Consider the following 144,179-nt stretch of genomic DNA (forward strand, 5'->3'; position numbering starts at 1 on the left):
ATTCACAATGCTAATATTTTTTTGGGGGGGGGGGTTTTGATACCTGATCTCGGTTAGATGGCCCCTTGTTTATCTTCCAGCCTATGGGACCCCAGATTCTATATATTTTGACAATGTGGGCTTTGTTGTTTCTTAGCTAGATGACTAACTGATTGTCTTCAAGCCTTTAAGATCCCAGATGCTATATCATTTGATAGCCAGGCACCATCAGCTTTCTTCACCACATTTGCTTATGCATCCACTTTGTCCTCAGCAATTGAGTCAGGACAGGCCAGTGTGCTTCTTCCATGTGGGTTTTGTTGCCGCTCGGCTAGATGGCTGCTTATTTATCTTCAGGTTGTTTTTTTTTTAATCTTCAGGTCTTTAAGACTTCAAGTGCTATATCTTTTGGTAGCTGGGCACTATCAGCTTTCTTCACTACATTTTCTTGTGCACCCATTGTCTTCAGCGACTTCAGGTGCTATATCATTTGGTAGCCAGGCACCATCAGCTTTCTTCACCCCATTTTCTTGTGCACCTGTTGTCATCAGTGATCGTGCCAGGCAGGTGAGCATTTCAGACTGCCGAATTGTTAAAACAAAGTGTTCTTGTGTTGAGGGAGTACTTGAGCAGAGGCCCACTCTCCATCTGTTTCCTTAATACTAAACCTATAAATATACGTACATGGATCTATTTCCCTCCCATCGTATATAAATATATTTACATCTTTATATGCCTGTATTTAAATCTCTATGACTACTCTTTGCCTCCTAGTTCTGTTTATTTGTACCTTCCTCTTGTTCCACTATCATGTTCTGCCTTCTTTTGGGTTTTAGTAATTCCTCTCGGTTACATTGCCCTTGATCCAGCCCTACCAGCCCCCCTACACCCTCCTTGACACTGATTTTGGATAACTTGTTATTCCCTTGTCCCTGGGCTCGGGTAATAAAGTTTTTAATAAAACGCACCAAGTCTCAGAGTCAGAGAATCAAAAAAGAAGAGCACACTCGGCTCAAGCTGAAAAAAGTAAAGGAAAAAAATCAAGTCTCAAATTGAAAGATTCTACAGGGAAAATAATGGATAACGTGGGAAAAATCAAAGGAAGATGGAAGGAACACACAGTCACTGTACAAAAGAACAGGCTGACATTCAACCATTTCACGAGGTAGCATATGATCAGGAAATAATGGTCCTGAAGGGAGAAGTCCCATGAGCACTGCAAGCAGCAGTGAAAAACAAGGCTCCAGAAAGTGGCAGGATACAAACAAAATGTTTCAACAAGCCGAGGAAGCACTGAAAGCACCCATTCGTTATGCCAAGAAAGTTGGAAGACAGCTACTTTGCCAACTCACTGTAAGAGATCCATATATGTATATAGCCCAAAGAAAGATGAGCAAACAGAATCCAGAAGTTATTGAACAATATCACATTCAAGTAAAATTCTGCTGAGGATCATTCAACAAAGGGTGCAGCAGTCCATTGACAGGCAGCTATCAAAAATTCAATACAGATTCAGAAGAGGATGTGGAACAAAGGACATTATTGGAGATGTTTAATGGAGCTTTCCTAAAAACAGAGCTACCAGGCAGATGCTCACTAGTTTTCATAGATTATGAAAAGACATTTGATTGTGTGGGTTATAACACATTGGATGTGGATAGGATTGAGAAGAATGAGGATCCCAGACAATTTATTGTGCCCCTGAGGAACCTATACATGAATGAAAATGTAGTTTTGTGAACAGAGCAAGGGACTGCTGCATGGTTTAAAATCAGGAAAGGTGTGCATGGGGGTTGGATCTTCTCACCATACTTATTCAATCTGTATGCTGAACAAATAATCAGCGACAGTGGACTATATGAAGATGAACGTGACATCAGGATTGGAGCAAGGCCTATTAACAATCTGCATTATGCAGATGACATCACCTTGGTTGCTGAAAGTGATGAGGACGCGAAGCATTTGCTGATGAAAAGCAAGGATTGCAGGCCTCAGTATGGATTGCAACTCAATGTAAAGAAAAGAGAAATCCTCACAATTGGACCAATACGTAACATGCTAGCAGAGAAAAGATTAAAGTTCTCAAGAATTCTGTATTGCTTGGATCCACAAGCAATGCCAATGGACGCAGCAATCAAGAAATCAAACTGTGCAATGCTTTTGACAAATCTGCTGCACAAGATTTCTTGAAAGTGTTGACCAGCAAGATATCACTTTAAAGACTAGACACTCCTGACCTAAGTCACGGTATTTTTAATATGGATTCACAGGCATGTGAACATTTGGTATTGAATAAGGGGAAGAAGAATCAATGCATTTGAATTTCAGTGCTAGTGAAAAATCTTGGAAGTACCATGGACTGCCGGTAGGAAAAACAAATCTAAATCTGTTCTAGAGAAGCACAGCCAAAATACTCCTTAGGCGTGAGCATGGTGAGACACTTTGGACATGTTAGGAGAGACCAGGACATCAAGCTTGATAAACTAGAAGAGCGGCAAAACAGAGAAAGACACTGAATGAGATGGATTGACACAATGGCTCAAACATAACAAATGCGCGGTCGGCACAGGACCCACAGTCACTAGGAGTCAGAACCAACTTGATGGCACGCAAACTACTGTATCTTAGCTCAGGCTGTCCTGTACCGCTGACTGCGTTTTTGATTGCTATATGTTTTTATGCCTGTGGGCATGCACAGGCACGCAGGCTGCAAGCACACTCACACGTGTGCAATCTATGAGCCATTTGCACTATGAGAAGAACTGAGGACATGCTGTCATGAGAGAGCAGTCCGTGGGGAAGGACATTCTGCTTGGTAACGTGGAGAAGGGAGAAAGAAGAAGGTCCTCAATTAGACGGATGGACACAGTGGCGGCAACAATGGGCTCACGCGTATGAACAATTGTGAGGCTGGCACAGACGAGGGGGCATTTCATTCTGTTGTACATAAGGATCACTGAGTCTGAACAGACCCAAGGGTACCAAACATCAACAATAGGTCCTCCAAATAAGTTTTAGAATTTATTTAGTATTTAAAGTTCCAGCACATCGTTATATATTATTTCACGTGAACAGCCCAGTGCTTGGCTTCACTGGTATTTCAGTGTCCGCCCACCAAAGACGATCAGAATATTAGACCATCCCTGTCACATTGTAACATTCAGTTTTGCTGGGTTAGTATAAATCAGGGATGACTGTGGCAATCTTCAAGTCCCCAGAGGTATGTTGAGATAAGGTGGATCTTGTTATTGGAAAACAAAAGCACTTCAAATAAATATTCCAACCTCTCTTTGAAAAAAAACTGAGAACAATACCAACAAAAATTCAGACTGAAATAGTTTATGTTAGATTTTGCTTCCACAGGGAAAACTTAATACATTAAATGATCTAAAAGGCAAGATAAATGTGCCTTTGGTTTTGCAGAGAAGGAAATAAATTTGTGTGGCATGCCTTAACAAAGACCTAGCAGTCTACGAAGTGAAACTAGTTGTCTATGAATAGACAAGATGAAAGTGGTAATTAATTTTTCATTGTTTCTATTTGGATTTTTCATAACTTCTATTTCTGGCATCTCTGCCACGTGTGTCATTCCGCTACTCCGCGCTTTTCCTCGGCTGTATAACAAGCTGCCCTGCATAACGCTGAACTCTTAGTTTTCCACAGAAACTGGGGTGTTTTTGCTCCATCTTTCTGCTGTGTTTTAGTGGAGACAATTTTTGTACTTCGAGACTTCTGTCATGTAGAAGAGCAGAACTAGGAGTGACAATTTATCAGATATTGTACTGCATATCCTGTCATGACCACTGTTAAACTATGGTGGAGTGCTTCTGCTAGTATTTTCTCTTTATTTAAACATTTTATTAGGGGCTCATACAACTCTTCTGCTAGTATTTTCTACAGGCTCTTCATCCAAGCTTGAATCCTCTGTTTACATCATTATCCAAATCATGTTGTCATTGTTAGGTGCCATTGGGTTGACTTTTGACTCACACAGACCCCATGTGATCGAGTGGCACTGACGCAGAGGGTTCGCTAGGCGGTCATCTTTACAGGAAGGAGCACATCGGCAGCTCCTTCTCCCACGAAGCCACTGGGTGGGTTAGGCCACCAACTTTCAGGAGCAGCCCGGCAGGTTGCCATTGTGCCACCGGAAGTCCTGGTCCTGAAGGTATGCGGTCTTCAAATACAGTTAATATGGCAATGCCTTGCAGAGCTTCCATTTAATTCATTCAAGGGGGGCCTTCAAAAAGTGTAAAAATTAAAGGAACGTATAGTGGAATGTTCCCGTGAGTCTTTTGAAACCTCTCTGTTTGCATGTGCCTGACTCTTTTCCACAGTGTGACCCAACCTTGTCTCTCTAAGCTCAATTTTGTCAAGATGTAGCAGTTTCCCAAAAGACCAGATGGAGGGCAGGTAAACACAACAGATGTTTACTACCTTTTTCCCAAGGAGCCCTGGTGGCACACGGATTCAGGGCGCTGCTGCTAACAGAAGAGTTGGTGGTTTAAAAAACACCCAGCGGCTTCATGGGAGAAATGTTCTCCATTACAGATTACAGCCTAAGAAACCCTATGGGACAGTTCTCGTCTGTCACATGGAGTCAATAGCAGTTGAAATCCTCCCAAGCACCTAACAGCAGCATTGTTCCAGATTGTTCCTTAGAGGAAATATGAGCATACATTTTCAGCCATACTTGGCTGGGAGCGCTGGGAAATCTGGTATGAGGAAAATGCTGCATATATAAGCATAATGTTGCCTTTGACAGGAGACATTCTAATCAAAATACTTTATCCTTTATTTATTATCTTTGCCAAGGTCCCTCATCAATTTTTACCTCCTCTCGCATTACAAGGTGGCAAAGTGGAGGGTCAGCAAAAAAGAGGAAGACTGTCAAGGAGATGGATTGACACAGTGGCTACAACACTAACAATCCTCAGTCATACGACCAATCAGGATGAAGGAGGAGGACCAAGTAGTGTTTCATTCTGTTGCGCATCACATAACTGAGTCAGAACCAACTCCAGAGCGTGCAACAACAACTTGTCTTACATGGGGGCAACAAGGGGCTGAGTCAGAGAAGTGATTTAAAACAAGACAATGAAATGTTCTCTATGATTATAAAACAGTTATAGAAATAATTCACATTCTAGATTCTGGAGAAAACAAAATTGAACTCTGTGTTAGTCTAGGTTCTGGTCAATTGGCCACCTCACTTAGCCTCACCAGGGTACCCATTGGCAGCCGTGCCTTTAGACCATGGGCCCCGTCACAAATTCTCAACAACCTTTGCCCGTTTGTGCTAGGTCATGAACTTCAGACCAGTCAACCTGCTCTTGTTTTCTCCTCCAGTCCCTTTGGAAAAGCTCCACAGGTGTCAGTGTCCAGACTCACCCCATCTTTTTATTGCTGCAGTTCTCTCACTTGCACTCAACAAGTGGATACATGTGATCACCTAGCAAGTGTTTCAGCCTGTCCATAGGCACCCTTTAACAGTCCAGTCCTAGACAGGAGAGTTCCATGTTCCACATTTTTCCAGCCTCAGGCACAAACCACTAGTTCAAAATTTGAAAAGCCAAGGAGTTCCTTGTTTCTTCTAACCTTCTAACTTTTTTTTTCTGTTTCCTAGGGGTCAATATCCCCCTAGGCAAGTGTCTTCACTTTCAAATACCCTGAGCACTCAAGACACTGGGCAGGGCTTATCTTTTCAGAGCCTTCTTTGCAGGCATGGCCTAAACCTAATTAAAGATCCAATTTTAATGGCTGAAGACAAGTGGGCTTATAAGCTCTCTATTTTCATACTTCCCAATAATTTCTATCAATCATTATATCAATAACTATAGGCAGAAGAAAGCAGTATCATTCTAGTAGAGCCAGATCCTAAACTCAATTCTTTTTTTTTGCTGCAAAAAGAAGCTTTATTGTTTCCATCTAGTCTCCAGCTTGAAGGAGGGGCTCCAGGGCAGTGGTGGTACTTCGGCTGGTGGGGCAGGTTCAGGTAGCGGGGCTAAGGCCAGCAGGGGGAGGAAGAGGACCCCTCGCAGGTGGGTAGGCATTTCAGGCTTCTAGTCATGTTTCAGGACGAGCATCTCAAAGATACTTGACCAGCCAGGCATGGGGCTGGCCAGCCTGCAGAGGTTGGTCAGGTGGTTACCCATCTTTTTGCGGAGTTTCACCACCTCGTCCAGGAAGTGGTTTTCCAGAAAGTCACAGAGATGTGGGTCTGTGTGAATAGACCCTATAGCATGAAGGGGACTTCCAGGAAGATGGCGACGGAGTGACACATACCAGAGGGACTATGCAGAATCCAGCCCAGGAGAGTTGCTCAGAGTGAAATTCAACGCCACTGGATCGCAGGAGGAGCATCATAAAGATAAGTAGGCACAGATCCACGGGGTTTTGAGGGGTTGGGGGCTTTTGGCTTACCTCAGTGGAAGCCGGCTGGGGCTTGACCCTAGCCCAGCTGCTGTATTTGCCAGAGCCGGGACCATTTGGAGCCTGTAGCAGGGCTTGGTCTCAGCACAGCCACAGTTTCCCCTACCTGCCTCAGGGCAGGGACAGGACCCTTGCTGCTCCACTGGCAGGGATCGGGGTTCAGCTACATTGTTGCTTCTATTTGCGTCTCTGCTCTCTATTTCCACACAGCCTTGGAGGGCTGTGCAGGGGCTTTTTCATGGCACAGACACAGCTTGCCATGCCACATCTGAGCAGGGACTAAACCCAAACCTCCACAGCTCCACGGGCAGGGATCAGGGTTCAGCTACACTGCGGCGTCTGTTAACATCTCTGCTCTCTGTCCCCCCACTTCTTTAAGGGCTGCTAAGCGGCTTTCTTGCGACTCTTCTTGCAGCTCAGCTGCGGCCTGCCGCTGGGTCTTGGGGCAAGGCATAAACCCTTGCAGCTCCACAGGCAGGGAGTGGGACTCAGTTACATAGTTGCTTTTGCTTCCCTTGCTTCCCTATATCCCTGCACAGTCTAAACGGTTTTACTTTTTAATTTTTCTCCTCCTCTTTGTCTCTTTCTTGTTCTCTCACACTCCACTGCTGACCTACTGAACACTCCCTTTGCCCTAGGACATTTATGCCTGTGCCACACCCAGCTAGGTGAGCTCCACCCTGCATAACTAGCCCAAGGCTAGGGAAAGGCCTGCTTTCTCTCCAGGGGATACTTAGCCTAACCTCTCACCAGGGAATTCCTGCCTGTGTACCTGGGGCATAAGGCAGCTCAGCCAACACTTATCAACATTCCAAGCAATTGCAGGAACTTCTGCCCAACCTCTGCAACACTGAGGCTGGCAACCGAACAGCCTGCTGGGGCACTCCCTTGATAGGGAAGCCACAGGAGGATAAAGTGGTAGGTTAATCCCATAGTAAAATCAGCTGTAGGCAGTTCGAAGAAGCATTCCTATAAGTCTCCCAGAGAGAGCCTGGAAAATGGCACCTGGTCCCTCAAAAACAACACAACGCAAACAGCGATCATCCCCAATGACCTCAACAAAAAACAGGAGAAACAAAAGGTAAAGGCAAAAGATGTCCTGAACATAACAACATACATAGAAGAAGCAGACATTGAGATGCCACACAAAGAAATTCTCAGAATGCTGGTTGGAGTCATACAGGATATGAGAGAAACAATACAGAAAAAGGATGAAATGATAGAGTAGATAAAAGCCATACACCAAAGGGAAATACAGGAGCTTAGGGAGGAGATAACAAAAAACAGTAGTAGAAACACGGTCCTTGAGAATCGATTGGAGGAATCAGAGAACCGCATCAGTGACTTGGAGGACAGCCAAGCAGACTTTAATAAACATGAACAAAAAAATCTAATAAGATCATCAGAGAAGCTGAAGAAAACCTAAGAGCTATGTCTGATGCTATGAAGCAGAACATTAGAATTATTGGCTTATCGGAGGAAGACTCAACAAAGAAGTCATCTGCAACAATAGTGAGAGAATTCTTGGAGGAAAACTTCCCCAGCCTAATGAATGAAAACCAGGCAACCATTTAGGAGGCTGAAAGAACACCAGCAAGATTGAACCCCAAGAAGAAGTCACCAAGGCACATAATAGTTAAACTATCCAACTTTGAGGAAAAGGAGAAAATCATGAGAGCAGCTAGGGAAAAACAAGCAACCACATATAAAGGTTCCCACATAAGAATATGTTCAGACCTATCAGCTGAAACTATGAAAAAGAGGAGAGAGTGGAGTAGCATATTCCAAAAATTGAAGGAAAACAACGCAAATCCAAGAACACTCTACCCAGCCAAATTATCGATCAAGATCAATGGAGAAGTAAAATTCTTCCCAGTCAAGGAAAAACTCAAAGAATACATTAGAACAAACCCAGCCTTACAAAAGATTCTTGCCGAATCAGTATGGGCAGAACAACAACACTCACCAAGCATAAATAAGAGACCGTCACATAGAACAACCCTACCCAGAGGGCAACAAAAAGAAAACAGACCCCAAAATAGCAATGGCTTAAGGATGGAAAGAAGTCAAGAATGATACACACACACACACACACACAACCAAACACACACACACACACACACACACACACACACACACACACTAATGAGAAAGGAAAATAGGAAAACTCCCTAGAGCATGCAGATCCAGAAGGGCCTGGTTGAATTTTTTTCTTCAGGGTCAGGGCAGCTTCCATGGGGTCCAGGTTCTGCCCCACTCATGTAGGGACGGCGTTTGCTCATCCTGGAAGAGGGCACAGCCACCATGCTGGCTCTGCAGCTTCAAGAGACGCTCGACCCCCTTATGCTTCTCCTTCACCAGTTGGCGGAAGTGTCCTCCGCCCTCCAAGGCCACATAATTGCAGTCAGAAAAGAAGCCCAGAGAGAGGTAGGTGTAAGAGGCCTGCAGATGCAGGTTGAACAGACGGTGGACGCCGGCCTCAGCTTCAGGGGAATAATTCTAATGGATCTGAGAGCTCATGATCGGTCAGTTTGGAGGTCACCACACACAAAACAAAACAGTGTTCACTGATCCTAATAAGAGGGGATGTTCAAGAAAATGGTCCCGGAGGTTACGTCTGGATAGGAAACTGGAGAGTGGTCGAAAGTTGGTCAAAGGGAGTCCCCAGATCTGTTCTGTTCAAACTCTGTTGAGTTAGACACAGATCCATGGGACCACAGGGTGAGTTTAGGGGGCTGAAGTTCAAACTCAATTCTTAAAGCAGTCAAGTACAATCCTTATCTAAATTTATCTTAATCCTCATCTAAACTATTCCACTGATACAAAATGTGGCCTTAAGCCTCTGGTTGCATTGTCTTAAGCCAGGGCCAGGCCTTCCATCAGCTGTTTTGACCTTCTGTCAGCCATTTTCACTAAGCAGCATGGTCTCTGAGAAATTCAATAGGCGATTTCACCCTCTGAGCTCAAAACATACATCAATCACATTCATTTTTGCCATTTCAAACAGGAATAACCAAAGACAACAACCAAACAAAATAATCAAAACTTTAACTTCCCATGTTCTTTCCAGAAAACAACCCAGTAAACTTCATGGCCTTATCTGACCTCTGGCTAGACAAAGAAGGAAAACTACCATGAGGCAGAGGTCAGCAAGCATCTTCTCTCCATCTTCAGGATTTGTTTCTCTAGTACCCCACTCCTGGTACCATAATGTGTTTGTGTGGGTTGACTAGAGGAACAAATTCATAGACACGCATGTGTTTAAGAAAGAGTTTTGTATAAAGGACTCTCTGCTTCACATTCCTAATGACCAGCCACATGGAACTACACTAATGGAGCTAGAGCCCTGGAGCTGGAAGAGCCACATGGAGACCCACACCAGTGCTGAGCTGCTTTCACCACCACCGGACCCACAAGACTGGCCTGAGAGCTTCCTGCATTCATTGTCATTGCATGTGTTGCGTGAGTCTGAAGAGGAATTTATAGATTGCTATCAGACATATGGGCTACTATCAGACTTAATGGATTTGATCTGGATTGAACTGGGATGTTTTCTTAATATTCAATTACTCTTTATATAAAGCTCTTTCTTATACAGATAAGCATGTCAATGAATTTGCTTCTCTAGGCAACCCAAACGAACACAAACCCTGTATAGGGTATCTGAGGTTGTAAATCTGTAATGGGAGAAAATAGACTCATCCTTCCCCTGTACAGCAGCTTGTAGGTTTGAATCATCAAATGAGGTTAGCGGGCCAATGCTTACCCTGGCTCCCCAAGTTGAAGAAAACTACTTAAAAGAGTTGCCGTCCTATATGGAGGAAATAGGGCACATTCTGAGTTTTGGTTTTTTTTTTAAAGATCATTTTATTGGCGACTCTTACAACTCTGGCTATAATCAATTGTATCACACATATCTATATATACTGTATATACTCATGAATAAGCTGTTTTTCGGCACATATATAATGCAGTTTTTGTGATAAAATTAGGTGCCTCGGCTGGTATTTGGGTCGGCTTCTACTTGAGTATATACGGTATATTGCCATGTTCTTTTCTAGATATTTACTTTCTATTCAGCTCTAGGGATCAGCTCCTCCTTTTGTCCGTCCCTCACCGCCCCCCACCCTCATGGCCCCTTGATAGATTATAGATTATATTTATTTTCTTATCTCACACCAACTGCTGTCTCCCTTCCCCTCTGGTTTCTGTTCTTCCCCCTGGAGGTGGGTGAGTGGTTATGTGCCATTCATGTGATTGGTACCCCCTTCCTCCTCTCTCTCTCCCCCACTTCCCCCTACCCTTTTGGTATCACTATTCCCATTCCTATTCCTGGGTTCTATGTGTCATGAGCTTTATCTCTTGTCTATCCCTATGTACACATTCTGGTCCAGTCCAGAGTGGAAATCAGCACTGGGGTCGTGATCGTGGAGGGTGAGGAAGCCTCAAGGAACCAGAGGTATATTGTAGGATCCATCGGTACTCTACTGCACCCTGATTGATTCATCCCTTCCCTGTGACCCCTCTGTGGGGGGATGTTCCATTGTCTACAGATGGGATATTCTAAGTTGTTAATTGAAAAAAGTTTAATGGACTGTTTGTTTATGAAGCTCTAGACATGCTAGGCTGTTAATTTCAAGGTCAGCAGTTTGAAACCACCAGCTACTCCATGGTAGAAAGATGAGGCGTTCTACTCTTGCAAAGAACTGCAGCCTTGTAAACTCATAGGGGCAGTTCTACTCTATCTTATTCTGGTCCCTGTGAGTCCAGTTCAACTCCATGGCAGAGAGTTTGAGAATCAGGATTAAGGAAACCTTGATGGAACTACAGCATCATGATGATTAGATGCACTACACCCTTATGATATCCAATCTTAACTGGTCTTCAATATCTCACAGCAGTTAAGTTTGAGTCAGACTGGTAAGAGATTCAATGACAGTTTAACACTTTCTATGCTGTGACCTTTGGTAATTAAAAAAAACCTGCATTTTGCTTTCCTTACTTGTAAAATGAAGATGGCAATAGTTCAGAAGATTGTTCAGGGAGGTAAATGAGAAAATGTAACTCAAATAGCAGCACCTGACACAGTACACACATACTGACAAATATGAAATTTATTATTCCTTATTTTATTCCTATTAGAGATATTATATTATCTATAAACTACTATTAATTAGGATTGGATTTGACTGTGAGTAACGGAGGAAAAAACAATATAAAAGAAGCTTATATATAAATTTATCTTTCACTCAATACCCAGGTCTAGATGGACCAGGTGTGGTATAGCAGCTTTGCTCCAGGAAATCCACATATTGTCCTTAGTGTTCTCCTACCCTTATTGAGGGAGCCCTCGTGGTGTCATGGGTAAGTGTTGGGCTGCAATCTGCATGGCCAGCAGTTTGAAGCCACCAGCAGCTCCAAGTCAGAATGATGGGGTTTCTACTCCCAGAAACAATTACATTCTTGGAAACCACAAGCGGTCACTATGAGTCAGCACTGATTTGCAAGAGAGTCTGGGAAATGTAGTTTTTATTTCCAAGGAAGGAAGAGATACTAGATAATGAAGACAATCAACAATCTCTACCACGGCCAGATGTTTTTTCAAATTATCCTCACCATGCTCTCTAGTCCCCTGAAGGTCACTTTTTTGTTCTACTATCTTTCCTACATTTTTTTCTTTTCCCCTTTCTTAAGATGGCATTGTAAGTGTGGGTCCCTTTCCAGATTTATTTCCCACTTATCTCGTTCATATGTGTAATGCATATTATTTCTGCATTTTTCTACCATATTCACTTGGTAAAGCAAACTGTTTGCTGAGGATGTCATTTTCTAAGGATTTTTAAGTCCAAAACCTATTCATGATTCAAAGCTCAACTCAAATGTCAGGTTCCTCCGAATGTGTTTCAACCACAGTTAGAAACAGTTCTTTCCAGTGGTTCTTCTCGCACAGCCCCGCATGACTTCAGTCTGCCTTCCATGTACAAGACATCTGTATGCATTTCTCTAAGTAGAAGGAGTCCCAAATCTATATTTTATAAGGCATCATATCTCTTTCTTATACAATGCTTTGTGTGTTTTAAGTATTTTTAAATGTATTAAACAGAATTTTAAAATGTTCTTTAAATTCATACAGGAATGTTACTAAAAATAATTGAATGCATATGTAGAAGCTATGCACAATAGATTTGTTTCTGCCTTTTCATGCATACAATTTTATAGTTATATATGTATATATACATATATATAAACTTGTGAAAGCCAAAACCTATATTACAAGGTGGAAACTTGTCAAAGAAGGAAAATTAAATTTTCCCTCCATTACAATAAGCAATTAAAAAGGAGAAAGACTACATCTTACACCTTTTCAAAGGCAAAAAAAAATGAGTGAGATGTATAAACTCAAAGCAATACTGTTGCGTTCTGGCTCTCAGATGATTAACTAAAAAGCAAACTCGCCACCAATGAGCCGATGCTGACTCAGCATTCCTATAGGAAGGGTAGAATTTCCCTGTGCATCTCCAAGCCAGTTACCATTTACTAGATTAGAAAGCCACCCTCCCTCAGAGAGGCTGGTGGTTTTGAACCATTGATCTTTTGGATGGCAACCCAGCACATAACCACTACTCCATATGTTTCACTGAATCTTATAAATGCTTCTATGAAACCAACATCTTCCTCCTTTCCCATTCAACTGTTCTTCCTCTTGGATTGTCTCTAGCGTGGGCAACTTTGTACTTGTGAAAAAATATTCAAACAGGTATTAGGATGAGTCAAAAAGTATTGGTACATAATTATATAAACCTTGAGTAAAAAAATTTCAAAATGTGAAGCAATTGTTCTCGACCTATCCTCTATCTTGGTCTGGATACTTTTGAGGGCACCGTTTCTATCTCTGTATCTGTTTCCTGAAGAATCTTGCCCTCTTCCATTCACCTCACACCAAAAGCACAGCTCGGCTTCCTGGATGGACTCGAGTCGTGCTCCTTGTTAATGTTCTTTGGGCTTGGGGAACAAACATAAGTCTGATGGGGCCAGATCAGAAATATAGGGTGGACGAGAGAAAGTTTCCCTGAAAATTCTCTGAAATTGTCGAAGATGATCAGGTGCCTTGCCATGGTGGAAAAAGAAGAATTCCTCGATGTAACTTCCCTTTTTATTACCGAGTATAGCTTTTTATTACCGAGTGTAGCTTTACATTTCTCAAAAATTATTCCCAGTAACTCCTTGCGATCACGCTTGTGTTTTGAAACGCTCGATCAAGATTACTCGTGTGGAATTCTAAAATGCAATGCCAATATCTTCCGGGTTGACCTCTCTGCCTTGATTTTAACTAGGTCAGCAGATCCTTCCTGAAGCCGCTCTTTTGACTGGATCTTTTGTTCTGAACTTACTCTAAAGAGATGCACACACGTGTATGCTTACTGCTTTCAGAGACATGCTTAAACCAGTACATGTGCAAACTGGAGCCCTAGTTGTGATACTTTACTTATTCCTGAAGATAGTTTTTAAAAAGGAATTTATGGAGGAATAGTTTATCTACAGTAAAATGTACTAAAAAAAAAAGCGTAGTGGCCCACATTAGTTAACTTCACTGGTTAACTAAGAGTATTACAAATGTGAAGCTATCATCTATTTTCTGTATCTTTCTGAAGGCTTAAATTTTAAATGATCTCTCAATAGGTTCTGCGGGCAAATAGTGGACATTTTTTAACTGCTGCGAATTATTTGAAAATCCTTACCACCAAAGGAACTGTGAAGGCTATACTTTACATGATCCAGGAACTGGAAACCTCAACTGTGCTTTTTAAAACTTAATTGTTTTTTATACTCTTTTTCAGAAAACTACAGCAGGGGGAAAATCTACAACGGGAGCAATTTTTCATAATAACTTTACTAGGCTGATGCACATGGGATGACGTATTTTCAAAGAGAGAAAACCCAAAAGGAAATAAAAAGCGACATGTACTAATTACAGTTGCCATAAAATCACACAAGCATGGCAAAATATATGATTACTACTTTAGGACTGCCAGGGTACTTTCAACTACACATATAAGCAAACATGACAGGACTTAGGACTCGGTAACAAAATGCTTTTTAATGTAAAATGTAGAGCAACGCAAACATTGTGAATACTTCCATCCGGACCTAACCTCATTTACGCAAACATATTCAGTGACCGTCTAGGCCAGTATGTCTAAAGTTAGTGACCGTAGAAATGGATTTTCTCTGTGTTGGCTCTTCTCAGAGTTATACACACTTGTGAAGTGTTTGGGTTCCCGTAGAAACACAAAAGAGGTAAGAGTTTTCTTCAAAGAGGCAAGAGCTGTGTTCAAATTCTAATACAGTATAATTTTATATTTGTATTGATCATTGAGAATGTACATAGCAAAATATACACCCGTTCAGCCCCTTTCCCTTGTACAGTTCAGTGGCCTCGAGGACATTTTGAATTGTGACCCTTCTCACCCTCTTTTTTGGAGCCCCCACAGCTCTCCTCTAATCTTTTTGAGATGCCGCTGTCCATTCGACCCCACATACGGACTCTCAGGACAGCTGAGCACTTCAGACAGACAGTCTTTACCGAGCGCAGCTAAGCTTCTGTTTGGTTTGTGGAAGACCTTCAGGGACAACTTTGCTTTTTAGAGATTATCACAGCACAAAAGTTTACAGATGCTTAGAGGGCAGTCATTCCAGGGGTCCAGCCGCCTCCGTGATTGCAGTCTCTCCGGATGACACGAGAATTTGACATTCGGTTCTACTTTTGATCTGTTCTTTTCTCCTTTCGATCTTCTATAGAATCTTCCGTGGAAATGTTCAGCGACGATTATTGGGCACCGTTCATATCTTTGGCTTTCAAGGCAGAAGAGGGAGTTGTTCATGGGGACAAACAGCCACACATCAACTGCTTCCTCTTGTTCCTGGATCTGTCTTCCCCTGCTGCTCCAGGTGAATAGAAACCAATCGCTGTGCCTTGAATATAGTAACCTTTTCATGGTCCTATTGTGTAATAGTTTTAAAGACCTAGAAAATTTGATCTCTAATTAAATTTGTTTGTAGTGCTCTTAAAGAACACAATCTTTTCCCTACATTCAGCATCTTTTGGTTTTACCTAGCAGCACCAAACCCTTCACTGCAGCACCCCCTTCCCAGACCTGCTCTCATCAGCCGAGGCTACAGACCATCGTCACCTCTAAATTAAAACTTTAACCATCAGCTTAAGAAAAACTATGTAATTTAAACCCCAGCTTGTTAATGACTTGTGACAGCTCACTATGAGGCCTCTACAATGAGTTTGTATGTAAAAGAAGAAACAAAGTTTGTATTTAAGAGAGAAAATGACTCTTTGGGTAAAAAATTGCAACTCTTAAATGCAGCACTTGTTCTCAGGATTAAGCCCAGTACTGCAGCCACAGTGTCAATCCATCTTGTCGAGCACCTGCCCTGCCACTCCATTTTACCGAGTATGATGTGCTTCTTCAGGGACTGGTTTGTCTTGATAACCAGCCCAAAGTGAGAAAACGTCTCGCCATCCTTGTCTCTTAGGAGCATTTTGACAGTGCTTCTTCTAAGGCCTATTTAATTGTTCTTTTGGCAGCGCAATGTCCATTTTGATATTCTCTGTCAGCCCCGTACTTCAAATGTTTTAAATCACAATTTCCTTTCCATAAAACGTTTCAACCAACCCAATAAGAACTTATCAAGGATAACAATACCAGTAATATAGTTCACAAGAAAAACTTCACCAAAGATTAGTTAAAAATGGCGACGCCAGTACATGGACAGGGATCTGCCTAATCCAGCAGAGGACTTGAAACACAGGGTATCATTGCCGATGCCAGAGGGATTTTGATTGAAAGCAGAGAATACCAAGATGATTAGCTGTATTTTATTGACTATGCAATTGTATTCGACTATGTGGATAATAAAAAATTACAAATAACACTGCAAAGACTGGGAATTCCAGAACCTCAATTGTGCTCATGAGGAACCTGTACACAGACCAAGAGACATTTGCTCTAACAGAACATTAGGGCACTGTGTAGCTCCAAACCTTGCTCGCCGGGAGTGAAGAGGACTTGTGGCTCTCACCGACGGAGATCAAACACCACAGCTTTCAATATGTATGACACTGCAACATAAAACAAAGCAAAAACCTCTTAAAACAAAATCCAGCAAGCAACTTCAAGATCAAATGAAAGCCATAATATTGTCACAGAGTTCACTTTATTTGGATCCAGTCAGCACCCACGAAAGGAGCAATTAAGAAATAAAATGATGTGTTGCAAAGCACTTTAAGGCTTAGGGTGTCCCTGACCTAATCCATGGTATTTTCAATCACTGTTTACACACGAGAAAGATGGGCATCTAAGAAGGAAGACCAACGAGGAACTGATGCATTAGAATTGTAGTATTGGTAAAGATCATGGACTGCTAGAAGCACCGAGTCTGACATGGAAAAAGTGGTGAAATGCTTCTTGGAAGTGAGGGAGGTAAGATTTCGTCTCATGTCCTCAGAAGTACCAGGAGAAAGATGTCCTGTCTGGCGCAACGCGGAAGACCCTAGAGGACATGGATGTTACAGTGCCTGTCCTCGCGGACCCAAGGACGGTAATGATTGTGGGGACAGGGCAGGGCCAGAGTTTGGGTTGCTATGGGTTGTAACTATCTGATCTGTACCTAAAAACAACAACGTTAGCTTATGTACTCTTTTACAAAATACAGAATATTTTGTAATTGACTTACAAACTCAATAAAAGTCTAAGATATGCTAGGGCCCAAAATAACAAAGTGCTACTCTCTTCCTGGCTGGACTCCTCCTTCCAGTCCATGACGTCAGTCCTCAATGTGTTCAGTTTTGGAACCATACCTAACATACAAGAGTATTTGACCAGAGGGAGTATCCGTGGAATAAGGAGGGGAAAAAAAACGATGAAAAAAAAGAGGAAGACAGAGAGTGGAGGCCAGAAAAAGAAACAAAACCGGAACATTCCTTAATTCATTGAACATACATTTATTCTGTGCCACCTACGTGGCAGGCCTGTTAGTCTGTCTTCTGGATAGATGGACAAATTCCAGATTCTGACTGTCTCCGGGAACTTGACTTGTCTCACTTCTGAAGAGTGCATAACGATTGGCTGGGCGCGGGGCGGGGCGCGTTCTCAGGGATGAGTCGGTCGGGAGAAGCAATGTTGCCTGGTGGAGCCCAGCAGCTGCTGTGTTCTGCAGAGCGCGTCTGTCAAGCAGTGGGAGGAAGGGCGCTTGGCGCTACCAGCCCACTCTCAGGAGAAATTCGCCCCCAAAACACCCCCTTCCCCCCAATGCTCCTGCTGGTGCCTTTAGGGGAGGTGTCGCAGAAAGGCAACTTTTGCTGTCACTTAAGGAACTTAAAGGGCGGGGGCGGGGGTTGGACTAGGGGACTCGCTGGGAGAAAGGTGTCCCCGTCGGTTTCCTCTTAGGGCTCGCCGGTAGGAAGCAGTGCGCGCAGAGTTCGCGGCCAGGTGGAGAGCCGGCCCCGGGCGGCGGGGCGCTGCGACCGGGTAGGGCTCTCCGGGCGCAGTTCCCCGTCCGGCCGCGCGAGGGCGCCGGCGCGGCAGATCAGGTGACCGAGCGCCCGTCCGGGGCTGCGGGAAGCGGCCTCGTTCTCAGCCGCCGGAGACGCCGCTGCCGCCGCCACACCTAGTGGAGGGGCCGGGGAAGGCGGCTCGGTGGGGGCTGGGAGCGCGCGCCCGGGGTGGGGACGGAAGGGCGGCGGGCGGAAAGGCAGGCGGCTGCGGGGGAAGGGGTCCCGAGGCGTCCGCCGCGGCTCGCTCTGCCACGGGCGCAGGATTGGGACGCGGGCGCCATGGACGCGCTGCCCTGAGGCGGAGGTCGCGGGCGGGCGGGCGGGGCGGAGGCCCGAGCGAGGGGACTGCGGAGGCCGCGGGCCGGCGGCGGCCCCACCGGCACCACCATGTCGCGCTCCGTGCTGCAGCCCAGTCAGCAGAAGCTGGCGGAGAAGCTCACCATCCTCAACGACCGCGGCGTCGGCATGCTCACGCGTCTCTACAACATCAAGAAGGTGCGCACGGGCCGCCGAGGCCGCGGCGGGCGGGGGCGGCGGGCCCGGGAGGGAGGCCCGCGGGGCGCGGGCGGCGCCGCGCGCAGCAGTCGCAGCCTCGCCGCGGCAGGCCCGGCCCGGGGCGCGGGGAGGCGCCGCGGCCTAATGCGGCGGCGTCCCGCTCCCTCCCGGAGACGCCGGGAAGCCATTTCCCGGCTCCCGGCGGCTGCATCCAGCGCCGGCCCAGGGCGGGGGCGCCGCCGCCCGCTCCCTCGCGTCCGCGCCCCCGGGCTGGGGTGGGGGTGGGGGGCTCGGGAAACGTGGGGGTTCCCAGACTGGGGGAGCCCTGCCGGGATCTGGCGGAGACGGATCCCCCGCCGCCCGGTCTTTGGTGTGTGGGAATGTGGGAAGGGCATGGCTACGGCACGGAGCCTGCATCCCCCTCCCCCCCACTCGGCCACTCCGGTCCGGTTCGCTGGATCGAACCCCGCTGTGAGCGAGCGAGCGAGCGAGCGAGCCGGCGCGTGGGCCTGATTTCGTGTCGTGAAGGGGGGAGTGAGGGTGGAACCCGTTTCCCCCCGAAACACTTCTGCTCCGTGAGTCACGGGAACAGGAATAACCGCCTTCGCGCCGTGCCCTCGGCCCGCCCCCGCGCGGGAAGTTTCCCAGGCCGCTCTGCCGCGCCGAGAACCCCGTGTCTGTCCCAGGGGAACTGTCACGACGCCGGAGCCTGCAGGTTGAGAGCATGTCCCCAGACTCGGAGCAGCCAGCCGGTGGACCCGGTGGAGGTCTTTACGCGACTCCAGCTGAGTTAAAGCATTTTCGGGTGGCTGAGTCCTAGTTATGAAAAAAAAAAAAAAAAGTCAACACGTAGTGCATTCATTTATTTTAGGAGCAATCGACAAAAAGCCTTTTAAGAAAAGCGTGGTAAATTTGAACGAATGTCCTCGTGGGAAAATGAAAGAGGAATTTTGTGTGCACCCATCATCTTAATGATTCTTTTTGTGGGGTTTGTAATGTGTCACGGATGTTCCCTTTTATTTACTCCTAGGAATATGACTACTGGTTTGAGAATTAGGAGTTAAAAATCAGTACCATGGGGTTCAAGTGTAAACTTTGACGCAGACACGGTACCCGTACTTGTAAAAGGGTAGTGACTGCTATAATAATAAATTTTGCATAAGGATAGTTCTCTTCCAGTTGCTCCCATGGATGCAAGATTGATGGACTATATCCAGCCCAATCTAAAGTGTAACTGGAACATATCTGCACTGGGTTACATTTTACTTGCCAGGAGGTCAGCTTCATTAACGGAAAAGCCTTCTCCGTATAGTATGATGCTTGGGTTATACATTTATGTAGGTTAGGAAAAATTTAGGTACTATTCTCCGTAGTAGGTTGCATTGACCTGAGTATTTTGTGAGAGTGTGCTCCTCAGTAAACATGGAAATTGATTCCTACACCGAACAAAGCAAATTCAGACAATTACTGAAAGTTACTAGACTTGTGGTCTTGCGGTTGAAGGAAATGGGTTATGATGGTTTCCAGAAGAGGAAGTGAAAGTAACATCAAAAGTGATTTGGGTAAAACGCTTTTAAAAAACTTTTTACCTTATGAATGCAAGTAAACTTCACGTTTTACCGTAGTCAGCTTGAGAATATTAAAGTTCCAGAGACTTGAACAGTTCATTGTATTTCCACAAAAATCCTATATTTCTTACTTCCTGTTTTGAGAAACTGTAGGCTGTTGAACTAGCAGAATTTAAAGTAAATTGAATGTGATAGTGATTACATTTATGTGTCAGTATCTTGAGTTTTTGAAGTACTATGTTTCAGCACTTAACACTTTTTGATCTATCTTGCGTGACATGAATTTAGGGCTTTATTTTGAAGGCAGTGGGTTTGGTTTGGTTTTCTAGAGCCTTAGTTGGTTTGGTACACGAGGCCGTTTTAATGAATACAGCATGTATATAACCTGACCTCATTGTAATAATAATAATGCTTGGTTTGCTCTACTTGTATAACTGTGTATAGATGCATTAAATAGATTTTGGGTCTTTGTTGTCTGTAAGACTAGCCTGCCTTCCCAGCTGCCTAGGAATTGAAACATTTGTTCAAAAATCTTGCCAAAAACAGTATGATCTGTTCACCATGTGTTTATAAGTTTCATGCTGTCTGCATTCCTGTGACAGTATAAACCACATAATCTTTTAAATCTCAAGATTTATAGTTTCCAAAAGCTGCCACCTTATAATAGATGTCAGCCAGTCTATTATCATAGTTTTATTAATGCATGTGTGCATTAGTTTATGTGCCAGATTTGTATCTCGATTCCAATTGGAAGTCTACTTTGGAACTATCCTAGTGAGTGTCGACAGTGACAGTGCTAACATCACTTTCCTGATGTCCTCTAAAAGCCAGAGTCACCCCTGGTGCTGTGGAGCTGGTGCAGACTCAGCACCCCTATGCGGAGGACAGAGTCCAACCACCCCACAGGGGTTCCGCGACTTCTTTCAGAAGTCCACTGCTGCATCTTTCCCTTGGGATAGCTGGTGGGTGACAATGTCCAACCTTCCAGTTAACCATTTTACCAGTTAATATAGTCAATAATTATATGCTTTAAAGTTTATTAAGGACATGAAACAAGGTTACTGGGAAAAACAGGGAAAGTCAGCAGTAAAAAAGTGAGATTTTTATATACATAAATTATGGGAACTTTAAGGAACTTACCTACTAGGGGATGTAAGAACAGACATAAGGGAGACAGGGAAAACATGTGAAGGTGACAAATACATTTTACATTTAAATTTATTTGTTCCTTAATTCCTCAAAATTTATGTTAATTTATGCCTTCTCCTTATTTAATAATGTACTCCCTTATGTGGTGATTTCCACGTTTCATCAGACTGCTTTTAGATGTCTTTTGCTGGCGTAGCAGTTGGTATCTTGGTGAAATGAAGAGCAGTGGGCCAGGAGTTAGGAGACCAGCGGTTCAAGCCTCATTCATTTGTCCTTGAGATGTCAGAGGATTTGAAGTCCCTGAAGTTCACTTTTCCTCATTTATACAATGGAGGAAATCTTAAAAGGAGCACTGAAGTCTATTCTGGATCTGATGGTGATTTTTCAAGTTCATTGTGAAGTTGTGTAGAAATTATGACCTCTTTTGAAACTAATAGCGCAGTTAATTTTCTATAAAATGGGGCATTAAATACCGTATATACTCTAGTGTAAGCCGACCTGAATATCGGGCGAGGCACCTAATTTATTTTTACCACAGAAACGGCACTAAAAATGTGCTGAAAAACTCAGTTTATACACGAGTATATGCCATACTGGTTCAGTGTATTTTGCAGGTTGTTTGTGAAGTTTAAAGATGGTGGATAAAATATGTGATAGTTTTAAAAACTGTCTTAATAAAAAAAAAACTCTTAATATTGAATTCTTTAGGAGTCTGAACAAATTTGGGGACAAACTTTAGTTTGCCCAATCTCAAAACTTTATACAGAGTTAATTGAGCTAGTTGTTGTTGCCACTTACCCTTCCCTTTCGGCCTGTCTGCTGTGCCCTCACCAGCATGAGCTCCGGAACTAGTAACGAGGGTCTCAGTACTGGCACCCTTTACCTTTTGTTAAATTATCGCTTCAACTATAAATTTTAAGATTTGAAGCACTTCACTTTAAAAACATAGCGGAACTTATTTCTTTTCTCTCCATAGTTCTTTCCCCTGATTTTGGATAAATTTATTTCTTGAGGGGGAAAAATGAGCACCAATGGCAGTGTAAAATGGAATATTTAGCAGGATTTGCTCATTTGGTGTGAGTGGCAGGGGTGGAGATTTTTGTGCAGGGCAAAGGGAAGGGAAACACCCTTACCTTTTAGTACTATGTTTCCCTCCATATAGACCAGTGGTTTTATTTCAAAGTCAGTCCAAAGTGAAAGTATATTCCGAAGATTGAATTGTGGCAAATTATATGTTAATAGGCATTATGACTACAGTATTGGTTTTTCTTCAAGTGGGATTTTGGAACATACGCCATTATGTACTTTTGTTTGTTTTCATTATGTACTTCTTAAATATGTTCAGAAGAAAACATCCCTTGAAAAAGCTAAATTTAAATAATATGCATACTGTTTAAAAAACCAAATCCTGTTATGTCTGTAGCTTTATTTTTCAAGGAAGCTGCTTTTAAAAATGGAAGCTTCATCATTTGTTTTATGCTGGCTGGCAGGCTGATGGGATAAAGACCACTGAAAAATCCTTAAGAAAAAGGAATTATTTTTCAGGGGCAGTGATAATACATACATCTTACATTTTTTTCTCTGAGGAATTGTTAGTTTACATAATAACGCTTTTCAGTGTTAACAAAAGAAATCCATATTTTTGTTAACACAAACATTACAGAAATGTGTAACTTCTAAAGTGAAAATCATCTGCCTGCCCATCTCCATGTCAATAAATAAGAAGCTGAATACGCTTCTACCCTTTTCCATATAAATGCTTACATATGTACATGAACACTTTATTTTATGATTAAATTAGATTAATTACAAAACAAAAATCTGAGAACCTCATGGAGCAGGACACTTAAGAGAGTCTTTAATCTGTTCCTTGTATACTTACATTTCAAAGAAATTAAAGGAAGATTCTATAGAAGAATTCTGAACAAAAGGGAGTAAAATATGGGAGAGGGAGTCAAATTCTCACTGAACACAGACTTTTTGAGCTACTGAGAATGAATGGCCCTGGACAGTGCTGTCCAGAGGGAATCTTTCGCCCTTAGGCTGAACTGTCCCTGGGTGAGCATTGTGTTCTTTTAAAGAACTGTGTGTGATCAGATTGAAATAGCAACACAGAAGTTAGAGGTGGATTAATTAGAAAAAGAATATTGACAAGGCAGAAATTGAGGTGTCATTGAATTATACTTGCAGAAACTATTGGATTGGTGTAAGTTATGCTGTATATGTCTATCAAAAATGAAATAGCCCAATAAATTCAATATTTTACCAATAAGGAGACCTAGGTAAAGTTTTTCAGTGTCAAAAGTCTTTGTACTTACTCATTTAGAATGATTAGAAATCAAATTCATATTCTTGTTTGATAACATGTCAGCAAAGTTAGTCTTAAGTAAAACTCTTAACAGTAATTTTGAGCCAAGCTTCAGAGGAGTGTACCTTTGATGTTACTAGAATTACGTGATTTCATTCCTCCAAACCTTGTGACCAGTTAGCCAATAGTAATAATTGTGCTAATAATGATTCATAATAGATTAATGTAACTGCCACTTCCTGAGCATTTTATTTAGTGCTTCGTATCATTTATTTATCCTTCGAGCAATTCTGATATGTAAGCACTTGTTTTACAGATAAAAAAGCTGGATTTTGGAGAAGCTTAATTTGTACAAAGGCACAGAAGATTGAAAATTTTGGCATTTTTTCTTGACCCTTAAGTCTGCCTCTTAAGTATTTTTGCATGTAGATATACTAGTTATCAGTGAACTTTTTTGGGAGAGGTTTCTCCTGAACCTTGCCTGTAGAAAAATATAATCAGATTTTTAACACATTATAACCCTAAATAAATAGGTATATTTTAGAAATATTTCATTTGCATAAAATGTGTGTAGATTTGTAGGAAATGATCAGAAGATGTTATCTGTGTACTGCAGTGATTATTAATGGAAACTTTTATTTGACTCTAATGTAGTAAAATTGTAGTTTAAAATAGGAATTTTAAAACTTAATGTACTCAAGTCTTTAATGTTTTCTTGGAGAAATATTTTATTTTATATTCATATTAAGTTAGTTTTCCTTTTGTGATTATTTAGAAAATTTTGATTCTGATATGTCAAATGATCAAAATAAAAGAATTAATTCTCTACAAGTAATGTAAAGAAAAGAAGGTAGAGACTTGGTTAAATTATATGAAGAGTGTATATATAAGCAGAAAGGTTAATGTGCACTAAAAGAAACATTGAAATAGCATTTATCTTACTTTTTAGGACACATGTAGTCATACTCACCGAAAGATAATTCGTTTAATTTTGAAATTTCAAATATACTTTTCCATTTTTATTTTTACTCTAAAAGTAACATTTTTACTTGGAACATCCTTACCACCTACTTGCCCCCACTGAAAAGTTTAAGAAATGCAATTAAGAAAGCATTAAAAAAAAGCATGATCAATAAATTTGTTTCTCTGTATGAGACAGAAAAATAGTAGTACTCTTTTTACACTCTACCCTCCAGTTTTCAAAAATCTACCATTTAAAAAACTGCATTTATTAGCAAATGTACAGTTAATTTAAATCCACTTCTCACTCTTGCTTTTTAAACTGTTTAAAAAAACTTTGGATCATTTGACTTATCCTTTTTAGTTAGTTCCAAATAGATGTGTATTCCCAACTATATATATTATTTATTCCAAATATTCATATATATATATATATATACATATGTAGCATAAAACTCATTGACTTTGCGTTCATCCCCACCCTCGTGACACTGTGGGGTAGCAGCACTGTCCCAGGGGGTTTCCAGGCTGGTTGAAACACTGACTGAATTTTGGATAGGAGAGTGCTTATTCTCCCGGTGCCACCATTACTCCAGGCTCAGATGTCTAGAAGGTTTCTTTCATTCATTCATTTACTCATCGTGTATTGAATGTCTTCCCAGGCATTGGGAAACTGATAAATTAATAGGCAGTTTCCATTACTGGGATATATAAGTGAGATTGTGGGAGATCTAAGAAGTAGCTTAAAGATTGTGATAAACATGGGAAGAGATAGTTATATTTGTGCATGGGTTCAATATGGGAATAGTTGCTTCAGCCAGGCAAGCTCACTAGCATCGAGTGAATTTTCACTCCGAGCGACCCTATGGGACAGGGGAGAACTACCTCTGTGAATTTCCAGCTGTTCACAGGAGTCGGAAACCCATCCTCCTCCTTCAGATCAGCTGGTGGTTTCAAACTGCTGATCCTTTTCTATTACAGCCCAACTCATAACTTATGGAGCCCGTAAGGAGCCCTTTCAGATTCCAAAATTTTGGATCAGTAAAATAAAGATAACAAAATAATGTATAAAGATATGCCTTAATATACCCTTCTTGCTGGCAGACGGTCTGTATGTAAACTTTTCCTAAAGTATATTGATGGGTTGGGAAAGGTAGATTGTTTTGGTTTTTTTTTAACCTTCCCGGGAGCTGAGCTCTCCGGCTGCAAACAATCTTCTCCCTCCCTCCCCACGAAAGGTAGATTCTTAATAAAGCTCTGATGTTAATTTTTTACTTTGGACAAATTATTTAACCTTTGGGGACTGTAATGTATTTGTAAGCTGAGGTCAGTGGCTCTTATTTAGGGACATACAATGGAATCATCAAAAAAAGGTTTATAAAAAGGCTCTTCTGGATCCCAATCCAAGTCTGCTGAATCAGGAAAAATACCTAAAGTGGTTCTGGTTTTGAGGATCACTAAAATCAATAGTGTTTACGTTCTTGTCCCCCCCCCCCCCATTGCTCATAGTGACTAATTTTATTCCTTTTATTACAATGCAGTTTCTGGAAGATTGTAGAGCTCTCTACTAACTCTTAACCCCTGTTGTATTCCAAATATATTTTTTTGTTTAATAAACCAGACTGATTGGTTTTACTGATTCTAATCCTTACAGTGATAAAGATTTTCCCATATTTATGGAGAACTTGTGCCTACAGAATATACATAATTTGAGGGCAATGGTAGTTCAGTGGTAGCATGCTTGCCTTCCATTTAGCTTGTCCATGCAATGCACCTCAAACCCAGCCAACACCAATTTCAGTGGAGGATTAATTCCAGATTAAGGCAGAGTAAGAAGTTAGACCCACTGATCTGCTTCTGACAAACTCAGTCAGTGAAGACCCTATGGAGTCCGGAGGCTTGGTCCTGTTGTGCCTGGATGGGATAGCACCATTTGGGTACCAACTGTAGGGCAGTTACCAACAACATTAATAACATTGTCTCTAGCTGGTATAAGCAGTTGACATGCTCAGCTGATAACCGGAAAATTGGTCGCTCAAGTCCACTCAGAGGTGCCTTGGAAGAAAGGCCTTTCTATATCTAACACATCAGCCATTAAAAGCTCTTTGGAGTGCACTTCTATTCTGACACGCCCGAGATTGCCATGAGTCAGAATCGATTCCACAGCAGCTAGGCTGATATTAACATAATTCTTTATTTAAAACATTTCCAAAACCAAGCTTCTTAATTAAAATGGTTGGCAATGGCTTTCTTCTTTTTTTCTGTGACCTAACAAAACTCCAGGGAAAGTGCTAATTTATGAAGCCGATGGTCATGTTGATAACAGCCATTGAGTTGGCTCCAGCTCATGGAAGCCTTAGATTACTGACCGAAACCTTGCTCGGTCGTGCCTCATCGCCACCATCTTCAGCACGCTCACCCCTGTCATTATGACAATTGTGCCAGTTCATGTCACCGCGGGCCTCTCTCTGACTCCCAATGCCATGTCCAGAGTACAGAGTTGAACAGTGTTCTGCTGAGCTTCTAAGGTTTTCTCTGGCTGACTTTCAGAAGGCGATCACAAAGCCCTTTTCCAGTCTGAGGCTTGTGTTTGCTCTTGATAGGCTTTTCAATAGTTATTGAAATTTGTCACACTGTATTAAAGATTTTGTTTTTTGTAATCAGAAAGTGAAAGAGCAGTAATTGCTTTTGCAGTTCATAATCTCAGGTGGTGCTTATCCTCTGAGGTTTTTTTAGTTTGTTGAAGATTCAGGTGGAAATTGTTGGGCCTTTTTTGCATTGAATTTGCAAAACCTGTTTCTTGATTTTTTTTTTGAGTCACCCTTAGTCTTCTGTCAAAAGTTGGTCACATTTTGTATTTTCATCCTCTTTCCTAACGTAACTCAGAGGGAACTAGTTTATTCCCTGTACTTGCAAGTAGCATTCTCATTTTGATCCTGAGAATCTTACTCATGTTTTTTTTCCAAATTAACTTATTGTATTTTTTAAAGCAGACTTTTGCTTCAGTATTTTGGCAAATGATGAGCTTAAATATGATATAAAAATAAAATTGACCAGATTTTTATACCTCGATAGTAGTTATTAATGGTTTATGAGCAACCGAGTCATTGGAAGAATGAAGCATGTTTTCATACATTGCTTTTTTCAGAAGTGTATTTTTTAGGTAGATCTTTTTAGTGCTTTGAAATCAAATAGGATTTTGTATTTGGGTCCTCCCAGTTAGTGGGTATAAAACTTAGAACAAGTCACCTAATTTCTCTGTATTTGATTTTTTTTAGCTTCATGGTAAGTATAAGAAATATATATTTACTGCATATACTTTCCTACGCACAGGTATACATCCACATCTACCTATGGAACCACACATATTTTTGGTTATTTTTAATGTTACAAAATTGTATACTATAGCACTTATCAAAATGGTCTTATATTATCAGGTACTTCTTAGTGTCTTTATTTACCTTAGTCAAGTTGTGCTGACTTTTATTTGGGATTTCTCTTCCCATCAGCAAGAGTAACAAGTGTATACTCTCTAAAACAACTCTCCTGTCCCGCCCCCATTTCTGGTAACATCAAAGAACTTTTCATTTATCTTTCACTCTTTTTGTAAAGTTCCAATCCTGTTATTTTCAGTTCAAGAAGGAAGGGCAGCATATTTTTATATGGTTTCATTTGTTACTTGATTGTTTACACAGTGATTTTTGTCATCTTAGGAAATGGATATGGTTGTCCCATTTTCATTATTTGATATTCCCTTGCATGCTTTGAATAGATAGCTGAATTTTTAAATAGTTAGAAATATCAAAGATAATATATTTTATTAAAAAACAAAACCTAGTTTGTAATCATTTTAGAATTCTGCACCACCTCAGACATGTTTATCAAACTTATGTAATATTCATTATGACATTTATGTAAGGAAATACTAATCTATAGCTACTTCTATTTGGGAAAATTCTTAAGTGGTTTCTACTTATTTTTAGTTATTTCATCCTATAATACTGTTCTGGAGGTAGATAGACTGGGTATAGAATTTATTAGAATGGCATTTAAGAATGATAATCAACTCAGCAAAAGTCAGTTGTATTTTGATATTTATGATAGTTTACAAAGTCTGGTGGTAACTTAAAGATTATGTTCTTAATTTCTTAACAAATTATCTTAGTCATGCTTGAGAAATGAGAGAATTCTTAATGAATTCCTGTTTCTATTTGGAAAATATAGAAATGTTTGCATTTATTTCTGTACTTGGCTTTGGAAGGAAGTTAGTTGATATATGTAAGAGACTCAATTTGAGCTCAAGTATAAGTCACCCAATAACACTATTTTTATTCTTGGCTACAGTATCTTTTTAAGGTATGTAAAATTTCAATGATGGTTTTGCTCCTGTTTTAATAGTTGCATGTAGTCTTTATTTTTTTTGTAGCATTGTATAAGTTGGTTTAGAAAGAGCACCAAGAAACTGACATGGTTGTACACTTACACAGTAGTATTTAAAGATAAGTGAATAGTGTAAATTCTATAGATCTATTGTGTACTAAGATTTGCTACTTAGAATACCTTTAAAGCTGTAGCAGCATAGAGTCTAGTCTGCTTGGTTATTCATGGTCTGCAGTGCATAAGCTCTCTACTACAGCGCATGTCGTCTGGCGATCATTGTTGACCCGTAACTCTCTCTCTCTTTATTACAATGCTTCCCCAGCAAGGACAAGTTTGGAAGGTTTGCAAAGCTTTTCACCTTCCCTCTGCCCGCTTGCCCGCTTCCAGATCAGTTTCATGTTTCATGACTTCTTTCTCTGCAACCCACAGCACAGCCGTGAAAGTGAGGGAGGAAACATTAAATTACAGTCCTGCAGTTCCTCACATAGGAAGACAGACAGAACTTTTCAAAGGACACGTCCTTTTTAAAACGGAGTAAAAATTAAATAGGAATGTTATAATTTTAATAATTCCCCAGAAAATAGCATCTTACAAGCAAGCAGTTAATCACATTCTGAAAGAGTGAACAATATTTAAGATTGTATTTTGTATTGCTAATAGTTCAGAAAAAAAACCCTTTGTAATAATATACCTTACATTTGTGTAGTATTTTATAGTTTACTACAGAGAATGCTATACTGCTGATGTGGTCAAAATGTAAACATCTCTATTTGTTCGTGTGCATGAGATAAAGAACAGATGTAGATTAATTGAAGTGTGACAGGTGTGAAGGAAGACAGTGTTGAACTTAAATGTTCAGAGGCACAGGCAATACACTAGCATTACATAGATGGTTTAGGCAGCTTCTAGTTCTTTTGAGTTAGGGCTTTTGTATTAAAATAAAATATTTAAAGTGAAGAAGGAAAACATTTTGGAGAAAAAACATTTAAATAAAGTTTTTATTTTACAACACTTAGAAACATGTCCAGTACGCTTCTGAATACCTAATTTTGTAATATTTTATTAGCTTCAGATGAATACAATCCTACCTCAAACCAAGACGTTTTTTCTTTTCCTTTATTTCCTTTTTTTTTTTTTTTTTTAGGTTTGAGCTTTTTCCCTCACTGCTGTTCTGCGCTAACTGCTTTGAAACTTCCCATGCATTTTTTTCAGTAGAAGAACATCTCTGTACTGTCTCCCATTGCACATCTCAGCTGTGACAATCCCTGCACTCTGCCTATTCATTTATCACCTGCTCACCAAAACCAATAAATCTCTCTAGTTTCTGATTACAGATTTGCTATTATGATTTGGTTTTAGAAGGGTTTATTTCACTTTTTTATTACTTTATTTTGTAGGCATGTGGAGACCCCAAGGCAAAACCATCATATCTTATTGATAAAAACCTGGAATCTGCTGTGAAATTCATAGTCAGGAAATTCCCTGCTGTAGAAACCCGTAACAACAATGTAAGTAATCTAAATGAAATTTTTGTATTCATTTCACCCATCCATAGGGAAAGAATTGTTGCTATAAAACTTATAGTAGTTCTGATTTATCTATTTATTTATCTTTTGTCATACAATTTAAGTACATCGATTTATAGCTTTTAGAGGCAAAATTCTTATATCTGTTACTGGAGAAAATGACTTTAATATATTGCCATTTTATTATAGAAAACAAGTTGAAAATTTCTCTATTTTTTTAAGCATGAGAATTTTAATATAGAACTACAATATAAATAATCATATGGATGGATACACTATAATCCGTCCAGTAAATCCCCTGTGACCATAGTCCAGGGAAATGAATAGCAGTACTAACTATCAGACAAAGAATATTGTAAAGATAATTTCTTATACTACGCTGTTATCTTCCAAGTTGCAACAGAGAGTAAGGACAAGCGTAGAGTATATAGAGAGGTTTAGGAGATATATACATATACACACACATATGAAAGAAGATAAGTATATCGAGAAGTGTGTACTAGTGTATTTTATGTTTATGTATGTCTCAGTTATTTTTACAGTCAAACTTTAAAGGTATAGTAATGTCTTCGTGATTCTTTTACTGTCTTTAGTAACCAGCATTGTTAGTTTTAACATTTGTTTCTTTGTATTTTAGTAGAAAAATTTTCCATAAATTAATGAAACGAGATATTGTTAAGATCTTTATTATCCCCATATTGTTTTCTCATGTGGGATATTTTTAATTATTATATTAAGGTATAGTTATTTTAAGAATCTTGTTATATATATTCTGTGGTAGTCTGAATAATAACTTAAGTAAGTAACTAATTTGAGAAGATGAAAAGTTAGTTTTCATTTACTAAAGCAATTTTATATAAATCTTATTGACTTGGAATCTTTCTGCATGTCTTTTATTTTTACTTTGACTTACTTCTTTTTTGTTTGATATAACCATATCACAATCCTTGCTGTTTCTTTTGCTTTATTTACAATGTTAGTCTTAAGAATAAGGCTCGGAGCTGAGCCCTCTCATATCTGATTTCCCTATATTCAAGAAGCTTCTTTTAAAAAATAGATTGCTCCCTTTTCATTTCCACAAATCATGTGTGTTTACTAACGGTTTGTGTTTTAGCCATCAATACCACTCTTACATAAAAACATTTTAGTGTAGGGAGAAAATAGCAGTTAGAGTTAATGAGAAATAAGTGTAGTGAAGACATTTTTTAGAGCCTATGGATTAGGATGGGTCTTTGTTCCATAGAAGATTGTGTCCCTATTGTTGACTCTAGATGTGAGATTCAAAAGCTCACACTGAGGAGCAGTACTGTTTGTGTGGTGACCTCTTGCATTTATTAATTCAGTCATATCTAGATTGCACTTTAAATGAGAGGGATTTTTTAAAAATAAAAATGTCTTATTTAATTTCATGTGCACCTCTCTGAAAGCTCATGAAATCTCTATGATAAGAGCTCTTTACGGAATCCTTTACGTTGGTTTGTGTGTATGTGAAACCCATCATAATTGTGTAGTGTCTTTTCTTTTGAGAAAATTAGCAAGATTTGGTTAGCTAATAGAAAGCATGCTGTTACCCGGTTAAAGAGTGTTACTTCATGATAGGTCAAGCTGTAGTGAGAGCATTGGGCTTGATGGTTTTCCTGGGGTATGGCAGGGGAAGTTTGGGGGAAGTGGGGAGCTATTAACAGTGAGTGCAAAAAATAAGCAAATGTTCTCAAATTGATTGTAGTGATGATTGTACAACTCTTCTTGATAAAATTGAACTATTAAATTGTGTGATATATATATCATGTACCAGTAAAACTTTTTAAATAAAATGCATCAAGGCATTTTTAAAAAGTGTTACTTTTTTCCATTTTAACAGCTCAAAAATGACTTTTTAAAATAGCAGCTTTATTGAATTTATTGTGATATAATGCATATACCCTATAATTCTCTCATTTAAAGAATAAAGTACTTTTTGTACAGTCACTGTTTTACAACCAATACATAATCAACACCAGAGTATTTTTTGTTCCCACGTAAAGAAACCCATATCCATTAGCAGTCACTCCTTTCTCTCCCAAACCGAGTCCTAGGTCACACTAGTCTGTCTCCACCGTTCTGCTAACTGGAGAGTTCATATGAATGTGATCATGTAGGTGGAGTTTTGCAGCTAATCTTTCACTTAGTATTAATGTTTTGAAGCTTCATTCAAGTTGTATCACTACTTCATTTCTTTTTATTGCCTAAAGATATCCTATTAGGGTATCTTGAAGTTCCTGGGTGGCAGAAAAGACCTTGGCTACTAATCAAAAGCTTGGTGGTCTGAATTCCCCTGAGATGCCACTACAGATAGGTTTGGTGATATATTTCTGAAAGATCACAGCCATTGAAAACCCGATGAGCACAGTTCTACTCTGAATTACATCAAGTTGCTATGAGTTGGAAAAATACTTGATAAAAACTGGATTAGTGATTTCTTTTTCTTTTTCTGGATAAAAACACATGGCTGTTGAGTCTGTTCTCCTAGGATCCAATGCCTGCCTGCCCCTGTGGGTCTCTGAGGCTGTTCATCTTCATAGGAGCAGACAGCCTCATCCTTCTCAGGTGGAGCAGCACATGGATTTGACATGGCGACCTTGCATTTAAAAGCTGAACATGTAACCCACTAGGCCACCATGGCGACTTTTATGGATATGTATTGTATTTTATTTATCAATTCATCTCTTGATGGGCTTGAATGGCCTCTGTGATTTTGGTTTTGAATAAAGCTGCTTTTAACATGTGCACTGACTGTTGTGTGGATATATTTCAAATTTCTCATGGCTATATCCGTAGCAGGAGAATTGTCTGGGTAATATGATAATTCAGTGTTATAAAATTTATTTTATACTGTTTGATGATGGGTTATTTCTAAAAGCTCAATTTTATTATATTCATGTGGCTTACAACTATTCTGTATAATGCTATTCTATCGCTGGCTCTCTCTCTCGCCCCCAAAGTATTTTGTACTGGTTGTTTTTGAAATATTACTTTTGATTTGGGCTTGATGAAATCTTGGTGAAAGGATATGAGAAGGTCGTGTGTCTTTTTTTTAATTGTTTTATTAGGGGCTCATACAACTCTTAATGATCATCTTAATGCCATAGAAGTACGAACGGCAGTGGCATCTAGTCTTTGGATCACTGAATAAATACATTGTACAGAGTGTGCTTACTGTATGTCAAGGAGACTTACTGATTAGAACTGATTTCCATTTTAATTCATGTCTTGAAAGGACTGCTTTTCCTCCTACTTAAAAAGAGCACTGATACTAGGAAGAGAAATTGTTTCTGGTGAAAAATTCAGCAAAACATTTTTTTAAAAGAGTCTAAAATAGATCTTTATAAAATGACTAATCTTATTTTGCAATAAAGAAGCCCCCTTTGAAAAAACCAGAATAAAACAAAACTAAGTAAACAGATTCTTGATAGTTTCTTTAGTAACTGCCCTCAGCACCTTCCTGCTTAATCCCATTGGAGACCTTGAGCACATGGAGCCTTACTCACAAAGGAGGGCTGACAGGGGCATGTGGGTGGGACACGCATAATGCTGGACGCTGCTGAAGCAGCTGTACTGTTTGCACAGGTCCCTTAGTGACCGGCTGTATAGTTTTGTACCCTAAATCTAGAGGCATGGAAATTCTGGGGCTTAGGAATGCTTTTTTTGCTTTTGTTTTTGTTCTAGGCCATGATGTTAAACTAAATGCCTGATATGCTTCAAAGCAAGCTGATTAGATAAAATTCAAAATTAATATAAAATCATAACAATTTTGTAATTACAGTGACTACACATTGAGTGTCCAATATGTACCGTGCTATGTATTTTAATAGATTTTCTCATTTAATTTCAAGTTAAGTAAAACTTTTTTGAGCTGAGAGATTGTCCAATTTATATATATATATATACATACATATATATATAATAATACTGTCTATCATTCTGACGATGTAATATGCTTACATGGATGTATAATTTGCTCCTCAAAGTGTGGTAAGAGCACCTAAAGGGAAATCTGCTTCATTCCTTAAGACTTAATTAGAGATGACATTCCTTATTTTATTAACAGGAAGCAAATATTTGCCCAGAAATGTCTAAGGAGCATTTTAAGCAAAGTTCATTAAAATCCTATCCTTAGTAAAATGATGAGGTGTGTGTATAAAACCTCTTTCTATTTTTCCTACTCAAATTTTAATTTTTTTCCAAATTTTTAAATGGAATATTTCCTTTCTAAATTAATGGAAAAATAATACCCATTCTCATTTTACATGTGATCAATTAGTTCTTAAATTCTCTAAGAATAAAGAAATTAATAGTGAATAGATTGCCATAAAATGATTTAGGGGAAAGAATGATTTAAGGGTCATGGACCAGCATTGAGGTTATTAACAAAATAATTTATTTTAAAACAAATATATAGGAAGTATTTATATTGCCTATGCTATTTATATTATAGATAGTATTTATTTCCTCATCCTTTGGAAACTATGGAGCACAGTTTAAAATTATATTTAGACTTTGAATTATATGCTGACAAAAAATTAAAAATTGGTCAAAGATCTGAGTGGGCAGCTTACATAACTTTATTCCATGGAACATTGTATAGTGTTAAAATCACTGGACGTTGGCATGAAAGTGAAATGACATTTTTTTCTTAAATTCTATCAGTTGGTTAAGATTAAGTCACGGTGTAATTTGTGTCATAGCTATGTCATGACTTTTAGTTAAGTGCCTTTACAGTAAAATTTATCCAGCAAACCCCATGAAATTGTGAACAGAGTTCATGTATGAGTGTATTTTTTCATTGTGTTACATTCTCAAGGGGATTTCTTATCCCAAACATATCTGTTCAAAAACATTTTCTTCCTACACTTATGTTATTGTCTGTGCTTTCAAAACCATTTGTGAATCTTTTACACTGAGTTATTCTAGAGTCATGCTGAAATACAGTCATGACCTCTTTTGCTTAAGGATGCTTTCTGCTTCCCTGGAAATGAGACTACTTGTGAGCATTGTTCTGAGATTTTATGGCACAGCCCCTAAGGAATACCAGGTGTCTACAATTCATTTTCCCATTTTCTACAAGGTTCTTGAAGTTACTTCTTTCTTTTAGCAAAGTCTTTTTAACTGTCTTTCAGTTGCCAGGCATCCAACATTACCAATAATACCCCATTACCTGCTGACCTTTAACTTTGGTTTCCTTAGCTATTTCTTTGAAGGTTCCTTTAGCTACTTTTAGCATGTACTTTTAGAGTGCCTGTAACATTATTTCTTAATGGTAGACTGATGACTACCTTTTGTCAGATCATAAGTTTTCCAAGTTTAAGAATAAAAAATAGTTTTAAAAAAGCAATAGAATAAACAACAGATGTTGCAAAACCAGTATCTTTTATTTTTCTTCCTAGTTCTTGCCTTGGTTAGAAATGTTTTAAATAAGATACAGTAATTTTTGGTCAAAGGGCATACAGGATTGTCTGCTCTGCTACTTATTGACTAGTATGGCAAAAAAGTGAAAGAATGATAAGAATACATCTATTTATTTTATGGTGGTGGTATGTGTGTGAGTGGTGGGAGGTTGTGCACTCATTCAAGGCATGAATAGACATGCTTCTTTTTGCTTCTGGGTCTTTGTTTATATTGTTTTTACTGTCTGGAACAATCTCTCCTTCCGAAACTATGTCACTTATCGAACTTCTTATTTTAGATCTACACTTAGATAAAAATCAGAGAGCTTTCCCTAACCCTTTAAAATTAAGTACTCTATGTATTTATTATATAGAGTACTTATCGTTATCATTCATTAATTTAATGTATTTACTTAGCTACTTTTTGCACCAATTCCTATTCTGGATTTGAGAGAGAAGCCAAAACAGCTTTAAGAATAAACTTTATCCCTTTTTATAAGCTTGCCAGTTGAGGAATTTAACAAAAACTACCCCTTTTGTCAGTGTATACTTACGTGCTAAAAATAGTTTCTGTGTACCCCTCTTAGCTCACTTAACTTCCCCTAATTTTTCTCACTATGGCCTCCATTATTAGAAGCCCTGATTTTATTATTGTAGTTTTTATTATGTTACTGTATGTTCCCCAGAACCCTAATCACATTCATGTCACTACCAGTTGGTGAGAGGGCCTTAACCTTAAAGGGAATGTGAGACAGAGAAGAATGTGAGACAGAACCTTAAAGGGAATGTGTTCTGGGACAGAGAAGAAGAAAAAGTATAGAACAAAACTCATGTATTTAAAAAGGAAAAACAAGCATACTGGTTTGGTAGAAATTGGTGGCCCTTAGATAACCCTGGAACTGAGTCTACCCCTGTGAGTCAATTTCCAGCCAAACAGCAAACAGGCCAATAAAGTGAGTGATACATAATGCCAGAGAGGCATATTCCTCAGCACAATCAAAGTTCAGAGGGCAGGAAGGAAGGACGAATCGAGAAGCCAGCAAGGAAATGGGCAGAGTGCTGTTACTTTGATTGGGAGTACTACCTATTCATGAGACAAATGTGTATATATATTGCTGAATGGAAAACTAATTGGCTCTGTTAAAAAAATTATTGCAGGCAGAGTAAGGACTTTTTACTATTCACAGATCTTTCTATAAGATCTATAAGATCTTTCTAGTATAATTACTAATTCTGGTGATGGCATCTAGTCAATAAGAAAAGCCTAGTTATGCTTGTTGTACTCAGTTTATGATTTCATGATAATCACATGTTAGAGAGATATTTTTAAAGACATTAAAATTTAATGTAAAGGAAGTAAATTCATTTAAAGTTCCATAACCAACAGGAAGTGATACCATTAAGTGGGCATATTGTCATTAATACAGTTTGATCTATTTTATACAAACCTGCTACACCTGAACAACTCACTATAATAGGGCACTCCTTGTAACTAGAAATCTTAAATTTCAAAAGTTTTTAGCCGTGACAAATTAATGTGCTCAGATGGTAAACTAAAGATTATTTTAATTTTTATTACTGAGGTTTATACTAATTTTTATTTCAGTTATTCATTATATATAAGCAGTCATAAAATTTACTGCCTTAAAAAAGCAACAAATTTTTTTTTATGATTCTGTGACAATTAATATGCTGATCAAACCTGGACACTACATCACAGCTACATTCACCCTGGTAGGTTGGCTGAAAGATGGGCCCCTTCTCCAGGACAACAGGAATTCTGAGCCTCTCTCGCCAGCTGGTATATTATATCAAGCTTCATGGCAAGATAGTCTTAGAATATTGTTTCAAGAGGGCAAAAGCAGAAGCTACAAGGATTCTTGAATTAATCCCAACCTTAGAAGTGACACCATGTCATTGCTGCTACATTCTATTGGTCAGAGCAAGCCACAAGACCAGCCTTGATTCTAAGACTCCAACGTTTGCTCAAGTGGCAGTTAACTGTTACTGAAAGAAAGCATGTGAATAGCCTTTAAATTATTAGTTTGTTTTACCTTCATATTTTTAAAATAGGAAATTTCTCTGCTTTTCAGAATTAATATAAACTGATAATAATATACCTCAAAAAATACTTTTCTTTTTTTTAATTCTGTCTGACTAATTAGGCTATCCATATCCCTTGACTGTAGTCTGAGGGGATTCCCTGGAGGCTTCCTTAATCTGTATGTGGACCCTGCAAATGGATGTTGGGCTTCCACTGTCATCCATTGCCGCAAACCAGGTGTGCACAATTTAAGCTCAAATACCATTTCCTCCTTCAGATCTGGACTTTTAAAATTTACAATCATTGGATCACACAGGCTGGTGTGCTTCTTCCATGTCGACTTTAGTAGATGGCTCAGAAAAATACTTCTTGATATTTAAAATGAAGGAGTTGAGTTAGAGCAGTGATTCTCAACCTTCCTAATGTCTCGACCCTTTAATACAGTGCCTCATATTGTGTTGATCCCCCAACCATAGTTATTTTTGTTGCTACTTCATAACTAATTTTGCTACTGTTAGAAATCGGGTGACCGGGTGAAAGGGTCATTCCACTCCCAAAGGTCGTGACCCACAGGTTGAGAACTTCTGAGTTAGAGGAAGTCTGAAACTAAAGAGACTACAATTAAATACAAATCACTTCTGAAAAGAAGGCAAAGGTTTAGCTTTGCCTGATCCATGCTGTTCTTATGCTATTGTAAACAACTGGAATACCCAGATGTATTGAAGAGGTATTTTGACTTGGCATTCTGAAAGACCTGACTTGATATCTGACCTATTCTGTTTTCCTATCTCAAAAAGTTATAAAGATTAAATATAACTTAAAAACCAACTAGGTTATTGTTAAGATAAAACTTTTCCTAAAACATATTTACTACTCTGTTCAGACATCTTCAAAATATTGATTGCTAATAGAATAATTTTGCATGTGCAAAAATAGGAATTCTACAAAGGATTTTAGATCATAATATGATCCTTTTAAAAGTGGTTTATCTATGTTAATATGGATTTTGACATAATCTTTGGAGATTTTCTTATGTTGTGTATGTATCTGTCATTCTTTTTAGTTTCTCATTTTTTTCTTTTATGCTTTTGGAGCTATTTTGCCCAACTCTGAGTTTTTATCCAAGGGGGTTAAATTATTTGCTCTTTGTATTAAGATAAATTAATTCATTTGAGACCTGAATTGCCCTCTGGTACTATATTCACTCATAATCATAATTAAAATATAAATTTTAAATTGAGGACTCCTTTAAAAAATTGGGGTCTTTTAAGACTTATATGTTGATAAATTTGATGATCAATTATTGATTATTATGCCCCTACTATATTCCAATAATGTTGTTATTGGAGATACAACAAAGAATAAGACATACTCCTTACCCGCATAGAATTTAATTTCAAGTTAGAACATAAAGCAACAACTAAAATGGTTACAGATCATTTGGAGAAACTGATCAGAAGAAATAGAATGCAGGAGAGTGCATTAGAGAGGAATGAGAATGAGGAGATCATTTTAGATAAGGGTGATCATTCATGGTCTCTTTAAAGAGAAATGAAGCGAGAGTTGACATAAGAGCATCCCATGCCTTTGCAAGGTGGCAGTAGGCACGGTGAGTTTGAAGAACACAACTGGAAAGAGCAATGTGACACGTACCAAATGAGATAGGAGAGGTGCATGAATGGATGCCTGCCCCTTCCCCCAGAAGAATTTATTTCAAAGGATGGCATTGAAGCTGCAGCTCCCGGAGAAAGACATATCTGATCGGAGCACATGGGAGCAGATGAAGGGGGAGTAGGAGAGAGCGGAGCACATCCTGGCCCACCAGGCCCTGGGGACGAAGACCCCAATTACAGCAGCCAGTCCACAGAGAGAACCACATGACCAGCCCCACTATGAGACATGATGCCCCTCACTGTCCCATGGTCCTGCGGGGGACAGCATCGGAGACAGTGTGGGAATTGCGCCAGACCCGATTCCGCCACCCAGAGGCAAAGCACTGGGGGAGTGCAGCGGAACAGCAAGGGAATGGAGCAGCAAGGTCCCCAGGGAATGCTAAAAGTGGACTTTGGGGCCAGGGCATGGTGCCCCAACAGACTGGACTGGAAAACACTCCTACAGGCCAATAAACGATCTTTGAACTAACTACAAGCTTTTTTCCTTGTTGTGCTTTGTTTTGTTCTTTGTCAGTGGTATGTTGATGTTGTTTTGTTGTATATTGTTGCTCGCTTTTGCTCTGTCTTGTTTTTGTGCATATTATTATCTCCACTGGTTTGTGTAAATAAGATAGGCTGGATGAACAATCTGGAGGAGAACAAACGGGACCGAGAGTTCCGGGCCAGGTGGACATGGGAGAGAGGGAGGTGGGGGGAAAGGAAGTGGTGTTAACAAACCCAGGGACAAGCGAACACCAAGTGATCCAAATTGGTGGTGAGGTGGGTGTGGTAGGACATGATCAAGCATAATGTAACGAAGAGGTATTGCTGAAACCCAAGTGGGAACTGAGTATGATAGTGGGACAGGAGGACAGTCCAGGGAAATTGAGGAAAGAGCTGGGAGGCAAAGGGCATTTATAGAGGTCCAGATAAAGACATGTACATATGCAAATATATTTATATAGGAGGATGGGGCAATAGATCTATGTGCCTATATTTATAGGTTTTGTATTAAGGTAGCTGAAGGACATTGGGAGTACTCAAGTACTCCCTCAATGCAAGAATACTTTCTTCTATTAAATTGGCATTCTATGATGCTCACCTTCTTGACACAACCGCTGAAGACAAAGTGAGTGAATAAGTAAATATGGTGAAGAAAGCTGATGGTGCCCGGCTATCAAAAGATAATAGCGTCTGGGGTCTTAAAAGCTTGAGTGTAAACAAGCGGCTATCTAGCTCAGAAGCAACAAAGCCCACATGGAAGAAGCACACCAGCCTGTGGGATCACGATGTGCCAAAGGGATCAGTTATCAGGCATCAAAGAACAAAAAAATCATGATTGGGTGCACACCTCCATGATAACGATCGCTGAGGACAAATGGGTGCATAAGCAAATGTGGCGAAGAAAGCTGATGGTGCCCGGCTATACCTTTGTGTCTGGGGTCTTAAAGGCTTGAAGGTAAACAAGCAGCCATGTAGCTAAGAAGCAACAAAGTCCACATGGAAGAAGCACACCAGCCTGTGCGATCACGAGGTGTCGAAGGGATCATATATCAGGCACCATCAGAACAACAAAATCGTACCATAGTGAATGAGGGGAGAGGAGTGCGGAGTAGAGACCCAAAGCCCATTTGGAGTCCACTGGAGATCCCCTTGCAGAGGCGTCTAGGGGAGGAGACGATCCAGGCAAGGTGCGATCTAACAGTGATGAAAAATACAACTTTCATACAATTGATTTATGTATATGTATGGACTGTGATAAGAGTTGTATGAGCCCCTAATAAAACGTTTTAAAAAAAAAAAGAAAAATACAACTTTCCTCTAGTTCTTTAATACTACCCCCCCCCCCCAACTATCATGATCCGAATTCTCCCTTGCAAGTCTGGCTAGACCAGAGGATGTACACTAGTACAGGTAGGAGCTGGAGGCACAGGGAATCCAGGGCTGATGATACCTTCAAGACCAGCTGTGTGAGGCGATACTGGGAGGGTAGAGTTAGAGTGGGTTTGGAAAGGGAACCGATTACAAGGATCTGCATGTGACCACCTCCCTGGGGAACAGACAACAGAAAAGTGGGTGTAGTGAGACGTGGGACAGGACAAGATATTACAAAATAATAATTTATAAATTATCAAGGGCTCATGAGGGAGGGGGTAGCAGGGAGAGAGGGAAAAAATGACCTGATGCCAAGGGCTGAAGTGGAGAGCAAATGTTTTTAGAATGATGAGGGCAATGAATGTACAGATGTGCTTTACACAATTGATGTATGTTTGGATTGTGATAAGAGTTGTATGAGCCCCTAATAAAATGATAAGAAAATAAAATGAGATATTAATAGATGTTTACTAAAATAAATTAAAAGTGCATGAAAGGAGCTGAGGTCTGGGATGTAGAGGGGTTTTATTTAGATTTTATTTTGAGTCACTGATAGTAGCATTATATGATGAGAACCCACGGGAGTTTTATTTAAGTTCTTATTTCAAAATGATAATTAAAAGAAAAATTAGTACAGAGATTTTCCAGATATTCTTTATCTTTTGTTAACGTCTTATATAATATATCATCAGAATAATTTTTGCAGAGTATTATATCTTAAAATACCCGCTTTTGTCCTGATAACACTGTCAGGTCAATATGGACATGCTAACCACAAGGGTGGTGGTGCGATACCCAACAGGTGCGCTGGGGGAGAAAGTTAAGGCTCTCTGATCCTGTAAATATGTACGGCCTCAGAAACATTATACAGGGTGGCTGTTGATGGCAGTAGGTAGGTGCCATTGGAGTGATTCTAACTAATGACTCCCACGTGTTAGGTCGTAGAACTGCTCAATAGAGTTTTCTTGTGAGTAATCTAAAGGGGGACAGATCGCAAGACCTTTTTACCTTGGTACCAACCACTGTGTGACTTTGTACAGCTAACAAGCAAACCGTAGGCTAGAGGTAGAATGCAAACCTTTGCACCACCTGTTGTTAAGTGCTGTCCAGTCATTTCTGACTTAAAACAATCCTATATCCAAAACAAAATTCTGGCTGCCCCTGTTCTCCCTTTGTCATTCCTGCGTTTCCAACCATTGTTGCAGTCGCCTATCTCATTGAGGGCCTTCCTCTTTCTCTTACCCTCCACTTTACAAAGCATGATTTCTTTCTCTGGGGATTGGTTCCTTTGATGATGTCCACAATAATTATGACAGACTCACCGTCTCTGCTTCTAAGGAACATTATGTCTGTACTTAGAGTAGGACAGATTTATATATTCTTTGCATACACCATAATCCAAAGGCATCAACTCTTGGCTCTTCCTTACTTCAGTGTTGGCATGCATATGTTTTGTTCTGTTGTACATAAGGTTGCATTAGATTTTAACCAACTTGATGGTACCCACCAGCAGCAGCAGCAGCAGCATGATTGTAAATACCATGACTTAGGGTGGGCACATTTTATTATTCAAAATGACATCTTTGCTTTTTACCACGACTGAAGAGGGCATTTGTAGCAGATTTGCCCAGTGCAAATCATTGTTTAATTTGCTGAGTATTGCCTTTATAGACATTTATCATTGGATCCAAGTAAGGTGGAATCCTTGACAGTCTCCATCTTTTCTCCGTTTATCTTGATGTTGCTTATTGGGCAGTTGTAAGGATTGCTGTTTTCTTTATGTTGAGGTGTAATTCATACTTCGATATATAGTCTTTGATCTTCATCAGCAAGTGCTTCAAGTACTCATTTTCAGCGAGTGTCATGTGCGTATGTCTCAGATTGTTAATGAGTCTCTTACCGATCTTGATGCTGTGTGCTTCTCCATCTAGTCCTGCATGCCAGGTTAGGTGCTCAGTGTACAGCTTGAGTAAGAATAATAAAGGAATATAATCTGACTCCCACCTTTTCTGATTTTACACCATTCAGGTCGGTTGCATATTTTGCCTCTTGGTCTATGCATAGATTGCATGAGCAGAGTTAAATATTCTAGAATGCCCATTCTATACGATGTTGTCCATAATTTGTTATGATCCACACAACTGAATGTTTTTACTTAAACACAGACAAACATCTTTTTGGTATTTTCTGCTTTTAGCCAAGATCCTGTCTATCAGAATGATCACGCTTCTTCCATAGTCTCTTCTGAATCAAGCTTGAATTTCTAGCAGTTTCCTGCTGACCTATTATTGCAGCATCTCTTTAACTTAGTGGAACCAGACTTTTATATGCATGAGTTTGATCATTTCCACACTTGGAAAAATAATTTTCACGTTATTGGACCACCTTTCAGCCAACAGGGATCTCTTCTGGTCAGATGGCCCATCTCTAATTTTGCCAAAGGCAAGTGAGTTTCTTCCGTGCTATATTAGTTTATTGAAACATCTTTTGGTCTATCAATTCTTCCATCAGTATCGTAAGCTCTTGGTCACATGCGATCTCCTGAAATGATTGAACATTGGCCCATTCTTTGTAGTACAGTGACTATATATATATTCCTTTTATCTTGTGTTGTCATTGAATCACTGGTGGCATATAGTGAGTTATGTGTTGGTCTGCTAACCACAAGGTCAAACCTGCCAACTACAAATGGTTCAAACGTTACCAACTTCTCTGTGGGAGAAAGATGAGGCTGTCTATTTCATTTACAGTCTTGGATACCTAAGGAGTCTTGATCTTCAGGGTTGCTATGAGGCAGAATCTACCTGATGGCAGCGGGTGTAGTTCAGTATTTTGTCCATCGAAACCGTCAGTATTGCAATTGAAGGCATGATTTAATTTCCTCTTCCTTTTTTTAAGATTGAGAAATGTCAAATGTGTTCTATCCTTTGATTTTCTAACTCCAAGGCTTTTCACATATCACTATTAATATTTTTCTTTGTTTTCACTAGCTTTGAAATGTCTGTATAGCCCTCATCTCACTCACTGCCACTGAGTCGTTCTGACTCTTAACGATCCTACAGGACAAGGGAGATCTGCCGCGGTGGGTTTCCAAGGTGTTCATTGTTTATGGGAACAGAAAAAAAACTCATCTTCCCTCCTTAGAGCAGCTGATGTAATGCGTTTGAACCACCTGGAGACCTTTAATCCCAAACTAGACCCACAGTCATCGAATTGATTCCGACTCATAGCAATCTAAGGTTTGTGAGGCTGTACATTTTATTTTCTCTTTTAAAAATTTTTTTATTTTGGTGAATGAGTGAGTGAGTTAGTGAATGAAAGAGTGAGTCAGTGAAAGAGAGAGTGAGTGTGAATGAGAGTGACCGAGAGAGTGAGTGAGTGAGTGAGTGAGTGAGACTGAGAGTGAGAGAGTCGAGGCTATACATTTTTACAGAAGCAAAACCCCTCACCTTTCTTCAGCAGCATGGCCGGGTGATAAGAACTGTGGGCGTTGAGGCTAGCAATCCAATACTTACCTGACAGTACCACCAGCGCTCACTTTCTTCAGGGATCTATGGATATATAAAGTCTGTTTCTTTCGTAGATGAAATTCAAGACAGTTGTGTGGCATTTAGGGGTAGTAACGTGATATTCCATTCATGAACCTTTTCCCAGGCAATAGCTATCTTTTTAATTGTCTTCAGGGACACAGTGTAGGATAGTTCACCCTACAATATGTGGTATACCCGATTGTTGTGCTTGGTGTTCTTAATTGACTTTTGATAGTTTTTCTAGAGCTTCCCTTGATATTAAGCTTATTGTTGTTAATTTTCTGCATATAGCAGTTGTTCAGTATGATCGCGTGTCAACGTTCCTCTCTTCTAACCTTCCTTTGTAAATTAATTGGTAAGAACTAGATGAAGGCTAAAATTGTATAGACTTTGATAGCAAGTTTGATAATTTGGAACCTTTCTTGTGTTTTCTAGTTCTCTCTCGTGTCCTAAAATAGAGCCTCTCAGATCATTAATGTCCAGTTTTGAATCACCTGGGGACTTGTTAAAAGTGGATTCCAATTCATAAGCCTGGGGTAGCTCTGAGAGTCTATTTTCCTGCTTCTGCAGGTGATTCCTTATCGCTGCTATTCTGCACACTATAATCCGAGCAGTGGTTTAATGGGATTCTGGTAGTCTTGTGATTTAGAAAAGTATTTATTTAAAAGGTTAGATTCTTTAATGCTCTATATTTAACAGTTAATTTTAAAAGACAAGTTAGGACTTTTATAAACAATAATGTAGTTGGTTTAAGTAACATTTGTCTTTTGTATTCACATTTCTCTCATCTTTAACAGTGTCTTAACTCTAGTTTTTGCTGTTTTTCTTTTCATTTTTTGTTTTGTTTTGTGATTTTTGCTTTTGTTTGATATATTGTGTTTTGTGGATTGGTCAGGGAACCGTTACTGTATTTTATGTTTGTATCTACATTTTATTTTGCATGCGTAACGTGGCTTTGCCTGGATGTTCTTTTTGGTAAGTTCAAAATTTATAAAGCATATTGTTTTTTGTAGTATAAGTTGTAATGTTTTTCATATTCTTTTTGCCCATTTCTGATAATGTAATCATGCTCACGTCTTGTTTTAATTAAAAGAATTAAATCATTTGATTCCCCCCCCCCTAACATTTTCCAATTCCCCTTAATAGCACAATTTGGTACTAATCTGCTTTGATTCGTTTTGTAGCCTCACACTCTTAGTTGCTGATCACTATTTGCCGTTGCTAGCCTAAGTATTTTGGTTTTTTTAAAGAGCTTGAATCATCTAAAAATATTCTTAAAGTTTCTATTTCCATATAGTGATCATTAAAAAGTTAGTTTCTAGTAAATTAAATATTTTGTCCTCTATGAACAATACATACTAATTTTGTTTTCACAGCAACAGCTTGCTCAGCTACAGAAAGAAAAATCAGAAATCCTGAAAAACCTGGCATTATATTACTTCACATTTGTAGATGTTATGGAATTTAAGGTATGTGTTTTAATATATGAACTACAGCATTTCAGAGGTAGATTTAATATTTATTAACTGTTTAAATTGCTTTATCTGTTAAAAATAAAATTAGAATTCTTCCAGAAGATAAATGTAATATGCCTTTTAGAGGTGTTTTCTAAATTTAAATTATTTATATATACATATAAAAGATTAAAATGAGATTTTGTTTTCAGGATCATGTTTGTGAATTGCTGAATACAATTGATGTTTGCCAAGTCTTCTTTGATATTGTAAGTATCATTTTTGGAAGGAATTCCAATAGAACTAAGATTTTGGATGCTTTTCTGATGCTTTTCTGTAGATGAAGTTTATAGTACTAGTATATAAAGTTTTAGCATTGTTAATATTTTTGTTGCTCTCCTTTTTAAATGTAAGGAGTTATGGTGTAGTTTCTTATTTCTTAGAATGTCACTGGATTTAAGATGTGTATATAATGCAAAGTAATTTTTAATTTTAATATTTTACACTAATATACTCAATGTTTAAAAGGTAAATGTTTCTGCACTTGTTAGAATATTTCTTAGGAGACAATTTCTCTGTATAGGAAATCAGAGTGAAAAATGTTTCCATTGACTTAATAATGCACTTTTGGTCTTGTTTGGTGGAATTGACACCAGTATTTCTTAATTCTGTTTTGGCTATCCTTTTTAAATGGTTATTTGTTTGAACTAGTCGTGAGCTCTTTGTCGTCTTTAAAGTGATGTCAGAAAAATACAACTTAGTAGCTCCCAAATTGTAGACATGTTTTTTAACAAAAGGAATTAGATAGAAGGTTAGAATCGGGGCTAAAAAACATAAGGAAAATTGCCAGCTTTCATTAGCTGCCCTGTATATTTTGTGTATGTTTAAAAGTTTGTGCAATAAAGAGTTAAACTTGATTTTTTTTTGTTTTCCCCTCTTATAGACTGTAAACTTTGATTTAACAAAGAACTACTTAGATTTGATCATAACCTATACAACCCTAATGATACTGCTGTCTCGAATCGAAGAAAGGAAGGCAATCATTGGGTTATACAACTATGCTCATGAAATGACTCATGGAGCAAGGTAGGGACTTGCATTAGAAAAGTCATTCTAAAGCTCTCAGTTTGATGGCTTGCAAGTCAGTGAAATTCGGTGTCTTTTTTAAGTGACAGAGAATACCCACGCCTTGGTCAAATGATTGTAGATTATGAAAACCCTTTAAAGAAGATGATGGAGGAATTTGTGCCCCATAGCAAGGTAGGTACTGGCTTTTAAACGTGCTTTGAGAGAGAGATAAAGTGGTTGTCCTTTGGTGACTTGTGAGTTGCTGTGATTCACGAAGCTATGCTAAATTAGGTTAAAAAACCCAATATTTTGTATGAGTCTATGCTTTTTTATAGATGTGCTGTTATCACCAAGAATTTTCCTTTCGTTTTATTTCCATGAAAATTTTCAAGGCACTTTCCTATATATATATGAATGACACATTTGTAAAGGTTTTATGCCTGTGGTGACTTGGATCATTAATTTGAAAGAGGTTCCGTGAATGAGATAATTTTTAAGTAAAAACCTTCAATGTAGGTGGTAGTTATCAGAAAGTATATGGTCAACATATAACTCCTGCCTGTCTTTCTGATTTTGATAGTGCTGTTTTTCTCATCTCTAATTGCCCTTTCTTTATCACCCCATTTTCTCTGTTCATGCATATCTGAACTACCTAATCAAGTATGGTCCTGTTTTTATTTAATCACTTCAAATTGGTCCTTGCCTCGCTTTAAATGATGAAAAGGTTTTAAAGGTTGTCAGCTCTCCTTTTTTAAGCTCTCCATAGTCACACTTTTGCTGCTTATTTCCTAATCTTGATTTTTCTGATGTTCCATGATATATCAGAGTTTTTATAGAGAGTATTTATTTTGGATTTACCAGAGTGCATTAAAATTAATCGCATTTAATTTTCAAAACAATTTTAGTCAGAATCATTTGATGGAGCTTAATAAAAAAGTACAGATGCTTGGGTTTTACTATTCTGGTTCACTCAATTTCAGGTCGAGGCTTGGATTCTGTATTTTAAATGTGCTTTGGCATTGTATGTACAACTTATTTAAAGATTAACTTATTTCTGTACTGAATTTGCAGGCAGAAATAATGAACAGCAAAGGATAATTGGAGGGATGAGACACTAAATACTTGAATAATAAGTTGTAATTCACAGACCAATTTGACAGCTAGAAGTTAAGTTGATTAAGATAGAATATAATTTTATAAGGCTTTTATTTTGGGAGAAATATGAAACTAATTGATATCTGTTAAGACTTGGTCTAAATAACCCTGTAGTTTTTTTCCTTTCCGCATGAACTATCCTAAATCCATTTTGAAAGACAGAATCCAAGATTAGGACATGTCTTAACCTGCAAGGAGTGTTAGGATTTTTTTAAAGATGATCTTTGGCTCAGGAATATGAAACTATAAAAAATTTATTAAATGGGGGTGGGGCAAGGTTCTAAAGGGTCAAGTTTGGGTCTCAAATCAAGTGTTGTGGGTCACAGTTGTAATTGCTCAAAAACTCACTGACCTTAAGTCAATTTTGGCTGCCCTTGTGGGTTTCTGAGACTGTACCTTTTTACAGTAGTAGAACAACTCATCTCCCTTGGAACAGCTGGTGGCTTTGAACTACTGACCTGTGGTTAGCAACCCCTTGCACATAACCCACTATGCTATCAGGGCTGCTACAGTTGTGATTAGGCGCTGTGTGTGTGTGTGTGTGTGTGTGTGTGAGAGAGAGAGAGAGAGAGACAGACAGACAGACAGACAGACAGACACAGAGCACGTACTCAGTGGAAACTCATACCTGCTCAGGAGTGCGGTCCTGGTTCAGCCCATGCATAATAACAAATGCCCAGCCCTGCTTCCTTCTTATGACCAGCTGTAGATTCGTCTAGAGACTGCTAAAACACACACGCCTCCACAAGGTAGTAGCTGTTCCTGCAGTGTTCCTGCGCACACACCATAGTTAAAATTTATGTAGAAAAGGAAAATGAATTGTTTAATCGAAAAAATTTTAATTTTAACTTTGCTTATTCTATTTTAATTAGTCTCTTTCAGATGCACTAATTTCTCTTCAGATGGTATATCCTAGAAGAAACCTTTCAGCTGACCAGTGGAGAAATGCCCAATTGCTGAGTCTTATCAGCGCACCCAGTACAATGCTTAATCCTGCACAATCTGACACTGTATGGCTCTATTTTGCTTGTTTTGAATGGAAGTAGCAGTGTTAATTTGTTTTTAAGATACCAGCTAAACCATGCCCTTTTAAATTTTTACTATAGCATGTCATTGAAAATTACTATAAAATGCTCATTAGTTAAATTATAAAATTTATTATTTGTAGACTTTATACTGAAACTATGGCATACTTTTTTAAAGTTGAAAAATATGCTTTATTCTATCATGATAGAAATATTGAGATATGCAAAAAGTATAAAGAAGAGGGGGGAAAATTCGCATCTAAAGATCTTAGCTGGGGAAAATAGGTTTTTAATATTCTGCTATATTTTTTCCAATGTTTGTATATTTAGATGATGTGCATCTGGAGAATTTACATACTGTGTTAGACAGGGTTCTCTAGAGAGACAAAATCAGAATGCCAATAATTTTATTTATATGTATACAGATATATAACTTAAGAAATATACAGTTAATTAAATTATAAAGCAGTACAAATGGTTCACTGCAACTCACTCCCATGAGACAGTTGTGAGACACTGGCAGTCCTTCAAGTCTTGAGGGCCGCCGGGTAGTCCTCTGTGGAGCAATTCAGGCTATCTGGGCTCAGGCAGCAAACAGCAAGGCAGGTCACCTACAGTCAGCCAGGTGACAGGGTCCTGACAGTCCCCAGCTCAAGAGATGTACATTCCAATTGTATGGTGAAGCAGGTTTTGCAGGAACCTCAAATTATAGCAACACAGTCCACAGGTTAGGTGTCCCTTTGGTAGTGTAGCTTGCAAATTGAGGCACAGAACAAGCAAGGTAGCAGCCGCACACTGGCTCAATGATCAAAGAGCAAAAGACAAGAAAGGTGATGCTCGCTGAGAAATTTATTTCTCTGACCTTCAATTAATCCCACATGTGTTTATCGGCCAGATTGGCACAATAAACTAACTACCTCACATACATAGTTACTGATTTTGGTGAGACATTGAATACCACCTACATAAATAATTTTTAACTTCACTAAAATTTACTTTTGTAATCCTGCAAACTCTGAAGTAGGGTAGGGACCTTTCCAAGTTGTCATGTACTAGAGCAGCGGTTTTCAACCTGTGGATTGCGAACTCTTTTGGGGTCGAACAACCCTTTCACATGGGTCACCCGATTCATAAATAGTGGCAAAATTACAGTTATGAAATAGGAACAAAAATAACTTTATGATTGGGGAGAGATCACCGCAACATGCGGAACTGTATGAAAGGGTTGCAGCATTAGGAAGGTTGAGCACCTCTGTACTAGATTATAAAACACATTAGCAGTGGTAATTTTCAAAGGGCAGTTTGAGTGTGCACACATGTGAAGAGGTAAGCCTCACTGTTCTTTATCAACTGAAAGTTTCCGTGGAGATTATAAAACGTGTGTTCAATTTTCCAACTTGTGGAAACCAATAGTTGAGTAGTAAAATTTCTCAAGAGGAAGAGATTGGCAATATAGACTTCCTTTTTAGTCTTTTAAGCCACAAATTTCTATTCTCTTTTTAAGATGCCTTGTGAATATCTTTCTTTGGATGCAATGGAAAAATGGATTATCTGTGAGTAAAATTGATCACTTAGCTTTTGAGTTTTAGAGAAAAATAATGAGTAATATATGTCATTGCTACACCGAAATGACTAGGCTAAGCCATCTTTATGCTTTACTGCATTTGGTCCTTGTATGCTCCCTGTTGGGTTAGCCTGATTTGTGGACAGAAAGCAAAGTGTAAGCCCTAGCTTAGTACAGACAGAAGATAACTGGGCTTACTCCAATGCTCTTGTTCCACCTTGTATGAAGGGTCACGGGAACATTTCATTATCTCTCAATTTCATTTTCCTTGCATTTTTTTGGAGTCCGCTTGTATACTTCTTCTCAACATAACCTGAAAAACTAAGTTTTTGTTTTCATTTGGCATTTATTCAGTAAAAATATATTTATTTCCATATATGTACAATTAATAACTCATGTATGGCCATTTGTTTGATGCATAGGGATAAAATAACTTCTGTTCTCAAGAATCCCTCCAAATGGAGTGATAAACACATAGATATGCAGGCATAATACAGAATAATAAGTAATTTTTTCTGCTTCCCTAAGCCTCACTTCTAAAGGGCAATAAATTTGTATTTTTCGTTGTTCTTACAGTTCTTGTTTTTTGATTTATTAACTTCATATTTGGCTGGACTTGGGCTACTTTTGGGGAGACAACTTTTTTAATCCTTTAAGTTTTGTGTTAGTTTCATTTGTCTCTTTTCCTGACAGTCCAGTTTTATCTGTCTCCTATCTTCAAAGTTTTTCTCCAGTTTTCTTATTTACTATTGGATTGCTACAGGATCACTGTGAGTCGCAGCAAACCACTGACACATGACAGTAACAATAGTTCTTTGTTTTTTCAAAATTTTGAATATATTTCTGTTATTTCTTTGGAGTTTTTCTAGGGAAAGGAGGTTGATGTCTACTTTTAGTATCAAACCATTTTCCTAAGTTTGAATATTTTATTTAAATCCCTTACCTTTTTTGCTCCTAGCTTAAAACCATTGAATATACTTTCACTCATAAAATGTTTAAAGAAACCTTTATTATCAATAGGAAGTATTTTGTAAACCTAAGTACACAAAGAAGTATAAAATACTAAGTGAAATCATCTTTACTCAGGAAATTGAGGTTAATGGTTCATAAAGCAAAAATCTTATAAACAATAATTCTCTTGACAATTCTTTATCTCCATTTAGATTATATTATTTATCATTAGAATCTTGGACTTTAAGGTTAAATAAAGCAAAACCAAACTCGCTGACTTCAAGTTGATTCTGATTCAACTCTTTGAGTTTCTGAGACTTTAAATCTGTACAGGAGCAGATGCGTCCTCTTTCTCCTTTGGAGTGTTTGTTGTTCAAACCACTGACCTTTTGGTTAGCAGCTCAGTACTGAGCCAGTTCCTGTCACTGCCATGAAGTCAACTCTGGCTCACAGAGACCTACCTGCAGGGTAGAGTAGAACTGCCTCTGTGGGTTGCTGGGATTGGAAATCTTTCAAGGAGTGCTTATTTTCTCCCTCAAAGCAGTTGGTGGTCAAGTAGAAAACAAATGTTTTAGAAATGTTGATGGCAACATCTGTACAAGTGTGCTTAATGCAGCTGAATGATGGATTGTCATAGATTTGTAAGAGCCCCCCAATAAATTGATTAATTTTAAAATATCCAAAAATTAAAAGCAGCTGGTGATTTTGGACATGACCTTGCTGTTGGCAATTCACTGCCTACTAATGTTAAATACTTGGGGGCTAAGTATGACTTTGAGCCAGCTAGGTGCCCTCGTTGAACCTTCGTTACTTCAACTGTAAAAGCATACAACCTGTTCTGTTTACTGACAGGATAATTACGTGTGATACTCTATGTGAAAAGATGCTATTGTGACCGTTTCTCCCAGCAACTTAGAAAAGTAGATTAGCTTTATTTTTCCATTGTTATAACTATTGTATTATGTGTTAGTACTTACTGATCTTTTAGCTTGACATAACTACGGTATTAATCTTGAAAATATCTTTTACTTATTAAAATATCTAACTGACCTTTTTCCTTTGGTCAGTTTGAATTCATTGACCTGGTTTTGCAGAATACAAGGGTATTTCAAAATATTCGTGGAAAATTTTTATTATCTTTAAATGCCATTTTTTTCACAAACTTTTTGAACCCCCTGAATGCATAAAATAATATTTGAAATGAACAAACACATAGTTACTATCCTAGGTTTGTTTAATGACTTTTATTTAAAATCTCAATTCAGTGGTTTGGTTCTACATTTGAAATCCACTATGACTTAAAGAACTTAACTTTGAAAGTAGTATTAAATTTGTGTCTACTTTTCTTTTTGTTTAAAGTTGGCTTTATTTTGTGCCATGGTATCCTAAATACTGATACTACCGCGCTGAATCTTTGGAAGTTAGCTCTTCAAAGTAGCTCTTGCCTCTCTCTCTTTCGGGATGAAGTTTTCCACATTCACAAAGCTGCAGAAGACTTATTTGTAAACATACGAGGGTAAGAGATTTTAAATTATTTTGTCTTTTTTGGAGAGTGGTGGTGAGCAGGACTGGCAGGGCCACATTATGTAAGACACAGGATGACACTGAACTCTACCCTCTGTCTCGCTGTGATAAGCTGTTAGCAACAGTCCTGATTTGGTAGGAATCGTATTTTTACACGAAAATTTACAAATAAAAAAATCAGGTGTCCCTTTCCTTTCAAAGTGTAATCTAGGAAAGTGAAGATGGATGTTCTTTTGTGTATTATTTATGATGTTGGACAAAAGTAATATACAAAAACTGTATCATATGCATTTTGGAGCTTTGAAATTTTATGAGTGCTATTTTACAATAATTGCATGCATTGTAAAAGCATAATGGCCAAATAGAAATATTTAATTTTAATAGTAAAACAGCTACAGAAGTCACATACTACACAGATAAAAGCATTATTGTAAGTAATTCATTTTACATCCATTCTCTCTAAGGCAAATTATATGAAATTTAAATGTACTTGAAAATGACTGCATTTCTTTTCACTTGTTGTTCTGTAGGCACTATCTAACAGTGAAGTTAAGGTTAGATTTAATAGTTATTATTAAATCATTTTGAAACTAGGAAAAGTCAAAGTGCCCTAAACTCCTTATATCTGAAAGTATGAATAATTACATTGAATTTACCACCTACGATAAAAAATGACTAATTTTTTCTTATCCAATTCAGTAATGTCCTAATAAAACTGGGAAGAAAAGTAAAGCCTCAGTTAATTTTTTAAAAGAAAAAAATGAAATACATGTTTAACACTGAAAAGGAAGCCATAAGAGTTGGTTAGCTGGAACAATCCAGTGGAGTTGGAAAAAACAGATTCCTAATACTTTTTTCTGGATCATGGGCCATCATCCAAAAGTTTAACTTTGCCAGTATGATTCTGAGGCTTTTTGTTTTTTCTGGCAGGGATGATAGACCAAGTAGGTTTGGGAACCTGTGGTGGGGAGCATTTCTGTCATCCCCGGGAAATTCTCTTCTCGTCACTACGTTAATTATAAGTTAGTCCCTGAGTATAAAGGCATATTGACAATAAAGGCCTATCATACAAAATTAGTATGTTTTTTATAGTTTCTCAAAGGACACATAAATATTAGAAGATTTGATTTTGAAGCGCGAGTTTATTTTTGCTTAGTGCTTTTTAGCCAAGTTAACCAAAAGGTCGCTTTTCTTTAACATAGAACTTTTGAAGTTTTGTATCTAATATTCATGAAATCAACAGATTTGAGTTTAGTTTTAAATGGACCATTTCAGTAGATTGACTTTTTTTAAAAAAAGTCATTTTGGGGAGGCTCTTACAACAATCCAGACATCAATTATATCGAGCATATTTGTACGTATGTTGCCATAATTTTCTAAATATTTACTTTCTATCATCATTTTCTAAACATTTTCTGTTTGAACCCTTGGTATCAGCGCCTCCTTTTTTCCCTCCCACTCTTATGGCCCCTTGATAAATTAAAAATTACTATTGTCTTCATATCTTAAGTCAACCGCTGTGTCCCTTTACCCACATTTCTGTTGTTCATCCCCTTTGGGGAGGGCGTTATGCTTTGATCGTTGCGATTGATTCCCCTCTCCACCCCCCAACTAGATTGACTTTGTTTGAAGTTAGTTTTTTGTTTCTTTCAATTAAATGTTTTTCCATTTGAAAAATACATGGCAAAATTGAGGATAAAAACCTATAGTCCTGTCCTTTAAGATGATATAAAGTAGGTGAATTCATCCCTGATCCAGAGTTCTCCACCACTAATAATCATTGATGGTTTTCAGAAGTTTTTTTATACTTACGATAGATCCTTGATTAAAAACAAATCAGAAGTGATAGCTTTTTCTGCACCTAAGATTTTTAGAACCTACAATTTTAATGCCTGTATTAGGCATGCAGAGGTTAGGTTTAATGTACTAAGAATCTGCATTATTTAAATCTGTTGTTAATTTAGTGTTCTGTGAGGTTTATCTTTATAGGAATGATTGAGTACCTAAGTTGCCGATGAGAAAGGATGAGGGTAGACTTCTGAATTTCAAGATCGAGAACCAGTTTTCTTACTGACAGTGATGAGTCATATTTTGTTCAGTATTTGGCCAACTACAATTTACTCTTATTGATGAAATTTAGAGTAACATCATTATACTTTTCCCTCCATACAGCTATAATAAACGTATTAATGACATAAGAGAATGCAAGGAGGCAGCAGTTTCACATGCGTAAGTCATTCTGTTAATTTTATCTGTGGTGCTCTTTATCAAGAAGAATCCCTTTCCTAAATTATTTTGATGAAGTTGTGTACAAAATGAGAAAGTAGAAGGTTCTAAGTCAATGAGAAATAATGGTGTATAACTTTTAACATCTGTGCAGAAATTTTAAAGATTGTTGACGTGCTGCTAAAATTCTCTAGATAAGTACTACACAAAACTGTCTGTGATGACCACTATTCTCTCTGTCCCAATACTTAGAAAACGGTGCTGATTTTTTAAATACTTAAAGAAAATTGATAGATCCATGATCCATGCACTCTCAAATAATGCTTTTGTATATATGGTAGCCTAAATCCCTTTCCCGGATTTGTTTCATATATTAGTAAATAATATAGGTAACTTAAATAAAAAATTAGTGTGCTTGATATCTGTGAATATGTTTTCAGTATTCCTATGCGGTAGAGAGAGAAGACATGCATCATTGCTATACATGAAAATATAAAACTACTTGAAGTTTTAGAGTTCAAGCTTAGGCTATGCAATAGATATTGGGAATTTGAACTTTTTAATCTGTGTTTTATAGCATTCTTCATATTTTTTACTGAGTTAAGTACTTATACTTTATTAAAAGTATTTCTCTGTTCAAATGACGTGCTTTAGAGTGTGTTAGCATTTCTTTATTGACCTTCAGAAGTAAACATCATTACCACTTGATGGAGTAGACTATCGTAAGGATTTCTATGGTGCTGTGTATTTATTTATCTACTTATTTATTTAAGCATTTTATTAGGGGCTCATACAACTCTTATCACAATCCATACATATACATACATCAATTGTATAAAGCACATCTGTATATTCTTTGCCCTAATCATTTTCAAAGCATTTGCTCTCCACTTAAGCCCTTTGCATCAGGTCCACTTTTTTTCCCCCTCCCTCCCCACTTCCCCCTCCCTCATGAGCCCTTGATAATTTATAGATTATTTTGTCATATCTTGCCCTATCCGGCGTCTCCCTTCACCTCCTTCTCTGTTGTACATCTCCCAAAAATGACCCTGGTGTTATAGTGAGCGGCATGTTGGGCTGCTTAACATGTTAAGTCAACAGTTCCAACTCACCAGCCACTCCTCAGGAAAAAAACGAGGCAGTGTGTTCCTGTGAGATTTACTGCCTTGGAAACCCAAAGGAGGCAGTTCTCCTGTGCCCTGTAGAATAGCTATGAGTCAGAATTGATGCAATGAAAGTTTGTTTGTTATTTTTTGGTTAATGCATAAATACGTAAGATTATCCTTTTCCTCTTCTTTCTGCTTTGAACCAGAGCTCCAAGTAACTCTCATCCCACTATCTTTATTGAGTATTCTTCTTGTTTAGCTTTTATATATTTAATAGAAATATACTTAATAAAAATGGAAGTAAATAATCAGATACTTATTAAGTTATAATTGTGAATGTCTTCGGGGGTGGAAAATTTTTATATGGCATGACAGTGCTTGTGTACAAAATATTTCCCAGCTAGTTTATTAAATGCTAAACTATATGGTCATAAAACTGTAGAAATTGTTTTAAAATGGATAGTTGGATATCCAAAACGGCTTCCTGAATCCTTAGTTTGGGCAGTATTTTAGTAAGTGGAACATAGCAGAGTAAGCATGATTACTCAAGTTGAACAAGAAAGGCAAGCCTAAATATGAGATTGTGAACATCGCTTTATTAAAGACACATAGAAAATGATTTTGGTAGGAACTACTTTTTCCTTAAAATCTTTGCAAGATGACCTGAAATGCCAAGTTACTTCAACCTGCTTGTAGGTAACCCCGAGCCACACTCGGGATTACACTGCAGAGAAGGCCCTTAACAAAATTACTGACATCATTACACCGCCAGGCAGGTTACAGTTTATCCTACCTGGAATGTGTAATAGAGAGATTAAAATGAGTAATTTCTTAAGAATTACAGGCCTTCAATATAAAACAACAAATTTTATGCAAAACAGTGTACCGCTTTGGGTACAAAATTACTAATATAATTAGACCTCCAGGGAGGTTATTAATATCTGATACGAATTTTAGTAGAAACAGGTAAACTTTAATGATGTCTTTTTTCTATAGTGGTTCAATGCACAGAGAAAGACGCAAGTTTTTAAGGTCTGCACTGAAAGAATTGGCTACTGTCCTTTCTGATCAACCTGGCTTGCTAGGTCCCAAGGTAATTGATTTAATTAAGTACAAATGTCTTCTGTCTATGTGGAAAATTTGACTCAGGGACTGCATGAAAGGCATGTGAAATACGTTTCTCTTAGAATGACACTTATGCCAACAGCTCAATTCTTGAGGTGCACGTTTTTCCTCATACATTACCTCCAGGTTCTCTCCTCCTCGCTTGCTTTCCCTGGCATGTTCTCCTGGTGCTTTTGTACCTTCAGTTACTTTGATAATTGGTTTGTCTGCTCAGCAGTAAGCAACTCGTAGTCCATTTCTGCTGACATTATTCCAGTCTTAGTGTTGTGAGACGTCAGTGCCAGTCTCCTTCCATTTTTCTTTTTTTTTTAATTTTAATTTTTTTAACAATTTATAGGGGCTGATACAATTCTTTTCACAGTTCATACATATACATACATCAATTGTATAAAGCACATCTGTACAGTCTTTGCCCTAATCATTTTTTTCTCTTTTCTTCTTTTACATTTTATTAGGGACTCAAACAACTCTTACCACAATCCATACATATACATACATCAATTGTATAAAGCACATCCATACATTCCCTGCCCCAATCATTCTCAAGGCATTTGCTCTCCACTTAAGCCCCTTGCATCAGGTCCTCTTTTTTTTTCCCCCCCTCCCTCCCCATTCCCCCCTCCCTCATATGCCCTTGGTAATTTATACATCGTTATTTTGTCATATCTTGCCCTATCCGGAGTCTCCCTTCCCCCCTTCTCTGCTGTCCCTCTCCCAGGGAAGAGGTCACATGTGGATCCTTGTAATCAGTTCCCCCTTTCCAACCCACTCACCCTCCACTCTCCCAGCATCGCCCCTCACACCCTTGGTCCTGAAGGTATCATCCACCCTGGATTCCCTGTACCTCCAACCCTCATATGTACCAGTGTACAGCCTCTGTCCTATCCAGCCCTGCAAGGTAGAATTCGGATCATGGTAGTTGGGGGGAGGAAGCATCCAGGATCTGGGGGAAAGCTGTGTTCTTCATCGGTACTACCTCACACCCTAATTAACCCATCTCCTCTCCTAAACCCCTCTATGAGGGGATCTCCATTGGCCAACACTTGGGCCTTGGGTCTCCACTCTGCACTTCTCCCTTCATTTAATATGATATATATATATACATATATACACATACATATATACGTATACACATATATACACATACATACACACACTTATATCTTTTTTTTTTTTTTTTGCATGATGCCTTATACCTGATCCCTTGGGCACCTCGTGATCGCACTGGCCGGTGTGCTTCTTCCATGTGGGCTTATTTGCTTCTGAGCTAGATGGCCGCTTGTTCACCTTCAAGCCTTTAAGACCCCAGACACTATCTCTTTTGATAGCCGGGCACCATCAGCTTTCTTCACCACATTTGCTTATGCACCCATTTGTCTTCAGCGATCCTATCATGGAGGTGTGCAGTCAATGATATGATTTTTTGTTCTTTGATGCCTGGTAACTGATCCCTTTGGGACCACTCGATCACACAGGCTGGTGTGTTCTTCCATGTGGACTTTGTTGCTTCTGAGCTAGATGGCCGCTTGTTTATCTTCAAGCCTTTAAGACCCCAGTCACTATCTCTTTTGATAGCCGGGCACCATCAGCTTTCTTCACCACATTTACTTGTTCACCCACTTTGACTCCAGCCGTTGTGTCGGGAGAGTGAGCATCATAGAGTTCCAATTTAATAAAAGAAGGTATTCATGCATTGAGGGAGTGTTTGAGTAGAGGCCCAAGGTCCTTCCGCCACCTTAATACTTGACCTATAAATATAGACACATAGATCTATTTCCCCATCCTCCGATATATATTTGCATGTACATGTCTTTGTCTAGACCTCCATGAATGCCCTTTGACTCCTAGCTCTTTCCTCCATCTCCCTTGACTTTCCTCCTGCCCTACTACCATGCTTCATCGCCACCTGGGCTAGAGTATACCTCTTCTCTAAGCAACCTTACCCTTGATCATTTCCCACCATGCCTGCCACTCCCCCTTCTCTACCATTTGGGGTCCCATGTTTTTCCCTTGTCCCTGGGTTTGTTAACACCACTTCCTAACCACCCCCTACCCCCCCACCCCAAGTCCCCCCGGAACTGTCGGTCCCGTTGTTTTTCCTCCAGATAGTTCATCCAGCCTGTCCTATTCAGACAGACCTGTGGAGTCACTAACATGCACGAAAACAAGACAGAGGAAAAACAAAGCAACAGTATACAACCAGACAACAAAACAACCAAAACAAACCACTGAAAAAGAACAGAACAAAACAGTTCACAAGAGAAAAGCTTGTAGTTAGTTCAGGGATCGTTTGCTGGCCCTTAGGAGCGTTTTCCAGTCCAGTCTGTTGGGGCACCACGCCCTGGCCCCAAAGTCCACTTTCAGCATTCCCTGGGGACCTTGCCACTCCATTCCCTTGCTGTTCCGCTGCACTCCCCCAGTGATTTGCCTCGGTGTGTTGGGATCAGGTCAGGTGCAATTCCCACACTGTGTCTCCGGTGCTGTCCCCTGTATTGCCCTTAGTCACTGAGGGGCATCATGTCTCATAGTAGGGCCAGCCATGTTGTTCTCTCTGTGGACTGGCTGCTCTACTCAGGAACATCATCATCACGGCCTGGTGGGCCAGGCTGTGCTCCACTCTATCCTCCTGCCCCTTCATCTGCTCCCGTGTGCTCTGATCCAATATGTCCATCTCCCATAGCTGCAGAGTCAATGTCGTCCTTTGGAACAAATTCTTTTCGGGGGAGGGCTCCTTCCATTTTTCAACTTGATATTATCACTTCTTGTTATTTTCCACTTAGAGAATGATTATGAATTTTTTAAATCTTGTGTTAGCATAAATAATGTTTGTTTTTTTTAATTAGGCACTCTTTGTTTTTATGGCATTATCATTTGCCCGTGATGAAATTATCTGGCTACTTCGACATGCAGACAACATGCCAAAGAAAAGTGCAGATGACTTTATAGATAAGTAAGTTAGCAATGGTAAAATAACATTTTTATATATTCTGATTTATGGGCATGGTATTTGAGGGGTTTAGAGTAAAATTATTTGGGTTTTTCAAATTTGGTTTAATTGAAATATTTATATATTTATAGTATGTTTTTAGAGTGCAAAGTGAACTTTAGCTTAAAATAGAGACTTGTCATTTCCCCCCTGTAACCTAGTTGGTGACATGATTATTTCCTTTGACTATACTCCACAGTCTTTCCTATGAAATTAGTTTTTCAGAATGACTCACTACACAAAACATTAAATAAGAATTCATACTAAAGTAGAGATGCAACCCAGTGTGTCATTTGAAATGTCATTCTCTCATTTGGGTCCTCATTCCCTAAATAAGAGTTAGGGAATTGAAGCAGAGAAATGAGTATACAGAAAAATTGTATTTATTTTTAGTACTTACGTTTGTAATTTTTTAATGTGTTTATGAGATGTCCTAATTTTATTTTTATCTTGAAATTTCCTTTTACCTCTTACTTATTTGTTTTGTGCTTCCCATAATTTCTTTATTCATATGACATATAAAAACAAAGTACCAGGTAATAAAAACATACTTAGTGATTCTAAGAAAAATGCTTAGTAGTGATATCAAGAATGTTTCCTATTTTCTGTTCTAACACTGACTTTATTCTTTGAATTCTTTTAAAAATTGTTAACAAGGCACATTGCTGAATTAATATTTTACATGGAGGAGCTCAGAGCACATGTAAGGAAATACGGACCTGTGATGCAGAGGTACTACGTCCAGTACCTTTCTGGCTTTGATGCTGTTGTCCTGAATGAACTTGTGCAGGTAAAAGCCATCTCCCTTTGTTCTTTTCTTCCTTCTAGTAACCGATACGTTTGCTAAACAAGCACGTATGAAATCTCATCATTTGCTAAGTGGTAGAGTTACAAATGTAAATAAATCATGGTCATAGCTTCTCAAGGAGATCATTGTGTAGAGAAGAAACAGTTTGTTGTAGTTCAGTGTGGTAAGCATTATGAAACGTGTGGGCAAAGCTCAGAGTACACGTAATGAAGAGAGCGATTCATTATCCTTGGGAGGGGGTGTCCTCAATTCAAATGACAGCCTTGTGAAAGAGGAGAGCACATTAATCACATTTGCTACTCAGAAAGATCACTCTTGCTCAGCGTGGACAGTGGAATGGCGAGGACGAGGAGCGGAAGCTGACCCGCAGTAGGCTAATCGAGAGTGGATGAATGCTTGAAGTTGTACAGCTGCTTTGGAAATGTAGAAGAAGTGATAGAGAAAATATAATTAATTATTTAAAGAGGAAAAGCAAAAAATAAATACTTTTGCAAGGTGGAGTGATTAGTAAATATTAACCTAGATGTCCTGATTTAAATGTCCAGACTTCCTTTTCCTTTTGGATTTTCCTATATTGATTTTTAATCTTAGCCTGATTTTTCCTACCATTTAATTTTCATCTTGAATGATTTTTTAGGAAAATAGCATTTTATTTTGCTTCATTTCATGAAATTACTGATGTCTAAAACTGCTTGTGTCCTTCTTGCTTTCAAGTCCATTCTGACTCCTGACAGCTCCATGCGTGTAGAGTGAAACTTCCCTGAATAATTCCCAAAGTTGTGGGCTTTAGGGAGCAGATAGCCAGGGCATTTTTCTCAGTGCATTTCTGAGATGTGTTCTTATCACCACCCTTTTGACTAAGAGTAGAGCAAGCACGTAACCATTTTTTGCTTTAGGCATATTAAGGAAGAACAGTAAAAATTCTCTCTTTTAAAGACTACTCTAAAGCTAATGGTTTTCCAGAGAAATTACTAAAATTAAAACCCTCATTTTTTTTAAGCCTACCTAAAAGTACAGGTAAGAAAACCCTTGTTCATGCAACTATTTACTGTGCGTTGTATACAAGGGGGTACAAAACACCCGGAATTGCACTGGGCAGAATGAAGCTTTTGTAGTACGCCTTTCCCCTGCTAGACGAGCATCCAGCAACTCGTTCTGCGTTCGCGCACCCAATGGCCTCACCTGGGAAGGTTCTCATTGGCCACAGTGAATTTTGTTGTAACAGCAGTTTTGCTGGAAACTCATTTTTTGTGATGACCACTTTAAGAGAACGACAGGTGGCAGTGAAATTGTGTTTCCCGCTCAGGGAAAAAGCCACAGAAACTGTTGTGATGTTGAACACAGCTTACAAGGACAGCGCTATGGAAAAACTCAAGTGTATGTATGGTTTTCTCATTTCAAAAATGGTGAAATTTTGGTAGATGACAAACTGCATCTGGATGTCTGTCAACTTCCCAAATGGACACAAATGTCACTTCATAGTGCATTGGACTTTGTTCGACTAGGTCAAACTGTGAATCAAGCTTTCTATTTAGAGGTTATGAAAAGATTGTGTAATTGTGACAAAGAAGGCCTGAATTGAGGCAGATGGGGGACTGGTTTTGCCATGAGGGCAATGCATTGACTTACGGTGCTGGTGAGGAATATTGAAAGTGCCATGGGCCAGAAGAACAAACAAAGCTGTCTTGGAAGAAGTACACCAAGAAGGGTCATTTTTTTTTTTTGGAAGGTTTTTAGAAACAAGGACAACATGCTTTAGATATGTTATCAGGAGAGACTAGTCTCTGGATAAAGACATCATATTTGGTAAAATTAAAGGGCAGTGATAAACAGTAAGTCCCTTGATGAGATGGCTTAACACAGTCGTCATAACAGTGGACTCAAACATAATCATTGTGAGGGTAGAACAGGACTGGGTTGTGTTTTGTTCAGTTTTACATAGTGTTGCTGTGTGTTGGAACCATCTGCAAGTCACCATTCTAAACTAGTTTATTTTCTCTTTTATCCACTAGATGGAGCTCGAATGCTTCCTTTTTTAGAATTACCATAAAATTGGAAGAGTAAACCCAATTTTATGTTACCTTGTAATTTTATGTGAATAATTATTTCTCATATAAACTAGAGTCAAGCCTTTTTATTTATTCATGACAGTACACAACTGAAAAGTAACCAAAATTTCTGGCTCCACGAAACTTTGAAACTATGTTGATATTTACTAAAGAACTCTGGTGGTGGTCACTTCAGAGCTGAAAGGTTGGTGGTTTGAACCCAGTCAGTATCCATGGGGGAAAGATCTAACAATCTGCTTCTGCCAAGATGACAGTCAAGACAACGATGGGGAAGAAAATGCTGTTATGAATCAAAAATAAACTTTACAGCATCCAGCAACAAATATATCATATCAATTTTAGTGTTAAAGTTTGTTCAGTCTCAAAATAATTGAATAATACTGAAATTTTAATGTTTTCAAATTTGGAGTTGTAGTAAGTACTAATAACAAATATGGCCATAATACTGTTAACAATTGCTAGCATTCATTGATAGTTTCTTATTTTAAAATTAACAAGTAGTGTTATCATTATTCATTGGGGAGAAAAGCAGACTTTTTGGAACTTTGTATTGCACAATGCATTAAGTAACACAACCAGTACTTGAAGTCAAGTCTTAACTAATGCCGAGGCTCCTGAACCACTGTCTTCCTTTACAAAGTACCATGTGCTATTTTAATCATTCACTAGAACTGAAATATTTAGAACTAAAACTAATCATGTCCTAATGTTTTGAAAATCCAGTTTTTTCTGTTAGTGATGTAAGCATCCATTTTAAACATTAGTAATAGCTGTGATGCAGTTTATAATGCATACATTCTGTGTTTAGGCTGAATTTTGGCAACTGTATGCATTTGTGTCATTACCACTATGGTCAAGGTGCAGAACTTTTCTACTCTTAAACAGTTCCTTGTGTACAAGTGGATTTTGACTTGGAGGCAGTGTGTTTGGTTTGGGGATTTTATACCATAAAAGTTGATTCCTACAAGGGAACAACAGGTGATCTAAAAATCAATGGTGAGGAGGGTGTAGGTTGTCTGGTGGGGCTTGATTTAAAGCAATGTAGCCGAGAGGAATTACTGAAACCTGAATGAAGGCCAAACATGATAGTGGGACAAAAGGAAAGTAAAAGGAAATAGAGGAAAGAGCTAGGAGGCAAAGGACATTTATAGAGGTCTAAATAAAGGTGCAATTATGTAAATATATTTATATATAATGATAGGGAAATAGATCTATGTCCATCTATTTATATGTTAAGTATTATGGTAGCAGACAGATATTGGACCTCTACTTTAGTGAACACTTGGTTCTAATAAACTGGCATTCCGTGATGCTCACCTTCCCAACATGATCGTTGATGACAAACGGGGTACATAAGCAAATATGAAGAAAGCTGATGGTCCCCGGCTGTCAAAAGATAGAGCATCTGGGGTCTTAAGGCTTGAAGATAAGCAAGCAGCCATCTAGCTGAGAAGCAACAAAGTCCATATGGAAGAAGCACACCAGCCTGTGTGATCATGAGGTATTGATGGGATCAAGTATCAGGCATCAAAAACCCGGACCAAAAAAATCCTATCAATGTGAATGAGGGGGGTATGGAGTAGAGACCCAAAGCCCATCTGTAGACAATCGGACATCCCCTTACAGAAGGGTCATCAGAAGAGACGAGCCAGTCAGGGTGCAGTATAGCACCGATGAAACATACGACTCTCCTCTAGTTCTTTAATGGTTCCTCCCCGCCTCCCCCACCAACCCCCGCACTATCATGACCCCAATTCCATCTTACAAATTTGGCTAGACCAGAGCATGTACACAGAGCTGGAAACAGGGAATCCAGCACTGATAAACCCTTCAGGACCAATAATGGTAGTAGCAATACCAGGAGGGGAAGAGGAAGATATGGGTAGAAAGGGGGAACCAATCACAATGATGTACATATAACCCGCTTCCAGGGGGGTGGAAAACAGAAAAATGGGTGAAGGGAGAGACATCGGTCAGTGTAAAACATAAAAAGATAATTTATAAATCATTAAGGGTTCATGAGGGAGGGAGGGAGGGAGGGAGGGGGAAAAATAAGTTGATACCAAGGGCTCAAGGGGAAAAAAATGTTTTGAGAATGATGATGGCAACAAATGTATAAATATGCTTGAAACAATGAATGTATGTATGGGTTTTGATAAAAGTTGTACAAGCCCCCAATAAAATGATTTTTTTTTATGTCTAAAGAAAAAAAAAGTTGATTCTTTCCTTTGTCCCCCACGACCATTGATCTTTTTCTATCACTGTAGTTTTGCACTTTAAGATTTTATATTAATGGAATCACGTTTCTTACTGGTTTTTGTTTTTTACTTTTGCCTGATGTTTCAGTAACACATAAGCATGTTATTGTATTAAATGATTTCCCATTGCATTTTATTGCTAAAAATATTCAATAATGTGGCATATGCCACAGTTTATCCATTTATAAATTGAAGGATCTTTATGGATTGATTCTCAAGTAACTATTTCTAATACAACTTTTTGTTTCTTTTTCAGAATCTTTCTGTTTGCCCTGAAGATGAATCGATTATTATGTCCTCTTTTGTTAACACTATGACTTCCCTAAGTGTAAAACAAGGTATCCTCTTTTGTTAACACTATGACTTCCCTAAGTGTAAAACAAGGTAGTCTTTTCAAATAAAAGTACATTTCCTACTTAGCTTTTCATGCTTCATTACTAAGGAGAGAAGTTAACAGTTAATTTTGCCTAATAGCTCAAATTTCAATATAATTAATCCCTTTCTCTTTGTGTTCACTTGGTACTTCTGGAAACAAAAGTTTCAGTGGAAAGTGGGACTCTATAATGTTATAAAAATCATAAGAATTGCAGTGGGATGTTGTAAGAAAAAGTAATTAGGCAACAAAACAAAATAAGATACTACATAGTGTTACAAAGTGGATTTTCGGTTCAAACTTACCTGTAAAAGTAACAGTAATGGATACTTTTTATACAATGTTTAGTCTGTGTCAGGTACTTTTATAATGTACTATTCTGTGTATTCCGTTTCTGTTCTTTAAACCACGATTACTGCTTTTAGTTTACACATTTGGATACTCAAAGTTTGAGGCGTTAAATAATTTGAACTTTAACACCTATATAAATTAGTAGAACAGCAGTTTGAGTTCGATTCCATCAGTCTCAAAAATTGGTGTTGTACACTAGCTAGACTGTCTCTCCACTCTTTGAGCACTCTTGCAGTAGATGGATAAGCTACTTTTTAATGTCTTTACATATGTGGTATTGGAAACTTCCAAATTTTTGAGTATTTAGTTTAATAAATTTAACACTAGAATCACTGTGAAGTTGCCTCATAGATACTTGGCTTATAAGGGGATATATTTTTGAATTTCAGTATTCTATATAAAGTATCTATACAATCATAGGATATCTGGAGTTCTCTGGCTCTTTCACATTAACATGTAAACATGGAAAATGGGAGAGTTTAATGTTATACTTATTTTCATACAATTAAAATATAGGATTTGAGAATAATTGTTAATCATTCTTAGCTCTTAATTTTTAAAATGTGATTATAGATTTGTGAAAACATTAATTTAATTTAATCTTTTTATAATTCAGTTGAAGATGGGGAAGTATTTGATTTCAGAGGGATGAGACTGGACTGGTTTAGGTTACAGGTAAGGATAATTTACTGATTTTCATTGTCTCTGTAAAATGTCCTACTCTGTAATCTTGAATGAAACAGGCTGCCATGTTTTTCTTCTGTAGAGTTAGTTGCTGGTATGTGAACTGTTGACCTTTTGGTTAGCAGCCAAACCCTTTACCCTTTACCAGCAGAACCCCGTTCTCCTACATAGAGACTCATATTTGTTTAGGAACAAAAGAGCAAGCAAGGTGTATGAAGAAAGAGGAAAATGGGACATCCAACTCTGTTGGAGAAATCTTGACCAGGAAGAGAGGTTGACAGTATGTAGTAGAAGGCAATATCCAGAACCTAGGAGATTATGAAGATGTCAAAGAGCATGTAGATGGTGGGAGAATTTTGGCAAGTTCTTCTGTACATTACTGGATCCCATTCAATTTTGATCCTACGGTCATCCCTTTTTTTAGTCACTTTCATCTGTTTCTAGTCTTATGGGGAAAATAATCCTTTCTTTTTCATGCTCCCTTCCTTTACAGCAGTGGCTCTCAACCTGTGGGTCGTGACCCACTTGGGGAGTGGGGGTTGTCGAACAATCCTTTCACAGGGTTCACCCGATTCATAACAGTAGCAAAATTAGTTGTGAAGTAGCAACAAAAATAATTTTATGGTTTGGGGGTCACCACAACATGAGGAAGTGTATTAAAGGGTCGCAGCATTAGGAAGGTTGAGAACCACTGCTCCACAGTTTTTTAAGAGATTCCCTTCCCTAATGGAGTTAGACCTTTAAACATCTTCAGAGACTCTTTTATCTACTCTCTTCTCTTGTCTTTTTTGAGATATTTATGTTTTTTATTTAGACCTATTCTTTTTTTTAGTCCTATTTGCTTCAATTGTTGACAGACTTTGAAAATTAGTTGTTTAAATCAGATGGGTTCATTTTGTCACTATTCCTATTTCTGAATTTAACTTTTTAAAAAGAATTTACTTAATGTGTAGATTTTTTTCCCCTCTACATCTACTAAAGACCATTCTCTGCAACCAACCTTTGACATACATAGCAGAAAATGTCCACATCTCCCTGGAGGGATGCACAGTTCTTATGAAGGGCCCCAGAGGAACCCTGTGGAGGGGTTGCAAACAGCTAGATCAACATAGAACTCCATCTCCTTGGAGAGAAAAAGCAGAGGCTTCACATTGACGTATAGTAGGGAAATAGAAAGTTATTGGCTATAGTCCACACTAGTCAAGTGCAGTACATGACCAAGGGTTTCTGATATAAGATGGGGATATCAGTGTCATTATTGTGGAGAGTGGGTCTCTTGTTGAAATCCACAACTTTTGGGGTGAAAAGTACATACTAGAGTTCACCTAAGGACAGGTGCTGTTTGGTCCAGGCACAGAAACAAGAGTTAATTCTCGAAGAAAACAAAAACTTGTATCAAATTCAGCTGCTTAAAATTCAGCAAGCAATGGCAGTTAAAAACAAAGATATCTGAAAATTTGGATGGTATCTATATTTCTGAAAAAGGAATAGTTCTATAGGCTGATGATTTAAGATCTAAGATGTCCAGCTACAGACCAAATGTTTGTGATACTTTGAGGCAATAAAGTACATCTAATGGAGAAAAAAATTGTGTAGAAAGCGGAAACTTAAAAGAAAACACTGCCATCTAATTGATTCCAACTCAGTGATCCTATTGACCAGGGTAGAACTCCCCCGGTGAGTTTCAAAGACTGTAACTCTTTATCGGAGCAGAAAGCCTTGCTTCTGTTAGAAAGGACAGGTCCCATGTACCAGAGCAAGTGAGGAAAGTGTTGCTTCTAGTTTCCAATTAGTACACACATAAGGTTTATTCCAAATTAAAGCATGTTTAGACATGCCTGCAATCCATAGATAGCCACAGATAAGCCTCTCAGTAATCCACTTACCTTAGTCTTGTTAAGGTGGCTTTGTGAGAATCTGCTGTGTTAGTGAAATTCAAGGCTAAGACGCTCAGCTCAGAAAGCTGTAGTGTGACGGTATTTGGACATTCCAAAGGGGTAATCTTGATAGATTTTCTTAAAGAACACAAGACAGTCATGGGATGTTTTGGGAAGATATTTTAAGAAAATCGAAAGCTGCATTGGTAAAGAACAGTCCAGGAAAGTGGTGTCAAGGAATTTTTCCCCATTATGACAGTGGACCTTTTCATTCTGTAAGGATAGTAAGGGCCATCGTATAAGACTTTCATGGGAAACCTTAACCCATCTACAGCACGAGTCTTGGCCCTTTTGGTACCTTTTGGTTCCCCAAACTCAAAAACCATTTAAAAGGAACACAATTAGAGTCAGTTTTGAGGCTACCCTAACTGGTTTTTTGCTGTGGTATAATTTGAAGAATGTAGAATTCTGTAGGAAAGGGTTAGAAAAGTGGAAAGGCTGCTTTCAGAATGGATCTAGATGGAGAATTTGTCAAGAAGAGATCGCTTTGCACGTTGACGTTTGTTTAGTAAAGGTGTCTATAGTGTGGTAGCAGTGCTAGCCACAGCACATTGTTTCTTCTGTTAACATGAGGGTGGCACAGTGTCGCCTGGTGTGTGGCATCCATCTGTCCGTGTAATTGAACATCTCATTGAATCAAGTTATTGTGATTGCATTAATCTGACCTCTCTTTCTTCTTCAACTAGATTGAACATTTCCTTTTGGTTATTTTTTTAATTACTTTTGTTATTTTAGTAACTTCACTTTTCTTGAATAGACTTCAAGGAGAACCACCCTAACCACCCTTATACCTGATTCTATTTTACATATATTTAAAGAAGCTCTTGATCGGAATTTCAAGTTAAGGTCACTTCATATCACAGTTTTATTGGCATATACTTCGCAATAATTTCTAAAAGAATGCTTTTACTGAAACAGTTGGTTTATTTTTTATATTTTTTCTCCCATAGAGTGAAAAAGCTAAAGTCATTGAACTATACCTAAACTAATGTTTTCCCCTTACTTAACAGGCGTACACGAGTGTCTCTAAGGCTTCTCTCAGCCTTGCAGATCACAGAGAACTCGGAAAGATGATGAATACAATAATCTTTCACACAAAAATGGTAGATTCCCTCGTGGAAATGCTAGTGGAAACATCAGATCTCTCCATATTTTGGTATGTTGTCATTTCCTTTGAATAAAAAAATTGGAAATTTTAATAGCCAAATATATGTTTCTGTAGCATATTCTTTAAGGTGGTTCAGGAATAGACTGAAAAATAAAAGGAATAGCAGCTTTTTATTACCGTTGCTGAGAAAAGATGTTTGCTAAGTTGATGTTTTATGTCTGTATTTAATTCTTTTAAGAACAACTTTACTGGTTTGGATTTTATTTTTCACATTTCTTTGAGGAAATTTAAAAAATTCACTTCAAATTTTCCTCAAGATGAAGGAGAGGGGGAAAGTTGTGGATCAGGATCGATAAAGCAGATGTTGGAAATGAACTATCTAGAATGTTAATATGATGATGATATGGTGACTTCTCCCTTCGCCGTGCTGTCCTCCTTGGCCTCTGTTCGTAAATTTTGTGTCTTGTTCTTGACCATTTACATGTGTTCTCCCTAACCAGATATTGTGGATCTGGAAAAATAGTCTTGTCTTTACTTTCTTAGTGTCTATTAGAATAGGTACTTACTAAATGTTTAAAGGAAATAAGTGAATCTGGTGTGATCATACTAACAAGCAGTGAGACCAGGCTTCAAACTCAAGTAATATGATTCCAAAGGTGCATATTCTCAACTCTGTTTTCTGCTTCTTGGACTTTTTGTTCTTTTACTGAAGCTGATAGGGATAACCTAGTATATCCTTTCATTTCTGAACTTCTACAATAGTCTCTGAATAGGCATGGTAGTTATAGATGATTATGAAAATCTTCTCATTGCTATTATTCTGGAAAATAGCCTAGTTCTCACTGATTGGGACAGATAGTATGCTTTAATTAACAGTAAACAAAACCAAATCAAGCCACAGAGAAGGCGTAAAAGGTATTTTGAAGGAACTCATGAAACATCAGCAAATGCACTTTTTAGGTTTTGATACTTTAAATTTGCAAGGATTTTATAAGACTGTAAATCCTATGCTATTATGTCATTCAAAAACAGCCCTTAAAGTGGGGGCGTGGATGAGGATGGAATACCTATTCCATAGATAGGTGCTTTTGAGCTACAAAAGAAAGGAAATTTGTGGGTTTTTTATTTTGTTTTTTTTTTTTTAAATCATTTTATTAGGGGCTCATACAACTCTTTTTACAATCTGTACATACATCATTTGTGTCCAGCACATTTGTATATATGTTGCTATCATTCTCAAACCGTCCACTCTCCACCTGAGCCCTTGGTATCAGCTTCTCATTTTCCCCCTCCTTCCCCTCTCCCCCCTTACCCTGAACCCTTGATAATTTATAAATAATTATTATTTTATCATATCTCACACCATCCAACGTCTCCCTCACCCAGTTCTCCGCTTTCTGTCCTCCAGAGAGGAGGTTACATGTAGACCTTGTCATCTGTTTCCCGTTTCTTCCTCACCCTCCCTCCACCTTCCCGATATCGCCACTCTCACCACTGTTCCTGAGGGGCTCACCTGTCCTGGATTCCCTGTATTTCCAGTTCCTGTCCGTGCCAGTCACTGTACATCTTCCGGTCCAGCCAGTTATGTAAGGTAGAATTGGAATCATGATAGTGGGGGGGAGAGGAAGCATTCAAGAACTAGAGGAAATTTGTATGTTTCATCATTGCTACACTGTGTTTTTAGAAACTATGATTCCCCTCTCCTTCCTTGGAACCAAACACACTTGAAAATAATGTATAATTTTCCATCATTTTTAGTTCATTTGTATCCTTATCTTCTCAGCATATTTGCTTTGCCTGAGAGATGTTTACTACTATTCATTCTTATTGCTCTGAAGTATACCCTACCTATTTTATCAACTCTTTCATATTCAACAGCTTTTAAATCAGGATTTGATTTAAAAAACCAGTACCATGTTATTGTTTACTTGGTAATGTTTTTCTTTTTTATAGTATATAAAAATGTTTCTGTACAATTCAGTGAGTGAGTTTTGATGAAATTGATGCTAAAATACTTTAATACTATGTAAAGCTTATTTTGCTCCTTATTTTAAATATTTGTTAACCCTGTTAGTATTGTGAAATAATTATGTGGAAGGCATCGTAGGGGTTAAAAATAACTTTCATTCTTTTCTTGAGGGAATAAAGTTTATCATTTGGTAACTTCAGAGCATGCCCTTGAATCAAATTATAAAAGATCGTCATAAAATTTTAGCTATAAAAATTATGATTCTAAATTTTTGTTTCCTAACACAGTTTTTATAGTCGTGCTTTTGAGAAGATGTTTCAACAGTGTTTGGAGCTACCCTCTCAGTCAAGATATTCAATTGCATTTCCACTACTTTGCACTCATTTTATGAGTTGCACACATGAACTGTGTCCAGAAGAGGTAATATTCTATTAGTCCTATGATTCATATTCAGTACACTAAGCAGAGCATGCTGCCAGCAATTCACATATTTCCTTAATGTTGGTTTCCCTCCTGATATTCGGAATCAAACAAATTTTTGAGTAATTTTATGGTTAGATATGGACAGATAAATATATATGTGTGTAAGAACATATTGTATTACAGATCATTTGGAGCTAACGTTATTAAAACAATGGGCCAGGTTTTAATGTTTATGGTATTTATATTTTTAATAATTTGTCTTGAATTCTCTTACATTACTATGAAAACAAAGAAACAAAGGCATTTTACTAACTTTTTAGTATTGATATAGTCCACAAACACAGGGGTTGTTATTTGTAAAATAAACACATATATACATGATTTCTGAGTCACTGCAGAAGTTAGAAGTAGCTTTTATTAATCTAAGTATCTATCAAAAAATTTTGTTATATTTTCTTATTGTTCCTTCTCTAATCTTTGAAGAACAAAAAGCATAATCTAAGAACATATATTAAAATTAAATAATGTATTACTTTGTAATTTAATATTGAATCTCTTTCCTTTGAACTGCTACACATGTAGAAAAGAAACGTACCAGGAGCAGTAATATTGTTAGCCTCTTTACAAAGTAGGTGTCATAATCGCCTACGGGTTGTATTCTCTAAGAAGCAGATTACCCTACAGGGAGTTCATTAGGGAGTGATTTAGGGATTAATGCTTGCAAGGGTATTACCAGCACATAAAATAGATTTATAGAATTTTTTAGACTTAAAAGTTGACAACTAAAGTATACCATTAACTCTTATCTCACTATCATCTGTCACATTTAATTGCCCTTCAAATTCTCTTAATGATATCATTTCTTGAATTCATCCTCTGATTTTCAGTGCTATTGTTACTATGGTAGTTCAGATTTTCAATATTCTTTATATGTATTCCTAAATGGTTTTCCTCCTGTAGATATTTTTCTCTTTAAGATAAATACAATGTAACCTGGGTGCCTTTTTTCTTTTAAAGAACCATGAATGCAGCGGTTCTCAACCTGTGGGTCGCGACCTCTTTGGGTGCTCAAATGACCCTTTCACAGGGGTCGATAACAGTAGCAAAATTACAGTTATGAACTAGCAACGACAATAATTTTATGGTTGGGCGTCACCAGAACATGAGAAACTCGATCAAAGGGTTGCGACATTAGGAAGGTTGAAAACCACTGCATTGGTGGCTCTCTCTTACTTCTGAAATCAAGTAAAAATGGTCTCAGCCAGGTATGTAAAACTCGCAGCAGTACAATCTGTAACTGCCCATCTTTCCATTCCCTACTTACTAGCCCACCTCCACAAATCACCATAATTTACAGTTGTCTGTATTTTTTGGACTCTTGACGACTGTTACTTATTGATAAAAATTCATTTTCCTGCAGCTCTATCTGTTGTCATTGATAGGGACTGCACAGTCACTCTGGTGTTTTAAAGACTGACCTTCCAGAGCAGATCATCAGGCTTGTTTCCAGAATGCCCGGAGAAAGGGCTGGTTGAGACTTCAGTACCTTTCAGCCAGCACTCCAGGGCTCAACTGTCTATACTACCTGGGACTTCCTGTTGAACTGCTACCTCTTCCTAAACACTACATTTAAATCTCACCTACTCCCAAAAGATTTTCCTAGTTCTCATGTTAGAGTTCATCTCTTATTATATTTGTCACAGTACTTTGTACCACTATTATAACATCTCTCATCATCTGCTCTGTGACAGTTATTTTAGTGTTTCTTGTCCTTATTTTTCAGAGGAAGAATGTCTCTGGTGAATTGCTACACACTATAGTCATGCTGCTGATGAGTGGCATTATTTCTCTTTACCTAGCAAAGCCTACTGTTTTCTGCCTTGCAAATCATGATTTAAAAGATACACCCAAATTCTATGATTAAAAAGACACATTTCTACTCTTAATATACATAATTCACGAGATTCTTTCACTCTCTGCACCCCTCACTATGTTTCACCCTTTTGTTCTAATTTTATTATTTAAAATATAGACATACATCAGTGTCGTCTTAATTCATCTCTCTAGCCCAGACATTTTCCCACAAATTAACCTTCTCCCTTTTTCCTGCTGAATCTCTCAATTTAGATCGTTTTAGCTAGGTGCAGTGTAGCATGTCTGTAATAGAACTGTTGATTCTCCCCATACTGTTTCCCAAACTCATCTGACCATGGAACCATTTTTTGTCTGTGCTTCTGTGTTTATATATCCATGCTCATCTTCTCATCTTTATCTAAACCAAGTAAATTTTTGCCTGGGTTACTGTAATATATTAAGTGGTCCATATGCATCCACACAATCTGCTAGCTGAAACTCGAGGCCGAGAGCAAATCATGGGGAGACTTGAATGATACATTAAGAAGCCTTACCGTTGACAGGAAGTCATGACGTCACATTTGTATTTTAAGTAAGCTCATTTAATATCTGTAAAGAATGTGTTTCAAGCAATCCTACTTCACTGTTCTTTCAGATGGAAGTAATAGGCTTTGTCTTTCAGAAGTTATCATTTAAAATCTTTCCTAAGGTAGAGTGGGCCAGTATTATTTTGGCCTCCAAATCCCTTTTGACCTGGTTTCTTGTTAATACTTTTAAGGATATTTTAAATAAAAACACAATGTAAAATATGATAAAACTACAAGTAATTCTTTCATGTTCACATATTTTATATTTTGTGCATTTGACATCTGCGACATAGAAATAACAATGTAATCTTAGGAGAGGTCAATGAAAGGAAAACCTTTTTTATCTTTGTAAAGTATTACAAATGCATCTTTAAAATATTACAATATATACTCATGTATAAACCGAGTTTTTCAGCACATTTTTAATGCAGTTTTTGTGGTAAAATTAGATGCCTCGGCTGATATTCGGGTCGGCCTGTACTCGAGTATACATGTTACTCATCAGCATTTACAACAAAAAAATAAGCCCACCAAACTTCAAAACTCAAAAGGTCTAGAATTTGGTAGCTAGACAGAGACGGATTTTAGTTTGCATGTACATTTACATATGTGACCTTATAAAAATTAAGTATACATTTTCTTCTATTATATTCACAAAGTGTAATGCCAGCCCCAGCAATCTTTGATATTTGAATGCCTTGTGAGTTTATTTTATAGACTTGATTTCTTCTAAAAGTTTTATTTAAATATTTGAATTCCTTTCTATTTATTTTCTGTTTTGTATGCCACACAATTTTTTTGTTGTGTAAAATTTATATTTTAGACACAGATTTTTAAATGATGTAAGATTTCATTTATCTTAATTGGGAGTTGATACATATATCATTCTATAAGTCAATCACATCAAGCAGTACTGTACAATTGCTACCACAATCCGTTTCCAAACATTCTTTTCCTGCCTGGACTCTTTGACATCGATTCCCTTTTATCCCCCCACTTACCCTGTACCATCTGTGCCTTCCCAGAAACCCCTATTCTACTTGCTGCCCCTATACGTTCATCCATCTTGAGTTTCTTATACTGAAAAATAAAAACCTATAGCAGATTTAAGAGAGTGATCCCCAGTGACATAACACATCTGTGATAAACCCCAATATGAACCAACAGAAAATGTTGCCAACCAAATCAGGCCTGATGTGCATTAAAGGGGGGAAACCAACTGACAAAGTTTTAACCATTCGAGTTAGGTTTGTCCTTTTTGTCTTTATAGTCATCTCTCCAATGCACTCTTGTTTGGTAACTTTTTCTCTAATCTCTCTTATGGATAGAGAAAAATCACCCACTCCATCCATAGCCTTCTGCAAACCAGATTCTCACAATTTAGACTCTGATATATTCCCTCCTTTGACATTGGATTATATGATTTACGGTCCTTCTGTGACTGATACTGGTTTGTTTCTTCCATGTGGACTTAGTTGACATCTCACATAGATGGATCTTTGTTGGGGGATAAGCCTTTAAGACCCCAGATGCTATTTTTATCTGATAGATGGGCACCATCTAATTTCTTCACCACATTTTGAATAGCAGCCATCTCTTCTGTGTTCCCTTCCTGAGGGCAAGTATTGAGGAGGGTCATGATGTAAGAACTAATTGCTCCTAAATTGCAGTTAGGATTTAGTGCAAACCTAAAACCCATTTATTGGTCTAAGTTTTGTTTTGTCTTTTTAATCTGCCTTTAGTGCTCTTTCCAATATCTCCTTGTTAATTTATGGTAGAGAGTCTTAGGGGTCATCCTCCTGGGGCCTAACGATCTTCCATTAATGTTGTGTTTGAATAGACCCTGGTACTAATTTTGTAAAGCCCTGTTGAGAGAGGGTTATTTGGCCAATGCAGCCTAACTTCATATCACAGTTCATGAATTATTCACTTCTACAGAAGCAATCCTTTCATGACTGGATGCTATTTATATGAACAATGGGACATAAACATTTAAACCTCAACAATGATTAAAAACATCCTTTAACATGGTCTGTTTTCTATAATATTTAAGATTGGATACAGATTTTTCCCCCTGGAGTTTGAAGATTAAATTCATAGTTGTTCATGTTAAGGAAAATACTGTTTTTTAAGATACTTTGTAATTGTGTGATCACAAAATATTTTACATCAAATGTGTAGAAATACTATACAATAAGTTAATTGATATAAAGAATTCTGTAATTTTCCTTATCCCTTACTGTGGAGTAAGACTTTAGCCTAATTTTTCATGTTTACTTAACAATTTTCATCTAAACCACTTTTTAAAATATAATTTTCCTTATTATTATTATTCTTCTCCCTTTAAAGCGACATCACATTGGAGATCGCAGCCTATCATTATGTAATATGTTCTTGGACGAAATGGCTAAGCAAGCTCGAAATCTCATCACTGATATTTGCACAGAACAGTGTACTCTTAGTGACCAGGTAATAATTTAATTGTTGCTTTTAATACCGATAGGGCAATTGTGGATGGAAGTAAGAAAATGAACTTACCAGGTAAACTTTTTTACAGAGGGCATTAAATCAAATTATGATATATTTTATAGAATTGTTTGGATAAAACAGCATTGTTCTCATTACATAGTAATACTTTTTGTCCTTTACCCAACACTGTCACTATTACTGGACACTGTACTGTCCAATTTGGCTAGCCCCACAAATGGCGCCCAACGTGGGGCTGAATCCCACGACCTTGAGATTAAGAGTCTCATGCTCTGCCAAACTAATTACGGGTTCAGTAAGCACAATTGTCCAGTTAAGATATATAAAGATTATAGTAAAGTCATGGAGAATAATTGGAGAGAGTAAAATAAAGAAGTCAGACACATTTCACGGTAGCATGCTCACCTCAGCCCCGCTTGGTGGTCCACGTGCAGATGGAAGACGAGAGGGTAGGAGAGAGAGAGCGATTTACTGCTAACCAAGGCCTGTATGTCTTTGGTGGTGTGCAAGCCCCTCATTACAGGTAAAGACATACATTACAGGAATGCGTTGTACAATAGGCAATACAAGTAATAGGAGGGGTATACACAATGGGCATAAGTGTAACAGGAAGGGGATGAACTAGTGGGGGTACACATGATAGGAAAAGGAGGGACTAGGTATACATGTGACAAGATGGGTCGACCCTAGATTCATGATGGCAGCCTAACCTTGGTCATCCTTGAGTGGGCTTGACCCCCCTGGGCTCTCCTACAGGGAAATAATCTACTATCCTTTTCAGAAGGGAGTGGGCCGTACTTAGGGTGGGACAGACTATACAGGCTGATTGTTCTAGATGGCTGATAACCCTTAGGGATAATAACCCCCGAACTCCCAAGTGTATAGTCATTTGCCACGTGTAGCAAGCAATTAAGTTTGGAACATATTTGGGGGAGACAACTTGGGAGAAATCTTTGTTTCCCACAATTCCCCCTTTTGTTTTATATATAAAATTCAAAAGACGCACAGGGCTACACTGTAATTTTCTATACATTGAAAGCTGTCAAGACAAAATTGATGACAATATTAAAGTACCAAAGCCAAAAACTCGGTTATATGACAAGCACTTTGAATCCAGAGTCAGGGGATCAAGCCTTCCCATGCCCATCTACTATCGGGGGGAATGTATGAGAGGAGTTGGATGCCGTGTCGGGAAGAGATAGAGCAAATAGGAATATCTGCTCCTATAAGGAGATATAATCAACCATGTGCTTACTTTAAGGCAGTACAGCTTTAAGAGGAGAAACTGTGGAAATGATAGACTACTCCAGGAAAATGAACTTGGACTATATCTCCAACTACCAGAGTGGCTGTCTTCCTTTCATGGAATACTGTTCTTCCAGATTCGTTCTGTACCAGTCAGGGAATAAGTCCCAGTCATACTCCCCTTCTGTGTTATATTTAAGATTCAATAGTGTCACAGAGGTGACATGGTCTCTCTTCAACACTTAACTTCCTATAGAAGCTGCGTAAGACTGTGAGCATCAAAATTATGATGGTAAACAACAGACTGGAACTTAAGCTATGTGAGATGCTCTGAACCCAAGCTTGCAGGTCCAGCCCTCTCATGCCATTCACCAATTGTTTAATCATATCAGAGCCAGGAGATACCTTGAGCCTCTCTTTGAATGTATAGAAAATATCCTATTTTAGCTGATCAAAAACCAATGAAATGTTTCCCTTAAACCCTTGCAAATGTTTTCAAATTAAATCCCAATCATGCAATGTTTTATTATGTGGGTAAGGGGTTATACAAAAATTAGTAACATACCGATCACATTTTAACATTAATTGATGTTGCAAGTCCCATGATTTGATCTCTCAAACACTGGACAGTTTATTGCAGCTCCCCTACTTTTCCCCCAGTTCATTGTCCAACTTTGCCTGAGTGGCCCAGAGCTGATGTGAGTTTACTTCCCACTTTTGCATGAAATGTTCCGTTTTGATGGACTCCTGTAGCGCTCCCCCAGCACGGCAGCAGTGGTGGCAATGGCTACAAGTCCGATGATAGCTGCGATCAAGGTTCCCACGAATGGGCGAGGTCTTTTCAGAATCTCTGACATCACTTGCATCACGAAGGACGATTTTGGACTGCTCTCCCATCTGCACTTCACCTCCACCGGGATCCGCACCCCCAGCTTGCTCTTTAGGATGAGGATGCTGTCTTTTGAAAGGTTTACAAGCAGAGCATGGTTAATACAAGTGAACAAGTTACAGTGATGACAGGTGGCACTGCGAGCAGTTTCATTTATGATGATATTTCTTATAGCAAGCACATACGGCAGCTGTACACATGAGACTATGTATGGAGTCTCATTCTTGTGGAAAGCATAAGTATAGCCAGGTTGACTGGTGCCAGTAAAACTTCCTGTATATCCTGTTAGAGGCTTAGTGGCAAGCGGTAATTTCCTGAGGTCCCACTGTTCAGGCCCTGTCTCAGGCTTCAGTAACCTGGGCGGAGAGGGACAAGTTCTCCATGCCAGGCCATCAACTTTGACCTGGTAGTGACAATGCCATTAGGGATCTTATGCCACTCACAATTACTGACATAATCACATGAGGTGATGTTGGAGTCCTCTGAGCAATTAGTTAGAAATTTTCCATGGGGACCCCAATCAATATTAGTTACAGTGTCATTTCTTAACACCTTTCCATGCGGCCCCTGACATTTGAGCCATTTGAGTGTCAGCAATGACATACTGGTAACTCATAATTTTACAGGTTTCCAATAATATCTCCTCCTCCATAGTAATGGAGTTTTCATATTTTGCAAATGCTTCACCCATAATCATAGAAGCCATAGCTGGTTTCATTAAAAGCCAGCCAGTTCTTCCATGCCCGAGAGTTAACGACTAAGCAACTGAGGCTTACACCCACACATAAATGCAGTTTTAAAACCTAGCGTGAAATTAAAATTTTTGCCTTCCTCATTGGGGTGTCTGGCTATTCCATTTCCCCAAGACCCTGGTGTCTACAGAATCATTTACAAATATGACAGGGCTAGCCTGAGTCCACTCCACGATTTCTAGTAGAGGGGGAATGAGGAACATAAGCCCAGTAAGCGTGATTAGCACTTAACTGAGAAGAGACGACTGACATGACAGCAAGCATTGCCTGGAGCGCATGCTCACGGGTGATAGGCTTGCCAGCATTAGTTAGTGTTACTTGTGCTTGCTGGTTCAGAGCTTTTATTTGTCCCCAGTTGGGGGTTGGGGTGAATTGCTGAGTGTTTGATACAACGATGTCACTTACTTATGGAAGGGGCTGCCATCCCTGACTGGGACAGCGTCAGGGTCAGAGTGGTTAGGTGGGTCCTTCTTGTCTCACACCGTGGGCGGACTCTTCTGAGGGACCCATCTCTTCTCCGCCATCTGAAAGGATGTAAGCATAGCCCCTACCCCTAGTCGCCAGCAAGCCTGCTTTCCACACCCCGTCGTCCTTCTCCCACCAGATTTTCTCCGCATCAGCTTTCTCTGTGGGGGTAGAAAAGTGCTTCTCTGTCCGAGTTAGGTTAGAATTTTTTGGTAGTGAGAAGAAATTTAGAGTCAATATGGCCAACTGGAGTTTATTGTATGCTGTCTCACCTTTCGTTTCCCCCTTCTTTTTAGACAATTGAGTTTTTAGTGTGCCATGTGCCCGTTCAATGAGGGCTTGGCCTTGGGGTTGTATGGGATACCTTTTATGTGATTAATATTCCAATCTTGACAAAAATTGTGAAATCTGTTGCTAGTGTCGCAGGGCCGTGGTCTGTCTGTAAGTGTGTAGGAGTGCCCATAATGGCAAAACAGGCTAGTAAGTGGCTGATGACATATTTTGTGGACTCGCCAGCCATGGCTGATGCCCATAGACATCCCGAGGTGTCTATAGTAACACGCACAGCTCCTAGGCGTCCAAATGAGGCTATGTGAGGGACATCCAACTGCCAGATTGCATGTGATTGGTCACCACGTGGGTTTACCCTGGCAGGTCCTTCTCTTAAGTGAGGCGTGTTGGTAATGAGGGCATTCTCTGACAATCTGCCTGGCCTGTCCCCGTGTTAGGTGGTATCTGTCCCTAAGGCTGGCAGCATTATTGTGTAACCTTTGATGTTCTGCCTGTGGGAGATCAAAAGAGAGTAGTGTATGCCTCTTGTGTAAGTATGTCTGCATTGGCATTTCCCAGGGAAATTGGTTCCAGTAACTGTGTGTGTGCTCTTGTGTGTCCTGTGAAAGGGTGAGAGCGTATTCTTACCTGGTTCTGTAAAATGAGGAATAATCTGCCAATGTCAGAGTGTGGATCTCCCTTCAACTTCACTGTTTCAACAAAAGAACAGACTTGTACTGTGTAGGCAGAGTGACTGATTATGTAGATAGGCTGCTTCACATTTTTAAATAATAAAATGATAGCAACTATCTGTTTTCTGAGCAGAGGTGTTACATGTTTGAAAGGGTTGAGAGGACAGGCCCCAGTAGGCTGCCATGCCATTGCTGGAGCCATCTGTGAAGTAAGGGGGGGGATCCTTCAATTGGCTTGTGTGAGAACACCTTGCTGAGGATCCAGGGGGTTCGCTTTCAAAAAACCCAAAGTTTTCCTGGAGGATAGTGACAATCTAACTTTCCCCCAAATTCAGCCAAAGCTATTTGGAAGTCTGTGGCAAGTTCTAAAAGGTTCCTCACTTGAGCTGGAATGTAAGGCAGAATAGGACAGCCGGATCATACCCACGCTGTGCTATTTGCTCCTAGTAAGGCCAGATGACTAGGGCCTGCTTTTTCCCAAATGTATCCACTTGAGAGGTTTATTGTCTTGGGTGAGAGTAGCATTGGGGGAAATGGAGGTCTGAAAAATAACAAGGTGAGTGCTTTTCCTCTGATCATCTCGATAAATCTTTCCTCAACTGATGTGCTCTTCTACAAACTCCTCTTGTCTCGGGCTTCAGGAAGGAGCTCTCTGAGACTGTTTAGCTGTGGGTCCCCTCGTAGGGTATCCAACAAGTGTCAGAGCTCTTCTGTGGGAATGCCTAAAATTGGTTCCCCCAATTAATGTCCCCAAGGAGCTTCTGAAAGCCATTTAATGTCCTAAGATGATCTTTTCTACTCAAGTTTCTGTGGCCTGATTGTGCTCCTATCTACCACTGTTCCTGAATAAGTATGAGGACTGGTGGTTTGAATCTTATCAGGGGCAGTTACCCATCCTGCCTGAGAGATAGCTTCACTGATGTTCATGTAAGCTTGTTGTAGCATGTCATTGTTAGGTGCAGCTATGAAAATATTATCCATGTAGTGGATTATATAAGCTTCTGAGAAAGTTTTCTGACAGGCTCTGACACTTTCCCCGATGAAGAATTGACACATCGTTGCACGGTTAACCATCCCTTGAGCCAGAGTTTTAAGATGGTACCCCTTAATTAGAAGCTTTATGGTTTACTGCTGGCATGGTGAAAGCAAATCTTTCATGATCAGCCAGATCTAACTGAATAGCATAAAAACAATCTTTAAAGCCTATCACAATCATATTCCAATCTTTAGGAATCATGCTTGGTGGAGGGAGGCCTGGCTGCAGAGTCCCCATAGGCTATACAATAGAATTAGCAGCTCTGAAGCCTATGAGCATCCTCCACTCGCCTGATTTCTGTCTAATTACAAAGACTGGGGAATTCCAGGGGCTAAGAGTCTCTGCTATATGACCTTCTCTCAGCTGCTCTTGAACTAGATTGTGTAGTGCCTGCAACTTCTCATTATTAAGGCACCACTGTTCTATCCAAATTGGGTCATTTGACTTCCAAGTTAGCTTGATGGGTGCAGGCTTTACGACAGCAGCCCCAGCTAAAAATTTGAATACCCTAGGCCATGGCGGTCATTTTGGGGAGTCACCTTAATGGGCAACGGATCTCCCTTCTCATATCCGTTTCCTTTATAGCTCATATTTTTCATACTATTCCATGCTACTGAATTCTGTAGTGGGATATATAATCTAGCTTCCCATTACTGTTTGATGGCCTTTAGAATTTTAAAGGGGAAGTTACCATACTGTCTTTGCTGATATCCTTGAGGGTTGCCTGCATCTGGTGGCCTTTCTGTTATAAGGACAGGAAAAGCTAGTCTTGTCTCTTAAGTCTTCTTCTGCAATACCTTTCTCTACCTTTGAAAGCCTAGATACTTTGCGCTTAGGTTCTCCTTTGCCCTTATCTGCTCCCTTTGTTTTAAAGTTTTCTGGCCTCTCAATTGCCTTCCTCAGGTAGGGCCACTGCATGAGCCATTAGGCGATCCTTTAAATCAGATTTAATACCTTCAGTTTTTTCCAAAACCTTCTCAACTGTCTCATAATCATTCTGGCTCATTTTCGCCTGCTTCCATAATGTTGGATACTTTACTTCGGGCCTTTCCTTATACTCATGTCTCCTATCCTTACCTGCTCTGTCTGCAGGGCTTCTAAAAACCCTTAACTTGAGCCCACATGGAGGAATTTTGGATGCTGTAGTATATATATCACACCCCTTTGGCAGTGCAACTTTGTGCAGTTGTACAGCTTATGACCGCAAGTATAGTAATTAGTGCAACCCTACTATTAATGTGATTTTTATGGTTGGCACAGAGAATGCTTATGTAAGGCTGGGGAGACTTTAGATGATTGAGGAATTCATTTGACCTATTAAAGGGCCTACAGTTTCTCTCCTTTAGGCATGGCGAGCTTTCAGAAAGGTGTGCAGAGAAATTAAACGATCATATACACTTTTAAAAAATGCTTTACAAAATAAAACACATAGCAGAGAGCCTACAAAAAATATAGTTTGATGAATTGGTATAAACTGCTTTGTAGTTACTATGAATATAAAGAAAAGTTTCTAAGTCACCTGAGAATCCCCTTCATTCCTCCACTCTATTAATTTATATTAATTTTGGCTTATGTATTAACCATTTTATACTTTTTTGTTACCTAGGAGTGGGTCACTAGACACAAATTTTTGCTCATTAAAAAGTTTTATTTTCTCTTCTAAGCCTTAGTGAAATTCCATCTTTTAATTTTTCTTAAAGTTTTTCTATTGAATAATAACCTGAGACATTTGGCTTATGGAGTTTTCCATAGTCTGTTTTTTGTTCTTTTTATACTATACTGATGGTGAAATTCCGCATTTCTTCCTATGCTGTGTGTTTCTTGTAATGGGGATCTCGAAACTAGATCAGATTTATGTCTGACAGTGGACAGAGGGCCACGTTTGACCACCAGGCCTTAATTTGCCTACCTCTCCTATAGTAACTTCCTCAGGAAGGACTCTGGCAGGAGTAGTATCGCTGAAGTTCTTACATGATGCCAGGAGTATGTGCCCTTTACACTTGAAAGTCCTTGATTACATGTAAAATTATTGGCTCATATTGTTGGATATAACATCCTGGATTCACTCTCTGAGTGTTTTAGAGTTTTGGTGTTTGTATTTGTGACTGCATAATCTCTAGAATTTTGTGTGTTCTTTTGTATGTGGGTTCAAACTTTTTCCCCTTAGTTTTCAGAAAAATTTCTTGAATTGCTCTTTATTATTTTTCTTGTTTTGGTTTTCTTTTTTCAGGGAGTGCATTTTCCGTATGTTGGATCTTTTTGCCTATTGTATTTGTCTCTCGTCCTTGTTAAAAAAAAGTCTCTAGCAATTTCATTCGTACCTTTTCTCTTTTTACCTATGTATTTTAAATATATATTATTTGATGCTTTTATTCCCATTTGTTTCTATACTTGTACGTCATCTCAATTCTTCCCTCTCCCTGGCATCTAAACTACCAAAAGCTGTCACAGTTAACCTTATAAAATACATCATGGTGAAATTCCCACTGGTTTTAGAATTGCTACCATTTAAAATCTAATCTCTTGACTTGACAGACATGCCCCTTTAGTAGCTCAAATAAAGTTTTCACTTTGCCGTGCAGTTCCTGTCCCACCAGCTGAAGTTTGACTAGACTGAACATGTCATGTCCTTAACATGGTTTTAGTCTTCCTTCTACCTCAAATGTTCTTTCTCATTTCCTGCTTTTTTTAAAAAAAAAAAACTTGTAAACTGCAGCCTTGCTATAACTTCTCCCATAAAGTCTCTTCACACAAGATTTACCTACGTTTCTGTTTTTCATCACGGTGTGTGGGGTTCCTGAACTAAGTAAGTGCTCGCTCTCACATACATTGCTGTCCGCAGTGGTAGCATCATAATTATGCGTAGCAAGAGCTCCAGTGGTTCAATGGTTAAGATGCTTGACTGTTGACCACAAGGTTGGCAGTTTGAACCCACCAATAGTTTCACGGGAGGAAAAAAACAATCTGATAATCTGCCTAGAAACACTTCAGGGCAGTTCCATTCTGTCCTATGGGATTTCAAGGAGTTGGAATCAATTCAGGGGCACACGCTAATAGAGAGCTAAGATTTGAATAGTTAACAATTTTTTTAACAATTTATTAGGGGCTTATTCAACTCATCACAGTTCATACATATACATACATCAATTGTGTAAAGCACATCTGTACATTCTTTGTCCTAATCATTTTTTTCTCCTCTTTTCTCTTACATTTTATTAGGGACTCATACAACTCTTATCACAATCCATACATATATATACATCAATTGTATAAAGCACATCCATACATTCCCTGCCCTAATCATTCTCAAAGCATTTGCTCTCCACTTAAGCCCTTTGCATCAGGTCCTCTTTTTTTTCCCCTCACTCCCAGTTACTGTACTTTCAAAGGATTTGATGTAACAAAATAAAATCCCTTTCCTTTTAAAATATAGTTGCTGCCCAAGCATTGTGCCAAAACCATTAGTCAAGCAGTGAATAAGAAGTCGAAAAAGCAGACTGGTAAGAAAGGGGAACCTGAAAGAGAAAAACCCGGAGTTGAGAGCATGAGGAAAAACAGGCTGGTAGTGACCAAGTAAGCCATCCACTTTTATTGTATCTTTTCCTTGTGAGTGGACGATGTTTTCCTTGTGTTCTGTGGCATTAGTACTGAGAAAGGCTTAATGGTAAATTCTTAATATCCCAGACATTTTTAATTTTTAGCCTTTATGAGCCAGATTAGCCTCTTTGTGTTTGTTTCATCCCCTAAATACTGTCGTAACATCTGGGTATTTAATTTTTGCAGAAAATACTTGTAATCGATTTGGCATTTTGTATAACCTTCTTCCACAGTACAAAATACAGTAGGGGGTGAAAATTATTGTCTTTATTAATACAGAATATGATCAATTGTTTCATTGTTGATTGTGTAGATTTGTTAGCTGAGAGAAAAGCCATAAAATGTTAAGATTATTATCCTCAAATAAGATCAGGTTTGTTTAGAAAATTAATAGCATATTGACTGTGATAAAATGTTTGACATTTTATTTACGACTGCTTAATATTTCTTTCAGCCTTGATAAACTGCACACTGCACTTTCTGAGTTATGTTTCTCTATAAATTATGTACCAAACATGGTGGTTTGGGAGCATACATTTACCCCAAGAGAATATTTGACTTCTCATCTGGAAATCCGATTTACTAAGTAAGAAAAAATAATATAAATTTTTTTCTGTTGATTTCAATAAGTGTATTTATTTCTAATGTTTCCTTTTTAAGGTCATCGTTTTTGTTTTGTTTTTAATCGGTAGAACTGCTAGTGTAAAAAAATACTGAACTGGGGATTATCTACATTTCCCCAGTTCTTGTCTTGTCTGTTCCACTGTTACCGAGTTGTAAAACTGGGGAAGTCATTTAATATCTCCTAACCTTCGCTATCATGCATGGAAAATGTATCTCTGTATTTCAGCATGCAGGTGACACAGTCTAATAGGGTCATGAACTAAGTTTTGTAGTTGTGCCAACATAAAAAAAGAAAGGCGAGGAAATAAAGAAGAAGAATGTATGCAGGATGTAGTAAATGTAACTGTTACTTTGTGAACTTTTCAGTTTTATAGATGTATATTGAGTTGTGGTCCAAAACCAAATTAATCACATCGAGTCATTTCTGTCTGACAGTGACCTAATAGGACAGACTAGAACTACCCCTACGCTTTTAAGAGGCTGTGACTCTTCACAAAAGTGGAAGGAGCCTCTTGGTTTCAAACTGCTGAACATGCAGTTTGCAGCCCAAATTGTAATGCACTATGCCAAGACAGTTCCTTGAATTGTGTTGATAAACAAATATTTTAGTGGGTGGGTAACAATAAAAGGTTAGAAAAATCTCAGGACTAGATCCACTTTTGAATATTTTCTAAATCCAAATATATTCTAGAGTGCCTGTAGAACTCCAGATTCTTAAGTTGTAATTAGGATTATATAAGTTAGAATTATATGTGTGCTTCTTTAAATGATACTGTATGTAATAAGTAAGAAACTTCAATTTTATAAACACTTCACCTTGTTCTAAGTTACATATTAAAGAAAATGTTTTAGCTGAGACAGTTTTTGAAGGCCTTAAAATAATTCATACACAAAAATTTGTCAAAGAATTTTCAAATTTTCTGTAATCATTAACAAGTACTATATATTTAAATTTTAAGTAGTATGAGTAGTTATGGAAAAGGTACAAAGCATAAACATATCTGTGAGGATTAAGGAATAAGTAGGATAGTATGTAGATGCACATGAAATTTAGTATCCAGTAATCATTTGAGCAGTGAAATAAGTGACTAATGTTGAACAACGTCTGCCTTTTACTTTCCTTTGTAAGGCCGGTATCCTGGCAGTAAAACCAAGACTACCCTATCTAGACCAAGGGAAATGATGCCCTCTGGTTCTCATTGTTCGCTAGGGATGTGAAGGTGAGAGGGTGGTAGGTGGACAGTGTAGCGACCAGTTTACAGCTCCCTTGTTTTTCTTCTATAAATGGTCTGCTCTATGAATACGTGGAGAATCAAATGTTCTTTTAACCACATATCTACTTAATGATCAGAAATAAATAACTTATTCAGCTGGGTAAGATTTTTCATGCCAAGACAAATAAGTTAGTGGATTGGTTTTTGGGTTTTTTTAACCAATCTTTTGAGCATAGTTTTAGGAGTTAGGAGCAGATATACAGGGATGGCAAATTCTTTTCTTGAGTTGCTTTTTCTAAGCCTCTTTTTAGTCATGAGATCTATTTGCTATCTTCGGGAGTCTATTTTTAAAAATATAAATCTTAGATGTTTACACCTATAATGCTTAAAGGATTTTAGAGAAAATGAAATAGACATGGACAATGTAGGGAAAAAATCCCTTAGGAAATTACTTGGCAAGTTGTTTCTTTTAAATGCATATGGGTATTTAGGATATAAACAAAGCAGAAAACATTTCATTTTCAATGTATGATCAACAAATGATAGGCTTGCTTTTATTTATTTACAGTGCTGCCCTACAGTGCAGAGGCAGCACTCAGCCAGTCAGGAAGAGGAGTTAAACCCCAGATCACACCACTTCCTGGTGATATGATTGAGTCTTCGTTTTTCTCCTCTGTTAAATGATGGTAATAATTATGTAGCAGGGTTATTATAGGGACTGTCAAGTTTGTGTAACGTCTGGTATAATTCCTGGTCCATGACATTGAGTAAAGAAAAGATAGTTATAATGATGCTTTAGCTCAATGCAATGTTGTTGTTTTTTTAATTGACGTGGTTTCAACACACATGTCTTCACTCTGCCACTTTTGGGGAGAGGGTTTAATGTGTACTATTAAGAGACATGCTTTCCATAAGCAAAAAATAGGCCGACAAATTTCTGAACCTCTTAAGTAAATACTCTGGTTGAATATATTGAGACCATGTGTGACCTAGATTATCCTCTATAAAATTAGTGTTGGTGGTGAGCTGAAAGGGAGGGGGGAAAACTAGATGTCTTTGTCAATTCAGTTATTTTAATAAACTGTCATCGATTTAAAATACATATATTTTTTAATTACTTGCAACCTGTTTGTTGACTGAACCACAGTAATAACCGTCTAAATTATGAGTCTACTTATGTGAGTTTATGGGGTAGAAATTATGTTGGGTTTTGTTTTCCTCTTAAATTTTTTGGCGGTGAAAAATATAGAGCACAATTGCCATTCTGATACTTTTCGGTGTACAATTCAATAGTGGTGACGGCTGACTGTTGTGCAGCCTCCACCGATATTTCTGAAGCTTTTCATCCAAACGGAAACCACACCCATCAAGCTATAACCCCCAGTGCCCCGCCCCAAATAGAATCTACTTTTTGACCTTATGACAAAAGACATACTCTTTTGTCATAACTCCTTTTTTAATCAGTTAATTGGGGGCTCGTACAATTCTTATTACAGTCCATCCATCCATTGTCAAGCGCATATGTACATTTGTTGCCATCATCATTTTCAGAACATTTTCTTTCTACTTGAGCCCTTGGTGTCAACTTCTCATTTTTATCCCCTCCCTCTCCCACCCTTCCTCCCTCATGACTCTTGATAATTCATAAATTATTATTGTTTCATGTCTTACACTGACCAATGTCTCCCTTCACCTAATTTTCTGTTGTCCATCCCCTGGGGGGAGGGGATTATATATAGATCATTGTGACTGGTTCCCCTCATTTTCCCCCACCTTCCCCTTTGTCATTATTCTTAACAAGGCAGTCATGCTGTAGTCTGTAGTGTCTGGCTCATTTTAGTTATTAATGTTGTTTTTACATTAATAGTTTATACACATTGTGTTTCAACACGTCCATTGAAATCTTACTCTTGTACCATTGCTTGTCTCAATCCCTCCCTGTCTGTCCTGTTTTCAGTCTTCCTTCGTTCCTAGCCCTTTGTACTTTATCCTTTGGTAAATGCTGCCCTGATGTTCTTAAATGATGGTTCTTCTCACCCTGGGGTCAGCTGAGTTCGAGACCTGCAAGGTGACTAAAGGACCTAGTCTTAGGGGTCATGCTAGTCTGTAAACAAACAGTAAGCCTATAATTTTTATGTTAATACAGCATTTTCAAGGTTCCTCCTTATTGTGCCATGTGGTTAAACTTCCATTTTTCTTTATAGCTAAATAAAGTTCCATTCCATCTCTATGGACACACGCGCGCGCACACACACACACACACACATTGCATGCATTTTATTTATCTGATAATGATGGACATTTCGGTTGTTTCCACCTTTTTATGACTGAATAATGTTGCTGTAAACGTTGGCATACATACATACAAGTATAAGTATGTTTCAGCCATTGTTCCCATTTGTGCTGGGAATGTATCTCAAGAGTGGACTTGCTACATAATGTAATTAAATTAAATTAAAATTTTTTGAGCAACTACCAAACTGTTTCTCATTGAATATTCTAATATTTCTTATGCTTTTGAAATTAGGGTTAAAATGCTAATGGGTCCTATTCTATAATTATCAATTTGCCTATGCCACCAATTTTTCCTTCCATGGTTCTTGATTATACTAATTTTTATACCATGGATATAAAACTGGTCAGGTCAGGGGTTGAGCTACTGACTCCAGGTTAACTAAAATCAAGGGCTGTATATACTAAATTAAAAAAAAAAGTTTAAGTATGGTATTTTGTCCTTAAGTAATAAAGGCATTTAATATTTAGATAAGGAACTGCTATCACCAATTATAGCCAGAAAAAATATACTTTTTCCTTAGTGTGACTGACTATTGAGGAATGAAGAGAATGGGAAACTAAGAGCTAAGAATGGAGGAGACAGATGTTTCAAAACTTGCTTATAGAGAGAAAGCTCATAGATCCTGATTCTGATTATAGCCTAATGATGAAAAATTATTGAGAAGTAGCTACAATTTGGAGAACATTGGTGGTCTAAGAGCCAAATTAATCCAAGGAAAATGTAAATTAATCTAGCTAAATATTTTCATAGTTGTTAAAATAACTTGTCCTACTAAAAGTTTTTTTGTTTGTTTTCACTCTGTTTAAATCATTTTTATCCCTGCTAATCTTAGAGTTTTAAATCATTTACAGGAAGGGGGTAAGTTAAAGTAATGGGGTTCCATTTCATGTATGCACAGGTTTATTCCAATCAGTGGATGACTGAAGACAAGTTCTCTCAGGAATACACTTGTCTTAAGCTCAGTAGCGTGCCTTCTTAAAAATAAAAGTCCAAACAAAACAGTGGCTTCCAAGGGGCTCTTTTGCACCAGTGAAATCAAGGCAGAGAAATCAGCTTAGAAGGTTATGGCAACTTTTTAGGACACCCAAAGGGTAATCATGATCTGTTTTTCACAGGGCACAGGATGATCACGGGGCTATTGGAGAAGAGCTTTTCTAAAAATTGAAAACTGCCTTGTTGAGAGAAGGGTCAGGAAAGTGGGATTCCCCCTGCCGTCCCCCACTCCTCCCTTCATGACAGTGTACCTGTTCATTCTTCCAGGGTAACAAGGACTGTCCTACAAGAATTCCTTTGGGAAATCTTACCTTGTCACACTACCACACAGTTTGAACCCCTCTAGGAGGGCCAAATTCTTTGAAGGATTGGAGCACTGGAAACCCTGTCTTCAGAAGCATGCAGGCCTAGCTGAAGGGAGGTGCCCTGTGAGAGACAGTAGCTGCCCATTGTGATACATTTGTTAGTTTCCTATGATTGTGGAAAGATATGTTTTGACACCCTTACACTTACTATTAGAACTTCAATTCCTGTTGTATCGTAACTTTTAGATGTTCTTTTAAGTGGGAAGATGATAATAGCCATTTCATGACTTTGTGACAAATTACTTTAAAAATTAATTTTGTTCCATACAGTAGGTTCAACAACAGCATAGTCACATAAATGGAATTGATGACTTAGTTACATTAAAGGACATGTAACTCCTTATTCTTCCTCTCCCCATAGGTCAATTGTTGGGATGACTATGTATAATCAAGCCACACAGGAAATTGCAAAACCATCAGAGCTTTTAACAAGTGTAAGAGCCTACATGACCGTACTCCAATCAATAGAAAATTATGTGCAAATTGATATAACAAGAGTATTTAATAATGTTCTTCTTCAACAAACACAACATCTAGACAGTCATGGAGAGCCAACCATTACAAGTCTGTACACAAATTGGTAAGAATATTAGTGTCGATCTGTTGGAGACATTTATAATCTTGGAGTAATATAAAATGTCTTGGTAATGAACTAATTAGGAATGGTGGTTTTTACTGATACGTGCTCAATCATTTTAAGTTACCAGTCAACTCCAAACTTTACCCTGGAATGCATATTATAGCAGATACTTAACTAAACATCTACTGGTTATAAATTTGTTTTTCTCTACAGGTATTTGGAAACCTTGCTAAGGCAAGTTAGTAATGGCCATATAGCTTATTTCCCTGCAATGAAAGCATTTGTGAACTTACCTACAGAAAATGAATTAACTTTCAATGCAGAAGAATATTCTGATATATCGGGTGAGCAATGTTTTAAAGAATGGGGGAAATTCTGTTTTGCTGGTATGCGTCTTTTGACTTTTTCTATGAAAACAATAAGATCTTATTCTTCAATTATATAAATGTCTAAGAATTATCTTTGTACTTTTGTGTTCTTAGGATTTTGCATTTATAATTTCTATAATAGAATGTTTCAACATGCTCTGATGTTCATTTTCTTAAACTATTTGCTGTCCAAAGTATGAATCCAATTAAATTTTCTTTCAGAAATGAGGTCATTATCAGAACTACTTGGCCCATATGGTATGAAGTTTCTAAGTGAAAGCCTAATGTGGCATATTTCATCCCAAGTTGCCGAACTTAAGGTAATACATTCTGTCAATTTGAACTTTTCAACTTTTTTCCAAACAAACATTTCAAGAATATGTGCAGCATGCCTAAAAGATCAATTATTTTATCCTGATGTAAAAATTTTAGTGAGATTATAAGCTAGCAGGGAGTTTTCATACATCCTGGTTTAGCTCTGCATTACAGATGAGAGAACTGAAAACCTGGACAGGTGAACCGAATTGCAAAAGGGGACTGAACTCTTTTTTTGACTTGTTCATTCTCTCATTCTTTTATACCAGAGCACTTTTCTTTGAATAATCATGGTCAGAATTCCAGCCAAAGTTATTTGTTCATTTGCTGTAGCTTGAATATGTTATTGCCCAAGGAGTATGATCCAAATTATACTGTTAGTCTGACTGTATTTTCTTATTGTTAAACAACTGTAAATTTTCTCTGACGGTCTCTAATTTGGATGAAAAATGTCTTAGATGCATTAATTTTGAGAGAGGTTTCTTTTTAGCCATTTAGAAATAACCCAGTGCTAAGCTAATTGACATTGAATGAATCTGTTTTCAAAAACCAGAGGATTGTTTGCCCCACTGTTCAAGGCCAGTTATCAGAATAAGTAAGCCACAGAGGATAAACTAAAGTGTCATTGTGTCTTTTTTTTTTTTAATATTGTACTCAATTAGACGCAGTATATTTTGGTGTAAACTGTTAATGCACTTGAGTGCTAACTGAAAAATGGGAGCATTGAGGTTGTCAAGAGGCATGTTGGAAATCCGGCTAGACCAGAGGATGTATACTGGCACAGATAGGAACTGGAAACAGGCAATCCAGGACAGATGATCCCTTCAGGACCAGTGGTGAGAGTAGCAATACTGGGAGGGTGGGGTAGAAAGGGGGAACCTATTACAGGGATCTACATATAACCTCCTCCCTGGGGGGGGACAGACAACAGAAAAGTAGATGAAGGGAGACATCAGACAGTGTAAGATAAGAGAAAATAATAATTTATGAATTATCAAGGTTTCATGAATTCACAAAGCTAGTCTTGAGGGTCCCATTTTCTGAAATTACATAGTGCTTTACAATTACTTTCTTACAGATTTATCTTAGTAACCTATGATATAATCCAGGTTTCTCTGGGAACAACTACATGTATATCATTAGAATTAGAGAAGATGGGTTTGTCTAAATAAGATAGGCTGGATGAACAATTTGGAGGAGAAAACAACAGGACCGGCAGTTCCGCGGGGACATGGGAGAGGGGGAGGTGGAGGGAAAGATAGTGGTATTAACAAACTTAGGGACAAGAGAACAAGTGATCCAAATCGGTGATGAAGAGGGTATTGGAGGCCTGGTAGGGCGAGATCAAAGGTAATGTAACTGAGAGGAATTACTGAGAGCCAAATGAAGGTTGAACATGATAGTGGGACAAGAGGAAAAGGAGAGGAAAGAGCTAGGAGGCAAAGGGCATTTATAGAGGGCTAAATACAGGCATGTATACATGTAAATATATATAGGATGGTGGGGAAATAGATCTATGTGCAAAAAATATATGTATAGGTTTAGTATTAAGGTAGCAGATGGACATTGGGGCTCTATTCAAGTACGCCCTCAATGCAAGAATACTTTCTTCTAATGAACTGGCATTCTATGATGCTTGCCTTCCCGACACAATCGCTGAAGACAAATGGGTGCATAAGCAAATGTGGTGAAGAAAGCTGATGGTGCCTGGCTATCTAAAGATATTGCATCTGAGGTCTTAAAGGCTTGAAGGTAAACAAGAGGCCATCTAGCTCAGAAGCAACAAAGCCCACATGGAAGAAGTACACCAGCCTGTGTGATCACAAGGTGCCAAAGGGATCAGTTATCAGGCATCAAAGAACCAAAAAAATCCTATCATTGTGTGCTCACCTACCCCAAACAATCACTGAAGACAAATGGGTTCATAAGCAAATGTGAAGAAAGCTGATGGTTCCCAGCTATCAAAAGATATAGTGTCTGGGATCTTAGGGACTTGAAGATAAACAAGCGGCCATCTAGCTCAGAAGCAACAAAGCCCACTTGGAAGAAGTACATCAGCTTGTGCGATCACGAGGGTTGAAGGGATCAGGCATCATTAGAACAAAATAACATATTGTGAATAGGGGGAGTGCGGAGTGGAGACCCAAAGACCAGCTGTAGGCAATTGGACATCCCCTTATGGAAGGGTCTCCCGGAGGAGACAAGCCAGTCATGGTGCAGTGTAGCAACGGTGAAACATACAACTTCCCTCTAATTCCTAAATATTTCTTCCTTCCCCCACTATCATGATCCCAATTCTACCTTACAAATCTGGCTAGACCAGAGCATGTACACTGGTACAGATAGGAATTGGAAACACAGGGAATCCAGGACAGATGATCCCTTCAGGAACCAGTGGTGAGAGTGGCGATACTGGGAGGGTGGAGGGAGAATGAGGTGGGAAGGCAAGAACCGATTACAAGGATCTACATATAACCTCCTCCTTGGGAGACGGGCACCAGAAAAATGAGTGAAGGAAGACGTAGGACTGTGTAAGATATGACAATAATAATTTATAAATTATCAAGGGTTCATGAGGGAGGGGGGAACGGGGAGGGAAAAATGAACTGGTGCCAGGGGCTTAAGTGGAGAGCAGAGGTTTTGAGAATGATGAGGGCAATGAATGTGCCAGTGTGCTTTACACAGTTGATGTGTGTATGGATTGTGATAAGAGTTGTATGAGCCCCTAATTAAATGATTTAAAAAAAAGAATTAGAGATGTTTTTCACCTTCCACATACTGAGGCATATTTACATATGTATCTTTTTTTTTAATTACCTAAGAAATCTTATGTGTCATGGACAAGATCGTTGTGTTGTATAATTGTCTCATTAAAATAAAAGTCTAATGAGCTCATTCTGTTAAAGACAACGCTGATTCATTTGTGCTTTTAATATCCTTTTCCTAAGAATAACCTGATTTTTTAAAATCATTTTATTGGGGGCTTGTATAATTCTTATCACAATCCATACATACATCCATTGTGTCAAGAACATATGTGCATTAGTTGCCATCATCATTCTCAAAACATTTGCCTTCTGCTTGAGCTCTTAACATCTGCTGCTCATTTTGAATAGCCTAATTTCTTAAATTATGAAAACAAATTAACAGCAGACATTTGAATCCAGGTTTGGTAGGCGGCCTAGTGATACAGTAGTTATGCATTGGGCTGCTACCCTTAAGGTAAGCAGTTCAAAAACACCAGTCAGCTCTGCAGAAAAAAGATAAGCTTCTACTCCGAGGAAAAGTCATGGTCTTAGATACACAGTGCAGTTCTCGTCTGTTCTGTAGGGTCACTCTGAGTTGACCTCAACTCAGTGGCAGTGAGTTTGATTTTTGGTTTGGTAGGCGGAGTAAGTCAGACCACTTTGTCTCTCGAGGACAACTGAAAAAGCTGAGAAACATGCCGTATATACTCGAATATAAGCCAACCCGAATATCAGCCGAGGCACCTAATTTTACCACAAAAATGGCATTAAAAATGTGCTAAAAAACTCAGCTTATCCACGTGTGTATATGTTGTATATAAAGAAAAGATTGTTCATAAGCTAGAACTAAAATATAAAGTATCTAGCTAAAGTTAATAAAAGATGAGAGCTCTGAGCATAAGGAACCTCAAGATTATACCTTCAGGTTAAAAGTGTACTGGAAATTACTCCTCTCCTCAGGATTTGCGGTGTTAACTGTGAATTTAGAGAACTCCTGGGTGATACTTCTTTCGAAGGTTGAGAAGAGAATTTGGGAATGTAACTACTTTCCAAACTAAACAAACCCCAAAAAATTCACTGCCATTGACTCAATTCCAACTCATAGTGACCCTAAGGAGGACTTGTGAGCCTTGAAATCTTAACAGGAACTAACTGCCTCATCTTTTTTTCTGCAGAGTGGCTGGTAGATTTGAACTGCTAACCTTGTGGTTAGCAGTGCAGTACCAAAAGCACAGTGCCTTTAGGGCTCCCTCTTTCCCATACTGGCATGTAATCATCCTCTTGTTTACAGCATCAAGCCGCCTTTTTTTTTTCTTTCTTTTAAAAAAATCATTTTATTAGGGGATCCTACACAATCCCTATATGCATCCATTGTGTCAAACACCTTTGTACATATGTTGCAGTCATCAATTTCAAAACACTTTCTTTTTACTTAAGCCCTTGGTGTCAGCTCATTCCCCCCCGCTCATGAATCTCTTGATAATTTATAAAGTATTCTTTTTTTTTTTTAATGTCTTACACTGACCCCTGTGTCCTTTCAGCTGCTTTTCTGTTATTCTTCCCCTTACCCTCCTGGAATCGCTACTCTCATTACTGGTCCTGAGGGCTTTCTCTGTCCCGGATTCCCTGTGTTGTGAGCTCTTGTCTCTACCAGTGTACACGCTGTGGTCTAGCCAGATTTGTAAGATAGAATTGTGATGCAGGGGGGGAACATTAAAGAACTAGAGGGAAGTTATATGTTTTGCTGGTGCTATACTGCACCCTGACTGGCTCGTCTCTTCCTTGTGACCCTTCTGTAAGGGGATGTCCAATTGTCTACAGATGGGCTTTGGATCGCCACTCTGCCCTCCCCCTCATTCACATCAGTAATAATTTTTGTTCCGGGTGTTTGATGCCTGATTCCATCGACACCTCATGATCACTAGTCTGGTGTGCTCCTTCCATGTGGGCTTTTTTGCTTCTGAGCTAGATAGCCCCTTGTTTATCTTCAAGCCTTTAAAACCTCAGACTCTATATCTTGTGACAGCTGGGCACCATCAGCTTTCTTCACTGCATTTGCTTATGCCCCCATTTTGTCTTCAGCAATTGTGTCAGGAAGGTGACCATCACAGAATGCCAGGTTATTAGAACAAAGTATTCTTGCGTTGAGAGAGTACTTGAGTAGAGGCCCAATGTCCATCTGCTACCTTAATACTTAACATATGAATAATGGACATAAACCTGTTTCCCTATGGTTATATATAAATATATGTACATATGTACATGCCTGTATTTAGACCTCTGTAAATGTCCTTTGCCTCCTAGTTCTTTCCTTTGTTTCCTTTTACTTTCCTCTTGTCCCACTACCACGATTTTGGTTTGCACGATTTTGTTTTTGTGCTTACTGTTTTTGTATGTCTATTTAGGTAAAATAGGTGGTGTAAAAAAAAAGGAGGAGAAAATCACAGGACCAACAGTTTTGGGGGACACACAGGAGAGAGGGAGGCAGAGGAAAAAGGGGGATGCCAGCAAACCCACGGACAAGGGAACAATAAGTGACCTAAAATCAATGGCAGGGAGGGCAGAGGATGCTTGGAGGGGCTTGATCAAGTGCAGTGTAGCTGAGAGGAGTAATTGAAACCCGAGTGAAGGTCAAACAAGCCTTCTTTCCTGTGGTGGTTTTTGCCCTCTGTTCTTCAATATGAATTGCCTTGTTTCTAAACTGTACCCGTGTGGTAGGAATTCACTAACCTGATTTCTCATGTCTTTGATTCTTCACTCCGTTTTCCATCTCCCAGAAATTTGTTGACATTCCTCATTTTGGTCTTTTTTCCCTCTTGTTCCCTTTGCTTTTGTAAGTTTATAGTATTTTAATTATTTTTTTCTCACTGTAAAAGTTTCTGGGAGGACCAGAATTTTAAACAGAATTCTGTACTTTTCACCAGTAGTTCCACGCTAACATACTTGTTTGAGCATTTCTGTAAGAAAAAAATTTAATTGAGTCAAAGTTTAAAAACACTTAAACTCTTTGATAATGCCAAAACACCACTCTAGAGAAGGTTTGTTTACAATTTCTTGTTGGTACAGTGTATGGTGATCCTTTTAATAGCATCTTAGTCTATTTGAAAATGGAATGATCCTAAATATATTACAGTTCCCCATAAGCATATGTTATATTTTCCAAAAGGCTAAATAGTTTTTATTTTTCTGTATTTTTTGTTTTTATACTTAATCTAAACTAGCATATGTGAAATATGTACATGCATCTTTTGTTTTTATCACGAAACGGACCATTGTTTTTGTTTCTCTGCTAGTTGAGAGTCTTTCTGTTGCAGAGTAAATTTCTGTGCCAGTTAAAAAGGGAGGTGGGCTTCTTCATATTTGATGGTTATGACTAAATTGTACACGAGACATAATCAACAGTGTGCATGTGTGTACTTGGTAAAATGTGTGTATTACTTGCTGGATAAGAAAACAACTAGTCTTCTTTCCTATTGAATTCTTGAGGTGTTTAATTTGGGGGTATGCCTATTGAATCTATTTTCCATCCAATCTCTCCCCACCCCCCACCCCTGTTTGTCTTTTCTTTGACTCTTTTTAATCATTTTATTAGGGGTTCATATAACTGTTAGCACTTTTCCACCCAGTCCTGCCAACAGAATTGTTTTGCCATTTTTCAGATGGGTTCTCTTCATTCTTTATGGAGCACTCAGATACTTTCTTCATGAGAACTAGGAGATTTAAATTTGAGTTGTGCTCCCAAACTGAGTTTTTTTTCTTTTAAAATCCTCTTGTACTTGATTCATCTTAATTTAGATGGTAATATATAGTGGTTCGTTTGGCTTTCCATCTGCTCGTCGCTGGTATTAATCAAGGACTTTAGATATAAGGAATGCTTTATTTCAGCATGTAGGAGACTTGCTGGCCTCCTGGTTTAGCTGCTAATCAAAATGACTAGCGTTGCCGCCTTAAGGATCGCATCTGTGGAAACCCTGTGGAGCAGTTCTACTCTGCTCAGAATCGACTCAGTGGCAATGGGGTTCAGTTTGTTTTGGGTTTCAGACTGCAATTAAGGGGCAAATAAAAATAATTGAAAAGCTGAACTACTTTTTTTAAGAGTTTAAGCCAACAAAAAGGGCCATAGTGGTGTAATGAGTAACTCAGTGGATTGCTAAGTGTAGGATCAGCAGTTCAAAACCAGCAATCACTCTTCTCCCATAAAGATACACAATCTTGGAAATCCAGAGGGCAGTCTGCTTTGCCCTATGGAGTCGCTTGAATAAGAATCAACCCAATGGCATTGAGTTTGGTTCACAGATTAGTGGTTCCCAAAGTGTGGTCCCCAGATGAGCAGCAGTAGCATCACGGAAGGGCATTTTAGAAATGCAAACTAAGGTAAACTCTAGTCTTTACTGGGCCAGCTGTAATATGAAGGACGTTATTCTTTGTTGGAATTTGTGGACTACTATATCCATTTGTCCATTTTTTAGTTCATTATGTTATTCTGTGTCTAATCAGTCTTTTATTCTACTGCTTACTGTTTCCTGAATTCCTCTTGCAATCTCAAATTGATGAAAAATACTTTCTTAATGTGAATATTTATGTTTTTAAAAACTACTGTGGCAACAACAAAAATACAAAGCCAAGAGCATCTGTATTTCACAAACTGTATTTCCTGATTACCATATTGTAATGTTGATGAATGGCCTTGTCTCATTAGCATGCTGGAGGTATGACTACTAACCCAGGATCTCTCCTTTCTTTTTTTTTCCCCTAGAAACTGGTGGTAGAGAATGTGGATGTACTAACACAAATGAGGACCAGCTTCGACAAACCAGACCAAATGGCTGCACTCTTCAAAAGATTATCTTGTGGGTAACTCATGACACTTTGTGTATACATTAAGAAGATCTTAGCATTGAGTATTTTGCCTTTGCTCTAAGTTTGTAACATAACATAAAGAGGAAGATATAAAAGGTATTCGTTAGCTTATAAACAGTCGTCAGAAGAAGTAGAAATTTTTTGTGCTCTACATCAATATATATGATTTACCTGTTTCACTTGTATTCCAAATATAATGAATATTACAGGATATTAATGCTTGAATCCATGAACTTTAGTATATATATCTATATTCATTTAAAAGGGAATTTATAGGTAACATATTTAACTTTTATTTTAAAGTCCATTTATATACTGTGTGCACTTCAGTGGCAATGTGATATACTCTGGAAAATGTGTATGTGCTGTGTAACCTTTACTCCAACAGAGATGCAGAGCGAGCAATCTTACCACCTTTGCTACCTCCCACTAAGCTTCTTTTTGATTTTAAAAATTTTCTCCCAAGATTAAGCAAGAATCCAATCCATTTTATCTTTCTCCTTTTCTCCCCTTCCATCAATTCAAGCTGTTGACAGCGTCTTGAAGAGGATGACAATAATTGGTGTGATTTTATCCTTCCGCTCACTGGCACAAGAGGCACTGAGAGATGTAAGAAACATCACAAATACACTCTTGAAGTTACTTTGCAGTTTTACAATTGGTGTGGCATAGTTACATTTTTCATTAAAACCAGGCCCATTGCCCTCAAGTTGATTCTGGCTTATCCTGACCCAGTAGGCTAAAGTAGAACTGTGCCACAGGGTGTCCGAGGTTGTAGATCTTTATGCGTGTAGTCTTTTTCCTCCCACAGAGTGGCTAGTAGGTTAGACCTGCCGACTTTTCAATTAGTAGCGAAGTGCTTAATCACCAGGACTCCTAGGTAAATATAGCACACAAAAAATAAAGTTAATTGAACTCATTTTCTGTTTTGGTGTTATAACTTACCTAAATATTGCACGCCTTTAAAATTTTTATTTGTAATTAGGGAATTTTTTCATTTGAATAGTTCTTAATAGTGGCATTTAATGCATTCTATTTGCACATGCCTTAATACTTTGAAAAATCATGTGAAAATGAAAAATAGACATAGTTTTTGTGAAAAATAGAATTAATCAAATGGTAATATTTCATGTAAAAGTGATTATGACCAAGTTCGCATTTGTTATCCTGCCTAGGTTTTATCCTACCACATTCCTTTTCTTGTAAGTTCAATTGAAGATTTTAAGGATCACATTCCAAGAGAAACTGACATGAAGGTAAATCATTTCTGTTTGAATTTCATTATTTCTAAAATGAAATATTTCACTTATATGTGAAATAAAAGGTGGTAAAATTTAAATTACTATAAAATTTCTATTTTTAACATGGACAGCGTGCTTTGAAAATGCATATTTCAGAGTTTAAGACAAGCATTTGAGAATTAAATCTCCCTTGATCACCTATAGCAATGCAATATGAGTTGAAAACTAATTTTTTCCTTAAACTGATGATTGACTGTTCATGGTCATAATGCAGAATGAAAAAAAAGTCTTGAAACTGAAAAACGCTTAAAAGAAAGTTATCTATTTATCACACAAAAAAAGTTGTGACCAGAGGCTTGCAAGAACCTAACTATTTCTCCTTGAAAAGTGATTGCGTATTTGCTAACTCATTGCTTGTGGTGGATTTATAAGAGCATAGCTACTGTGAATAGCAAAAATCCTTTTATTCTAGCTATCCGATCGGGCCTGAAAATGGCATCTCATTGTGGTTTTGATTGCTTTATTTTTCTAATAGCAAAAATGTTGAACATTATTTCATGATTTGATTTGATATTTGTTTTAATTTAATCATTTTATTGGGGCTCATACAACTCTTATCATAATCCATACATGCATCAGTTGTGTAAGGCACATTTGTACATTTGTTACCCTCATCATTCTCAAAACATTTGCTCTCCACTTAAGCCCCTGGCATTAGCTGCTCATTTCCCCCCTCCCTCCTCACTCCCCCCTCCCTCATGAACCCTTGATAATTTATAAATTATTGTTTTGTCATATCTTACACTGTCCGATGTTACCCTTCACCCACTTTTAGATAACTTTTTTAAAGATACAGCTATTCAGATCCTTTGCCCATTTTTAATTGGGTTGTTTGCAAGTTAAAAATTCTTTATATATTCTGAATATAAATCTATTATCATAAATGAACTGCAAGTAGCTTTCATTCTTTTTTTTAAAATCATTTTATTAGGGGCGCATACAACTCTTACCACAATCCATACATACATCAATTGTGTGAAGCACATTTGTGCATTCGTTCCCCTCATCATTCTCAAAACATTTGCTCTCCACTTAAGCCCCTAGCATCAGCTCCTCATTTTTTTCCCTCCCTTCCCCGTTCCCCCTTCCTCATGAACCCTTGATGATAATTTATAAATTAACATTTTGTCATATCTTTCCCTGTCCAATGTCTCCCTTCACTCACGTTTCTGTTGTCCGTCCCCGAGGGAGGAGGTCACATTTAGATCCTTGTAATCGGTTTCCCTGTATCTCTCATTCTGAGAGTTTTCGTTATCTTGATAGCATCATTTGAAGTATAGCAATTTTAATGAAGTTAACTTTATTTATTCTTTTATTTCTTGTGCTTTTGGTGTTTCATCTAACCATTGCCTGACCTATGGTCATTGAGATATTTTCTTACTGCTTTATCCTTTATACTATGCATGATCAATTTTCAGTTAATTGTTTTATATGATGAGAGACGGCCCACAAACATGTATTTCTAGAACTTAATCCAAGGCATGCATCACTGAGTCCACTCCAACACACAGTGAGCCGGTAGGACAGGGTAGAACCCCTGTGGGTTTCCAAGACTGTCTCATATTTCTCCCACACCACTTACTGTAAGCTGTAAAGTGTTATTTTGAACTTTATATTGACTTTTTTTTACTGTTACTAGGCATAACCAGTTATGTAATTAGCTTTTAACTAAGGTGTGAGCACTTGAAATCTATATGTAGTACAAAAAAAATGACATTAATCATTAGTGATTTCTTTATTAAAGAATTTATGGACTTTGTATTGGTTTAGTAGGTTTGAATTACTTGTGTCTACTTAAACTTTATTCTTTGTATCCATTCTTCTAAGAAAAAATTATATATAAGTCTGTTGCAATTTGCCACAAAACATAATACAAAGTTTGCTTTGCCTAGCAGTAGGAAGCTACAGCCAACAGCACATCACAAAGTATTTCCAGCTTATTCAGTGCAGGTTAGTTATGCTCTGGCACTTGCATAGGACACATTTTGAACCTCCTATAGTGTTCTTTTGAGCAAACTATTAATTTAGACAATAAATTACTTCTTTTACTAAAATGTAATTCTTCAGAAATTTACTAGAATGTTTTTTATTCTGTAATTCTTACACTTTGTTAGGTTGCAATGAATGTGTATGAGTTATCGTCAGCTGCTGGATTACCTTGTGAAATTGATCCTGCTTTGGTGGTAGCTCTCTCTTCACAAAAATCAGGTAAAAATGCCATAGTTAATATATTGAATTATTTTTCAGTTACCAGAGCCCACAGATGAGTGTGATATGTGCCCATTTAGTCAAGTGCGTTTGAAGCATTGCCTTTGGTGGATGGGAAAATTATCAGTGAAGGAAAAGATTCCTGACACCTGGGGCTTATGTTACAACATAGTGACTGACTGTACAGATGGCATTTAGTGAGATTATCAAGTGTAGGTCCAGAACTGAAGGGGGATTATGACCTGAGTCCGGGGCCTCTTTAGTTTTAAGAACTTCGTGAGAAACGGAGGAATCACCGAAAAGTAATGGAAAAGGTGGGTGGGTGGGAGGGTTATTTTTTTAGAAAGTCAAGTGAAGAAGGAATGATACTCTGTGGGGTGAATATATTATAACAAGATCAATGGAGAAAGTAGGTGTCAGCAATTTTTTCAAGGCCGAAAAGAAAATTATACGAGCTGGGTTGGGGTAAAATTAAGCATTATGATGGTACAACCACTGTGGAAGAGTTTGGCAGTTCCTGTCCCCTTAGACTTGAAAGCAGTGATGCAAACAGACACGTGTACACTGGTCTTCCCTGCAGTACTGCTCACAGTAGCCAACTAGTGGAAGCAATCTCAACCTAACTGCCACCACCTGCCACTTCACTCTTAGAGGAAAAGTGAGACTGGCATTCAGCATTTGTTGTGCAGTGAGGCAGTGTGCACCCTTAGCAGTAAAGTGCCACCTCCAAGCTGCTTCCCTGGGAATTCTACTGTGAATGCTCTGTGTTAGTGTTATTTCCGGCTTTATGTGTTACTTGATATGACTTAGTAGGTTCCTTTTTGGGTCTGGGAACACTCAAACACTTTTTCCCATGTAGAGTAATAGTAATTGTTTCTTTGCATAATGTCATTTGGGCTTAAGGAATGTTTCATATAGCTGTACTTACGAGTTGTGTATAAAACCTGTATATGCAGACAAATAGGAATATCACTGAGCCATAAAGTTAAATGAAGTCCTGATACATGTTAAAATATAGATTAACCTTGAAAACATGCTAAGTCAAATAAGGTACTCAAAAAAGAGCAGTACCATATGATCTCACTTAACATGAAATAACAAGTATAGACACATGTTTAGAAACCAGAGTGTAGTTAGTAATGATTTTCAGGAACAGAAGGGACTGAAAAAGGCTAAGTCATTGTTTAGGTAGCAGTATGTTTCTGTTTATAATTTTGTGAAATTTGGCAATGATTGTAGGTGATGGTTTTACAACATTAATGTAATTGATAGTACTAAATTGCACACCTGAAAAATGTTGAATTGTCAAATATATACGTTTGGTATGCTGATGGGGATGTTCCACTAGGTAGCCAAAAATTGATACCTAAAAAATTATATGCTATTTTAATTGGACTAGAGATACTCAGTGACAAAAATATTATATTAATCTATAATATTTTATATTTATAACCTTTAAAAAATCATCCATTTGAAATTGTAGTACCGAAAATGTTTTAGGCATTACTGGATTTATCTCTAAAATAAATAACATTCCATGGGTCCTAAAATAACCCCTCTCACTGCAGAAGTAGCATGATGCTTGACTCAAGTAATTGGCTCTGTTTTACCGCTTAATGGTTTTTGTTTCCTCTTTCATGAGATAATATCACTAGTACTTGATTTGCTAGCCTTGTATTTGTTATAATCAGCCAGATTTTAAAGCATCCACTGTTTTCTTGTATTCATTTCTTACCTGTTACATCGAATAATGGGATGTAGCTAAAAGTTCAGGGTCACAAGGTAAGGCGGGCCTACCTCACCCACAGGATGAGAACACAGTGTCATGAAGTTTTAGAGAGGGTTATGTGCTCAAAGGTTTCAGATAGGACTTGATATTTTCACTCGTGACTGGTTCCTTCTGTCTTCTGAAAGAGGGCACTTGGAACTATTGTCCCTTTCCCACATTTGTCTCTTTAAATAGTAAGTTTCAACTCGCTGTTTTAACTATTTCAGCGGAGAAAAATGGAAGAGGGTTTTTTTTTTAATTTAAGAAAATTAATTTTCTGAACTGGAAGTATATTTTCTTGTAAAATGGTAAAAGTGTCGGTTTTTAATGAGAAAATTAAGGTTTTTAGGACCTCAGTTTTCTTATTTTCTTTATAATCTTATAATGCTTAAAAACATCTTATGGTTTTATTAGAGGTCTTTGACAATAGCCAGTAGTCGTGTATATTTTTCATCTTTCTATTTCTCTTGTCAGCCTTGTGACCAGTTCTGTCATGTACCAAGAAACTAATTTGTACAAAATACAATTTTGGTTTGTCTGGCTTTTATTAGTAACTCTTCCCTGACTTTGAAGAAATACATTGGCTTCTTTCTTAATTTTTCTGTCTTAGAAAACATTAGCCCAGAAGAGGAGTATAAGATTGCCTGCCTCCTCATGGTCTTCGTGGCAGTTTCTTTGCCAACGCTGGCTAGTAATGTGATGTCTCAGTATAGCCCTGCTATAGAAGGTAATAATGGTCTAAATTGTTTTGGTAATGGGAAATGGGTTTTGATATGTAGGTAATTTTATCTTTATGTACTTGTTGCTCTTTTGTAATGTGTTCTGGTCACGTTTTTCCAGTTACTAGCAGTGTGGCCTTTGGTAGTCCGCTTCTCTTTCTGTAAGCTCCGGTGAACTGATACCTGAAATGTGCACAGGAGCACACATGGGCCTGAGTGTAGAGGTGGCAGAGCATGGTGAGGGGCAGCTCACTTTTTGTCTATTAAGGGTTGAATGAATTAGCTAGGAACTTTTTATTTATTTAATATTTCCAAGACATTATGAAACTAATGTGTGATTTCATTTAGAGGTTTTGAAAATATTTACTTGTTTAATACAGACATAATAACTTGTTGCTCTCTTGGCACACTATTGTTACGGAAAGAGACAGGCTCCACTCGAGCAGTTGGCTGTGTTCCCATTGAGGGAGGGAGGGGAAGAGGAGAGTACAGCAGGTTTTGACCCTAAGCCTGCTTTTAATCATGCACTATGTAGATAGATTGTGAGGTCCGTATGGGTGTGCTTTCTTATGCATTGTTTGATACTGTAGAATTGCACTAAAATAAACAAGCCTATTTTTCATTTCTCAGGGCACTGCAACAACATACATTGCTTGGCCAAAGCCATCAACCAGATTGCAGCTGCTTTGTTTACAATTCACAAAGGGAGCATTGAAGACCGTCTTAAAGAATTTCTGGCGGTATGTATAATAAAGTAACAAGGTGCTCTTTCAAGATGACTGAAATACAGAACTACGGGAAATAACGCTTCTTTCTATTCTTACATGATGGCATATATATCCTTCTGATGGCATTTCTTTCTTCGGCATATGAATTTAATTCTGTTTAACAAATATATTAATTGATTGAAAGAGGAACAGGTGAAAGTGGCGAACTTAAAACCAAGGAACACACAGTTTAACATTTTTTTTCCTTGAACTTGGGAGTCTCTTTCCTTTCTAAAAATGTGCGCTTTTTAACATGATCATTGGAGGGCCCTAGAGCATTTTCCAAGGGTTTTGAAGCAGGAAAACCCAAAGGCAAGAGACAGTTGTAACAAAGAAAGAATGTTCCATATAAACATACATATTTTTTACTTGTTTGTTTATTTGGAGAAGGCTACCAATGGTGACAAACCCAAAAGTAAGAATGAGGCTCTCTATCAGAAGAGGAATGCTAAATTGAGCAGCGAGAGGGTTAGGTTCTGTTTCAGCACAGCTCTTTCCCTTATCGGTTTACCATCTGCCTACACTTCACGTCAAGGAAAGATGCACCATAGTGTAGCTAGCACTGCAACATTTGCTTAAGGTGTAAATCTTGTTAGCTTAAAAAAAATGTTTTCTAATTTGTAAAGCAGATTATTGTATTGAAATACAATAGCTCTTTCTTCAAAGAAAGCAATATTAAGACTGAGTTATTTTTTAATTACCATTGTCTTCATATGGGCCTAATGTCTTAATCTCACAACGTTCCTATTAATTTGAACTGTTTGAACCTTTTTTGTTGTTATTTGGACATGAGGAAATATAGTTAATGTCGATACGAGATAGAGTAAGTTATTTGAATCATTTAAAATAGTTTTTTTTAAATTTAAGACTAAGAAGAATGTTCAATTACATGTATTATTGTTTAGCTTATATATTCATTAATAGCTCTAAAGTACTGCTTGAATGTAAAATAACTAAACATGTCATATTTAATTGCTTATTCTCATAGCATTGATTCGCTGAAATCTGTTAGAAGTTGAATACTGAAAATAAATTAGTATCAAATGAACATTTCAGTTTTTTTAAAAGCACACATTTAAAATGTTTGTGTATTTTCAAGCTTGCATCCTCCAGTCTTCTGAAAATTGGCCAAGAGACAGATAAAACTACAACAAGAAATAGAGAATCTGTTTATTTACTCTTAGATATGGTAAGCTTTATTTTATTCGCTATTAATAAAGAAGTTGTTTCTTGGTATTTGAGTGGTTTAATAGTATAGCTAAAATACTATTTTGATCCCTGTGGTCATTTTGCTCAAACTATACCCTTTCTAAAAGTGGCTGAAAAGATTGGCATCACTCATATCTGACCATTATGGTAACAATGTAAGAAAGAGCACAACAAAATAAAAGATGAACATCATATATTCTGTATATGAACAGTTCTCTCCACTTATTGAAAAACACTGGGCTTCATATTTTTCACAGGCATTACTTTCAACTCATCGTTTTTCTAAGTTTTTTATATTCTGACTCCCATGTAATGTAACTTAAAATTCTCTACTGAGTTAGTTCCTTGTCTCCTACCATGTCTTTTCTCTCATTTCACATAATTTCCCTTACCTGAAGATATCTGGATCTATCCTAATAACTCAGAACTTACAGCTTAAATCTTTTTTTTTTTTTAGCTCTCTTAAATATCCTGGCCCACATTAGTCATTCTTTAAAAAAAAAAAATTAAAAACCTGGAGGATTTTAAAGTTTTCCAGGAAGCCCTAGTTCACTGGTTCTCAGCCTTCCTAATGCCGCGACCCTTTAATACAGTTCCTCATATTTGGTGACCCTCTTAACCATAAAATTATTTTCGTTGCTACTTCATAACTGTAATTTTGGTACTATTATGAATCGGGTGACCCCTGTGAAAGGATTGACTTCCCCCCCCAAGGGGTCGCGACCCACGGGTTGAGAACCACTGCTATAGTTGGTCTTAGGAGCTCTGGTGATATAATGAGTTATGCATTGAGCTACTAACTATAAAGTCTGGTTTGGACTCACCATCATCTCCGGGAGAGAAAGATGAGGCTTCTTACACCTATGAAGCGTTACAGCCTTTATGTCCTATGGGATCACTGAGTCGTTGAAATGAGCGTGAGGTCTTGAGGTTCCAGGTGACCGACCGTATAGTCTGTTTTTCTAGCTGACTGGAGTTCCCGGCTAGACTCTGCGTCTAACATTGTGGAAGACAGTGGAAGTGTTCAATATGCTGTGTTGAGGTAGTGTTTAATTGAAAAGTAACATTTAATTTTATAAAGGAACACACAATGGGGTGTTTGCATTTCAGATATTAAAATAAAAGGAAAGCCATTTGTGTGTCTAGTAGGAACATTTCAGTAATTATGGTGCTGAGTTATCAATAAATATCCCCATTATAAATAACATGAATTTTGGTGCATTTAAAAATTTTTTCAGATTGTGCAGGAATCCCCATTCCTAACAATGGATCTTTTGGAGTCTTGCTTTCCTTATGTCTTGCTGAGAAACGCATACCATGCCGTCTACAAGCAAAGCGTTACGTCCTCCGCATAGCCTATCTACTGTCGAAGACAAGCACGCATTTTTGTTGCCTCGGTTTACCTGTAAACTGTGCAGCTATTCTACCTTTAAGGCCTGAAAAACAGTTTTGTGGGTTATAAATTTCTCTCATACAGTTGTATTTTCTGATCATTGGTTTCTTAAATATGGTTGTACTGCAATAAAACTTGGTTGATTTGGTCGCATATTCACTGAGTTCACTGAAACTGTTCCTATAATTTAGAGTATCACTTGTTTTAAAAATATACATTATCTATATGTTTTTGATATTTGATAATGAAAAAATCCTTTGCTTGTTTATTTCTGAAAATAAGTGTATTTAGTGATTATTTTAGATAGTGGTATAGCATTCATCTGTGTGTAAATTATTTCATATAGGGAAAAGTTCTGATCTGTACCTATGGTTCTCATTAAAATCAAAATTGGATGTGCATTTCTGTGATGTTATGAATATATTTCTACTTTTTCCTTATTTTAAAACATTTGCCAAACTAAACACTATAACACAGTATGACATTAAAAATGTTAACAAATTACTCAGCATTACAAGCAGACTATGTCCCCCCAAATTCTAAAGTAGCAGCATATCTTGTTGCTTTTATAAAGCTTAGTGATAATTTATAGACTAACTTTCATGGCGCCCTATTGGCATTAGCACTACCATTGTACCTTGCTGTATAATAAATGATCTTAAACATTTATCAACTGTTGATACAAATGTTAGTCTCTTAACCACTTTTTATATGTTTTAAAATTTTGAAATTCAAGTGTACCTGCCATAACATAAAATAAACACTAGACTGTATCACATCTTGAATGATTTTTTTAAATTTCGGACCTTCAAAAATTAATTAAATAATCTTAAGGTTTTAGGACTACATTCTATACCACATAAAATATCATAGAGTTAGTTTAAGTGCTTTGCAAAATATCCACTGGAAAATAGATTAAAGGTAAAACAATTATTTTTTTATTATTTGAAACTAGGTAAACCATGTAGGCTATCAGCTTACTAATTGTTCCCTTAAGCAAATGGACAGTTACTTGAACAAGTGAAAGGTACTGAACGACCCTGGAGCTGGGAATGTTGCTGCAAATGGCTCCTTCTGTTGATCCTGAGTAGGAACGACATAAAGGACCTATTGCTGGAAAGTTGGCCTGGGGCGCAGAGAAGTCCATTGTGTCTGACAAGTCACCAGATGGTTTGCTGTGTGATTGGCATGGTAAAGCCTGCTGCTCAGCAGCTTTGTATCTGGCTCTCTGTAGAGCTGCTGCTGTTCCCGCTTCCTGTGTGTGCACTGGTAACTTGTGTTCCCATCACAGAAAGCTGCTGTGGACTCCATTACAATGCTTTGCATTGTTTAGCTTTAAGAAAGTAGAATGAAATCAAGGAAGTAGAAGATTGTCATACTATTTTACATGTGCCTTGTCTAGTATAAACTTAGAGCAGGAATAATGGTCAGTGTTGAAAAAATTCAATGGTAACTTTATTTTTAAGAGGAGGATATTTAAATGAAAATGTTTTGGGTTTTTGTTTCGTTTTGCTTTATTTTTAGGAATAACCTGATTACAAAGGGAGTAATCAAAACTAAGAAGTAATTTTGTTTGTTTTGAAATATTAAGTTTCTAGATGGGAATAACTATCAGTGATATTCTGAGAGGGAGAGTAGGCATTTTTGTCTATGCACATTTGTGGGGATATGTATGTATCATCGTATGCAAAAGTGACCCGTTACCACTATTCAGACCAAGAGGCAAGAGAAGATCACGTGTTCTTATTTACATGAGGTTGTATTGGTCAAGAAAAAAACCCTTATGTACCTATACAGATCATCTGGTACACTATTTGATTATTCTTTACAGAAAGTTTATTAAAAGGCAAAGGTAACAAAAAATGAATAAGTAAATAGTCAACTATTTTTTTAAAGAAAAAAGTCTACTTTTCCTAAATCAGTAATTATTTTGAGCCCTTGACATAATTAAGCTATCCTCCAACGCCAATTTGTAAAGTCGTTTACTACATTTCTGCCCTGCATTCCACCCCAAATTTCATTTTATGGAAACTCCTGCTTAGCAAAATGATTTAACTCCTGTTTTGTTTTAATAAAGGTAGTTTTATTATATATGCAGAAGAAAGAGAAGTCTGTTATATTTCACTTAGTGTTCTTCTGTTAACCTGTTCTTTATTGTGTAGCATATTTTCCAACTCTTAAATCAGATATTTTTCCACATGTAACTGTTACAGACTTCTCTGTATTGTGTGTAGATTATATTTGTGTATACGAAACACAAGTACAAAGGAGACAGCTTACTAGGCTTCCATCTCATTGCCCAGAACAATTACATTGGTTCCTTAAGTGCTTCCCACTGGAACGTCCCTCCTAGATTCAGACCGGATAGCTCCAGATTATGCTGGAGATGAGCTCGCATAGCCTTACCACACATTCCTGATTCCTTCTCGTCAGTACCCTTTTGGTAGCATGTATTGAGTCTGAGTGCAATCACCTTTTTCACTTCTATGAATGCCTTAAAGTAGATAGCAGGTTTGTTGCATCATTATTTACCTTTAGTCAGACACCCCCCCCACTCCTGAAAATACTAGGGGTACCACAAAAATGGAATGCCCCCCAAAATGTTTTTAGTTTTTTTTAATAAAACAACCTTATCACCTTCAAAGTACTCACCATTACATTTAATACATTTGTCAAATCTATGATTCCATTCCTGGAAACACTTCAAACTCATCTGTTTGGATGCCGACAGCACTTCCTTTATCTTCGCCTCTTCTAATGGAAGTAAGTCACATGGAGCAAGGTCAGGTGTGTGGGGCAAGGGAGGCTTACTGTTTTTTGCCAAAAACTGGTGCACTGAGATGACTGCTTGAGCAGGTGAATTGTGGCAAAACCAGTCCCCTGTCTGTCACTAGCCAGATCTTTTTTTTTTTTGTCACTTATGCAAACTTGAGCTTTTCCCATAGTACTGACCTTGTAAGCTGTGTTCGCAGCTTAAAACAGTTTCTGTGGCATTTTCCCCCTGAGCAGGAAGCAAAATTTCACAGCCAAATGCAGTTCTCTTAAATCGGCCATCACAAAACTCAAGATTTAAACAAAGCTGTGCTTTTCTGGAAAAAGACCCTGTGACCAGAGAGAGCCTGCCCAGGCAAGGCTACTTGCCTCTGAGGAGTTACTTGCTAGATACTCGCCGAGCGGGGGAAACATGTATGATGAAAGTTGTAGTTTTGGGGGTAACCCTTCGTACACTGCAGTGAGAAAGGCTGATGATCAGACGTGCTCAGAACTCCATTTGGTAGAAATGTTCTTGACTGTGTTGAGAGGAAATGGTCATTTTTTTTGGTCCTGCGGAGAAGCATGAAGTTCAAGTAGGTGCTGATTACTAGCTGCTAGAAATGAGGGAGCTGCTTGGTGACCCAAAGAAGTAGCTTCTGGGTTAATTTCCAAAGGGGTCTTTAAAGAGCCAGGGGTGTTTCTTTCTTTTGGGGGTGGATGAGCGGGTGGGAAGCTCCTTGTATTCACAGACTTAATGGTGAGAGTGTTCATAGTAGAACAAAAGGATACACAGCACCCTGTTAGAAGAAGCTGAGACTTACCTAGAAATGTAAGTGAAATACAAAGAACAGCTATCCAAGTAATCACAAAGTGACTTCTCAGGCCAGTGCCCGGAAATAGGGAAATGATCTTTACATCCTGGTGGCTCACCTCTAATCTAAAGTTCATACTTATCTCTTTGCGCAAATACCCAATGCTCTTCTCCTGTCACCAGTACAGGGATTAGGAAGTCTTGAAATTGTATCCTATCGGTGTAGCATCTATTCCGGACTGCAGTGGCAGTGCCTCTGGCAACTGATCACACGGCGACCAGCGGCAAGGCTCAGAGCCTCTGAAAATGGCAAAGCACTTGGAGAATGAATGCTGCTCTTCTAGAGGTCGCGCCAGCCCAGGCAGCGGGAGGAAGAAGCTGGTGATCTCTACTGAGAGTTGCTACTCATCGAAGCCAAGCCAGGTCCAAGGACTGCCGGCAGATGAACTGAGAGCATGCCTCCTGTCCGAAGTGCACTCCTGGAAGGGCAAACCTGGGCACTTACAGCCCTGGAATGTTACAAATGGAAGTTAGAGAAGCGTCCAATTCATAGTCTGTGGATTCTGCTTCATATATTAACCTCAAAGTAGAATGTCCTCAAAATGTGTGCAGAGAGCCAGCCCTCAGGAAGGGGTTTCACAGCCTTTCTGGGTGAGACTCAAGGAAGTACCTGGATTACAGGGGAGACCGGTAGGAGCATTTGATGGCATGATTGGATTCCCAGTTTAAATGCTCTCACTTTTTATAGATTTTGATTGGATTACATGTAGTGCATTGTATATTTCCTCAAATATGAGTTCCTAAGAACCCTTATATTAAAGTTTCATTGTGTCTGAACTCTTTCTGTTGATTTCAAAAGTCCATTGTTACTGAGTCCAAAGCAGCAGCTGTCAGCTCGTTATTTCATCCCCATTTCCCTTCCCCATCCCACATAAAATAGAAAGCTTAATTTTGTCATGCCTATACCATCAGGTTTGCAAATACTTTTTGAATACACTATGAGCCAGATACGTAGGACAAGTGTGAGTCAATGCATGGTCCACAGCTTTAAGTGACGCAGACAGGTATCACAGCTTACAGTGGAGAAGAAACATTTTACATTTGATCTTGACCAAGTATGACTGTCACCTGATGCAGGAGACAGTAAAAATGACAACAATGACGATAACGTGTTCGTGTCGATAAGAACAGAGTACCAGGGAGAATTTCAGTGTTGATCATAGCCATGCACTAGAAAATTAGTATGAAGTTATTAGCAATAAACAATTTACACTTAAGAGTTCAATTTTCCTTCCATCCTTTTTTGAAGTTTGGTTACTGTATTTTGTATATATATATATACTTTAATTTGGTGCAAGGTGTGCATAGCAGAATGAAAATCTAAATATTAGTGGGCATATTTAGTACAGTGACTAAGGAGTAATAAATAATTTTGTCAACAAAAGGTACATCCAAGTCATGGCTATCTGCCAAACATTTTACAATTCTATCCTCTGAAGAATGCGTGGTAAGTGTATTCATCTATCACAATAGATTGCTGAGCATGTTAATTATATTTTCTAATTCACATTTTCTTTTTCATTTAAAAAAATACCGTGCTCAATTCTATAACTTTTACAGGTCTTTGGAAAAGATTACTGCCCAACAGGATTATTACAGTGTGCTCAAAGATGGCATTTGTACCTCGTTGGCATGTAGAACGCTGTGTGAAACCTCTCTGATCTCTGCTGGCTTTTTAGCTGAAAGGATGTTGAGGTCTTTGGCACTGGCAAAACCAGAACTGGTCGCTGTTAGAGTTGACCAGTTCTAGCCAGGGATAAGAAAGTCTTTGCTAAAATTGGTTTATTAGCATATAGTGGGCAACATATTTTCTTTACTGCCAAAGGATATTTATTTCATGTCAAGAATCCAAAATTCTTGCTAATATACAGAGTTGTTTTTTATAAGTTTACCTCTTTTTTTCCTCCCCTGTCCTAAGCAACTCAGTTTCAGTTTTTTTAAGTAGAAGGAATTCTATGTAATGTAATTGATACCATAATCACTCAACTGGGCAAAAAATTTCAAGGACTACATCTGCAGTTACTCGTTTCTTTTTCCATATCCTACTCTAAAATAATTGCAAGCATGACAAGTATTGTGAAAAACAGATGATGAAAAAGTCATTAAGTGGCATCCATGTATTAGAAACGGTGCTGACAGTTCTTGTTTTCAAACAAAATAAAGTAAAATGTGGATTTTTAAAATATTATGAATATCAAATTTATTGGAGTAGCTGTTACAGAACAGTCCACAAAGGCACATTGCCTGCAGTGTATAGGTTCTTTAATCTCCATGGCAAAATATTATCAAGGTGAGTGAGTATTCATTTATCTAGCCCATTCAAATGACTTGCCATGTGGTATCAATATCTTCCCTAATGCAGAATCCTGTATGGACAAATGTAAGATTAGGGGTTATTTAGCATGCAACCTGAGAAAAACAGAAGATTCCAAAGCTAATTGATGACTTTACTATCTTTATTGGCCCTTGGTCCAGCAGACATTGTTACATATGTAAATCCCAGAGGTAATCAATGTAACCGCCTCTTTGACAATGAGACGTGTGCCTTTAGTTGAAACAGTTGATGGGAAGGGGTCCCAGGAACTGATGTGGTTTAGGCACTCGCAGACGCTCGGTTTGGACCTCAGCTCTAATTGGAGCCTAAGTCCATTTTGAACACCACAAATCAAATTCAAAATGAACCACAGAAAATTCTCTATTTGTAATCAAATTATATTTTAGTGGTTTGTGCCATAAATAGGTTCTTGGGGAAACTTGGTTTTGAAAGCTATTTTTTATTTGCCAAATGTACAAAATGTCTCCCAAAAAACAGGAAACACGTTATCTGGTAAGAACCACTGTTATTTTTCTTGTGCTCTCTTCCACAAATTTCCTATCAGCGATAGGTAGGTATTGTGTCGACTTAAGAGGCTAAGGTGGTGTAAGTGACTTGTGATCAGCCAGCCACCCAGTGGCTCCATGAACGATGTGGTGATCTGTTCCCATGAAGAGTGAGTACAGCCAAGAAAATCCTCTAGCCCCCGGGGGTTGCCCGGAGTCGGAATTGAATCAGTCGCAACAGGGATAGAAACGTATATGTGTTTTGACACAATTTTCTGCAAGTACCTGCCTTGGCTCTCGTTCCGTTATTTTCTGTAGCTTCACAAGGTTATTTGGAAATGGCCTACTACATTATTTCACTCTGTTGCTGGATATTCAGAATTAACATAGATATCTCACACAGTGCAGCAATGAACATCGAAATATATAGCTATGCCCTGAGTAAATGTGAGGGGCTGCAAAAGTTTTGTGGGGGAAAAATCATCTTTTAATTGTTTTTCCATGAACTTTTTAAAGCCCACTCATACCTGCTTAATAAATTCCTAGGTATAATGATCTTCGGTCTAAATTTCTGTTTTAATAACATAATATGGGCAAAATTTCACTGATTAAACAATTCTCCATGTCAATTCTAGAACCTTCAGTCTTTTAAAGGCGATTTGTTATTTTAGTGTCAGGATTAAGGGGAAGAAACTAAATCTTTTTGTTAAAAAAAGTCAAACATTTCATGAAACATTATGCTAATTACTTTCCATTCATCATAATTTAAGCTATGTAGCAAATCTCTGCATTATTATTATTTTCCCTGATTGCAGGCAGGGAAGCAGTTTAAGGAACTTAAGTCATTTGTCCCGTTCCCCAGATCACAATTAGTGACGCCTGGACCCGAATCCAGGCTGCAGAGACCGGGCGAGCGTTCTCAGTGGCTGTTCCTTGCTAGCAAGTCCGTTCTGACTCGTCGCACCCACGTGTGCAGATGTTCCCACCACAGGGTGGTAATGAGCCGACTGAAAATGAATGAATCCTTTACGCACAGAACTTACCATGTATGACTTAGAGGAGCTCTTCCCATGGCGGGCGTCTTACACGAGAGGAACTGAACAGGTGAAGCAAGTACAGAATTTGTCAGAAATCCCAACTGTCAGTACAGCCTGAAGTTGTTTTCCCAAAACACGCACTTAAACGCTTTGCTGGGGCAGGACAAATTATGCGCCAGACATTTCTTAGCCATGCTCCTTGGCCATTGTGAATGGTCGTGGTACTGTCACCTGACTGGGCGTGCTTGGCCGGCGCTGTTCACACTAGGAGAGGCAGTAGGACTGGGGTGGGAGCCCAGGCTGCTTGTAATCCAGCCCGAGATGGAAACCAGGTCTCTTACCCAGGGTCTCTCAGGAGCGCGGCATCAGGAAGTCAGTGGCATCCGTTTTGTATTTATAGATGTACGTGTGCATTTTTCTCCAGGAAATAGTTCACGCTGTTTATCAGATTTTCAAAGCGGTGGGAAAAAGGTTAAGAATGTTGTATTGTTGGCTACGTGTAAAATGATTGTTTGCATTGGACTGTACTTAATGTATGGGTATACCTTTGCTTCTTGAAAGGTTTCTCCATTAGAAATTCTCGATTATTAAGCTAAGAGTGTGTTATGTCACCATCAGCAAATGGATAAGCATGTAAAGCATTGGTTCCCTTCCCAGAGTGTTCCTTCCTTTGGAGCCCCCCACGGTTGAACAGCCAAGTCCTCCTGAAGATCGCGGAGCAGCTGCACAAGCAGACTTGGGGCGGGCACTGCATTTCAGGACCCATCTGCTGCTCCAGCCTCAGGCCCGCCACAAATCTCTCAGCAAGCAGCAGCTAGAAGCAAGGCCCACCCACGTCCGGGTATCGTGGAGCCCACCCTGCCAAGGGGACCCTGTATATCACACGGCGTGGGGAGCTTTGCTCCAGGCTTTACCAATTGTGACCTCTGTAACCGGACAAGTGGGTATGTGACTTAAACTCTCAAAAATACACTATGTCTTTGACGTTCGCAAGGTACTGGGGAGACAATGAAAGCAGGAGAGCTCCAAACCCCTGCAAGTGTGATCAGATTCCTTGCAACCAGCCAATTCAACGAATCTGGAGTGAAACTCTTTTCTTCACAAACTGCAAACATTTGAAATGCTGACTAGGAACTTTGCGAGTGAGTAGGAAATTAGAATAACTTCCTTCTCTGTCAGTCCTGTCTTCCAGCGTCCCCAGTGGGTGTTCTCTTTGAAATAAGAGTTGGATGTGTGGAAAGGATTCAGGAGCAAGGCCTGAAAGCCAAGAAGAAAAGCAACCGGCCTAGATCCCATTTGAGAAGTAACCAAATACAGCCATAACTCTCGACTGCTGAGGGCGCTCGGGGAAATGGTTTTTAGGGTTGTTATTTTTGAAGAACCAAATGTGCATTGCTCAGGAAAGCATCTATAAGCTTTTAGAGCTAAAACTGATGATTGGGCCCAATCAAATTTTATTATGTAAGATTACAAATTTTATTATGTAAAATTCAAGCAGTCAGCTGCTCTCCCCCACTTCTTAGGAAAAGAGATCTCACAATTAATTATAAAAGGTGTCAACTTTAAATACCAATTTTTAAATATCAACTTTAAAATAAAAACCATAAATTTCCAAACACCCAAAGAATACAATATAAATACAAGCAGGAGAGAGAGAAAAACCTCCATTTTAGTCCAGGCATATACATTTTTTAAACTTCTTCCCTGTCCCTTCTATATTAGGTAAACACAAGCTCAAGTTATTATTAAGGGAAGTTGAAAATCGCCTGTGTTTTGTCTACCTGTGGGAGCTATAATGCGACCTCAGCTGGAGCAGGAAATGTTCAATAAATCCCCCTTTTATGAGTCTGTAAGTGAACACATTTTATGGTGTTTGCAATAACCATGTAGCGTTGAGGGAAAACAGGTTATTTAAATGGTAAGTTATGTATTACTTAAAGAGCCTCAGCTGAATAATGACTTGTTTTGAATACTTAGGACCTCTTTATAACATCACCTACTCTGCACTGAAGGCAACAGAAACTCAATAGTGATACTGAAAGAAAAAGGCATTTGAAAAAGGTAAGTAATAGGTTATATATAATGGAATTACCTGAGAAAATTAGACCAGAAATAGTATATTGGCTTTTACTAATTTGAACAGAAGAAAAAAAATAGATGAATTAAAAATATATGTATTTCTGGAGTATAGTTTATTAGTGCCATATTTTTTTTCCTCTCTGAAAGTTTGATTTCAGAAGTTGAGGCTTGGGGAGAGGCCTGTCTCTAATCTGGATGATACCCTTCTAGTGTCTTTTTGTGCATCCAAGAAAAAATCAACATTGTTGTGTTTTAATTATGGTCACCAGAAAATGAACTTTTGGAAAAGAAGAAACAATCTCAATGTTTGGGGACACAAACCAATTGGAGGGATATTACAGAATTTAAAAGAATCTCCTGCCACAAGACCTTGATGCTGAATTTTAGCACATAGATATTTCTGTCCCATGTGCTATTTTCTAAAGAGCCTACTGTAGCTTACATACTGTAAAAATGAGGTTGGTCATTGTCCCTATGTTTTTCATGTGCAACATGTAGGCCTTTTATCATGCATAACGTTGAATCTCAATCTGGTAACACTGAACAGGAAAGTTTCCATATTTATTTCTTTAAATCATTCTGCTTAAGAGCCAGCATTCTACAGAAAGGCTATTGTACCAGAAAGAGTCAGCACTGAGGTGATACTCCCTAGTAAATATGACCTCATTTCCTTCTTTGTGATTAAACTGGGAAGCCAGTCCCAAGTGGATAAAGCAAGGAGGAATCAGATGCCAAGACAAATTTCCCTACTCCCTGTGCTCCCCAGCCACCAGCTACTCAGTTGATAGATTGAATCCTGTCCTATTTTACTTGCCACATAAATGTGCATTGTGGAATTCAACTCATCTTTATTTCTGAATTCTGAAGTTATAGCCCAAAGGAATTTAGAGTAAGTATATTAGCGTACCTGTGAAGTGACATATATATATAATTTCAGCTGATGGCTGGTTCGGTGTCCTAGAATTTTTCTGAAAGAGCCAGAGCTTCCAGGAGAATCAGTCCTGAGTGGTTTTGACGCGGAGGCCTGCGAGGCCAGCTGAGAGTGCTCCTGTGTCAGGAGGCATTTGGCATGGGAGACGCAGCTCTGTCTGTTTGTGGAGTTTGGGCTTAAAAAGTATGGTGGTGGTGCTGGTAGTTGCTGTGGAGTCTCTTCTGAACCCATTCGTGTGTCTGAGTAGAACGGAATGCCTTAGGGTTAGACTGCCCCGTTGGAGCTCGATGGCCAGACTATCCGTTCAAGGTGACTCTGATGCCTTCACCATTGCACCATTCAGGGACTCCATTTGAAAACTATCTGCACTTAAAAATATAAGAATTTAATTTTGTGTTTTCTTTAGTATGAATATGGTATAACTTAATATTTGGTATATATGTTACTTTTCTCTAGTGTCAGCCACTTAAATATTCTTCCATATCAAAATATTACATGTTTATTGGAGAAAATGTAGGTGAGGTCATGGCTTTGCTCCAGTGGACATACTTTTATTGTCTTCAGATTCAATTTGAACTTGCACATGAGCAACGGGTCTGTTTTGTATCCGGCCCCTTGCCTTGTTCAAGCTGATGACATTGAGTTTCCCCATCATCTTTCTGCAAATGTAGCATTCTATCTTCACGTATTCCATCTGGTGACATCCACTTGTATAGTCACCATTGAGGTTGTTAAAAACCGATTTTTGTAGTGAACAAATCATTGGTCTTGCAAAATCCTATTGTGATCGCTAGTGTCATTTCTATCATCATCAAGACCACATTTTCCAAATACCAATCCTCCTCCTGTTTCCAACTTTTGCATTTCATTCACCAATAATTATCAATGCATCTTGATTGCATGTTTGATGAATTTCAAATTGCAGATGTTGATAAAAGGCTTAAATTTCTTTATTTTTAGTATTAGTGATTAGTGTATAGATTTGTAGGCGTATGGATATTATGCGATTACGGACAATGTTATCCTACAGAGTAGATCTTGAAATGTTCTTTGTGACAATGAATGCTATACCATTCTTCTGCATCAATCGCAGCATAATGAGACCATTCAAAACAGACCATCCCAGCCCTTTTTAGTTCATTAATGTCTAGGATAAGGAGCGCTGGTGACCTAGTGGGTGAGGCATTGACTGCTAACCTCAAGTTCAGCAGTTCAAACCCCCAAACTACCCCACAGCTGCTCTGTGGGAGAAAAAAGATGAGGATGTCTATCCCTCGAAAGATTTTGTCTCCAAATCCTAGTGAACACAGTTTGCCTCAGTCACTATGATTCAGCATAGACTCAATGGAAGTTAGCTTTGTTTTAATGCCTACGATACTGATTGTTATGTGTTATCATTATCAGTGTTTTACATCTTTTTTTATTTCTTTTTTTTCCAATCATTTTATTGGGGGCTCGTACAACTCTTATCACAATCTATATATACATCGATGTATCAAGTACATTTGTACATTTGCCATCATCATTCTCAAAACATTTGCTTTCTACTTGGGCCCTTGGCATCAGCTCATCATTTAAAAAAAAATCATTTTATTAGGGGCTCAAAGACCTTCTATCACAATCCATACATACATCAATTGTGTAAAGCATATTTGCACATTTGTTGGCCTCATCATTCTCAAAACATTTGCTCTCCACCCAAGCCCCTGGCATCAGGTCCTCATTTTTCCCCTCCCATCCCACTCCCCCTCCCTCATGAACCCTTGATAATTTATAAATTATTATTTTGTCATATCTTGTTCTGTCCCATGTCTCCCTTCCCCCACTTTTCTGTTGTATGTACCCCAGGGAGGAGGTCACATGTAGATCCTTGAAATAGGTTCCCCCTTTCCAACCCACCCTCCTTGTGCCCTCCCAGTATCGCCATTCACACCACTGGTCCTGAGGGGTTCATCCGCCCTGGCTTCCCAGTGTTTCTAGTTCCCATCTGTACCAGTGTACATCCTTTGGTTTAGTCAGACTTGCAAGGTAGGATTCGGATCATGACAGTGGGAGGGGGGAGGAGGAAGCATTTAGGAACTAGAGGAAAGTTGTATTTTTCATCGTTGCTACAATGCACCCTGACTGTCTTGTCTCCTCCCCAAGACCCTTCTGTAAGGAGATGTCCAGTGGCCTACAAATGGGCTTTGGGTCTCCACTCCACACTTCCCCCCTCATTCACTATGGTAAGATTTTTTGTTCTTTGATGCCTGATACCTGATCCCTTGACACCTTGTGATCGCACAGGCTGGTGTGTTTCTTCCTTGTGGGCTTTGTTGCTTCTGAGCTAGATGGCCGCTTGTTTACCTTCAAGCCTTGAAGACCCCAGACACTATCTCTTTTGATAGCCGGGCACCATCAGCTTTCTTCGCCACATTTGGTATGCACCCATTTGTCTTGAGCAGTTATATCAAGGAGGTGAGCACAAAATGATATGATCCTTTTTGTTCTTTGATGCCTGTTAACTGATCCCTTCGGCACCTTGTGGTCACACAGGCTGGTGTGCTTCTTCCATGTGGGCTTTGTTGCTTCTGAGCCAGATGGCTGCTTGTTTACCTTCAAGCCTTTAAGACCCCAGACGTTATGTCTTTTGATAGCTAGGCACCATCAGCTTTCTTCACCACATTTAGTTGTTCACCCACTTTGTCTTCAGTGGTTGTGTCAGGAAGGCGAGCATCATAGAATGCCAATTTAATAGATGAAAGTATTCTTGCATTAAAGGAGTACTTGAGTGGAGGTCCAATGTACCTCGGCTACCTTAATACTAAACCTATAAATATATGCACATAGGTCTGTTCCCCATCCTCATGTATAAATATATTTGCCTATGTACATGTCTTTATCTATACCTCTATAAATGCCCTCTGCCTCCCAGCTCTTTCCTCTATTTCCTTTGACTTCCGTCCTGTCCCACTATCATACTCAGTCCCCACCAGGGTTTCAGCAATTCCTCTTAGTTACATTACCCTTGATCATGCCCAACAAATCCTCCCACACCCTCCTCACCACCGATTTGGACCGCTTGTTGTTCCCTTGTCCCTGGGTTTATTAACACCACTACCTTTCCCCCACCTCCCCGTCTCCCATGACCCCACAGAACCATCGGTCCCGTTGTTTTCTCCTCCAATTGTTCATCCAGCCTATCTTATTTAGACACCCCTGCGGAGATAATAACATGCACAAAAACAAGACAGAGCACAACCAAGCAGCAATATACAACAAAACAACAACAAACCAATGACAAAAACAAAACACAACAAGAAAGAAAAGCTTGTAGTTAGTTCAAGGATTGTTTGTTGGCTTTTAGGAGTGTTTTCCAGTCCAGTTTGTTGGGGCACCATACCCTGGCAGTTTCCTTTTGAAGAAGGATTGGGTGCTAGTCTTAGACTGGGTTTGCTTTTTCCCCCAGTATGTATAGATGGCAAACATTTTAAATAAATTTATGTATGAAAGCAGAATATAAATATATCTTACAATCAGATTAGACTCATCTAAAATAATCCATACCTACTATCTACCTAGTGTACTTTGATTGATGTGTTTCTTACCTTTATTTTTTTAATTTTTATTAATTGGGAGTTAATATATATGAGGGGGTACACCCCCAAAACTGGAATTTTTTTCAAAGCTATGTATTTAGTTTTTTCTTTTTTTTACAAAACAACCTCATTACCTTCAAAGTACCCTCCATTACACATAATACATTTGTCAAATCTGTGATTCCATTCTTGGAAACATTTTAAAAATATTTTTATTGGGGGCTCTTACATCTCTTATCACAATCCATACATTCATCTGGTGTGTCAAGCACATTTGCACATATGCCGCCATCATCATTTTCAAAGCATTCTCTTCCCACTTGAGCCCTGATATCAGTTCCCCATTTCTTCCCACTCCCTCCCCCACCCACCCTCCTTCATGAACCCTTGATAAATGATAGATTATTATTTTCATATCTTACTTCATTGGGAACTTTTTTCAAACTCATCTGTTTGGATAGCTGACAGCACCTCCCTTGTTTTTTTATCTTCACCTCTTCTCCATCGTCAAATCACTGTCCTTTCATGTCTTGCTGCATTTGAGGAAACAAAAAGAAGCCACATGGGAGCAAGGTCAGGTGAGTCCAGTGCGTGGGGCAAGAGAGGCAAACTGTTTTTTGCCAAAAACTGGTGCACTGAAATGGATGGCTGCATGAGCAGGTGCATTGTCATAGTGGCGAAACCAGTCTCCCGTCCTCCACAAATCAGGCCTTTTTTGTCGCACACTGATGCAGTCTTTTCAGAACCTCTAACTAGAAAGCTTAGTTAACAGTCTGACCTGGTGGAACAAACTCCAAATGCACCATCCCCCTCACATCCAAAAAAAACAAAGGAGCATCGTCTTGATCTTTGATTTCATTTGATGAGCTTTTGGGAGGTGAGGTGACGATGGCATCTTCCACTGGCTTGATTGATGTTTGCTTTCAGGGTTGTAAGAGAAGAATAATGCCATGTCTTGTCACCAGTAATGACCTTGGGAAAAAGTCTGATTCACTTTGGAGCTGTTCTTTCAAAGCATGGCATGTTTCCACATGACACTCTTTTCTCTGGTCAGAACCCAAGGCAAAATGTCCAAGCAACCTTTCTCATTCCCAAATCTTCTTTTGAATTTGCTGAGCCCAGCTCCAAGCTAGTCCAGATAACTTCCCTATCTCTTCCATGGTCCGTCATCGGTCATTGTGCGCAAGTGCAAAAATGTTGTCAACATTTCCATCCATTCGGGAGGTTGATGGGCGTCAGAATGAAGTATGTCATCAATTCACATTTCACCTTTCACTACTCATACACTTGATTTTCCACATAGCACTGCCCTTGTAAGCTGTGTAACATCACAAAGTTTCTGAGTTACTTTTCCTGAGCAGGAAACAAAATTTCATAGCCACAAGCTGTTCTCTTAAATTGACCATCACCAAAAAAAACGAAGTTTGTACGAAACTGCTTTTATGAAAAAATTCACTTATGAAAAAATTCACTGTGACCCGAGAGAACCTTTCCAGGTGATGCCACTGGGTGCACTAACTCAGAGTGAGTTGTTGGATGCTCACTACCGAGGATAAATGCATACTCTGAAAGCTCCACCTTAATGAGCTGTGTGTGTGTGGGGGGGGGGGGGGGAATACCTGCTTGCATAGCTTATCATTACATAGTTCAATGACGTGAAGCAGAATTGTACAATTGCTACCACAATCAGATTCTAAACATTCTTTTTTTCCCTTGATTCCTTAACATCATCTCTCTTTTACACCCCTACCACTGCCAGCATCATGTGGCAGTGTATCCCCCAACCTGAACTCTTATTCTACTTGCTGTCCCTATAGATTCATCAGTCCTGGTGTCATATATGGAAACACATATAACACAATTTCATGAGGGTCACCTGCAATGACATAACACCTCTTTGATACACCCTAATAGGAACAAATATAAACAAAACCAAAAATACAGATCAGGTCCAACGTCAGAGGAGGCATCAACTGACGAAGTTTTAACTGTTCAAATCGGATTTATGCCTTTGATCTTCTATGCTCAGCTCTCCAATGCACTCTGTTCAGTGACCACTCTCCTCCCATCCCTCATCTGCGGATAGGAGTTGACCGGAGGCTTGTTTCCGGTCTAGTTCCCACAAATGGATCTTGGGCTCCCACTGCCATCCATAGCATGTGTTTGGTACGTCTGAAGATGTAATGATGCTGAATGCAGGAAGATCACAGGCCAGTAGGTGGGACGTCTTGTGGATCCAGTGGCGTTTTAACATCTCAGTGCTGGCAGGGGTCTCCATGTGACTTCTCCAGCTCAGGGTACTAGCATAGCTCCAGGTGTCTTGTCAGCTGCAATGTCTCCCAGGGAGTGAGCCGAAAGAGAGAGTGACTCCTGCCTCCAAGGAGGAATACCAGAGTTCCCAGAATCCTCAGGAGAAGGCCATGCCCACACACAGAGGCCTCATTGGCTTTTTCTTGATTGACAGGCCAACCTCCACCCCTTCACTCATAATCATCTCAAATTGACAACAGGTTATTTAACTATCACAGTATCATTTAAGAATCAATTGGTCATAAACTGGAGCTAGGATTAAAGTCAGCCCCAAACCCATTCCTGGATATGTTTTTTCTTTTTGTTTTGGTTTTTAATTTACTATTAATTGGGAGTTAATACATGTATCATTCCATAGTCCAATCACATCAAGCAAAATTGTACCATTGCCTCCACAATCAGTTTCTAATCATACTTTTTCTTCCTCTACTCCTTAACATTGTTTCCCCTTTTATCACTACCCCTACCCCCACCCCCTAGCTCCCCATCTTACCTTCTTAAAGCAGGTACACTCCCACATTGCCAGGCTGCGTCTTATACATTTCACGGAGCTAAATGTAATGACTAGATTGGGCAATCATGAGGATATCCACCTCCAAGGAAGGAAAGCATTTTGAAGGAACCAGCAGCCTCTTAAGGTAGTATGGAGAGTTGGATCCACTCTGTCCTCCAAGAAGGGGCGGTAGAGGTGATGATAGTTACATGGAGAGACCACCAGTCTTCCCCAGCTGAGCCCCTGGCAGGGGGCGTTCTGGGACTGCCTCCCGAAGCCTCAGCGCCCAGTCACGCAAATGCTGACGAGACCTGCTGTGGGAGTAGGTGGTCTGGAAGGGCTCTCAGCGTGTGTGCATATTCTGCTGTGTTGATGTGTGTGAATGTATGTGCATCTGCACATGCGCAGCAGTAGAGTCTCAGGGGGAGGAGACATTCTCTACTCTTGTGTCTAGCTGAGATTTTCTCTTAATATCCTGAAGACATTTGCCTTTCATTTGAAATAATCTTGTAGGTATTCTACCAGCCTTGAGTAAAATTGAGTTTAGTACCTTTTACATGAAAAAGATGTTTTGAGAATCTCAGGGCCCTGGGGATCATGAGACAAGCCTAGGTTTTTGGCTAGCACTTTACTAGGAACCACCCACTTCTGACTCATCTCTGCAGAGGCTTCCATTGGCGGAAGGTTGGCTGTCAGGTTACTCTTGGTAGCTCCTGGTGCTGGAGACTGAGGTTGAGCAGTTTCATTGATCTTGTAGATTCTCTTTGAGAGCTCTGGACATGAGCGGCCCAGAGGTGACAGCCAAAGGTTACTCCGTTCCTTCCTTTACCTCACTGCTGTTGGCTTGACCCTTACGAAGACAAGCTGTTTAGAAATGAACAGACATAATTTGTTACACCCTAATATTTTTTAAAGAATAGAAATTGCACTACTGGGTATGCATCATGCAGTGATACTTATTTGCTTATTCAAGCACTCACTACTTTTAATTTACTCATTGTCACAATGTACAAGTATTGGACATCTACACATAGGTCTTCATTTCTGTTTTACTCTCTAAGGTATCTTGCTAAGGTGACAAAATGAATGGGGCTCAGACCCTGCCTTCTCTGGACATCCTTGACACCGTCATGTTACAGTTGGGTCACTTTATGGGGAAAAAATCCCAATCATTGAAGTATATGCCATTCCATTCAGTGTTCATAACCTCTCACAGTGAGGTCAGTTCCCTTTGGCTACCCCTGAACCTGCGTCCTCCAGAGGCCAAAGGTGAAACCCTTAGTTAAATAAGACCAGGCCCTTTTTGTTGTTCTTGTTGCAGTCAGTCACTGGGCTACAGCTGTCAGTGTGCTCCCGGTTCTTAAGGGATAATGAGCTAAGGAAAATCCAGTGCTCCTGTCGCCTTGTCCTAGAATCCTGTTCTGGTAGCCAGCGATGTCACTGAGCCGGGAAAGGCACAAAACAATTGGTGGGAAGGGCGATTCCAAACCTTCTTCCCAAAGCATCTGTCTTTTAATAGACCACATGGAAATATAGAATTCATCTTAAATTCCTTAATGGCGCTAAAGAAATGAACCCTGTAATCATTTTTATGAATATCAATGTTCCCTTTACATTTCTGCCTCCCAACGAAGCCAAGAAGGAATGAAGGAACCCCAGAGCTTTTGGTATAGTCCATCTGAAAATGTTTTTCTGTTGGCTTGCGTTCTTAATATTTATGGTAATGACCCTGAGATTGTCCATTTAAGAATGGCAAGATGCATCAACAATTATGTTGGTACAAATTCACTTCTTTTTAAGAGTTGAGATCCTGGAACATTTTTGAAACATTACATTAAGGAACCTTTAATTGGTAACAATGAGGTCTTTGTGTAAACTTAGCCATCTGCTATTTCATGTTTGTCTGGAAAAGAGTCCCTGCAGAGGACAAATGCTTAACACACTGGGGTGCAGACCAAAAGACTAGATCAAGTCCATGCAGATGCTCTGCGGGAGAAAGGTCTGGTAATCTACTGCTGGGAACTCAGCAATGGGAAAGTCTGTGGTGCAGAGGTCATGGAAGGTACCAGGGGAACTCCATAGCAGAGTTGGCTTGCCAGGAACTGGTAAATATCCATCTTTCAGGGACTCTCAAGATACAGATTAAGTTACATTTGTTATTTAATATGGTTCAGTATGTCACCCTGAAACAGAATAGCAGTCTCATAGACTTTTGAAGCCAATGTAATGTTTTATGGTTTTCTGGGAAATGTTTCATGAGGCTAAATCTTCAGTTTTAGAATGGTAAATTAATAAAACTATTAGTTTACTGTCAATCAAATGAATTTCAAATTCAGCACTGAATATTCATAAAGGTTAAGAACTTCATACATTAAACATTAAAAATGTTTTCTTTGGGCTATAATGCCTTTGTAAAGAGATATGTTTTTTGTCATGTTTTAACTCGAATTCAAAGGCCAATGAAGTTGCTATATGTCTATAAATATTTCAAGGGCTCTTTCTAACCAGACTGTGCTGCAGATAAAAAGCCTATAGGCATCTTCTAGACACAAGGATCAATCTAGAAGTATTGGTACTAGAGCTCCCCATCCTACATGCACAAGTGTGTTTGAAGGAGTCTCTGAGGTCAATGGATGGCTGCAGACAACTTCTATCCAAATACACTTGTCTTAGTGTCACCTAGGGCCTTTGAAGGGAGAAAAAGCCAATCAAAGCAGGAGCTTCCAAAAGGATCTGCTAGAGCAGTGCTTCTCAGCCCTCCTCATGCCGCGGCCCCTCCATACAGTTCTTCATGTGGTGGGGACCCTCAACTCGAAGATCATTTTTGTTGCTGCTTCATCACTGTCATGTTGAATTATGTACTGTTTATGAATCAGGTGGCCCCTGTGAAAGGGTCATTTGACCCTCCCAGGGATTGCGACCCACAGGTTGAGAATCGTTGTGCTAAACCGCATCAAAGCAAAGGTCAGCTCAGAAGGTTTGGGTAAATCTTTCTTTTTCCTGGATTCCGAAGAGTAATCTGATATATTTTATGAAAAAACAAAGACGGCACTTTCAAGGGGGGCATATTAGGAGGATGTGTTAAGGAAATGGAAACTGCGTTAGTGAGAAAAAAGTCAGGAAAGTTGTGCTGAGAATTTTGTCTTTCTTTTTTACTGTCACACCAGTCTACATGTGTCTTCTTCCAAGCTAGAAGAGCTGACCTACCATTGTTTCATTTTCTCCAGGCAAAGGTATGTTTAATAAGAGCATTATGGTTTGGGCGGGAACAGAAAGCAAAGGCAGGGAAAGCCACCAGAAGGCAGTTTCAGCAGTGCAGTGTGAGATTTGTTATTAAAGAAACATATTAAAAACACCTCTTGGAGTAAGACTTGCTCACTTCAGAGTGGCTGTCCTCAGTAAACTGGGATCAGTACTGAGATCCGAACCAGGCTCCCAGAAACACTGTGCCCAGTGCTCACTTGAACATTCTGGAGAGCTGTCACCACTTCAGGTGGTAGGAACCAGTCAAAATAATTTTTATTCTCCTGGAACCCAGATTTCTAGGCTTGTGGAATTAGGTGTCCTTGAATATATATATTTTTAAATCATTTTATTGGGGGCTCTTACAGTTCTTATAACAATCCATACATACATCGATTGTGTCAAGCATATTTGTACATATGTTGCCACCATCATTTTCAAAACACTTTCTCTCTACTTGACCCCTTGGTATCAGCTCATTTTCCCCTACCCCTGCCTTACCTCCCTCATGAATCTTTGAAAATTTATAATTTTTTTAATGTCCTACACCCAACTCTGTCTCACTTCACCCACTTTTCTGTTGTCCATCCCCCTGGGAGGGGTTTATACATCAATCATTGCAATCTGTTTCCCCCCACCTCCCTTTTTCCCTCCTGGTATCACTACTCTCATTATTGGTCCTGAGGGGTTTTTCTGTCCTGGATTCCTTGTGTTTCCAGCTCTTATCTGTACCAGTGTACATGCTCTGGTCTAGCTAGAATTGTAAGATAGAATTGAGATCATGATAGTGGGGGTGTGGGGGGTAATAAGATGCATTAAAGACCTGGAGGAAAGTTGTATGTTTCGTCATTGCTATACTGCACCCTGACTGGCTCATCTCTTCCTTGTGACCCTTCTGCGAGGGGATGTCAATTGTCTACAGTTGGGCTTTGGGTCTCCACTCTTCGCTCCCCCTCATTCACATCAATATGATATTTTGTTCTGGGTCTTTGATGCCTGATACCTGATTCCATCGACACCTCATGATCACACAGTCTGGTGTGCTTCTTCCATATGGGCTTGGTTGTTTCTCAGCTAGATGGCTGCTTGTTTATCTTCAATCCTTTAAGACCCCAGATGCTATACCTTTTGATAGCTGGGCACGATATGATCATTTCATCGGGGAACCTTTCCCCATCTACCCCACAGCTCTGATCTTGTCCCTTTCAGGCTTCTTTTTGTTTCCCAAACTCAGGAAACATTTAAATGGAACAAGCATGACTTGAAACCCTTGAGGATCCCCACACTGCCCTTTTGAAGCGGTGTAAGTCAAAGTGTGTAGAATTCTTCAGGGAAGGATCCGAGAGATGGAAACACCACCTTCAGAAGTGTATAGATCTAGAGAGAGGATGTGTCGAAAAGCAATAGCTTCACAATTTCTATGACTTTTGTTTAATAATTGTTTCTGTGATTTTGTGGCAGTATGTTTTTGCCTTACACTAGTACTGCTGATTCCTTAAATCAAAGGCGTCAGCTGTCTTTTCTTTTTCAGAAGTCACAATACTGAGTCACTGAACACAATCGAATTCTAACCTTAAGGTGACTCATTTGCGAAGTCAGGGCTATCAATCAGACTGAGAGAAGAAGGGGCGGTGTTGATAGATAACTGATTCAACTGACTGGGAGGCTTCTCACCCTTTCACTGGTACTGCAAACCTACTTCCAAACCTTGAAGCTTCCTCTACCTTTCTCAGTGACCTCTTTTTGTTCTCGCTCTTTCTCCCCCAAAGTATCATCAACAGAGCGATTCCTCTGTATGCATTGCCTTGAGAATTGGCGCCATGAAATAGTGGCTCTGAAAACCCAACAACCCTTCACAACCGACCAGATTAAACTTTGAATCCTTTTCACCCTGGCCCTTTGGTCTTGACTAATCACACTGATTTAGTATCTAAAATCACTCTTGTTAGGTGCCCTAGAGTAGATTAATCATGAATATAGATCAGTTATATTTGTTTTCTAAGAACTTAAACTGTACAACTAGCATTGATCTATAAATGATAAAGTGAGGTGATAAAAAGTATGTATACACATACATCTATAAATGTATATATGTATACTATACATACATGTTTATACAAATATAAGAGAGAGAACACTAGGAATGGTGAATGGGATTTAAAGGTCAGAAGGACCAAAACAATTAAAAATTAAGGTCAGAGGGTCAAAGAATTATGTCTGGGTAATTTGCAAATGTAAGTCATTTCCAGTCTGTGCCCATTGTCAATGACACAGAAATAGATTTGTTTCCCCTGCTCCTCTTGTATTTTCTCCATTATCAGTTGGGAATTTATACACACCTGTTATTTTTTGTAGCAATGACCTTAGATATTTCAAAGGACTCATTTAGCTGAACAAAGTCTAATGTTAATAATTAGACAAATAGTCTCTCCAAACAATGAAGGACTTTAGAACACTTTAGCTCTAATCACCACCCCCTTTTCAAGTGATATGTTACTGTTACTTAGTAGATAAATATATGCAAATGTTCTCTTAAGGAAACTATAAAAGATTACCTAAAATTTTATCAGGTGTAAACTACTGGAAATAATTATAAATTAATAATGGAAATATATTGACTCTTTTTTTTTTACCGCAAAGACACCGCTATTTAGTAATGTTTCCATACCGTGATGAACATATTTATAATCTGACTAGAAGCAGGGTTTGCAGGCTCATGAGAACGTGCTCTGAATTCATCATTTTATCAGTGGGGGGTTGCAGATCAAGCAAGCTGGAATCTTGGTGTGACAATACAGGATAACCCTACTAGGATGTATGTCAAATAACAAACAGGTCTACTATCAGCTCAGTGGTTGTCATAGATGCTACCTCAGAATCTTAAAATATTTTATGGCTTTAGTCATGGTACAAATCAGGTTTCTAAAGAGTACTCGTGTTATAAAAACATGTTACACAATTTTGACCTTATAAAACATACATTATATCAAAAGCACCTTCAGTCTTAGGTCTGCTGAGGACAAAAAGGGTTATTGAGCACACCATCTGCTCCAGTATTACACTTATGTAGTTCTTAATCTCCAGGGCATGTTTGTTTATAGGTAGGCAAAGGACAGGCAATATGAGGGGAAAATTGGTAGGGGGACGGGGGAGGTAGTCATGCATGGGTAGACAGGAGAAAAATTAACATTGTGAGCTCAAGTCCTGCTAGGTAGTATTTTAAATGTTATCATTCTGTGACCCATTTGTTCTTTTTGGTCTTATTGTAAGTAAGGCATTGGTGAAAAGAATAGTATTTTAGGATCAAAGACACTTTATTTTTGAATTGCATCCTTTTGGGTGACAGATTGTTAAGAGGGCCCAGTGAGAGGGCTGGTTATTATCCAGATTATAGAAACATTAAATTCCCAGGACACAGAGCAGTCTCTGAGGCAAATGGGATGAAACTGGACTCCTGGTAAATCTTGAATAGGCCAATAAACAATAACATATTTTATCCACGTTTTATGCAGTGAGCACTAATGATTGCAGACCCAGTGGGTTGTGATATGACATCAAGAATATCATGCGTACAAAACAACGAATGGTCATTAAAAAGAGGAAAAGGCCAGAAAAGACCAACGTGGATGAAAAAGAGAAGCTGACACTTCCTACAGGATGTAGAGTTGCTAACGCAAATGGGAGAAATGAAGTTAAAAAAGCTGAAAAAGAAAAAATGTAAAAGACAACTGTGAAAATGAAATGTACAAAGACCTAGAGTTAGAAAGCCAAAAGAGAAGAAGCTGCTCAGCGAATCTCAAGCTAAATGATCTGAGGACAAAATTAAAACAAGACCGAATATTTCTAAAGGTAAAACAGTGCATGACGCAGGAAGTGTCAAAAGAAGAGCGGCTGAGTATAGTCACTGTACCCGAAGACTTGCTCGACGCCCAACCATGGCAGGAGGCTGCCTGTGACCCAGGACTGGCGGTAACAGAGGAATAGGTTTAAGCTACACTGAAGGTATTTGCAGCTGCGAAAGGAGTGGGGGCAGAGCTTCAGGAACTAAGGGAATAACAGTGGAAATGTTTCAGCAAACTGGTGCTACACAGAACTTTGAGACCGGCCAGCTGACGTGAAGAGAACCATATAGGGGCCCATTTCCAAGGAAAGGTGAGCCAATGCAGAAAATGTCCAACAACATCATTGATGATATTATTAGAAAGCAATATCATGAATATCACAAGTTTGTTGACGATATGTGGTTTTAAATGATCGCAGCAGTACTGCAACAGGGGCGTGCCAGAAGCCCAAGTAGTGTCTAGAAGAGGACGTGTACTGCCATCCAGTAAATCTTGACCGAAAGCACAGAGTACTGGAAGGATGTTTGTGTTTATTGAGAGTGCAAAGGCATTTATTATATGGATTGAGAACAAACGATAGATAACCTTTGCTCATGGGAAACGCATACATAGACCATTCATCCAGAACAAGGGGGTGCTGCGTGGTTTATAATCACAAAAGGAGTGTGCCAGGCTTGTATCCTTCACCACACTTTTCGATCTGAATGCAGAGCCCAGAATCAAGAAGCTGGATTACATGAAGAACAACACAGCATCAGCACAGCAGGACGACTCATTAACAACTTGCAAAATGCAGAGGACACAGCCTTGCTTGTTGAAAGCCGAGATGATTTGAATCACTTATTGATGAAGAAGGAGAATGATGAGGTTTTCTATTCCATATAGTGTCACCTCTTGGCCACCCCTCTGGGGCCGTTCTACCAGTCTGATGGGGTCACTATGGGCCAGAATTGACTCAGTGACAATGAGTCTGACTTTTGTTTTGTTTTGACTGATGAAGAGCAAAGAATATAGCCTTCAGTTTATTGTAGGTCAATGTTAAGAAAACAAAAATTTTCACAACTAGATAACATCATGCTAAGTGAAGAAAATATGGAAGCTGTCAAGGATTTCATTTTATTTGTATCCACAACACGCATCCAAGGAGGAGCCCTGGAACCAAGTGGCATATTGCATTGGGCAGATCTGCTGCCAATGATCTCATTAGTGTTAAGAGCAAAGACGTCACTCTGAGGACTAAGGTGTGTCTGACCTGACCCATGGTATTTTCAATTGCTATATTTTATGCACGTGGAAGTTGAAGACTGAAGAAGACGAATAGGTACATTTGGATTATGGTGTTGGTGGAGAATATTGAAAGTATCAAAAGAACAAACAAATCTGTCTTGGAAGAAGTGTAGCAAGAGAGTAACTTAGAAGTGAGGATGGTGAGATGCTGTCTCATGAGGATGGTGAGACGCTGTCTTATGAGGATGGTGAGATGCTATCTCATGAGGATGGTGAGATGCTGTCTCATGAGGATGGCGAGATGCTGTCTCATGAGGATGGTGAGATGCTGTCTCATGAGGATGGTGAGATGCTGTCTCATGAGGATGATGAGATGCTGTCTCATGAGGATGGCGAGATGCTGTCTCATGAGGATGGCGAGATGCTGTCTCATGAGGATGGCGAGATGCTGTCTCATGAGGATGGTGACATGCTGTCTCATGAGGATGGTGACATGCTGTCTCTTTGAACATGTCAGAAGAGATCAGCTCCGGGAAAAGGACGTCATGCCTGATCAAATAGAGGGTCAGCAAAAAATGAGGTAGACCTCTATCGAGCTGAATTGACACCGAGGCTGCACCTCGGGGCTCCAACATAACGCCGGGCCAGGCAGGGTCTTATTGTGTTGCGCATAAGGTCGACATGAGTGCAGCTGACTCGAAGGCACCTAGCAATGCCATTGTTCGGAAGGACAAGCATTTTCAAGTAAAGTTGCAGTTAGTTTGAAAACATGGACTGTGTGAATACCCAAAGAGTATGAAATTGGTTAAAAGTGTAGAGTAAGTTGCTCCTTAAAGAGAACCTAGAAACTTGTGTTTATCCAAAATTAGAAATATTGATATGTTTTTAATTTTTCATATATGATTGAATTTTTAATCCAAAGTCGTTTCTAAATTGCCTTTTGCTTTGTTTCGCACAGTCTTTCTATGAATTGAATGGCACGACTCAATGGTGTCCTCTGCGGCTCTTCTTCGTATGTTAGGGAAAATCTTAGCCTGCTGTCAGGGGGCCAAACACTCGTCAGAGAAAAACAGCTTCTAAAACAAAATGCATAGCAGACGTACAGCTCGGCACAGCCTTCCCCAACCTTTCGCCGTAAATGATACTTTTAACACTCAGCTGCGCCTGCCGAGATTTTGATGTGGTGCCGCGTGGCAGAGAGTTCCTTCAGCCCTGCACAAACTTGGCAATTGTGGTCTTACAGATTCTTCTAGTTAAAAAATGGTATACCTAGAAAAGGAGCTACAGTTTTCTGCAGAAAGCATGCCCAAGAATGATGGCAAAAGTAAAACGAAACTCTGGACCTATCATTTGGTAAACTGGAACAATAAACACATCACCAGCAGGACATATTTCCAATGTACATATTTAGGCTCAAATTATATGAAAAGTGACAGGAAAATATGTCAATGAACTGCAAGCAGATTTCCACAAGCAATTTAGACACGCCATAAAAAATGCCGGGTAATCATCTTCCACCTGCTAGTTCTTTCAAAGCCTCACATGACCCTCCCTTCCCCAAGTCTTCGCCTCCTTCACACTAGGACGAGGCTCTCTGTGTAGAAAGCAGTGAGGTATATCGCCTGGCATGCAGTGCTGCCATCTGAACCCTTGGGGGAGAACAGCATCTTCTCTTTCTACCACAATTAAACTTTCAAGGGTCAAGTTCAGGCCATTACTAACCTATACACTGGAACATTCTTCAGATCCAGTGTAAATCCATCTTTGCTGTAACATAAACAGTGTTTGAACTTCGTCTTTCCTCAGTAAGTGTTCAGGACCAGCAACATAGTCCTTTCCATTGTGTTGTGAAAATGTATTAGACTGAGATTTATGCTGACCCGGTCTTTGCTTTATTTTTGCAACCTAAAACTGCCTGGCACTTGGAAGACAAGCAATATATATCTTTTGATGGAATACGTGAATAAATTCTCTTTTACAAGATAGTATTCTTTTAAGGCTTCTTGAGAGATTGTATCCCCTTCCCAAAAGAGTTTCATTGCTTTCTCTATATTCTCTCTGGTTTGCTAACAACATTCTAGACCAGTGGTTCGCGGCCTTCCTCGTGCCGCAGCCCTTTCATACAGTTCCTCATGTGGTGGTGACCCCCAACCATAAAATTATTTTTGTTGCCACTTCATAACTGTCATTTTGCTACTGTTATGAATCGGATGACCCCCAAAGGGGTCAGGAAGCACAGGTTAAGAACCGCTATTCTACCTTTGTCATCTTGTTTTTATGTTTGTTATCACTTTTTTAAAAAATCACTTTATTAGGGGCTCTTACAGCTCTTATCACAATGCATACATCCATCAATTGTGTCAAGCACTTTTGTACATATATTGCTATCATCTTTTTCAAAATATTTCCCTTCCACTTGAGCCCTTGGTATCAGCTCATTTTTCCCTCCCTCCCTCCCTCATGAATCCCTGATAAATTATTTTTTTAATTTCATATATTACATTGTCTGCTATCTCCCTTCACCCACTTTTCTGTTGTTTATCCCCCTGGTGGGAGGGGGTGCTATATGTCAATCATGGTGACTGGTTCCCCCTCCCTGCTCCCCTTTCCCCTACCCTCCTGGTATCACCACTCTTGTTATTGGTTTGTTATCACTTTCACTATCATAAAAAAACCAGCCAAACTCACTGCCATCAAGTTGATGCCAATTTTATAACCCTGTAGGCAAAGGTAGAACTGAACGGCCCCTGTGAGTTTCAAAGTCTGTAATTTATTTTTCTTTTTGATGGGATTAGAAAGTCCTGTCTTCCTCCTGCAGAGAAGCTGTGAGTTTTGAACTGTTGACCTCTGGTTAGCAGCCCAATGCATAAGCACTATGCCCCCAGGGATAGGAACACCAAAAACATTTATATTAGTTATAAAAGTATAAATGATCTCCAATACATAATACTTCCACTTTCAAGAAAGATTTTTGATCTGCTGTCATTCAAGGAGATAATATCTGCTTACAAGTTTGAATCACTTTACCTTAAAATTTAGGGGGAAAATTTTAAGAGGGACTGTCTCATGCTTGCAACATCTCTAAAGAAGTCAAATAGTTTTTGTTTAGTGATAACGAGTGAAATGTCAAAATCTGAACTTCTATCCATAGAAGGAGAGGGTCTTATAGAAATATTAAACTTAGAACATATCCGGTAGCCTTAAAGGATCTTGCTGCATGTTGTTGGCTTAATCACGGAGCCCGGGTTGACTTCATCAGCCAGAGGGAAGATGGCTGACTCTCTCCCCCGGCCATGTCAGAAGTAGGATAACCAACCTGTCGATTGAAAAACAAGTCCACAGCCATGGAGCTGATGCCAACTCACAGCGACCAGGTAGGATAGAGAAGAGCTGCCCCGGTGGTTTTTGAGACTGCTGCTCTTCATTGGGGTGGAAAGTGCCGGGCTTCTCCTGCAGAGGCTGCTGGTTTCCAACTGCACCCTTATTGGGGTCGCCGCCCACTGAGTAACCCTTCTTTTCCTACTTCTCCCTCGGGAGACTTCCTCCATGCTCCTGGGCTGCCTTTCTCCACCTAGCAGGGGGTGATTTTCCTACACGACGTATGTGCAAAGCTCTATGAAATCTTTAACCTCGCCAAGCCAAGTAAGGAATTGGCGAGACTCTCCCTTTTCATTAATGTTTCTATAGTCCCCCAAACAAAATCAATCCAGACTCACTGCCATTGATTCAATGCCAACTCACAGCGACTCTATAGGACAGGTTAAAGTGCCCTGTTTCTGAGACTTTCACTTTTTTTTTTTAAATGGGAGTAGAAAACCCTCTCTCTCTCCCACAGAGTGGCTGGTGGTTGTGAGTGGTGATGACCTTGAGTGTGGCAGCCAGATGCATACCCACTACATACCAGGGTTCCCTATAACGCCAGAGCAACAGCCGAATAATGTGCATGATCAAACTGACAGTCAACATTAAAGGTCAAGTCAAATGGTATTATAGGAATAAGCTAGAAATTATAGTAATAAGCTATACATATCATTTTTCACCTTGGAACCTGTCACTCATAAAGGAAATTTAAAAAGTGGATCATAATTTAGAGATAAAGGGTATAATTCCACAGCACAATTATTCATAGATTGTCATGTATTGTAGCAATTAAGGGTTTGATCAGTTCAAGAAAGTATTTATTATTGTGTTTAGTTAATTTCTTTGGATTCATATGAGTCATATATACAAGGTAGCATTGACAAAGTGTAAGCTACCAATTTTGAGTTAACCATTTCTGAAAAACAGCTCTAAAGAGACAGTCTGTACAATACAAATTTTCAAAGGTTAAGTCTAATCTTGACACTCAGAACTTCATAAATGATCATCATGTTTAACCAAGATATTCAGGGAATCCCTGGAATTGACCTGCTGGAAGGCAATCACAGAGTTCATTGTGATTGGCTGGCTACTAAGTATAAAATAAGCTAGCTTAGAAGCAGGAAGAGACATTTTGCTACCAGTAAGAGAAAAGAGCCCGGAGTAGTATGTCCTTTAGACCCTAAGATCCTTGACATTGAACATCTATGATCAGAGACACATCGGAAGAACATTAGGGGAAGAGGAGCAGCCAGAGCCAGAGCAGTGGACCATCCAGCCGCAGAGTTGATTCTGACTCACGGTGGCTCAGGGTTTCTCAGGCTGTATAGCCTCATCTTTGTCCCACAAAGTGGCTGGTGGGTTTGAATGCCTGACTTTGCTGTTAACAGTCCAGTGCCTAGGATCAGTATGCGACTCAGAATGTGGGGTATTTCTATGGGGCAAGTCAGACTCTCCTTACTGAGCACTCTGTCAAAAACGGAAGGAGTGTGCTTCCTTGCAGAGGTCACCAAGATGATGACCTTTCACAGGCCTTTCAGCCAGATTGTTGGATTCGAATGCTGATACTTAAGAGAACTGAGAGGGCCCTGGGGGGATGAAATTTTTCCAGAGCTCTTTTCCCAGTTGGATGTCATAAAAGGGAACTAGCAATCTGCCTGCAGTTCTGTACAGGGTTACCTGCGCCGGATGCTGTATGAGAGTGTTCAAGAGGAGCCCGAGTGGTGTCAGCAGCTGGAAAGCACCAGCCGCTCTGCGGGGACAAGGATGAGGCTTTCCACTCCTGTAAATAGCGACTCTCAAAAAACGCCAAAGAGCAGTTCTCCCCGCCCTGTGGGGTCATGATGATTCAGAATTGACTTGATAGCAGTAAGTTTGAGTGAATAATAAACCAAGTACTTTGTAGTATGGGCCGTTTTTATATAAGCTACAAGAGTCAAAGGATTCTGATGTCTCTGGTTGGTATCACAATATGAGTCCCAGAAATTGTTGAAGAAAATTCAAAATCATTTTAATAAAAGACAAGATTTATTGGTTTGCTAGAGACTGGGGGAACCCCTGAGGTTGAGGCCCTTAAATACCCTTCAAATCTGGAACAGAAACCATCCCTACAGGTCACCTTTCAGTCAAATAATCCTCACTGTCATCCAATCCATGCCGACTCATCAGCAGTGACCCTGTAGGGCAGGGCAGGGCTGCCCCTTTGTGTTTCCTAGACTCTAACTGTTCACGGGAGAAGAGAGCTGTATCTTTCTCCCCAGGAGCAGCCGGTGGTTTCAAATTGCAGACCTTGAGGACCACAGCCCGATGCCTAACCACTGGGCCACCAAGCTCCTAGTCAAACTATAGGCAGGCCTAACATATGAGCAATAGCATATCTCTTCAGCACAATCAACCGCATGAGCTCGAAAAAGTAGTATTTTCCCAAAAGCAAAGGTCTGAAGTCAGGAAGGGCGGGACATTTGGGCGAACGGAAACAAGGAAAGGAGGGGAAAGGTGGGAAGAACACTATTACATTGAAGGGATTGCAAACAATGTCAGGCGGTGGAGAGAGTGTATAAATTGTTGAATGAGAAACTAATTTGCTCTGTAAACTTTTGCCCAAATGCATTACATCCAACACACACACACACACACACACACACACATTATAAGAGAGTAATCATCATCTGGTGCTGACTGAATTTCAAGTCAGTGAATAACCTCATTAAAAAGAGGGAAAAGCGGAAAATCTGTTTTTAAGGGATGGGTTTCAGACAGCTGATAGCCAAACAAACAGAGAGGAGAAATGGACTATTTGCATTTGCTGCACTCTAAGATACAATTTCTTTCCTCTGAGATGTTCTTAAATATACTCCAAGAAACAGGCAAGCTGCCTGCATTCGCCTTTTGAAACTTGTCATCAGGCATTCTAGGACTGAGTTACGGAGATTGCTGGCACTGAGTGGACCCAGCTGTTGCCGCCCGGGTTGCACTAAAATGATACAGTTCTGTGACAGAGACTCGGGAGAAAACAGAAAGCGTCTTAGAGGGGAAGTTATGAACCCGCGATGGGGAGAGGGAAAGAGCGAGGGCCACCGTGTAGGTCGGGGCGGCAATTAGGAGAGATCCCTCCGGGGAAACACATGGGATGATTAATGCTCCTGCTTTCCAAGAAGGTCAGCAGGTTAGATTTCCCAGATGTGGCAAATTAGCTGATTGGCAAACAGGGTACTAAGCCTATTCCTAGGAAAAGTTCTGTTGGCACTAGGTGGAACCATCTTAAGATTTAAATCCCACCAGCTGAACCTCGAAATGTTTCCATAGGTGATTCTGACATTCTAACAAGCATTCATTCTTTGAAAGTCAAGAAAATAATTTAGGCTTCTAAAAACATACATGGGTTCCATTCGGACATGTATACAGCTAGAAAGTCATCACTTCCACCCTTACACCAAGAAAGCAACTGCAGGACTAACAAGCCGATGACTCTTTCATATCCATCAGAGACTGGAGGTCACAGGGCAAGCCAGCGTGCTGAGAACTGGCGGTGTAGGCAGATATGGACAATGACAGCTTACAGGCCGGGGGCGGGGAGGTGGCGGCCATGGGGACTGCTTCTGGGCTTCTGTGTTAGTCTGGGTACTTTTGAGAAACAAATCCACAGAAACTCATATGTATAAGAGTTTTATGTAAAGGTTAAGTGCACATCAAGAAAACACCCCAACCCAGTGCTGCCCAAGCCCACAAGTCCAACATTAGCCTATATGTCTGATACCTATCCACTCCTCCATCTCACAAAACACACACTATGATGCCGACTGCAGGAAGAAAGCTGAATCAGTGAACATGTAAGCATCTCAGCGCTGGCAGGAGTCTCCGCATGGGTGCTCCAGCACCCAGGGCTGCATCAGGGTAGGTCCATGTGGTTTTTCCTCAGGGATGTTTTGCAGCAAGTGAGCCTTGCCAGCTGAAGCAGGGAACTGGCTAAGGCAGCTGCATCCTGGTCCGACCATCAGAAAGCAAGAGACCCGAGACCTAGAAAGGCGAGGCTCACTGAGTCATTTATCCCTCCGCCCTTCAATTAACCCCACATGTGTTTATCAGCCAGGTTGGCACAGTAAACTACCTTAGCTTCATTCCAGGTAAACGTAACAACTGATCTCAGCTCACCACCAAGTCAATCCCTACTTGACAGGGTGGAGTAGCGCTATGGGTTTATGAGGTGGTAAATGCTTAAGGAGCAGAAAGCCTCATCTTTCACTCGAAGAGCAGACTGGTGGAGTTGAACAGCCCATGTTGTGGTTAGCAGCTCAAAGTGTAACCGTGCCAGCGGAACTCCTTCCATATTAGGTAGAAATGCTGGCGAAAAAGCTTGAGATTCTGTGGCTGCTGCTTTAAAAGACTGACATTTCCTGGGCCTAGGTGAGCCTGCCGTTTTCACAAGTTTCATCTTCAGGAGCTCCACAGGGTTCTCCCCGTGAAGACAGGAGCAGCATTCCCATGAGCACCTGGTAGGGGAGAGCAAATAGGCTTGGAGATACACCGCAGCCTGACTTGATGGCAAACTCTTACAAGAATCCTAACTGGGGTGGGGCAGAAGACACTCATCCAGGCTTCACAGCCTTCTTACCTCTCCCACGCTGGGCCTGGGAAGAAAAAAGGCAAGCAGAGAGGCAGGTTTGGAGATCAAAACCGCAGCTGCAGTTAGGGGAGAGGAGCATGTTTGATCAGAGCAAATGGGAGCAAAGAAGGGGGAGGAAGAGAGAGTGGAGCACATCCTGGCCCACCAGGCCTGGAGGATGATATCCCCACTCTGAACAGCCAATGGACAGAGTGGACAATGTGGCTGATCCCACTACGAGACTCACTATCCCTTGATGGCCCAGGGCCCTAAGGGGGACAACACTGGAGACTCAGGGCCGGGACTGACCCAGACTGACCCTGTGACACTGAGGCAAACCACTAAAAGCATGTACGCGGCAGAGCAACCTTGGGAGCAGAGC

At 39.0% G+C, this 144,179-nt stretch overlaps 1 protein-coding gene across 2 annotated transcripts; it reads left to right on the forward strand.

Moving 5' to 3' along the window:
- Positions 1-18,165: 18,165 nt before the first annotated feature.
- On the forward strand, positions 18,166-111,428 carry NCKAP1 (NCK associated protein 1). 2 transcript variants are annotated; one of them, XM_075530084.1, is made up of 31 exons: positions 18,166-18,472; positions 30,235-30,345; positions 46,270-46,356; positions 46,554-46,610; positions 47,285-47,427; positions 47,511-47,601; positions 49,437-49,574; positions 51,094-51,142; positions 53,464-53,620; positions 55,801-55,857; positions 57,957-58,053; positions 60,929-61,035; positions 61,729-61,861; positions 66,463-66,544; positions 67,547-67,605; positions 70,562-70,707; positions 72,916-73,048; positions 77,842-77,961; positions 86,762-86,901; positions 87,380-87,511; positions 92,779-92,997; positions 93,211-93,341; positions 93,588-93,685; positions 101,184-101,277; positions 101,814-101,896; positions 102,463-102,543; positions 104,703-104,796; positions 107,175-107,291; positions 107,914-108,023; positions 109,150-109,239; positions 110,498-111,428. In XM_075530084.1, exons 1-31 carry the CDS (start codon positions 18,365-18,367, stop codon positions 110,612-110,614), a joined length of 3,381 nt encoding a protein of 1,126 aa, XP_075386199.1. In that variant the 5' UTR covers positions 18,166-18,364; the 3' UTR covers positions 110,615-111,428. The 2 variants fall into 2 exon arrangements, with proteins under 2 accessions (XP_075386199.1, XP_075386198.1); XM_075530083.1 differs by having other exon boundaries at positions 18,167-18,472; positions 46,264-46,356.
- Positions 111,429-144,179: the final 32,751 nt, after the last annotated feature.

The sequence above is a fragment of the Tenrec ecaudatus genome, chromosome 13 (genome assembly GCF_050624435.1).
Source record: "Tenrec ecaudatus isolate mTenEca1 chromosome 13, mTenEca1.hap1, whole genome shotgun sequence".
Classification (NCBI taxonomy): domain Eukaryota; kingdom Metazoa; phylum Chordata; class Mammalia; order Afrosoricida; family Tenrecidae; genus Tenrec; species Tenrec ecaudatus.

Excerpts from the sequence above, each read along its gene's own strand:
- NCKAP1 (XM_075530083.1), top strand. The coding sequence starts at position 18,365 with ATGTCGCGCTCCGTGCTGCAGCCCAGTCAGCAGAAGCTGGCGGAGAAG. Across the intron at positions 55,858-57,956 it reads GAGGCAGCAGTTTCACATGC|TGGTTCAATGCACAGAGAAA; the intron begins GTAAGTCATTCT and ends TTTTTTCTATAG. Across the intron at positions 104,797-107,174 it reads TCTCTCTTCACAAAAATCAG|AAAACATTAGCCCAGAAGAG; the intron begins GTAAAAATGCCA and ends TTTCTGTCTTAG.